Genomic DNA, 123,483 nt, shown 5'->3' on the forward strand with positions numbered 1-123,483 from the left:
TATGTATAATAACAAATTATTATTTATATACAGTAATAACAAGGACTGCTGTTAAGGGGCGCTTGCTCTGTGAGCGCACATACAGGTTATTTTCATGGATGTATAATAAGAACTGGTTAGCGTTTGTTGAGATCTTCATATGAAGTGAATACTTAAAACGAAAGTTAATTGAGATCATGGTATGAAGTGAATACTTAAAAACGAAAGTTAATTATAAATCATACATGATCAATTATATTCTTGTATAAACCCATAATGAGAATGCTTCTTGATGGTTTTTGAATATGTATCTATGCTTGCAATTTTTTCTGTTGCTATTTGAGAACTTTGCGTTTTGAAAAGAGGGTGTTGTGAGTTTTCATAGTATGTTTAATACTTAAAAACGAAAGTTAGTTATAATCAAATATAATCAATTATATTCTTGTAAACAAAACAAAGTGTTTTGTTTAGGTTGAGTTTTCTTCCTCTCCTCTGGCAGCAGTCCACAGGGAGGGGGGGCTTCACACTAGAGAAACACATTAGAGGCCAAAGAGAGTTCATGTCCTTTTCACACTAACATGAGGAGGTGTGTCTCATGTCATAAAACTATGGAACATGTTGAGACATGTTTAGCCCTGTACATTACAGGGCATGCGCAGTTCTTCACAAATTGGGTGAAGAGGAGGAGTTTGTTTTTTGGGTTTTCGATCCAGTTTGTTTAGCATAAAGAGACTTGTTTTTTGAGAGAGCGCGGAAGAGAGGGGGGGTAACCCCTGGTAGACTCTCTCCCGGTAGGCTGTGTGCTTCAGAGCTGGGTAACTAGCTCTCGGTATTGGTTCTGTCAGACGGGGTAAATATCTCTCGATTTTCTTGGTTGTTGGCTGAGTGGAATGATTTGATGAGAGATGTGTTTGTGGATATTATAACCCGCGACCTGTGAGGACCTTCCTTCGAACTCTTGGCGGATAGGAATGTGTTTTTTGACAGGTTAATCCGCCGTCTGTGTCGGAAAAAAGTGTTTGAATATTATAACCCGCGACCTGTAAGGACCTTCATTCGAACTCTTGGCGGATAGGAATGTGTTTTTGACAGGTTAATCCGCCGTCTGTGTCGGAAAAAAGGTATGAAACTGATGAGAATTGAGTTGGTAAAATGAAAAAGTTGAATGCGCTTTTTATTGTCACCGGTCGTTTTACGAGGAAATATCTCTAAATTCTATCGGGAGAATTTTAAAAATGTCACAACTGAAATGGGCAGTTGAAATTAAACATTTTGGTAATAAATGTAAGACTGTGAATTAAAGTTTCGTTTGAACATGATCACAGCACGGTTTTTTTTTTAGTATTATTATAATGTTGTAAGAGAGAAGGTAAAAACCCTGTATTAGTTTGGACCTATTTTTCTTCAAATAAACTGATCCCACCTTTTGGACTGGGATAATTTAAAAGACACCTGTGCCAATCCTCTCCTGCTTCAAAGGTAAGATTGCACCCTGCCACACACACTTAGGTAGGAGCACACTCCATTTACTGATATCAAAATCCTTCGGGATCGCTTAAACAGATTAAAAAAGAGTTGTCTGAATTGAAACAGCAGTTAATTGAACCTTGGTTTTTCGGGGGGTTAGGAAGAGGTGAGACCTTGCTGATGTTGGTGGATCTGAGCCAAGCAGCAACCTTACATAGACTCAATAACTTCGGTCAGGTCAATTAGTAGGTCAGAGTAATTTACCGGAATAAATTATCAGGGCCTCTCCGACTCTAAACAGGTTAGCGTGGGAGGCGGAGCCTCGTTCATTCCTATGAGAGTTGCTCATTGGCGCATGAGGACAAAATGGCCCAACTTTTGACAGTGCGAAACGTCACGAAAGTATTCATATAATTTTATAATCCGTTCTTATTGTGCATCCATGGGTAAAGGTAAAAGTCATGTAGTACTGAACACGTCACATGTACGTGCCGGGCGGTGCGGTCCCGTGGGTTAGATGGGCGTTCATAATGCCGAGGAAAATAACTCTCAGAATAACGTTATTAGCACATTTTACAACTTGAGGACCGAATGTTTTTAATAAGGGCTATACAAACGTTCATACTGGGTAGTTTATTTAGTTTTAAAAACATTATCCAATGATTTACAGACGTCTCTTTCCCAATGTTAGTCAATGGGAAAAAGTATTTCCGGGCCCGGCGACTGATACGGAAGTGTAGTACCGCCGTTTGGCCACAACGAATATTTTCCTCAGAGTCCGGCGCACTTCCTGCGGGCTTGGTTATTTTGCTCTGACAGCCAGGCATGACGGGTAATCTGTGACGTTTCGCTCTCTCAAAGGTTCGGCCATTTTGTCCTAAGGCGCCAATGAGCAGCTCTCATAGGAAAGAACGAGACCCCGCCTCCCACGCTGTATCCAGTTCTTATTATACATCCATGCTCCTTATGCGTACTGCAATTTTTGCGGAACCGCGTTCCGGCACGTTAGGCTCGTGTTGTGTTCAAGGAACCTGTGCTCGGCCAGGAAAGATAGGTACTCGCTTGTTTAATTATTTTGCGGTCTAGATTTCTTACTTTTTTTTTTTGACGTGTGTTTATAACCTTTTACCTCGAGGGCCGTATGAAATGGTCTCGCGGACCGTATACGGCCCGGGGGCCGGAGGTTCCCCACCCCTGCTTTAGACAAACAATTCAGTTAAGTTTATATTTTGTATTGTCTAAAGCATTTATTATTTTCATTTTCCCCCTCTCATATTCAGTGTGGACGGATTGAGACAGCGTGGTGTCCAGAGAGCTGCAGAGACTTCAGGGAGAAACCTCCGTGTGATGGACGTCCTGTCTGTTGGTTTGGAGAGGACTGAGGGTCTTTCCTCTGCGAGGAGGACTGAGGGTCTTTCCTCAGCGAGGAGGACCAGGGCTGATGAAGGAGCCCATGCTGGGCAAAGCTGATACCAACTGCACAGGCCTAGTCTGTCACTTTATTTGACTAAATGTGTTTACTTATACATTTAATAGGTTTACACCTTCTGTCCATATGTGCTTTTTATTTACAACATTTTGATGAAGTTTTGGTTCACATTTCAATAAATTGTATTTGTATTTGCACTCCTTTCGTCCATTATTCTTACTGAAAATGTTAGATTACACATTCACATCTGAGTGAAGATTGGCCCCATTTATTTGTGACGTTGCAAACTATGCGGTACAAGGCACAAGCGATGTGAAGCTCATAAAGTGAGGCAAATAGAAATAATCAGCTGATGGAGTGTAGATGTGGAAATAGGTGCATTTGATCAGCTGACTGTGTTTTTCGCCTATAACCAGACCTTCTCTGAGGTGCAGCGTCACAAACAAATGATGGTCCTGATAGATTACAAAAATATTTTGGTGTGCAGATCTTTGTTTTCACAATAAAAGTGTAGTTTGTCCTGTACTGGTCTTAAAATCTCATAACATCAGCTTTTAATTTTCCCAGTTTTTCAGTTATTCTGTCAAACTCCCCTCCTGAGAACAAATTCAAGCCACTTCTGCTATATTTGATGATGAGGGATAAAATGATTTTTGGCCATAAGTTCTTATTACAATTGGTAATGTTGGACTCAGTACTTGTTAGACTACTACCACAAACACAATGAAATACTTTTACTCCGTACTTTTTGAGTAATACGCAGTGAAACTCCTGTCCTGAGTACAATAATGCAGAGTACATGTTGATTTCTGCAGTAAAGTTGGTCATTTTAACATGAGGGTCTATAGAAATTGCTCCCTTCTGCAGACTGCTCCTACTGGCCACTAGATGAACTGCAGCTTGAGGCACTTCCTTATTGGCCTCCTGGCTCTGCCCCAGAGTTTGCCGCTTGGGTTCTAACATAAGCAATATATGAAATATTATAATGTTGAGTTCAGGGAAGAAATGTATAGGAAGTTTAACAATGTATAAAACAATTTGAAATTAGCTGGGATTCAAAATATATGAAAGCTTATATAGATACATAATGACTGTTGGGGAAATATTTTCCTGGGCCCATAATTGTTTATCAGTTTGAACTGCCCTCAATGAGCACCTGCGACCTTGGGCAGCTGTGCTCTCAGTGTTTTGTCTCCCTATTCCTGCCTGTCGGTTTCAGCTGATAGAGGTTATACTGTAGTGCTTTATCTCGTTATGCACAACGTTGATTATTCTCTCAGAACCAGCTAAATACATGGGTCTGGGGTAGAGATCTTCCGAATTGGTTTGGCAACCGCTGCGTCAACTCGTGGCCCAGCACATGTCTTGTGAATTCTCCGGCCGAAGCTCAAAATAAACCATCAGTGTTTGCCATCAAAGTTCATGCTCTCTCCGTGTCTCTCTGAGTCCTCTCCATTGCTTCAGAAGTTTTGATCACAGTATGGGGCTTATCAAGAATGAATGGAAGCACGAAGACTTAATGTCAAATTGTAGAGAGATAAGCTATAGCAGTTGTAGACAGAGTCATTTACTTTTCTTACTTTGCTGTTAGGTGTAAGCTCATAAGAGATGTGAGACCAAACAATGGTGTCTAACCTTTAAAAGTGCAAAAACAATTTAAACCAACTTTGAACTGTTGATAGGCTGTAAATCTGGCCAACTGATGAATGTCAAATGAAAAAATGTGCCCTTTTAATTGATGTGATTTAAAATGTGTATAAGTCATTTTGGAATGAATCCAATAAGCTAACATCAACATGTGCACAAACCCTGTCCCTCCAACATGATGGACAAGCCCTCTGGCAGCTTTCTTGCTTTTTCATCTAATATTGACTGTTGGCAGACTGAATGCTAGTGACTCGTCTGCCTGTTCTTATTTACCCCTAGATTCTCAGTTCCTTTTGATCAGACTTGCTAATGCCAGTAAACTTTTTATTATGTCAATAAATCCTTGAACTATTCCTGCTTACTCCTCCTCCCACTACTGCCAAAGTTCAGACTGTGACAGTACAATCTGGCCTCAAAATGGACTCACAGACAGTCACCAGCCCTGCCTTGCATTTCCTTACATTAGAGCAGAACTTCCTGGAGTCCTTGCAGTCTGCTAAAAGCATCGTGTATTTGCCTATGAGTTGGCATTCTTAAGATTTTGATGGAAGTAGGCTCCAAATCTTCTGTCTCCTGAGCCTGTCACTCCAGCATCCTCTGCATCAAAATCACATAGCTTGCACACGAGCATGCTCACAGGTCTACTGTATGAAAAGGGGATGGCCCCTTTGCCATCCAAAACACAGTCTTGTTTAATTATCAGTACGTAACCGGACGATTTCTTCTCACTACCAGCTAGAATGTTCCTTATGCCCATACCCTACATCTTAACCTGTATGTGAAAAGTATATTTATCAAACAATGGCATCCTTCTTTTAGGATATAACTCGTTCTTGAATTGTTATTTATTTCAATATAGTCGCAAAATCCATTCAAATCACAAATAAACTGAGCCATAAAATGATTTGAATATCAGAAAAAAATGGTGTTGGAACTCCAAAAATCCCTGCCAAGTATTACTCAACAGTTTTTACCTTAGGACTTAGTGTGCATGTTCAATATGATTGACTATGTGTGCAGATCCAGCAGGTTCAGAATAAGAATTAAACATTAGTAACATTTCCCAAACAAGAAAAGAAGAACAAGTTGTCACATTTAAAAACAACATAAATGCAGAATAGTTATTTGGCAGTCATTTTGAACTGGTCATTCAACTTTATGCTCCAAAGTTAGTCAAACATGTTATCGTTACCCCTTATTGATTTTCTACTGTTTATCTTTTTCCTCAAATTGGACCTTGTGTTTATCAGTTTCTCAACTGCTGCTGGGAAATGGTGTGTATGTGGTTGTGTTCATACAGGTGGACAGAAAGACTAGGTGAGGTGAGGTGGTGGTGGGGCAGTGAGAGGATAAAAGGAGAGTGCTGCATAGCGACACTTCACTGACAGCGGACCAGGATCAGGTAGGAGGATGAGGAAGACTCTGCTGTGGCTGCTGGCCTCTCTGGCCTTCGTCTCCCTGACTTCTCTTGCTGATGGAGCTCCAATGTAAGTAGACATGTCGTACCTTTACCCACTCCAGCTCTGCTTGAATCATTTCTCAGAAAACAAAGATATATCTTTTTTAGTTTTTGGTGATCTTCCTGGTATCAGGGGTGCACATAACTGGTACGCAGGTACGGCACGGCAAACATCTGAAATGCGTATAACGTCACTTGTGTCACTATGCGCCTTTGCGTACCTGATAGGTCATCAAAACAAAACACTTATTTAGTCTACACGTGTTTCTTGTCTACACTCAATGGAGTAAACTATAAGACATCATGTCCAAAAAAACAAAAGACATTAAGCAGCCACTTCGGCTTTTTGCTCCCTGCAAAAAACGCCAGACATTCTTGGACTGATTGAACTGGGTGCCGGCCGAGCCGTGCATCCGCAGGCCATAACCGACGGACCTGTGACGCTTTTACAGGAGGCAGAGGCTTAGAACACTGGACGACTAGGTTGGTTGCCGTGTGCACAGACAGGGTTGTTGTTAACGTCGGTACAGAATTGTACCAAAACTACACCAACTGGCTGCGGAGGGAGACACCCCTGTGCACATTCTGTGCCCCGCACACACTGGAGAACTGCGCAAAATCAGCTGATCACAACGTTCACGTTCTGTGAGACTTCTAATCGTTCTGTGGTCAAGCTGCTGCAATTGTATTTACAACAAGGTGGAGCAAAACACACAGCTGCAAACTTGTGTTAATGGAAGAGTTTGAAATCAGACAGAGGTGGAAGAAGTACTCAAATATCTGTTACAAGTAAAGTCCAGCATTCAAAATGTTACTCAAGTAAAAGTAGAAAAGTATTATCATCACAATATAGTTAAAGCACTGATTTAAGAGTTGATTATATTTCAACTCATTCATCCAAAATCTGGAAAGTAACTAAATGTATTAAATACATGTAGTGGAGTAAAAGTACACCATGTACCTCTGAACTGTTGAGGAGTAGAAGTACACAGTAGCATAACATGGAAATACTCAAGTAAAGAAGTATACATGTACTGTCTTAGTTACTTCCCACCTCTGAAATCAGATATGAGATCAGAATCAGATCAGATACGTCTGCATTCATATATTACCTTAACTCGTGTCTTTCATAATGAGGAGCTACAGTCCACTCTGTGTTACACAATTCAAGGTCATGTGGTGTTTCAAATGATGCCAATAAGTTGGCATAATTTTTTGTTTAGAGTTTGCACAACGACGCAAAATGCCAGACAGAGCAAGGGTCTAGAGATATGATGAAATGTTGTGTTGATCCAGTGCTGGACCTTTGTAATCAATAGATTACTCATTGTGTGTAATCCATGCTGGAGCTCATGATCCTTTGAAAAATAGATTTAGTTTGTTTCTGCAGTTTGGGGGAATTGAAACCTAAAGTTAAATGTTCTGCTCCGCCTCACTGTTCCCTTTAATTATGTTCTTACCAATTGGGTTCGGTTTATTTATTTGACCACTTTAAGCACAACTCATGCAGTATCCCATATATTTATTTGTATGCTCACAATTCCCAAAACACATGAATATTCTTTGAACTTTACTATTTGAAACACTTCAAACTCGTCCTGCGAATGGAAATAAACCATGGAGGCATCATTAATTCAAGATGAGTAGTTAATTTAAAAAAGGTTTTTGTGTGAATTCATATTTTGAACTCTTTTTTTTCAGTACATCCAAAACAGCATGTGGTTCTTTCTGCTCGGTGACATCACATTCACATTAATATACATCTTCTTTTCCGCCCCCGCTTTGCAGCGAGGTGATGTCTGCCCCCAACTTGTTGAGGGTAGGAACAGCAGAAAACGTTTTTGTGGAGTGTCAAGACTGCACAGGTGCAGACAAAAGTGTGATAATCAGTGTGTGGAACCATCCAACCAAAACCAAAAGGCTGGCAACTGCATCTGTGACACTTACCAGTACAGATGACTTCCAGGCGCTGGTACAGATAATGGTAAATGATGCGCTATAACTCGGCTACATTTTCTAAGATGATCTATGAATTAAAAAATGCACATACTATACACACCCTGCTCCTAATGAACTGTTTGTGTCTCTTCATAATGATTTCAGATCCCTGCTGGAGACTTCAGTAAGGATCCCAGCATCAAGCAGTATGTGTATCTGCAAGCTCAGTTCCCTGACCGACTGCTTGAGAAGGTTGTCATGGTCTCCTTTCAGTCTGGGTATATCTTCATCCAAACTGACAAGACCCTCTACACCCCCAACAGCAGAGGTGAATTTATTCAATATCATTAAATCAAGCAATATTTGTTCATAAAGCCCCATATTACAAATGTGAAATGTGCCCAAAGGGGCTGATTAGGAAAATCAGTCCCAATTAATCAGTGAACAAATTACTACTATAAAGATGTGACTTAAAGGTCACCTATAAGGCAACATCCACAATGTCATGTAATATATACATTAATCTGTGTTAAGAGTTTCAGGAAAAAATAATCTCTCTTTTTGTCCTGATCCAAAAACCGGTCTGAAAATGAGCTGATCAGATTTAGGCCACTTTGTGATGTCACAATGTTTGTTTTGGGTTGTGTAACCATTAGCCAATAACCAACCAAGGTGACACCCGCTCACCTGAATCTCATCCTAGAAGGTTTCCCATTCCTCAAATTTCCCTCCTCGACTCCTATCCTCGACTCATATATTTACTTTTAATTCATTGACTGTATTACATTACATTGCATTTAGCTGATGCTTTTATCCAAAGCGACTTACAATAAGTACATTCGACCAGGAAGACACGACCTTGAAGAAAACAGAATCATATAAGTACATCAGGTTTCATAGAGCTAAACATCTCAAGTGCTACTCAACTGGCTTTAGGTAAGCCAGCCCTTTATTAGTATATAAGTGCTTTGTTAGTAATTCTATCGCTCGAAGTGGAGTCGAAAGAGATGAGTTTTCAGTCTGCGCCGGAAGGTGTGTAAGCTTTCTGCTGTCCTGATGTCAATGGGGAGCTCATTCCACCATCTTGGAGCCAGGATAGCAAACCCACGTGTTTCTGCTGATGGGAACTTGGGTCCCCTTTCGCAGCGAGTCGTTTGGCTGATGCAGAGCGTAGTGCACGCGCTGGGGTGTACGGTTTAACCATGTCCTGGATGTAGGAAGGGCCAGATCCATTCTCAGCATGGTAAGCAAGTACCAGTGTCTTGAAGTGGATTCTAGCAGTTACCGGAAGCCAGTGAAGGCAGCGGAGGAGCGGAGTGGTGTGGGAGAATTTAGGAAGGTTGAAGACCAGACGAGCCGTATAGTATAGTATAATGGGGCAAAAGCAGGCTACAGCTGCGGGGGCACACACACACACACACACACACACACACACACACACACACACACACACACACACACACACACACACGTATTTATATATATACAATTTCAGAATCAAACAAGTATGAGAGCACTCTCATAATAACGTAACTCTATCAGAGACTGGATATATCTCTCCCCCCCTCCTCTCTCGCTACAATGAGGAATTTAAATTACGGGCCAAAAGTTTTATTTACAAGTATTAAAATTAAGCAGAGGAAACCAGACCAACTGAGACCTGTTTCTCCGCCGGATCTACGCACACACACACACACACACACACACACACACACACACACACACACACACACACACACACACACACACACACACACACACACACACACACACACACACACACACACACACACACACACACACACACACACACACACACACACACACACACACACACACACACACACACACACACACACACACACACACACACCTACACACACACACACCTACACACACACACCTACACACACACACACACACACACAAACACACACACCTACAGCTGTTCTCACTCTAAACATTGCGCGATGAAAGCAGTTAATAAAATAATATCCAGGGGATGCATGCAGAGCTGTCATTGGCTGAGATAAGTCCGGCCGTGCGTCACGACTCTTTGAAACATCTCTGTTACCGGAAATGCATCCATGGAGCCGTGGAGGACCCATCAGTGTATCCTCGGTTAGAGCTCCTCCAGAGAGCCTCCTCGACGCTCGATCCTTGGTCCTCAATGTGCATTTAGAGAAATTAGATGTCCTTCAACATGACGCGCTGAAATTCATTTCCGGGTCACTACCGGAGGACCGAGTAGTCGAGGAGTGGAGGAGTGGAGGAGGTGGAGGAGTGGAGATGAGAGAAATGGGAAACCTTCCGAGAGCACCATTGTGTTTTTTTGACCAAATATCCTGCAGAGGGGCGTGGCCAGCAGCAGCTCATTAGCATTTAAAGCCACAGTCACAGCATCATCACTTTGGGAACAGGGCTGAAACAGAGGGGTTTAAGGCATGCTACAATGCACGATCTGTTTAGTATTTCGAGCCAAACACTTCAGAGACATGTTTTATATATATCTGAGACCTATGATATATTGTTGAAAAAGAGTATAATAGGGGACCTTTAAAACATAGTAGTGGCAGCGGACCTAAATCAGGAGAACTGCAACAGGTTCATCCACAATCCAAAATGTGCAACGATTGAGTGCTTTCTGCAAGAGGAACTGTTGCCAAGTTGTTACCATGCATTTATCGGACATTAGTGCATAAAGATAGAGGCAGGGGAAAAGAGAGGCAGTCTAAGCCTATAGCAGCATGACATGGGGCTGGTCCAAAGTAAGGCTGAGCAAGCCCCAACTATAAGCTTTATCAAAAAGTAAAGTCTTAAGTCCACTCTTTTTCTGTCAGTTCATTACAGGATGTTTGCTGTGACACCCCGTATGGAGCCTGTGGAGAGGGATGATGCCAACCAAATGGATGTGTCTATTGCCATTGAGTTTGTGGTATTGTTTTCCGATCTTTGATAAGCACATATACCAAGCCTCTTTGCATTACAAATTCTTAACAGCAGATACTTTTCCCGGAATAACCTAAATAAAAGTAAAAACACAGCCAACCTGAGTTGTTGGGTTGTGTTACTTTAGGAACACCTGTCCTGTCACTTGCTACCCTCTAGTGGTTGATTTGCATAAACATAGCCACTTCTTTTAGTGGTAGATAAATACATTTTAGGAGTAGCTGGAAATTAAAAAAGTCTCAATGGAGACAATGACCAAGCTCATGGAGACATGCATAAAATAGTCTATAGCATGGATTTACAACATTAACTTGTTTCTGTTAATGTTTTACTTTTGTATTGTTCTTTTTTAGACCCCTGAAGGCATCATCTTAGCACTTGATCTAGTCTCTTTGAAATCAGGGATCCACTCTGGAAATTACCAACTCGCTGAAATCGTCAGGTTAGTAGTTCATCTTGTTTATGTTGTGTTCTCTACAATGAATTTCCATGTTGCGAATGTAGTGTTTGGAAAAGAGCTAAACAAAAAGTAATATCTTGTATGAAATGTGGAGACACAAAGAATTCTCAGTTCACACATCACCCCATACTTCCAAGATGATGAATGTAAGTGAAAAACACTGGATCAGAACAGGCGGGGGCGCGGGCGTGCGCGGGCTCGTGAACTGGCGCGCACAGCGTAAAGCAAAAACTCACAGACACTTCAATGATTTGTACGGCAGTACGGTTTGGAAACGATATCATTTCCTTTTTGGCGGGCATGAATAACACGGCAAAACACCGGAGCCTCGCTGCGGGGAAGCTTTGGCGCTGTTCTGGTTTGTTCTAATCCGTCAAAATGACAGTAGTTCCTGGGCTCTATAACACCTTACTGCACTTCATCTGGAAATTCATTTGTAAATTCATTCAGCGAATATGCTACTTTATTACATTCAGAGTCACATCTGAATGTAATAAAGTAGCATATTGGCTTTCTGGCCGAAATGATTAAGGATTAAAATAACTGTCTTCTTGTGGTCATTATATTTTCTCACTCTCAAATAAATAGTTTATTTATTAATTTCTTTATCTATAACAATGCAGCATTTTAATTGTAAATGCACAGATTCAATAGAAATAGGCCAACAGTTAATGCCTATGAATTGTACAGTAAACCTCTCTAAATTAGTGTTTAAATGTTGTGTTTTTGTGTGTTTCTATGTTTAGTATCGGACAGTGGAAGATCCGCGCAAAGTTCCACAGCAACCCACAGCAGAGCTTTAGTGCAGAGTTTGAGGTCAAAGAATATGGTGAGTCTCCCATTACCTGCACTTTCATTTAAAACCAATATCAACGTTTTTTAACTGGATTGGTTAAACCATAAATATCTTTTTTCAGTGCTTCCCAGTTTTGAGGTTAAACTGAATCCTACGAGCTCTTTCTTCTACGTGAACGACCAGGAGCTCACAGTCCACATTAAAGCCACGTGAGAGAAAGTTCTTGTTCCGTGGCTTTAGAGGCTGTTTGATTGGTGGATTGATTGTAGCAATGAATACAGGTTGCTGTTTAGAGGTTGGGTTGACGCTCTTGCTCTTTTAATTTCTTAATCATTTATTTTTACTTTGTTTAAAATGAACCTGTTTTGATTCATACATGTCCGTCTCTTCTGGATTTAGGTATTTGTTTGGTCAAGAGGTGAATGGGGTGGCCTACGTTGTGTTTGGGGTCATAAATGATGGTCACAAGAAGAGCTTTCCAAGTTCTCTTCAGAGAGTGCAGGTGAGCACATTCTACACTAACTATATTTTACATGTGTTTTGGAAGAGTCTCATACTCACAACATGCCTAGTATTTCTCCTCTAACTCCAAGATCTGCAGTTATTTCAGTTTCATTTCTATTCACAGATATTATGTATTTAGTGTGTTGAAAATGATGGTGGTGACAAAACACAGTCTTTTCATATTGTTTTAATTGAGAGACCCTTAGCAGCAGGAAATACAATGTTGTATTAGCAACTGTTCACTGTAACACTAAACTACATTTTAAGACACATTTTTGAACTATGTTACATTAGATTGAAGAAGGTGTTGGAGCTGTCACGCTGAAGAGAGAGCACATCACAACGACCTTCCCAAACATTGAAGACCTGGTGACGAAATCCATATATGTAGCTGTCAGTGTGCTAACGGAGAACGGTAAGAAAGAGACTAAGACTTTTCCCAAACGACAGGGGGGAAACATAAATATATTGTATAAAGATAGGATAAGTGTTTTTGTATCAACTACAAAGTGACTGCATTTAAATAATATAATTACATTATAAACAAAAACATCTTTAATCTGTTTTGATTTGATTTGTTTCTGCATCTATTAACAGGTGGTGAAATGGTGGAGTCAGAGTTGAGAAATATTCAGATTGTTAAATCTCCTTACACCATCCACTTCAAGAAAACTCCAAAATATTTCAAACCAGGAATGACCTTCGATGTTGTGGTAAAGTAATTTACATTAACTTTAAAAAAGTACTGTGAAAAAAGCACTTTATAATAACATTAGCAAAAGTATGGCTATATTTTTGATGTTTTAAAGTTCCCATGTCGTGCTTTTCCGGTTAGTACCCGTCCCCTTGTGTGTTATGTAGCTGTTTCTGCATGTAAAGGTCTGCAGAGTCACAAACCCTCAAAGTACACCCTGTAGCGAGTAAAACTCTTACATAGAAAATACCTATCTACGATGTCTCGCAGCAAGCAGGAAATGACACCAGTTACCCAGCTCCCACGCAGCATTCTCATCTGTTTGTCATTACTGGTGTCTTTTTCTGGTTGCAAACGCCATTGTAACACATAATCACTGATGTTCCGCTGCAACGGTGGAGGACTCATCAGAACAGAGTGGGCGAGCTGGCCAATCAGAGCACAGTGGGCTCAGAGGGGAAGGCAGGAGCTCCAACAAGCCGTTTCGGACAGAGAGTAAATACACATAGGTAGGCTACTATACAGCGAACAATATCAATCTAATCTAGTAGACCTCAACAATGGAATTATGATCAGTAGAAATGGCCATGACATGGGACCTTTAAATGATTTGCTGAAAAACAGTTACTCTTTTTTAAATTATGAAACCTACATAGAGTTTACTTCTCTCTTATTATATTATTAACAATAACAGATCACATAATTTTTCTTTGTCGTGGATTTTAATTATGATGTTAAGGCAGATTTTTCCGATTTAGGGAAATATTCCAGAGAAATTAAGAAATGTACCCGTTAAGTTTTGTGTCACCATAAAGTCATAATACTTAGTGAATATATTGGCAATAAATCTACAAGAGATTGTACAGGGCCATCAGAGAGATACAGTACGTCCATGTTTTTGAGCAGGTCCACGAATCCAGTCTTTGTCAAGTCTGTCACCACCTTCGTGCAGCTGCTGGCGCCACTTCGCCTGGTCCTCTGCCAGCCGTCCGTCGCGATGTCCAGGGCCTTCATGTCACGCTTTACGACATCACATCAGGAGGATGAGTCCCCAGCTGACCCAGAAAGCGACGCAGGTTCTGGTCCAGACTCTCGTCATCTCACGCCTAGACTACTGCAACTCCCTCCTGGCTGGTCTACCTGCATGTGCCATCCGACTTCTGCAGCTCATCCAGAATGCAGCGGCTCGTCTGGTCTTCAACCTTCCTAAATTCTCCCACACCACTCCGCTCCTCCGCTCCCTTCACTGGCTTCCGGTAACTGCTAGAATCCACTTCAAGACAATGGTACTTGCTTACCATGCTGCGAATGGATCTGGCCCTTCCTACATCCAGGACATGGTTAAACCGTACACCCCAGCACGTGCACTCCGCTCTGCATCAGCCAAACAGCTCGCTGCACCCGCACTGCAAGGGGGACCCAAGTTCCCATCAGCAAAAACACGTGGGTTTGCTGTCCTGGCTCCAAAATGGTGGAATGAGCTCCCCATTGACATCAGGACAGCAGATAGCTTACACACCTTCCGGCGCAGACTGAAAACTCATCTCTTTCGACTCCACTTCGAGCGATAGAACTATTAACAAAGCACTTATATACTAATAAAGGACTGGCTTATCTAAAGCCAGTTGAGTAGCACTTGAAATGTTTTTGCTCTATGAAACCTGATGTACTTATATGATTCTGTTTTCTTCAAGTTTGTATTTTGTTGGTCGAACGCACTTATTGTAAGTCGCTTTGGATAAAAGCGTCAGCTAAATGCAATGTAATGTAATATTTGAAGCACAGCAGTGGTCGTCCTCTGCCTCTGGAACCAGAGCTCAGCTCGCTGTATTAGATTTCCTTTGGCAGGCGGCCGTCTGGCATTCTGAGAAGGCAGTAAAACAGTAAAACATCTTTCTGATTGTTGAACTGTTTGTGTCGGTGTTGGCAGGTCGAAGTTGTGAATCCTGACAACACTCCGGCACCAGGTGTTGCTGTTGTGGTTAAACCAGGCAGTATGAATGGCATCACCGCAGAAAATGGCATGGCAAGGCTAACCATCAATACAGGAGGGAACCCACAACTACTGACGATCACTGTAAGTCTCTTAAAAATGCATACAGGCACCACAGGCCGCTTTTCAAATGTAAGCTTTGACCTGCAATCAATGAATAATCATTATAAACATTTTTGATATTCATTTTTTAAGGTGAATTCAAGCAGAGCTATCAGCAGATGTTTTTGCTTCTTTATAGCTCATTGCTTTACTTCCGATTGTTTGCACATTTAATTTACAGTATGTGAAAGGTGAAGCTTATCTTAATCGTAGCCAGGATAAAGATGGAATAGGAAAGACTCAATATTTATTCAACCATATGTATGCTTATGTGTTTCTTTCATTTCAGGCAAAGACGAATGATCCTCGTATTTCATCGACAAGACAAGCATCAGCCACCATGACAGCTCTCCCATATATTACCCAAAGCAACAACTATATCCACATAAGTAAGAGACCAGGGGTGGGAATCGTTTTGTATACCACTATTTCATTTTGTATCTTTTGAATAACGGTTTTATTCTAAATTGATCCTCAATTCACTGCATAGAGGTGCTAATTTAGGAATAGACTCCAATCCGCCTTGCGCTTATTATGGCTGTTTGGCAAATTACGGAGTGAACGTAGAGTGAAGCGTGTATGAAATTGTGGATTTTTATATTTGAGGAAGTTATTCAAAGTTAAGATTTGCAAGACTTTGGACGGTATTGAGCCAAATACCTTTACAATAATATGCCTGGAAAACATGCTCCTTTTATTATATTTTTCACTTTATGCAACAAGTTAATCTAGAACTCTCTTGCTCTAGAATTACTGTCCATCAGAAGCAATGTAAAATATCATTGTTGTATGGGGAGAAAATGTGCTACAATGCTCTACTTTAGAAATACTTGAGATACTGCAATCACAACATGTCATGTTTGCAGGTGTGGATTCAGCTGATGTACGATTAGGAAATAACCTGAAAATCAGCCTCAACCTCGAAAGGCAGGAAAGTCATAACACTGACATCACATACCTGGTGAGAGATGTTTTAAATCTGTGCATGTGTGCTTATACTACCCTTTTTGTTGCATCCATCAAGTTGTGTAGTGCAGTATACACGCTCATTAGTGCAATAAGTGCTGATATGTAAGTCTGTGTTCCTATAGATCATGAGCAGAGGTCAGCTGGTGCAAAAAGGCAGATATAACACAAAAGTTGAACGACTGATTTCCCTGATGGTTCTCATTACCAAAGACATGCTGCCATCATTCCGCATCATAGCCTATTACCACACAAATGGGAATGAAGTGGTATCAGACTCTGTTTGGGTGGATGTAAAAGACTCCTGCATGGGCTCGGTGAGACACGCAATACAAAACACACACCAACTGATTTATTTATTACTGTATTCATCTGACATTTTTTAATGTAAGCAACTGGTGCAACAAATCCAAACTGTATGTGTAATTAATTGACCTCACCTTCACATTTAGCTGAAGCTAGAACCATTGAGATCCGCTCCATCCTATGAGCCTGGCAAGATGTTTGGTCTGAAGGTTACAGGAGACCCAGGGGCCATGGTGGGACTGGTGGCAGTGGACAAAGGCGTCTATGTCCTTAACAACAAGCACCGCCTCACACAGAAAAAGGCAATTTATTTATATCATATTTTTCTTGCATTCATTGCATGAATACATTTCTAATGACATATCAGAACTTTAATGTGAGTTTCCAGATCATTCAACCTCTTGCCTTTAAGTGTAAGTCTATTTATTTGTGTGTGAATGACTTTCACTATGCTCAGGTGTGGGACATTGTAGAGAAGTACGACACAGGTTGCACACCAGGTGGAGGGAAGAACGGTATGAGTGTGTTCTTCGACGCTGGGCTGCTGTTTGAGTCCAACACGGCTTCTGGGACTGCCTACAGACAAGGTGACACTACTTTACTCTCACCTTCTGTGACTAAGGTAACTTCGTCACTGTGGACTGACGGCTTTGGGCTTTGTATATTGCACATGTGTTTTATTTTGAAAAGTGTTCCCCCTCCCGTTTTGTCTGTTGCTCCTGATTGTGTTCACCTGGTGCCCTGTGTTGTCTCCTCCCCCCTCACCTGTGTCTTGTTGGGTTAATTAGTGTGGTTATTTAGGCTCTGTGTTTCCTGCTTTGTTGGGTGTGTGAGATCCTTGTGGCTGGTGACTGTGCTCACGTGAACAGCGAGATTGAGGCTATGTCATGTGCCCGTGAGTAATACATGCCCACACCGGCTTGTATTTTGGACGTTCTGCCTCTGCCTCCTTGCTTGGTCGGGCCGCTCAACGGTCAGCTTCACACCTTCCCTGAACATAGTTTTAAAAAGTGAGCACATACACCTTTATTCATCACCATCAGTCAAGTGCTTCTTTAGAAGTGAGCATATTGTGTTCAGTAGAAGAACTGCATCCTAAAGGGTATTTTTATGGCTTTTTATGGCTCCCATATCTGGGTATTTGTTTGTAGGAAATGTGTCTTTGGTTGAATTTGCCCTTTGAGGTATTTCCAAGTTTGCATGGACCATGGTGACTGGCCAATGAGCTGAATTGTCCTTATTATGAGGTGGTTTTAAAAACCACCTTTAGCACGTATTCTAAAAAAGTTGATAATTTACATAAATCAGACGTTCAATATCAAAGATTCTCACCCCCACACCCTGTTCACGTGTCCTACCAGAGAAATCACCTCACTCTGATTTTAAAAGTTCCACATCAATTATACAATGCTAAAGGTAAGTTGAATATTGTTGAGTTCTGTAAAAGATTTTGTCTCTGTTGCTTTTTTTCCAGAATTGAAATGTCCGGCACCGAGCAGGAGGAAACGAGCCACCACATTCATGGATGTCAGAACCAGCTTACGTAAGAATCATAACTCTATACAAAGCAATAACCTAATTTCCTGTTATGTTAACCATTTACCCTTCCTGCACAAATCTTTATCTCTCTGTCTCTTCTTCAAAACCCTTTTCTTTATAGTGAGTAACTATAAAGAAAAACTGCAACGGGACTGTTGTTTGGATGGCATGAGGGACACCCTCCTCTCTTACACCTGTGAAAGGCGTGTAGAGTACATTGTTGATGGTGAAGCCTGTGCAGCAGCCTTCCTGCACTGCTGCAAGGACATGGAAAACCAGCGAGCTGACAGCAAGGTGGAGAGCCTTCAACTGGCTCGCAGTAAGAGACCGGGATAAGGGATGGGCTGAAGCCCTGGGTGATCATTTGTTGCCATAGTAGTAGTAACAAACCATTCTGAATGAAAATATGTTTGACACTCTAGGTGAGGAGGATGACAGTTACATTGACAGCAATGAAATTACTTCTCGCACCAAGTTCCCTGAAAGTTGGCTGTGGTCAGATATCACACTTCCTAATTGCACTGGACGAGACGAATGGTAAGTCAACCGACATACACACATAAAAAACACTAACTTCAATAGTGACGCCTACATTTACCTCCCAAAGATGTAACACTGTTCTTTGTTTTCAGTGAAACCACATCAATGACTAAAAATGTTCCACTGCAAGACTCAATCACCACCTGGCAGTTCACTGGCATTAGTCTGTCAACTACTCACGGTGAGGATTCAGTGACTGAAAGCTGTTTCGTTTAGGAATCTAAACTTGAACTTTTGTTATCCCTTAAATCTTCTCTCTCTCTTTCTCTTTGTAATCCCTTTGTATTGTCCCTCTCATCTTAAAGGAATCTGTGTTGGTGATTCGTTAGAGGTGATTGTCCAGAAGAAATTCTTCATTGATCTCAGGCTGCCATACTCTGCTGTCCGGGGAGAGCAGCTGGAAGTTAAGGCAATCCTGCACAACTACAGCGACGATCCTGCAACTGTAAGTCTGTGTTAAATACAGTATAAGAGGCAAGAGAACATTTTAGACTAAAGGGCAAAATCAACAGCAAATATTCAACTGACATACTGTATCAAAAAAGAGAGTGAATAACCTTCCTACTCTAGACTTTTCATTCCTGCTCACATAGTGGTTGGCCTGCGACTATCGTTTTTCCATCCCAGTTTAGATTTAATTTATAGGCCTACCTGCGTGATAAAAAGCATGACGTAGCTCTGAACAAATGCGTGAATGTAAAAATAGAATGTCGCGGCCAAACAACGCTCTAGTAATACAATGTCTACTCTGGCTTGGGGAAAAAACTATAGGGCTGCTTAATCTGATCAATTCAGTGTTAATTAGAACACCAAGAAGTATTCAAAAATAACTATTTTCATCAATCTACTTTGAAAAGGACGCTCTATGTAGCGACTGTAGCTATCAATTCCATATTTTGTGGGATGAAAATGCCACAGGTGACGCTCTGATGCTACATTAATGCTAGTGGGCACCATGTCTGAACTGGGATGGAAAAACGATAGATGCCTCAGCAGCGGGAAACCTTACTGCATTATTAACAGTGTGCCTTTTATTATTAAGATCAGATTGATCCTGTAAAAAACACTGGATATCATCAAATGTGAATTAAAATCAGGAAAGCATTATCGATGGATGAGCTAAAATAAAACTGATGTAATCCTATTGTGTCCTCAATAATAGTCTTTATCTTTGAGCAACTTCACGATCTCCAGTCCATCTTTGTCCTGTTCTCAAGGTGCGGGTTGATCTGATTGAGGAGGATAATGTGTGCAGTTCGGCTTCAAAGCGTGGAAAGTATCGCCAGGAGGTCCGAATTGGGGCTCAAACTACCCGATCTGTGCCCTTCATCATCATTCCCATGAAAGAAGGAGAATTCCGCATTGAGGTCAAAGCTGCTGTTAAAGATTCATGGCTTAATGATGGAATTATGAAGATGCTGCGGGTGGTGGTAAGAAAAAGACTCCATGTCGTGTTTTTTCTTACACCATGTGGAATTGTTCTCTTATTGCAGTAAAATGTTCAAGCTGCCATAAAAAAGTACTCATCCGAGGTCTGTAGCATTATGGATGTAATATTCTTGTTACTACTTTTAGTTTCAAGCAACAAGCCGTCTAGAAATCCTTTGAAAACCTCAGTTTGAATAAAATCGATTTAATAATGTGACAAAGCTTGGAGTGACCTTCAATAGCGCCTTGACATGTGATAAGCAGGTCAGCACCATAGCCAAACCTGCTTTTTTAAAATACGACTATTGGCTAAGACCAAGTCGTTTTTATCTTTTAAAGACCTAGAAAGGGTTATTAACGCCTTTGTTACCTCGAGACTGGATCACTGCAATGCTCTGTATGTGGGTATGGACCAGGCGTCAATCAGACGCCTGCAGCTAGTTCAGAACGCAGCTGCACGTCTTCTCACTGGCCAAAAAAGCGTGGCCACATCACCCCAATTCTGGCCTCACTGCACTGGCTTCGAGTTCGGTTCAGAATTGATTTTAAACGTATTTTATTTGTTTTCAAAGCCCTAAATGGGCTGGCTCCGGCCTATATAGCCGAACTCCTCCATCGCCACACCCCAGGCAGAGCCTTAAGGTCGGCTGACCAGCTGCTGCTGATAGTGCCCAAGACCAGGCTCAAAACCCGAGGGCACCGAGCCTTCGCAGCAGCTGGCACCAGGCTCTGGAACACTCTGCCCCTCCATGTGAGGTCGGCCCAGACCCTGGGGGTTTTTAAATCCACACTTAAAACACACTTCTTCTCCCTGGCCTTCTAGTCAGAGCGGAGCACGACTCCTGACTTTTCCCTGTGTGTCATTTTTTATTTTTGCTGTTGTATTTATTGCAAAGTGTTTTTATTGTAAAGTGTATTTATTGTATGTACAGCACTTTGGCTCGACCACATTTAAAAAAAAAAATGTGTTATATAAATAAAACTTGATTTGATTTGAAAGCTACAGTTACAGGTATGAGAGATATAGTCTGGTAAAGTCAGTTTCGTAAACTGTCATGTTTATGAAATGCATCTTATTGATATATAAAAAGCTTATTTAAATTTGGACCATACTTCACTTTGATAAACAACAGCAAACAAAGATTACTCAAAAAGTTATGCCAATAATTGTAATTTCTAATGTTTGTCCTAACTGTTGTTTTTCCAGCCTCAAGGTGTACTAGTAAAAGATCCTAAGATTGTAATTCTAGACCCCTCTAATAAAGGTGTAGGTGAGTTGCCTTGATGAATGACATAGCTGCATTTTACAGTATAGTGGTTTATCAACGTTATGTTTGTATCTGTTGCTAATTGATGCTGCAACTTGCTGCTGTTTCTCCCTTTAGATGGTGAACAAGTAGTAATTATCAACAGTGGAATTGCCAAAAAAGATTTGGTTCCAAACGCACCAACAAGCACACAGATCTCTGTGACAGGTGGGACATGATGCCATGTCAGTGCATGTACAATGGAAACTATTCATACAATTGGTATAAATTGTTATTGTTCTTATTGGAAATATCTACCTCACTGGTCGTTGGGGAACTTTGTTGTTTGCTTAGAGGTTTCTTCTTGTTGATTCATAACGTGTTGTGTTTATTTTCTGTCTGTCTGTGTTCATTCAGGGAGAGAACAAGTGTCTGCCCTCGTGGAGAACGCTGTTAGCGGGAACTCTATGGGTACTCTAATCAAACAGCCCGGTGGCTGTGGAGAGCAGAACATGATCAGCATGACCCTACCTCTCATTGCAGCCACATATTTGGACAAAACCAACCAGTGGGAAGCTGTGGGCTTTCATAAACGTAATGAAGCCCTCCAACACATCAAGACTGGTAGGCTCACTGAGGTTTGAAAAAGAACATCAATCCACACCACCCCTGTCCAGCCCTCATTTGGGTTTCCCTTTTAAAACAAAAGCCTATGCCAGCAGAATCATTTGAAAGAAGCTCTAAGGACTGAAAAATATTCAGGACTCCTTAAACTGGCTTCTAATCAATAAGATTAAGTAGAGCAATGATATTCACTTTTTAAAACGGTTGTATGTATATGTTTGTGTACAGGCTACAACACAGAGCTTACCTACCGGAAAACAGATGGGTCTTTTGCTGTGTTTCCATATCACCCAAGTAGCTCCTGGTGAGGCATTCAAACATCCTTGAACTCACACAATGATGTATGTCACGTATGAAACTATTACACCTTCTTCTCTCCTCTAAGGTTGACAGCCTATGTTGCCAAGGTGTTTGCCATGGCACACAATCTGGTGGCAGTGCAAAGACCACACATCTGTGAGGCCATCAAGTTTCTGATTCTCAACGCACAGCAACCTGATGGCTTATTTAGAGAAGTTGGAAAGGTGATCCATGGAGAGATGATGGTGCGTTCACTGGTTTCATAGAAATCTGTTTTTCATCTATGTGCTACAAAAATAGCTAATCTGTTTGAAAACAATAACATGTGTGTGTGTGTGTGTGTGTGTGTGTGTGTGTGTGTGTGTGTGTGTGTGTGTGTGTGTGTGTGTGTGTGTGTGTGTGTGTGTGTGTGTGTGTGTGTGTGTGTGTGTGTGTGTGTGTGTGTGTGTGTGTGTGTGTGTGTGTGTGTGTGTGTGTGTGTGTGTGTGTGTGTGTGTGTGTGTGTGTGTGTGTGTGTGTGTGTGTGTGTGTGTGTGTGTGTGTGTGTGTGTGTGTGTGTGTGTGTGTGTGTGTGTGTGTGTGTGTGTGTGTGTGTGTGTGTGTGTGTGTGTGTGTGTGTGTGTGTGTGTGTGTGTGTGTGTGTGTGTGTGTGTGTGTGTGTGTGTGTGTGTGTGTGTGTGTGTGTGTGTGTGTGTGTGTGTGTGTGTGTGTGTGTGTGTGTGTGTGTGTGTGTGTGTGTGTGTGTGTGTGTGTGTGTGTGTGTGTGTAGGGTGATGTGCGTGGCTCAGATTCAGAGGCCTCCATGACGGCCTTCTGCCTCATTGCTATGCAGGAGTCACGAACGCTATGTGCTGCCAGTATTAGTGTGAGTACTTTACCTCCATACAATGTTTTCTATTTTTCTCTCATCTGTTTCATTTATTTATTTACCGTCTATCCAACATGCTCCGGGTCTAAAAAGTGAAGCCAATCCGGATGTGCCTTTAAGCTGCATCTAACATCCAGCAGGGGGCGACTCCACTGGTGGCAGAATCAAGTCAGATTGTATAGAAGTCTAAGAGAAAATAAACCAACTAATTTTCAAAATTAGTTTATGGTCACAATCGCTAGATTTGAGTCTTCTTTATTGAAGCATGATGTTCATTTGATAAATGATGGTCCTATTTAGAGTAAATAGACTATTAATCAGCGTATATGCTTTATGGCGTGGCCACCATGAGATTGAATAGTAGCTAAAATAGTTTTATCCGGTTGGGATGTTGTCCATGTTTTAGTTTTAGACTCTCTAATAGTCTGTTTTTAGTTCAAGAAAGACATTTTTTCTTTACGTTGCCTAAACATGTCTATCTGACTGTTCTCGACTTATTCTCTTTCCTCCCTTACTTTTTGTACAGAGTCTACCCCGCAGTATAGTCAAAGCGGTGGCCTATCTGGAAAGGCGTCTGCCCAGACTCACCAACCCATATGCTGTTGCCATGACATCATATGCCATGGCCAATGAAAACAAAATGAACCGCGAGATCCTCTACAAGTTTGCTTCCCCAGGTGCTGTTACTATTCTTAAACTATTATTTGGAAACATAGTCTATGTTTTGGTGATTAGATTCAAAACGATTTCTCATCCACAACTACTAAGAGCCGGACCAACACATTGGTATTATGGGATGATGTTTGCTCAGTACAGAAATGTCAAATGTTTAACTAATTTAGAAACAGTCTCTAATGGACATTATTACATGTTACTTGTTAGACGCTTTTATCCAAAGCGACTTACATACCCACATGAGCAATTTGGGGTGAAGTGTCTTGCCCAGGGACACAACGACATGCTGACTGCAGTGGGATTTGAACCTGTGACCCCCTGATCCGAAAATCAAAGCACTATCTACTGTGCCACAGCCGCCCTTGGACATAAATAGTCTTCCAGCCATACGATGTCCTGTAACAAATACTGTTAACACTTTTTGAATAACAGATATATGGGGATTTGTTAAAATTCTTAAGAGCGAGCACATTTTAATATTTCCTAATGTATATTATTCATACATTATTTTCTCAGATGAAATATCCTGGATTTATAAGTAAATAGATTGATGTATAGAAAAGTAATGGGAAGATATTTATTTGTCGTCATTAGAGTTGAACCACTGGCCGACTCAGGGAGGTATCTACACACTGGAGGCTACGGCGTACGCTCTTCTCGCTCTGGTCAAGGCCGAGGTGAGCATGTCGCATGTATGTGTGTTGCTTTCATGCTACAGACAACATACAATTTAGTCCTTATCCATGCCACCTTAATATAAAGGTTTGTATTCAATTGTCAATGAAATGTGTCAGTCAGTAATGTCACAGCCTTAAAATATAAGTGAAATGTTACCCTTTTAAGTATCCAATATTTTAAGTATTACAATTATTAAGTAACCAATTTGATTGTCTTTTTTTATATTTGTATGTTTTTTTTATAATTCTAATGTGCAGTGAATGACAGAAAAGTTCAACCATGTACCTTCCTTCTGTGAATAAAGGCTTTTGAAGATGCCAGACCTGTTGTGAGATGGTTCAACGAACAGCAGAAAGTTGGCGGAGGCTATGGATCGACTCAGGTAAGAAGAGACTCCTCTCTCCATCTTGATCCCTCCATCCTGTTTTAGATTATCATTTATTTTGTTCTGATTCATTTCCCCCCACCTCCCTCTCTTAAGGCCACCATTATGGTGTACCAGGCTATATCAGAGTACTGGTCCAGTGCTAAAGAACCAGAGTACGATCTGAACGTGGATATTTTGTTGCCGGGCAGGGCAAAGCCTGATAAGTACAACTTCAACAGGGATAACCACTATGCCACAAGGACATCTAAAGTAAGCACAGACACACACTCACAAACAGTGGCTCATTAAGGTGGCATATGTTTGTCTCAACACAGTTTGTGTGAACAGATTGAAATCATGCATGTGTATAGTGTGGGTAGTCTCCTGGACTACAAACACATCTGTAAACTCTCAAAAAATAAATTGAACTATAGAAGTGATTTGAAAATAGAGAAAACAACAATTTCAGTTTTACTAAAAATACTAAAGAAGCACATTTGAAAACCTATATTCTTAACATATTTAAAGTTCACCTATGATGCTATCTGTAGGCAATAGCATAGGTCTCAGATATATACAAATAAATGAAAAACATGTCTATGAAGTGTTTTACTCAGAATACCAAACAGATCATTCTAGCCACGCCTCATATCCCTCTATTTCACTTCCTGTCTCTAAAGTGCTGATTCGGGTATAAAGCTTTAAAGAGGAGGGGTCTGAGCTCATGCGGGACCCGGCAGCTACTGTCTAAACTAAATGCTGCCGTGATGAAACGCCATATCATGGATTATCAAGGATTATTTCTGAAACAGTATGGAGCTCAAAGGCTTTCTCTCTTGCTGGTTATACCACAAGGGGAGTTCCTTTTTACTTCCTGCTTATTCACACACATGCTCTCCAGTACAGGTTAGCTCTGAGTGTTAGCGATGCTAATGTAAACATGCACCGACCATAGGGCTGGTTGATTATGGCAAAAATCATAATCTTGATTACTTGGGTCAATAATTGATATCACGATTATTAAAAACGATTATTAAAAACTTTGAAAACATTTATTTGAGAATTTTTCGGGCATTGTTTCTGATAGCAACGTCTACGCCTACATTTCCGATATTACGTCATATCGGACGCAAATCTGGATCAGCTCCGTTGTTCCCCCGTTTTTAGAGATTTGGGTACGGAGGAAAAGAGAGAGGGTTTTATTTTCTGACGCTGCGTGAGTTCCCTGACACACCGGGGACACATGTTGATGTATCAAATACATCAAAAAGCGCATTTTGCGTAATAGGTCCCCTTTAACTTTTGAACTGAATTTAGTTTTATTTATGAATTCTAGAGTCCCTTGAGGATCTCAATTATTCCATGGAGATTTGCCAGATTAATCAGATTATTTTGAAAAAGTTTTAAATGTACAGCTTGCATATTTACACACTGGTTGTTGATTTCGTCACACAAATAATAAATACTTTAATATCTAATAGCTTATCCCTGACTGCTTGTGTTTGTGTTCATATTTAAACTCTGACAGATCAAAGCTATAAACCAGAATGTGACAGTGACTACCAGGGGTTCAGGAGAAGCAACAGTGACAGTGAGTACAATATATTTGTATATGTTATACTCTGAGTTTAAATAACAGTTAATAACTGATCCGTCCTTTTTTTATTAAAATTTTACCTAATACCCTTTTAACCTTGTGAGGACTCATATCAAATATTACACCTTCTCTGTGACAGATGGTGTCGCTGTACTACGCTCTGCCTAAACAAAAGGAAAGTGATTGTCAGAAGTTTAACCTGTCAGTGCAGCTCATCCCAGGTGATTTAGTGCCTTCTGTCTCTTCTTCGGTTGTTGTACCTTACTCTTGAGAAACAAATTAACTAAATATGAATATAATATTTCACTCCTGCAGAAAAAATTGATGAGGACGAGAAGATCTACAAGCTGAGGATAGAAGTGTTGTAAGTACAACCAAGGCAACACACTGCCACATGGCTTTATTCATAACATTTTCTAACCAGCTATTTACAATATTATTATATTTCACAATCTGTATTAAATATTCTGCTTCTGTTCATTACCCTTTTCACTATGTTCTTAACACTTTCATTTCCTTCAATCTATTCTGTGTACAGGTATAAGGACAAGGAAAGAGATGCAGCAATGTCAATTTTGGATATTGGCTTGCTAACCGGCTTCACCGCTAACACAAAGGACTTGGACTCAGTAAGAACTCATACACAGTAACCCACAACAAATGCACTGTCACGGTTCCTGTTAAGAGAGAAAAATGTGTGTGTGTGTGTGTGTGTGTGTGTGTGTGTGTGTGTGTGTGTGTGTGTGTGTGTGTGTGTGTGTGTGTGTGTGTGTGTGTGTGTGTGTGTGTGTGTGTGTGTGTGTGTGTGTGTGTGTGTGTGTGTGTGTGTGTGTGTGTGTGTGTGTGTGTGTGTGTGTGTGTGTGTGTGTGTGTGTGTGTGTGTGTGTGTGTGTGTGTGTGTGTGTGTGTGTGTGTGTGTGTGTGTGTGTGTGTGTGTGTGTGTGTGTGTGTGTGTGTGTGTGTGTGTGTGTGTGTGTGTGTGTGTGTGTGTGTGTGTGTGTGTGTGTGTGTGTGTGTGTGTGTGTGTGTGTGTGTGTGTGTGTGTGTGTGTGTGTGTGTGTGTGTGTGTGTGTGTGTGTGTGTGTGTAGTTGTCCACAGGACATGGGCGCACCATTGCAAAATATGAGATGAACAAAGTCCTGTCAGAAAGAGGCTCACTCATCCTCTACCTGGAAAAGGTAAGATGTCGCTGTTTCCTTCCTCCATACTTTTCCTCTCTGCCTTGCTCTTTGTGTTTGTATCTCTATCTCACCTTTATCTACAGGTTTCTCACACACGACCAGAAGAAATCATTTTTAGGGTTCATCAGACAATGAAAGTGGGCGTCTTACAACCAGCGGCTGTATCTGTCTATGAATACTATGAGCGTGAGTCTTAGAGAAACCTCCATGTGTTTAGTTCCCAATAGATGTCAGAGAATATAACACTGTCTATAAGCAGGCATTATTATTTGTTCAAGTATTTAATATATCTTTTATAAAGTACTGTAAGAACCTGTTTCAATATCTTTCTCTTCTATTGCAGAAACACATTGTGTGCAGTTCTACCATCCAGAGAGGAAAGGTGGACAGCTACTGCGGCTCTGCAGAGGTGATGAGTGCACATGTGCTGAAGGTAAACGGGTCAAAGCAACCTTATCCATCAACTGTAAACTTTTATTTGTTCCATTTTAAATTCTAAATATCACAACACTTAAATTGTGCTTTGTAGAGGTAGACTGCAGGTCTGAGGTCTGTAAACTGCAGCAGTGTATCACCATACTTCGAAAACAAAGACTCAGAGGCTATACAGCAATGCTAGTAGCTGAGAGTCGTACCTATGGACAGCAGCACTAAATGCTATTCCCCAATCATAGTTGTTGAGATATTTCAGTGTTGACCCAAGTGTTGGAGCCACTAAACGACAGACAGACATTGTCCCCATGAAAGCCACACTGCAAGCATCGAATCATAATGATATCACCAGGAATTGTCTCTCAGATTTACAACATAAATCATGGAGTTGTACTCCTTATGAGGAAAGCACTTAGTTTCACATCTGGTAAAGGAGAATGCTGTAGAATTGAGTTTGCAGTAAATCACCAGATTGAAACATAAGCACCTGAAGTCTAAAAGAAACCTCACTAATAATCTAAATGGTGACGTAAATACAGCTGCCATCATCCATGCTCATGTACTACTATAAACATTTGATCGGATGTGTTATAACTTTATGCTAATTGTGTATTTCCAGAGAACTGCAGTATGCAGAACAAGGAGAAAATCAGCAATGAGCAGCGCACAGATAAGGCTTGTGAGAGTACACCAACCAGCAAAATAGATTTTGGTAAGAGAGCATAAATGGATTGAATTTACTCAATATAGTACTTTTATACACCAAACATGCATTTGTTTGATTGTGTGTGTCTAAGAGGTTGGGAGAAGAAGTGAGCAATGAAACAGATGAGCTAACAATCTACAATGTGTCTGTCCTCAGTGTACAAAATGAAACTGGAAGTGTTTGAAGATGATTTGTCCACAGACATTTACACAATGCGTGTTCTGGCTGTCATCAAAGAAGGTGGGTATCTATTAACTGCCTAAAATGGAGTAGCCCCTGATGTTTCTAGGGTGCCGTAAAGGGTTAGGTGACTTAGCAGTTGGTTTACCTCCTTTTACATTTTGTGTGCACATTTAAACTCAGTCAGACAATAACATACAACTTTTAAAATGTTGGTGAATGCATTTATGTCAGGCAGTTAGACGTCAACACCGGTCATTTTCATGTTTCTAGGCAAAATAAGATGTTCGACTTGTTTCATGTATTAGTGCAGTCAGCAGCTTGTTGACTGGATAATTATTATACAGTCGTGAGTGGGATACATTGAAAGGGGCCCTATTATGCTCACTTTTATGATTCATATTTATATTTTGGGGCTCTACTGCGACATGTTTACATGCTTTAATGTAAAAAAAGTGCTTTTTTAATATTCTCACTGCCTGAGCTGCTGCACCTCTTTTCACCCTCTGTCTGAAACCAGAGCCCAGTCTGCTCTGATTAGTTAGCTGGCCGGCTCTGTTGTGATTGGTAAACCACTTGGAGTTGTCCCGCCCCTTAGCCTCTCATGTAAGATGTGTTGGGGGCTAGACAATAGAAGCGCAAGTGTTATGTAGTGATGTCACTATGTCGCAAAACAAGCCGTCCAATGGAAGAGTTTCGAGCAGGGGGTGGGAGTGTGTGTCTGAAACTCCCTCTGGAGGGAACACAGGGATTTCAGCCTTTGCAGACCATTTACATGCACAACAACCCATACAACTGCAGGAGAGGGAAACCCCAAAAAGCAGAATACAGCCCCTTTCACTTTTGGACAGAAGGCAAATAAGTGCGTTTCCAGAAACGTGTGTTCCTTTCAGAATGATTCCACTGGAAATATGTAATAATAAAGTGCTTTTGTTTTGTGATGAATGATTAGCTATTGTTACGTTCCCTTCTAAATCTAGGGGGGTACAAAGGGAAGTAACCACACACAAGGATGACCAAGCACGACAAAAAAAGGAGAGAAAACCGATCTCTTAGTAACGCACCAGTCGTTTAATGACCAAAAAAGAAACACGGGCTCACCAGCCAATTTGCACAGAATTATACAGCATCGATTATAGCACGGAGCTCCCCTCCTATCAAATGGCAACACACAGGTCTGCACACATGCAGCCAGAGGAGGAAAAACGGAGAGCCCACTGCAGTCTTCCTCCAGGCCTATATGGAGGCCCTGATTAGGAATTCGGAGCACCTGGGGAGAGGCTGCACCTGGGGACAATCAGGCTGCACCTGGGGAATCAGAGGGAGAGAGAGAAACACACATACACGACCACACAAACACTACGGCACGTAACACTTCCCCCCATAAAACCAAACCAGTGTTTGGTCACAGTTACCAACAACACTCATTACATATTTCACAAGCATGCTTGGAAGCTGCCACCTGCTGCTTCCAAGCCACACACTCCGCCACTAAATGACCAGGGTCAAGACAATAAAAACACAATCGCTTAGTGTCGGGACCTGGGAGAGAAACAGAATGAGCACGTGTGACACGTCTGTTACGAGCCCTACAGTGAGGATATTTGCCCTGAGGATACACCTTACCCCCGGCTATATCATTACCCATTATGACATCCACGCCGTCGACAGGAAATTTGGGGAGCACAGCAACTGGAAAGTAACCAGTAGCCAGTTCAGACTGGACATGGACATTGTGAAGAGGTGCAGGCACAAAATCCATTTCAATACCTCTTACCACCATATTCGCATCACAGGCAGACTCATTACTCAAGGGCAGAGCACTCGCAAGAATGAACGACTGTGAGCCACCACTGTCTCGTAACACAGTAACCTGCCGCTGATCCTCCACCTTCCCTGATAGAGAGACAAAAGCAGTGGAGATGAATGGCTTAAAACACTCATCAGGGCCATTTTTAACAGTGGCCTGCCTACTAGGACACACTGTTTTAATCAGGCCCACCCCTTTTGGGTGCTTGCCACCTGCTGCCCGCTCTCGCTTCCAAGCTGCACAGTCTGCTATCATATGACCTGGGTCAAGACAAAAATAACAAGCCCTGTTTATCCTGGGACTTAACACTGGAACACTGGCACAGGGAACGTAATGGTCAGGAGCTCTCCGATAAGTGTCCCGCTGAGGAGGATCACGCTGAAAAAAAACGCTCTTGTGTATCAGCGCAAACTCGTCTGCCAGAGTGGCAGCCTGCTGAAGGGTAGTCACTTTCTGCTCATTCAGATAGACTACCGTACGCTCCGGTACACAGTTTTTAAACTCCTCCAACATCATCAGCTCACACACTAAAGCAATGTCATCCGCTTTACACGCTCTACACCACCTGTCAAAGAGGACTTTCTTCTCCCTCGCGAAGTCCACGTACGTTTGGCCCGAAGTTTTCTTCAGGCCGCGAAAACGCTGCCTGTAGGCCTCAGGCACAAGCTCATATGCCCTGAGAATAGCACCTTTCACATTGTCATACACCAAACTATCCTCGACAGAAAGAGAAGAGCAAGCCTCTTGAGCCTTGCCGACTAGCTTGCACTGTAAAATAATGGCCCACACATTTTCTGGCCAGTGCAGAGCAGCAGCAATGCGCTCAAATGCACCGAAATAGACTTCCACCTCTGATTCACGAAACACAGGGACCAAAGAAATATGCCTGCTCACGTCAAAGGAAGCAGCAGGACCAGAAGGTGTAACTGCGGGATCACCCACCACAGCTGCTTGGAGCTCTAGCTGACGCATCCGGACAGCAGTGTCTGCCTCCAGCTGCTGCTTCCTGATCTCCAGCTCCAGCTCCTGCTTCCTGATCTCCAGCTCCTGCTCCTGCTTCCTGATCTCCAGCTCCTGCTTCCTGATCTCCAGCTCCTGCTTCCTGATCTCCAGCTCCTGCTTCCTGATCTCCAGCTCCTGCTCCTGCTTCCTGATCTCCAGCTCCCTCCTGAGCTGAAAATCCCTATCTCGCTCCTCCCTCTCACACTGGAGACGAGCCATACGGACTTTTACCCTAGCATCTACTTTAGACCCCGTAGGTGAGGATCCTGCCGAGAACGAGCCAAATTGAGGTGTGGTGAAAAGTTTTGCCTGTTTCGTATCACTCTGAACACCAGGAGTAACACCAATGCGGCCTCCACCCTGAGATACTGCTGTTACAGCCCCGGCCACCGCGACAGGAGATTCCACTGAAGTAGGCCGACTCAAAACCCCCTGTTCCACTAGTCCAGTTATCAAAGTAGCCTTTAGTTCACTTTTAACAAGAGCAGAGGAGACAGAAACGTGATAATGTTCAGCAACTAACCGCAAATCAACCTTCCTACAGCAGTCTAGCTGACCCACAGTAGGACTGGCCACAAACTGCTCCAAAACAAAAACCATCCTTAGCAACGGCTACTTATAAATATATTTATTATTACAAATGTTTTATTTTTATTTTATTTTTTTTCAAACTTCCCCAGATCCTGCCTACCAAACTTACCTAACTATCTTCTGGGGCGTGCCGGGCTCGAGGCGACTTTAAAGGCAAACATCAGCGGCCGAAACCCTGAATCGCCTGCCCCCAACAGGGAATAAATCCCCACCCAGGATAACCCCGAAAATAAAAAAGGCAAAATAAAAAATGAGTGCCTGAAGGAAGGACTGATTCAGCCCAGCTAGACACTCCCCTGTCTAAACTGAGGAAGTCAATGCTACCAAACACAATATCAACACTAAACCACAAACAACTACTCACTATTTTTCTGAAAGATTGGACGAGCCCCCATATTACGTTCCCTTCTAAATCTAGGGGGGTACAAAGGGAAGTAACCACACACAAGGATGACCAAGCACGACAAAAAAAGGAGAGAAAACCGATCTCTTAGTAACGCACCAGTCGTTTAATGACCAAAAAAGAAACACGGGCTCACCAGCCAATTTGCACAGAATTATACAGCATCGATTATAGCACGGAGCTCCCCTCCTATCAAATGGCAACACACAGGTCTGCACACATGCAGCCAGAGGAGGAAAAACGGAGAGCCCACTGCAGTCTTCCTCCAGGCCTATATGGAGGCCCTGATTAGGAATTCGGAGCACCTGGGGAGAGGCTGCACCTGGGGACAATCAGGCTGCACCTGGGGAATCAGAGGGAGAGAGAGAAAAACACACATACACGACCACACAAACACTACGGCACGTAACAGCTATCCATTTGATCCTCACCTTTTCTTTCTTCTCCTCATTTTAAATAACAGGAACGTTTGATGTGGGTTCCCTGAATAACCTTCGCACATTCCTCAGTAATCCGCACTGCAGGGAGTCTTTAGATTTGGTTGTTGGCAAAACGTACCTTATCATGGGAACATCAGATGATATTCACAGAGATGAGGCACATCAAACGTAAGTTAGATCTTTCTGTTTCACCGCTTTTTATACTAAATCAAGTCAATATTTGTTGTACTCATTTACTGTTGCCATTGATCAAGTAATAAAGTATCCAGAAGGAGGAAGGAGGCTTTCTTATGTTATGTTTGAATGTTACAGATAGGTCTTCATCATGTGAACAGCTAACGTGTTTTTCACTCTACTCTCCTTAGGTATCAGTATGTACTTGGAGAAAGAACCTGGATCGAGTACTGGCCCACAGAAGCTGAGTGTCAAGCTGATGAACACAGACCTACCTGTTTGGGCATGGAGGAGATGGTCCAGACGTACCAACTCTTTGGATGTCAGCAGTAGTGAAACTCAAGAAAATTATTGTTTTTGTAATTGTTTATATTTGGACATTATTCCCATCTTGTACGACTTTCACTGCTATAAGATTTATGGGCTTACAATGTTGCAGTGTATTGATTACAATTAAATGATCTCAATCTCATTTTCTGTGTCTTATATTCATATTCACTTTTAGTTAATGTAGAAAATTAGACAAATATTTAACTTTTATGTTGGTTATAGTAAACTTTGATGAGTTGTAACCATTTAAACTGATAATTGATGTATTTGTTTTAAGTGTTTAAGTCGTCTTCTTCTGCAAAATACAAAATATAATGTGTATTTTTGCAGGCTGAGGTCCCTAAAGAGCCAGGTGTGGTGATGTTGGGTCCCCATGCCATTTATCAATCAATCAATGTTTATTTATATAGCCCAATATCACAAATGTTACATTTGTCTCAGTGGACTTCACAGTTTGTACAGAATATCAGTATGACGATACGACACCCTCTGTCCTTAGACCCTCACATCGTACAAGGAAAAACTTCCCGAGAAAACCCACAGTTTAAAGGGAAAAATGGGAGAAACCTCAGGGAGAACAACAGAGGAGGGATCCCTCTCCCAGGACGGACAGACGTGCAATAGATGCCGTGTGTAAATTGAAAAGATAATACATTTGCAACATAGGTAGTCCAAATGTTTGGAAATGCATGTGTGTATAATAGGAAGATGAATCCATGAGGATATCCATCCAGGACCTATGATCCAGGACCACAGCCACGACTCAAGATCCAGGGCTCGCGATCCAGGACACAGGACCACAGGATCATCCATGACTCCGGATCCCGGCGTATATAGACACCAAAAAGAAAGAAATGTGGGGAAGCTGGGTTAATCGGAACATGAGAGTACACAGGTATAGACAGAGAGAAGGAAGAAGTAAGATGTCCCCTGACAAACTAAGCCTATATCAGCAAAACTAGGGGCTGAATCTAATCAGCCCTAACTATAAGCTTTATCAAAAAGGAAGGTCTTAAGCGCACTCTTAAAAACGGATAGGGTGTCTGCCGCCCGAACACAAACTGGAAGCTGATTCCACAAAAGTGGAGCTTGATAAGAAAAGGCTCTGGCTCCCATTGTACTTTTAGAGACTCTAGGAACAACCAACAACCCTGCATTCTTGGAACGCAATGCCCTAGTAGGACAGTAGGGTATAATGAGTTCTTTAAGGTAAGATGGCGACTGCCCATTAAGGGCTTTGTAGGCGAGAAGAAGAATTTTAAATTCTATCCTGTGTTCTATAGGGAGCCAGTGAAAGGCAGCCAGAACAGGAGTAATGTGGTCCCTTTTCCTAACTGGTTAGTACACGAGCTGCAGAATTTTGAATCAGCTGAAGCGACTTGACTGACTTCTTGGTACACCCTGATAATAAGGAGTTACAATAATCCAGCCTTGAAGTAACAAATGCATGGACTAGTTTCTCTGCATCGTTTTGAGGCAAGATATGCCTGATTTTTGCAATGTTACGTAGATGGAAGTAGGCGGTCCTTGAAATTGATTTTATGTGGGCGTTAAAGGATAAATCCTGATCAAATATAACACCAAGATTCCTTACAGTCTCACTGGAGGCCAAATTATTGCCATCCATAGTTAGTATATCCTTAGATAATTTGTTTCGTAGATTCTTCGGGCCAAGTACAATAACTTCAGATTTGGTCGTGTTTAACATCAAAAAGTTTAAGGTCATCCACATTTTTAAGTCCTTGAGGCAGTCTTGAATTTTATTTAGATGATTAATTTCATCAGGCTTGATTGATAAATATAGTTGAGTATCATCCGCATAACAATGAACATTTACAGAATGATTCCTTATAATATTGCCTAACGGAAGCATATATAATGTGAACAAAATAGGTCCGAGCACTGAGCCCTGTGGCACTCCATGGCTAACTTTGGTTTGCGTGGAAGATTCATCATTGACACGTACAAACTGAGAGCGTTCAGATAGATAGGACCTAAACCAGTCTAAAGCAGTTCCCTGTATGCCAACTAAGTGCTCTAGTCTTTGCAATAAGATATCATGGTCGATAGTATCAAATGCAGCACTGAGATCGAGCAAAACAAGAATAGAGACACGTCCCTTGTCAGAGGCTATTAGAATGTCATTTGTGACTTTAACCAGAGCTGTCTCTGTGCTATGATGTGTTCTAAAGCCAGACTGAAAATCTTCAAATAAATCATTGTTTTTTAAGTAATCACACAACTGTTTTGCGACCGCTTTCTCAAGAATTTTTGAGAGGAACGGAAGATTGGAAATAAGTCTATAATTGGCTAAAACCTCTGGATCGAGGTTGTGCTTTTTAAGAAGCGGTTTTATCACTGCTACTTTGAATGATTGTGGAACATAGCCTGATAATAAAGACATATTCATAATATTTAATAAATAAGTGCTAATTAATGGAAAAACTTCCTTCAACAGCTTAGTTGGAATTGGGTCTAACATACACGTTGATGGTTTAGAAGAGAGAATCATTGAATTTAATTGTTCAAGGTTTATGGCTGAAAAGCATTCTAGTTTACTATCTAGTGTAATATTAGAACGTACGTTTCCGGGAGCTGTTGATAACACTATACTGGTCAAAGGCAAGAGGTCATTAATTTTGTTTCTAAGAGTAACAATTTTATCGTTAAAAAAGCACATAAAATCATTACTACTGAGTGCTATGGGAATAGAAGGCTCAATCGAGCTGTGGCTTTCTGTCAGCCTGGCTACAGTGCTGAAAAGAAATCTTGCATTATTCTTATTCTCATCTATTAATGAAGAGTAGTAGGCTGCTCTCACTTTACGCAGTGCTTTCTTATATTCATTGAGAGTAATATGCCAAATTAAACGAGATTCTTCAAATTTAGTGGAACGCCATATCCTTTCAAGTTGTCTCGACTTTTGCTTTATTTTGCGGGTTTCGGCATTATGCCATGGAGCTAATCTATGTTGTTTTATTTTCTTCTTTTTCAAAGGAGCAACAGAGTCTAATTTTATTTGCAGCGCATCTGTAGCACTATCAACAACATGATCAATTTGGGGTGGTGTACATTTTGTATAAGTTTCCTCCCTTACATGCAGACATGCTATCGAGTTAAGTATTGGTGGAATCTCTTCCTTAAATTTGGCTATAGCACTAACAGATAGGTTTCTGCTGCAGGAGCTTTTGACTAATGCTTTGTAGTCTCGTAACAGTACTTCAAAAGTTACTAAGAAATGGTCGGATAAAGCAGGATTATGCGGTTCGACTAATAGTTGCTCAATTTCAATACCATAAGTCAGAACAAGGTCGAGAGTGTGATTATAGCAGTGGGTTGGTTTATTTACACTCTGACAAAAACCAACAGAATCTAATATAGAGTTAAATGCAACAGTAAGGCTATTTTTATCATCGTCAACATGAATATTAAAGTCACCTACGATAATTACTTTATCTGTTTTAAGAACCAAAGTTGATAAAAACTCAGAGAATTCAGATAAGAATTCTGAATAAGGACCTGGTGCACGGTACACTGTAACAAATAAGATTGGCTTCAAAGTTTTCCAGGTCGGATGCGTAAGACTAAAAACGAGACTTTCAAAGGAGGTATAATTTAATTTTGGTTTAGTATTGATAAGTAAACTTGAGTCAAAGATTGCTGCAACTCCACCTCCTCGGCCCGTGCCTCGGGCAATATGAGTATTGATATGGCTGGGTGGAGTGGCCTCATTTATGCTGACATATTCTTCATGTCTCAACCAAGTTTCAGTGAGACAGCATATATCAATATTATAATCTGATATTAAATCATTTACCAATATTGCTTTAGATGCTAGAGATCTTATGTTTAAGAGACCACATTTAATATTCCTGTTTTGTTGCACTGTAGTAGTTGTTACATTTACTTTTATTAGGTTATTATGTATGACACCTCTATTAGGTTTTACCTTAACTTGTCCTTGGGCAGACACACACACCGCTAATATTGGGTATTTTATTGGGTTCGGGATTCCTATGGATGACTGCCTAGGAGAGAGCGCAGAGAAGCGTGTAAGACTGCGACTCCGCCTCCTGGTCTCAACTCCAGTTTGTCATGGATTAAGTCCACAAAGCCCTGAAATGTTTGCCGAAATGAGATTTGCACCTTCCAAAGTAGGATGAATGCCGTCTCTCTTAATCAGACCAGGTTTTCCCCAGAAGGCTGTCCAAATATTTACGAAGCCCACATTGTTTGCTGGGCACCACCAAGACAACCAGCGCTGAAATGATGACATGCGGCTATACATGTCATCATTGATCAGATTGGGGAGGGGACCAGAGAAGATTACGGTGTCCGACATTGTTTTAGCATAACTACACACCGACTCCACATTAAGTTTGGTGCATTCTGATCGGCGTATACGAACATCATTACCACCGACGTGAATAACAATCCTACTGTATTTACGTTTATTTTTAGCCAGCAGTTTAAGATGCGCCTCAACGTCGCCCGCTCTGGCCCCCGGAATGCATGTGACTGTGGAGGCTTCGGTCTCTAATTTCACGTGTCTCATGATAAAGCTACCAATAACCAGAGTTGGCTTCTCAGCGGGTGTCTCGCTGAGTGGGGAATATCTGTTAGATACGTGAACGGGTTGGTGGGGATCTGCGGGTTTCGCGTTATGCCCCTTCTGAACAGTCACCCAGTCTCCCTGCTGCTCGGGAGTTGCCGGGGGACGGCTAATAGGAGCTACCTTTTGCCGGTCCGCACCGGCTAACATGGGCTTTATTATGAAAACTTCGAGACCGGAAACACTGTTTTCACCCACGCTAACTTTACATGGAAGCTGCACACGTTATCCTGGCGAGACCTCAGATCATCTTCGTAAATATCTATCAAACTATAGATCCTACACATCCACTGGACGTGGATTCTAAAACTACAATATACACTTCTCGCCAGAAATCGAATCAAAAACTGGTGGCAGAATCAAGTCAGATTGTATAGAAGTCTAAGAGAAAATAAACCAACACATTTTCCAAATTAGTTTATGGTCACAATCGCTAGATTTTAGTCTTCTTTATTGAAGCATGATGTTCATTTGATAAATGATGGTCCTTTTTAGAGTAAATAGACTATTAATCAGCGTATGCTTTATGGCGTGGCCACCATGAGATTGAATAGTAGCTAAAATAGTGTTATCCGGTTGGGATGTTGTCCATGTTTTAGTTTTAGACTCTCTAATAGTGTGTTTTCAGTTCATGAAAGGTCATTTTTTCCTTTAGGTTGCCTAAAAATGTGTGAATTCCGGCTCTTCTTGGTGGGCCGGATCATTTGGCTCAGCTCACCAAGAAGAGCCGGCGCTTTCGTCTCCCAAACGGCTCTTCAGTTTACAACATATTATACCTTTTATAATTCAATCAAATGTAGCCCTGTTTTGACTAATGATTTATATGTGTACACATATATCACTTAAATTATTCAATACATCCTTACTACTGAAGTATTCAAAAGTAAAAATTACATGTTTAATATAAATGATTTGCTGTGGCCAATTGTTTTCATTGCATTTTGTTGGAACACCACCCAATGGCGGTGATGGAAGGTTCACCTCTGCTCCGTGCGTCCCTTGATGACTGATGAGCTGGTCAAATTTATAAAAGAAGGAACTCAAAGCACCAGAATAAAGGTTAAACAATAATCTGTTTTAATGGTAAAAGCAACAATACACAATGCAGAGCACTCTGCAATAGTACAAAATACAGAGTACTCCAGGCTCAATTCCTACCACCGTGTGATATACGTACCACGACAGCCAGTCAGAAAAAGAGCGCAGAGCATGAGAATATCATAATATTTATACACACAAGTGGGGAGGAGTTGTGTCGGTTGCTCCTCCCTAGCTATTTGTTATTGGCGATTTCACTTCTGGGCGAGCCCTAGACCGTGAGCTGGTAGGTCTCCATTGGCCAGTTTCACTTCTGGGCGGGTCCAATACAGTGAATCAGAGTTCTGGGAAAAAGTATTTTACTTCTGAACAGAGCGTGAGAGCTTCAGAAGTAAACAAGGACAGAGTCAATCTTTATCTTGCACCTGAATTCACTCCTTTACTTTCCCAAGGAATATTTCACACAAACTATTATTTCCCAGACAATCAAACATTGTACACAGATATATTGGTGCCTGAGATTATATTGGCCCCAGAAAGAACCTTGAAAATAATATGTGTGTGTGCTGGTATCTGGGTCAGTGAGTGTAAGTGAGAAGGTTATATATATAGGATTACAGTAAAACAGTCCCAAATAATACATGTTCACTTCAATACAGTTTAAAATAATACATGTTTACTTTAATACAGTTTAGAACAATATCTGTTTACTTTAATTTACAGACCCTTGTAACTCTCTGATACCACCCAATGAATGCACTGACTTGCTTGTCGAACCACGCTACACAAAGCAGATAGCAACACCTATAAAAACGTAAGCATAGACATTTAAAAAAAGGGGCTACTGTATCGACATTTTAAAATTATATTTAAAGAAAAGGCCCGGACAAAACAGTAGGGCTCTATTTCAGTATTAACTATAGAAAAAAAGACAGCAACAGCTGACATCAAATCGTTGCTGAGCCCAAGGATAATCATAAATAAATAATATAGTGAAAATAAATGTATTGCAATGCTCAAAACAGCAGCATCCAACAGTCTCTAATCCTTGGATATTACATGTCACTGCATGCAGGCACGGAGGGTTACTGCATGGTCAATGCATGCAGGCATGGAGCACCTGCATGCGGAGATCATCATATCATTCTGTCTTGTATTACTTAAAAAAATTGTTGCCGGCTCCCGTCGTTCACTTAAAAGAGCTCTTTGAGCCGGCGCGTTCGGAACCGAAACATCACTACTAAAAATGTCTATCTGTCTGTTCTCGCCTTATTCTCTTTCCTCCCTTACTTTTTGTACAGAGTCTACCCCGCAGTATAGACAAAGCGGTGGCCTATCTGGAAAGGCGTCTGCCCAGCCTCACCAACCCATATGCTGTTGCCATGACATCATATGCCATGGCCAATGAAAACAAAATGAACCGCGAGATCCTCTACAAGTTTGCTTCCCCAGGTGCTGTTACTATTCTTAAACTATTATTTGGAAACATAGTCTATGTTTTGGTGATTAGATTCAAAACGATTTCTCATCCACAACTACTAAGAGCCGGACCAACACATTGGTATTATGGGATGATTTTTGCTCAGTACAGAAATGTCAAATGTTTGAACTAATTTAGAAACAGTCTCTAATGGACATAAATAGTCTTCCAGCCATACGATGTCCTGTAACAAATACTGTTAACACTTTTTGAATAACAGATATATGGGGATTTGTTAAAATTCTTAAGAGCGAGCACATTTTGATATTTTCTAATGTATTTTATTTATACATTATTTTCTAAGATGAAATATCCTGGATTATAAGTAAATAGATTGATGTATAGAAAAGTAATGGGAAGATATTTATTTGTCGTCATTAGAGTTGAACCACTGGCCCACACCTAAGGGAGGTATCTACACACTGGAGGCTACGGCGTACGCTCTTCTCGCTCTGGTCAAGGCTGAGGTGAGCATGTCACATTTATGTGTGTTCCTTTCATGCTACAGACAACATACAATTTAGTCCTTATCCATGCTACTTTAATATAAAGGTTTGTATTCAATTTTCAATGAAATGTGTCAATCAGTAATGTCACAGCCTTAAAATATAAGTGAAATTTTACCCTTTTAAGTATCCAATATTTTAAAGGTGGGGTAGGTAATGTTGGAGAAACCAGCTCGAGTGCGCTAGAATTTGAAAATACACAGCCGGAACAAATCTGCCACTTCCTTACAGAGCCCCTCCTCCAACACACACGAACGTGCACATGACCAATGAGAGCACGAGATAAGTTTGTGCACAGATGGAAGGCTGACAGGCAGGTAGGCCATCCAGTTACTTTAGCCGGGCCGGCTCAGATGATTGGTCGTGCTTTTTACAGTACCACGGCTTCCACAGATGACTTTTTTTAATGGATTTTTTGTCAAAGCACTTGAGATATTCATTGCTATCCGGATTTTAAGAGTATTCCATGGAATATAACAAGTGTATATCGAGCCGGTTTCTCAAACTTACCTACCCCACCTTTAGGTATTACAATTATTAAGTAACCGATTTCATTTTTTCAATATTTTTAATTTTTGTATCATTCCAATGTGCAGTGAATGACAGAAAAGTTCAACCATGTACCTTCCTTCTGTGAATAAAGGCTTTTGAAGATGCCAAACCTGTTGTGAGATGGTTCAACGAACAGCAGAAAGTTGGCGGAGGCTATGGATCGACTCAGGTAAGAAGAGACTCCTTTCTCCATCTTGATCCCTCCATCCTGTTTTAGATTATCATTTATTTTGTTCTGATTAATTTCCCCCCACCTCCCTCTCTTAAGGCCACCATTATGGTGTACCAGGCAATATCAGAGTACTGGTCCAGTGCTAAAGAACCAGAGTACGATCTGAACGTGGACATTTTGGTGCCGAGCAGGACATTGTTTGAGATGTACAACTTCAACAGGGATAACCACTATGCCACAAGGACATCTAAAGTAAGCACAGACACAAACTCACAATCAGTGGCTCATTAAGGTGGCATATGTTTGTCTCAACACTAGGGGTGTAACGGTTCACAGAAGTCACGGTTCGGTTTGTACCTCGGTTTGGGGGTTATGGTTCGGTATGGGTTCGGTACAACAAGAAAAACCAAAAAAAAGTCCCAAATGCATAATTCCAGGTTTGTTGTTATTTATTTTTTAACAGTAGTGCAAGTTGCAGTTTAAAAATAAGGAACTGACATTTTGAATAATTAACTGTATTAAACAGTTAAAAACAAACCACAAACACTCAGATGGCCATATTATCTATAATGGCTGATGTCAAACAAAAAGGTTTCATCAAGCTGAAAAACTAAAAAGAATGTTGTTAGGTTCCCAATTGGCTAGGGGGACAAAAGGGAAACGACACGACCAGAGTAGAATTGGTATTAATTATAGGTGATTTATTTTAAATAGCAGCGGTAAACAAAATGGAAGGTGTGCAGCCTGAAACAAACAAAAGGGCCAAAAAGGGCACAGGTTGACAGATAACCAAACTAAGGGAGGACTCAAAAGGAGTCTAAAGGCATACAGGGAAAATAAATACTAATATACTAAATAAAGAACGAAACAAAACCTCACTTCAAGAGTGGTACAATTAACAAAGGGAGTCTAAACAAAACACACAGCTAAACTAAAGGCAACAGTCACAAATCCTAACGATACTCTAAACACTAACTAACCTACTCTATACTCTACTAACACACAATATCACACGGAGATAAACACACAAGATTAGCCACAGAATGAAGAGCAAAATGCGAGAGGCGTCTGTTCGCTCAACAGAGCCTCCAGAGTGATGATTGTCCCCAGCTTTGTAGTCCTCTCCAGCAGGTGTGCGCTGGGCTTGCACAAGGATTGGAGAACGTCGGCCCGACGTGCTCCAATCAGTGTCCTCGGAAATGGACCAGGAGATGACAGCCAATGATGTTGGGGCAACCACACAGCTCATTTGCATAATCACACACACAGCTGAAAACACTCAGGCAGATTAATGAGCAGACAAACAGCAACTGTAACAAATGTCTTGAAAATATTACATCATAAATAAATAATAAGAAAGTGTTTCAAGAGCGCAAAGTCGTTGAAAATATGCCAAAAGCTCCCATTATTTATTTTGGTCTCACGGCTTTCATGTCTCTTGGCTTCTTAAAAACAGCGGGGATCAGCTGTTGAACTGCTGCTGTCTTTTGCCGGGCTCCGGTGATTGGCAAATTTGGGTGATGCCTTCTGATATGATTTAGCATGTTTGGCGTGTGTTACCATTAGCATACCGCACCGCTATCGAACAACGGCGACACACCGTCCTCGTCCGATCCACCACTCGCACACTTCATCGTTGTAGTCCACAGGGAACCCGGAATGTTCCCACACAGCTGATTTAAAAGAAGCAGGTGGGTTCTAGCTCCTGTGTGTTATCTGAAATCGCCATATTAGTTTTTCTTCTTCTTGTATTTGGTTCGTTTTGTTGTTGTGTTTCTTCTTGTTCTTCATGTGTTGTTTAAGGGCGGCTGGCAAACAGCTTTTAGGCGCAATACCGCCCCCTGGATTATAAATAGTGTAGTGGATACTGCCCTGAATGACAGACTTTTTTCCCACTCGTCGTGTGACTGCATGTGCCGAACCGTGACGTCCGAACCGTGACGTCCGAACCGTGACGGTACGGGATGAATATTGATACCGTTACACCCCTACTCAACACAGTTTGTGTGAACAGATTGAAATCATGCATGTGTATATTGTGGGTAGTCTCCTAGAATACAAACACATCTGTAAACTCTCAACAAATAAATTGAACTATAAAAGGAGGGGTCTGAGCTCATGCGGGACCCGGCAGTTACTGTCTAAACTAAATACTGCCGTGATGAAACGTTGGGTTACGTATTGTAACCCTTGTTATATTAGCACAGGCGGAGCCCTCTACTGGACTCTACTGGACTCTATGGGTACTATCTTACCCCGCGAGCATTCTCCCACTGAGACTTCTATAGACGTAACCGGCCTTGGGCGGGCCTACCTGAATGCGCGCGCATCACACCGTATAAAAGGAGGCCTCGCCTCCTGACTATCATCCTACACCTCTCTTCAGCGAGCGGAATAGGACAGACACTACCCTGAGTAGAGGGCTCCGCCTGTGCTAATTTAACAAGGGTTACAATACGTAACCCAACGTTATATCTCTCACAGGCTCCGCCCTCTACTGGACTCTATGCGTACAGTGGGTGGAGCCGCGATGTATACGCGCACTGTCGTCCAACAACAATATTCCACCCTACTGCCCCTGACTGGCTTTTATGGTCAGCAGCTGCTGCCCCACATTCTCCCTTAACCCGGTTATAACCGAGGAGAAAACTGGGCTGTGGCTGACAGAGCACACCCTGCTGCACTTACCTCGCAGAAAGTGTGCTCAAAAAACAGTGCCGGGGGACCCCCCCCCCCGCCCATAGATGGATGGGGAGAGCCCTCTCGGCCCCGAATTGGCTTACTACACGCCTGCCTCCCTGAATCCCTAAGGATAACAGGGAGAGCGCCAGAGCCCACGTCCCACACTCAAACACTGACCCTGTGCAGAGTGTGTGGACTAAAGTGTGGAGGGCTACCCCCCTCCTGCCGAGAGGCCCAACGCGCCCCTCGCCCATCCCGGGACCCTCAGAGGGCCCGAGAACAGCGAAGGCGCATTACGTCCGGGGAGGGGGTCAGATGCCAACTGACCCACAACCCCCCCCCCCCCCCATACCAGTCCTGTGTTGCCCCCGTAAGCACGGACGAGGAGAACGAGCCAGACATGTCCAAGAGATAAAACCTTATGAAGGGGCCTGGCGTCGACCAAGACACCGCTGTGAATATATCCTCCACACTCTCACCGTTGAATAAAGCTGTTGACACAGCTACAGCCCGTGTGGAGTGCGCACGAGCCCCAGTGGGGCAGGCTCTCCCTGCCTGTCCGTAGGCATGTGCAATGCACTCGCAGAGCCAGCCTGCCAGGCGTTTCTTGGACAGAGCTTTCTCGATCACCCCGCCCCAGAAGCACACGAACAGCTGTTCGGTGCGTCTAAGGGCAGCCGTGCGATCCACATAACATGCTAGCGCACGCACCGGGCAGAGGAGGTGCAGTTTAGCTTCCCTGTCCCCACCATGGGGGGGAAGACTAAAACCCCCTAACTGAATAGCCCTTGACCTGAACGCACTCCTTAGGCTCTTGGGCACAAAGGAGGGGTTCGGTCTGAGTGTCGTGCCGCTCCGGTCACCCCGAATCTGTAAACAGCTCGGGTGCACTGACAGAGCGGTTAACTCGGACACTCTTTTGGCTGACGTTAAGGCAAGAAGCAAAGCTGTCTTCCACAACAGTGCCTTTAGGGCGGAGAGCTCCAGAGGCTCAAATTGTTCTAAGACCAGAGCTCCGAGCACTAGGGGCAGGTCCCACTGCGGGGTGGAGGCGTGCACTACTGGGCGCAGCCACCTGACCCCCTGTAAAAACCGCAACATCAGTGGTTGACTAAAGGTTGACCTGCCGCCAAATCCCTCATGGCAGGACGAGATGGCTGCTGCATACACTTTCACTGTTAAATGTGCAAGCCCTCTGTCCACCAGTAACTGTAAGAAGGAAAAAATAGAGCCTAACTCACAAGATAGGGGCTCTATTCTCCTCTCCTCACACCCTCGCTGGAATCCTAGCCACCTTGGCCTGTAACCGGCTGTGGTGGATCCAGCTCTAGCTGCCTGGATAGACTGAATAACACTGTCAGACATTCCACCCTGTCTCAGCCTGTCCCTCTCAGGAGCCACTGGAGAGGTTGGCCGAGAGTGGGTAACGCCTAGGGATGGGTATCGTTTGAAATTTATCGATTCCGATTCCGATTCCGGTTCTGCTTATCAATTCCGGTTCTTATCGATTCCCCGTTTCGATTCCAAAATTGTAAAAGAAAGAGGTCAAACGTTTAGATAACAAAAATATCTTTATTCTTTTCAGCTTTAACTGAAATTGTTACAAATAAAAAATATACATGCAATACAAATTTATTGCACAATAGCTGTGCTTTATTTTAACTGAGCTATGCCTGTGGTAAGCTATTAACACTGTGCCCAATTGTCTTTTTATTTTTTAGTGTAGTGGAGCCTCACTTCAGAGCGTTTACCGCGACCCATCTTTGGTGTTATGAAGTGACTGAGCTCGTGAACTGTCTACGGGAGGGCGGGGGGAGCCTCGCTGCGGGGCAACTGTGGACCTCTGTCGCCTGTCAGCGCAACTTACATGATGCCGTTTAAAAAAATGAAGGGCGGTGCCGGCCATCAGTGTACCGAGCCGGCCGTCAACGGCCCGCTGACGACCGGCCGTTCTGTGATTCTCCAGGTCCGCCCTGTATTCCACCGGGTCGCCGCGGTACAGACGGACCCGCTGGAATACAGGGTCTACCGCGTTTAGGAACCGTTAAGCAGAACCGAAAAGGTGTATTTTGTACGGGTACCCGGTACCCGGCATTTTCTTATCGGTTCTCATCTGGAACCGAGTTTCGGTTCCCAACCCTAGTAACGCCCCGATTGCACCTGCCTCTTGAGACATCGCCCCCCATTCTTCTTTAACTGGGGAACCGCCCAGGGCTGGCCCACCTTCATCTGTGTCATCTCTGAGTACCACGGCACCCCGACGCGGTCCGGAGCCACTAGGATGACTGACAGACGTTCTCGCCTCACTCTCCCCAGGAGAGGGAGAATGAGACGCAGCGGTGGAAAGGCGTATAGCAGCTTCCTTGGCCATGGCTCATGTGCAAACGCGTTCACCCCCAAGGACGGGTCGTCGCCCAGGGCCATGGAGAACCACAGGGCACAGTGGTTGTTGCACCGGCTGGCGAACAGATCCACTTCTGCTCTCCCGAACTGGGCCCAGATCTGCTTCACCACCTCTGGGTGAAGCGTCCATTCGCCTGGCAGGGGGCCGCCCCTCGACCTGAGGTCGGCCCCCCTGTTCTCCAGTCCCGGGATATGGAGGGCTCTCAGAGATAAAACCACCTATGATGCCCATAACCACAGCCTCTCCGCTGTGGTCAACAAGGCGGCGGAGCGGACTCCGCCCTGCCTGTTGATATAAGCCACTGTGGTGCTGTTGTCGCTCCTGACCATTACATGTCTCCCTTGAATTAGGGGTATGAAATGCTGGAGGACTAACACTACCGCCCATAGCTCTAGGAGGTTGCTGTGTCGAAACTCTGTTAGAGCCCAGCGCCCACCTATAGCCCTCTTCAGGCAGGTCCCTCCCCATCCTGTTCTGGATGCATCCGTGAACACTGTGATGTAGGAGGTCATCCGTCCCAGTGGAGAACCCCTCCGGAGGTGATCCGGGGACCCCCAAAACCGGAGGTTGCACTCCACTGAGGGGGGGATGGTCACCAGCCGCCGTTTGTGCCTCTTGGGATCCAAACGCAGGCTGGAGAACCACCTCTGCAGGCGGCGCATATGCAGTAACCCCAGCGGGACCACAATGTGAGCAGCCGCCATGAGACTCAAAGTCTGCATGACAGTTAAAGCTGTCACTGTCGCCCCCTGTCGCAGCCTGTGAACCGCCCGGAGAAGGGACGCACTTCTGCTCTCTGACAGGGTGGCGTGTAGTGCGCCTGCATCGAGCACCACTCCCAACTACAACGCCTGTTGGTGAGGTATGGGGGTGCTCTTTTTTCAATTGATCGCAAAGCCTAATCTGATTAGGTGTGTGATCAATTGTGCTGTGCAAAACATTGCCTGTTCCCGGGACCCAGCCATGACTATGAGGTCGTCCAGTAAAAGAAAACTCTCATGCCGTGGGCGCGCAGCGGTTGAAGCGCAGTGGCCTCACATTTACTGAACGTGCGTGGGGATAGGGAATAGCCCAACGGTAGTCTGTTGTACTCGTAGGCTATCCCCTGGAAGGCAAAACGCAGACACTTTCTGTGCCCTGGAGCAATTTCTACATGAAAGTACGCGTCTTTCAGGTCGATGGTGGTGAACCAATCGCCTGGCTGCACAAGCCCCAGTAACTGTTTCATAGTTAACAAGCGGAATTTCCTGCAGGAAATGTGGCGATTCAGGCCGCGGAGATCTAGAATAGGTCTGAATTCCCCTGTCTTCCTGAGAACCAGGAAGTACATGGAATAAAGATCATTTTCTCTGTGCTGAGGGTGCACAACAGACACAGCCCGTTTCTGCACCAGAGCCTGAATCTCTGCTGAGAGGAAACACATCTCCTCCTGGGAGGACAGATTTACCTCTTGCATGCCCATAAAAGAGGTGGGTGTGGGACACCCACAAGACAGTGGTCCATGTGATACAGTGGTACAGTGTATAGACATGTGGTACAGTGGGACGCTGCAAAACTGCAGTGAATGGCCCCGTTTCAGCGTCCTGTCCCTCCACCTTGTAAGCACACAGCTGAGTTTCCATTCCCCAGAACATTGTGTTAATGGACAAGCCCTCAGCTGTGGGGCCGCAGCTATAAAGCTGTGATACTCTCTGGTGACCCGTTCCGCCGCAAAACTCCCCGCGAAGGGAAGATTTGGAGGGTTGACACAGAAAGGGCCGATTATTTACTGAGGACCCTGAACGCACCGCCGCGCGCTCACACAAGCTCCACCCTAATGATGTTCTCACCACTACAGTAAACAGCATTAATCGGAGTCTTTATAGGCGTAGTGTGTTTCACTGAGGTCCCTGAACGCACCGCCACGCGCTCTTGTGTGAGTGCGGGCTTCGCCATAATGCAGCCTTTACCACTACGGTAAACTGCATTGGAGTCTTTGCTCTAGGCGTAGTGTGTTCTCTGACAGTAATGCGCCGGCCATAATGTCCCTGTACCCGCATAGTGCTCTCCCTTAGATAGCACTCCCTGCGGTTCATCCCTCTCATCTGTGCATGCCCACTAGCCACCTCCTTTACAGGAGCTACAGCTGGGGCAGCGAATGGGGAATTTGTACGGTTAACATTGTGTGTAAGTGTAGCCCTTGTGGAAACAAAAGACACTTATATTTGGATACAGATCAACCTCATTCTTATTAGAAAACGTAGTGATCTGTGCATTATACAGGGAGGAGGCGGGATTCGCCCGCTCTTCCCGGGCGGGTAAATACGGAAAGCCCGTCCCCGTGAGTGCCGGCACGCCGGTCCCACGGGGTGGGCCGAAGAGGTGGAGGGCGCCGCGGGCACGGGATCTCCGTGCCGGCACCTCTCCCTTCGTCTCACCTCTCTACTGAGGTCTGTGAACGCACCGTGGCCCGCCCTCGGGGGAGGGGGGCCGCGCGCGCCGTCACAATGCCGTCTCTTTGAAACGGACATTATGGGGAAAAGTGGAATTGTGGAGAGAAATTACTCTTACTCTGGGATAAATGCAATAGTCTTACTGAATGAATTTTTCCCACACACACATCTCACTCCAGAACTAGAGTTTACAAACGTAAACCACCGTTCTCTTGCGGGGGTCCCTGAACGCACCGCGGCCACTCTCACCAGGGCCGCGCGTCCACGTATTAACGCTGTATTTCCCATTGCAACAGTGAAATGCATTAATCGGAGCTATTATACCAGGCACCTGTGTGTTTTCTGACAACAGCAAGCCGGCAATAGCGTCTCTTGAACCCGCACAGTGCCTTGACAGCACTTGGTTTATTCCACTCACGTGCACACGCCCACCTGCTGGCTCCCTATACTGGGGTTTACAGCAGGGGCGGGGAGTGTAGGACAGTGTTTCTTCCTCTGGGAATGGGCAAGAAGCAGCCACGCTGTGACTACTCCTCATCCCGTGAGCAAGGAGATCGATCCAAAGAGCCCTTCCGTAAACACGGAGGCTCCCAGGAGATCAACACGATCCTCTTTGGAAAGTGCCACGCGGCGTGATATCCCAGGGACATCACACGGCGGGCAGCGGCGGCGGCCTGTGATGAAGTAGGGTCGACCCTATATCATGTGAAGCCACCGAGCACCGGTCCCCGGGGGAACCGGGCCTGGGGCAAGGCCCGTGGACCAAGCTACTTATTCGGCCTTGCGGCATCTCTAGCAATGAGTGAGTAGCCCACACACCCGCCGCCATGATCATCATCCAGGTAGAGTACAGCCCTGGGCGGTGGACTTACATGGACGCCAGACCCGGAAGGAATGGCGAACGTGAATGGCACCGCCTCGGCCATATCCTGGTCCCACAACCACTCGAAGCAAAGGTGGTGGGGATCGGCGCCCGTTATTTCAGCCAGGGCACCAAGGACAGGCCCGGGTCTCTAGCAGTGGCGACTCCCTGGAGGTATGATAACTCTTTCTTCTTCTTTCAAACGTCTCTCAGTCTCTCGTGGAATCACTTCCGCTTCCGCTGCTGAAGAGAAAAGGATGATAGTCAGGAGGCGAGGCCTCCTTTTATACGGTGTGATGCGCGCGCATTCAGGTAGGCCCGCCCAAGGCAGGCTACGTCTATAGAAGTCTCAGTGGGAGAATGCTTGCGGGGTAAGATAGTACCCATAGAGTCCAGTAGAGTCCAGTAGAGGGCGGAGCCTGTGAGAAATATAACGTCATATCATGGATTATCAAGGATTCTCTCTGAAACAGTCTGGAGCTCAAAGGCTTTCTCTCTTGCCGGTTATACCACAAGGTGAGTTCCTTTTTACTTCCTGCTTCTTCACACACATGCTCTCCAGTACAGGTTAGCTCTGAGTGTTAGCGATGCTAATGTAAACATTATGGCAAAAATCATAATCTCGATTATTTGGGTCAATAATTGATATCACGATTATTAAAAATGATTATCCATTCACTTTGTAAACATCCATTTATTGGAGAGAAAAAAATGTGAATAGTATGTTTTTAACAGTTGATTACCCGGAACTTTAAGTATAATTGAACTGAAAAACCAATAAAGAAAAAAAATATAAAAAATAATAATAATAATCGTTTTATTTAGATTATGTTGTTTTCATAATCGTTGCAAGCCAAAATCGTAATTGCTATAAAAATACGATTAATTGAGCATCTCTAACCGACCATATTACGTCCAAAACAGTCGGGCATTGGTTCTGCAACGTTTACGCAGGCGCCTACATTTCCGATATTACGTCATATCGGACGCAAATCTGGATCAGCTCCATTGTACCCCCGTTTTTAGAGATTTGGGTACGGAGGAAAAGAGAGAGGGTTTTATTTTCTGACGCTGCGTGAGTTCCCTGACACATATTTATGTATAAAAGACATACAAAAGTGCATTTTGCATGATAGGTCCCCTTTAACTTTTGAACTTTATCTAGTTTTATTTATGAATTCTAGAGTCCCTTGAGGATCTCAATTCTTCCATGTAGATTTGCCAGATTAATCAGATTTTTTTTGAAAAAGTTTTAAATGTACAGCTTGCATATTTACACACTGATTGTTGATTTCGTCACACAAATAATAAATACTTTAATATCTGCTTATCCTTGACTGCTTGTGTTTGTGTTCATATTTAAACTCTGACAGATCAAAGCTATAAACCAGAATGTGACAGTGACTGCCAGGGGTTCAGGAGAAGCAACAGTGACAGTGAGTACAATATATTTGTATATGTTCAAAAGACCTCATGTAAGACGACACAGGAAGTGAGGATACCCGGCCCGGAGGAAGCCCGGGGTCCCCTTCTGGAGCCAGGCCCAGAAGGAGGACTCGTCGGCGAGCGTCTGGTGGCCGGGCTTGCCACGGAGCCCGGCCGGGCCCTACCCGAAAAGGCAACGTGGGCAACACCTCCGTTTTTCCATCCCGCGGGCCCACCACCTACGGGAAACAGCGATGGGGTCGGGTGCGCTGCCAGAAGGGTGGCAGTGAAAGCGGAGGGTCTCGACGGACCAGACCCGGGAGACAGAAGCTAGCTTTGAGGATGTGGAACGTCACCTCTCTGGGGGGGAAGGAGCCGGAGCTTGTGCGGGAGGTGGAGCATTACCAATTGGATCTGGTTGGGCTCACCTCTGGAACCTTACTTCTGGATAGGGGTTGGACTCTATTCTTCTCCAGAGTTGCTCAAGGTGTGAGGCGCCGGGCAGGTGTGGGGATACTCACAAGTCCCCGGTTGGGTGCTTCGTTGTTGGAGTTTACCCCAGTGGACGAGAGGGTCGCCTCCCTAAGCCTGCGGGTTATGAGTATACGGCCTTCTTGGAGACCCTGGAAAGAGTCCTGTATGGGGCTCCTGAAGGGGACTCTTTAATCTTGCTGGGAGACTTCAACGCACATGTGGGCAATGATGGAGACACTTGGAGGGGCGTGATTGGGAGGAAGGCCCCCCTGATCTGAACCGGAGTGGTGGTTTGTTACTGGACTTCTGTGCTAGTCATGGATTGGCCATAACAAACACCATGTTCGAACATAAGGATGCTCATAAGTGTACGTGGTACCAGAGCACCCTAGACAGAAGGTCCATGATCGATTTCGTTATCGTATCATCGGACCTGAGGCCGTATGTTTTGGACACTCGGGTAAAGAGAGGGGCGGAGTTGTCAACTGATCACCATATGGTGGTGAGTTGGGTCGAGTGGCGGGGGAAGCTGCTGGATAGACCTGGTAAGCCCAAACGTGTAGTTCGGGTGAACTGGGAACGTCTGGAGGAGGCCCAAGTTCAGGAGGCCTTCAACTCACACCTCCGGCGGAGCTTTTCGGGCATTCCTGTGGAGGTTGGGGACATTGAACCAGAGTGGTCGGTGTTCAAAGCCTCTATTGCCGAAGCAGCGGCGGGGAGCTGTGGTCTCAAGGTCCTAGGTGCCTCAAGGGGCGGTAACCCTCGAACCTCCTGGTGGACACCGGTGGTCAGGGAAGCCGTCCGACTGAAGAAGGAGGCTTTCAGGGATTTGTTATCCCGGGGGACTCCCGAGGCAGTTGCAAGGTACCGACAGGTCCGAAGGGCAGCAGCCTCATCCGTGGCCGAGGCAAAGCAGCGGGTGTGGGAGAAGTTTGGAGAAGACATGGAAAAGGACTTTCGGGCGGCACCAAAGTTGTTTTGGAAAACTGTCCGACACCTCAGGAGGGGGACGCAGGGAACTATCCAAGCTGTGTACAGTGTTAGGGCGTTGGAAGGAACACTTTGAGGAACTCCTGAACCCGACAACTCCGCCCTCTATGTTAGACGCAGAGCTGGAGTATGACGGGGGATCAACACCAATCTCCCGGGGGGAGGTCACTGAGGTAGTCAAACAACTCCACAGTGGCAAAGCCCCGGGGGTGGATGAGATCCGCCCAGAAATGCTGAAGGCTCTGGGTGTTGAGGGACTGTCATGGTTGACATGTCTCATCAACATTGCGTGGAAGTCGGAAAAAGTACCGAAGGAGTGGCAGACCGGGGTGGTGGTTCCCCTTTTTAAAAAGGGGGATCTGAGGGTGTGTGCCAATTACAGAGGCATCACACTACTCGGCTTCCCCGGGAAAGTTTACTCTAAGGTACTCGAAAGGAGGGTCAGGCCGATTGTCGAACCTCAGATTGAGGAGGAACAATGCGGATTCCCTCCTGGTCGTGAAACGACGGATCAGCTTTTTACTCTCGCAAGGATCCTGGAGGGGGCCTGGGAGTACGCTTATCCGGTCTACATGTGTTTTGTAGACTTGGAGAAGGCGTATGACAGTAAGTCGGACCAATTTCCGGTGAGGGTTGGCTTCCGCCAGGGCTGCGCTTTGTCACCAATCCTGTTTGTAATATACATGGATCGGATTTCGAGGTGTAGTCATGGGGGAGGGGGTCTGCAGTTCGGTGGACTAAGGATTGCACCACTGCTTTTTGCAGATGATGTGGTTCTAATGGCTTCATCGGTCTGCGACCTTCAGCACTCACTGGATCAGTTCGCAACTGAGTGTGAAGCGGCTGGGATGAGGATCAGCACCTACAAATCTGAGGCCATGGTTCTCAGCAGGAAACCGATGGACTGTCCACTCCAAGTAGGGAATGAGTCCTTACCCCAAGTGAAGGAGTTCAAGTATCTCGGGGGTCTTGTTCTCGAGTGAGGGAACAATGGAGTGTGAGATGGGCCGGAGAATCGGAGCAGCGGGAGCGGTACTGCAGTCGCTTTACCGCACCGTTGTGACAAAAAGGGAGCTGAGCCAGAAGGCAAAGCTCTCTGTCTACCGGGCAATTTTCGTTCCTATCCTCACCTATTGTCATGAAGGATGGGTCATAATAATAATAATAATAGATTTAATTTGTTAGCGCTTTTACAGGTGCTCAAAGACGCTTTACAGATATAGTGAAGGGAAAAGAAAAGGAAGGAACAACAAATACATATATAGTTAAAGTTAAAGTCAAATAATACAAAAACAATCACACATTAAAAGTCAGATTGAAGAGGTGAGTTTTTGTGAGTTTTTTAAAGGTGGTGAGGTCAGTGCAGTCTCTGATGGGTTGGGGGAGTGAGTTCCAGAGGGAGGGGGCAGCGACGGAGAAGGCTTTGTCCCCCCAGGTCCGGTGATTGGTGCGGGTGGGGATGGATAGGAGGTTGGCTTCTGATGAGCGGAGGCAGCGGGAAGGGGCGTGGTGGTGCAGCAGGTCTGTGAGGTAGGGGGGGGCCTGATTGTTGAGGGCTTTGTGAGTAATGAGGAGGACTTTGAAGTTGATTATTTGACGGACAGGGAGCCAGTGGAGGTTCTGGAGGATGGGAGTGATGTGGTCTCGGGAGCGGGTGTGGGCGAGGAGGCGGGCAGCAGAGTTCTGGATATGTTGGAGTTTATTGATTAGGTTGGATTGTATGCCGTAGAGGATGCTATTGCAGTAGTCGAGTCGTGAAGTGATGAATGCATGAATCAGGGTCTCAGCAGCAGAGGAGGAGAGTGATGGGCGGAGACGGGCAATATTTTTGAGGTGGAAAAAGGCGGTCCTGGTGATGTGATTTATGTGGTGGTTGAATTTGAGCTGACTGTCGAAGATGACTCCGAGGTTGCGGATGTGAGGGGGGGAGATAGAGTGTGGCTGTCAATGGTGAAGTTGAAATTCTGGATGTCTTTGATACGGGATGGGGGGCCGATGATGATGATGTCTGATTTGGCACTGTTCAGTTGGAGATAGTTTGTTTGCATCCATGCTTTTATTTCTGAGAGACAGTTGGTGAGAGTGGAGTCTGTTGTGGGGGTGATGGTTTTTGTTGAGATATAAAGTTGGATGTCATCGGCGTAGCAGTGAAATTGAAGGTTGTGGCGACAAGTTATTTTGCCAAGGGGGAGCATGTAGAGGATGAAGAGGAGGGGGCCAAGCACCGAACCCTGGGGGACACCTTGGGACAGAGGAGCAGTGGAGGAGGTGCAGTTGTTGATGTTGATAAACTGATGTCTGTCGGTGATGTAGGATTTCAGCCAGGAGAGTGCAGTGTCGGTAATGTTGAGCGATGATTCGAGGAGGGACAGCAGGATGGCGTGGTTGATGGTGTTGAATGCTGCGGTGAGGTCGAGCAGGATGAGGATGTTCAGGTTGCCGGAGTCAGAGGAGAGGAGGAGGTCGTTTGTGATTTTGAGAAGAGCTGTTTCGGTGCTGTGTTTTGATCGGAAACCGGATTGAAATGGCTCAAAGAGATCATTGGAGCTGAGGTGGGCTTTAAGTTGTGAGGCAACGACACGTTCAAGTATTTTTGACAGAAAGGGGAGATTTGAGATGGGCCGGAAGTTGGACATGATGTCAGGTGTGAGTCCAGGTCTTTTGAGAATGGGTGTGACAGCAGCCAGTTTGAGAGAGGGGGGAACTGATCCAGATCTGAGGGAGGAGTTAATGATGGTGGCGATGAGTTGGGAGATGGCAGGGAGGCTCTCTTTAACAAATTTGGAGGGCATTGGGTCAAGTGTGCAGGTGGAGTTAATTCCAGTCATGAAGTCGGACAGTTGCATGGGGGTCACAGGGGAGAAGTGGGACAGGGGCTGTGAGGTGAAGGGGGGGAGCCAGGAGGGGAGGTGGGGGGTGCTGATGAGGGTGTCAGATTGCTGTAAATGTGGCTGATTTTGGTTTGGAAAAACGAGAGGAAGGAGTTGCACTGTTCGGTGGTGAAGGATGAGGTGGCGTTGTCACAGGGTTTGAGAAGTTGGCTGATGGTGGAGAACAGACGCTTGGGGTTGCTGGAGCCAGACTGAATGAGTTGTGAGTAGTAATTAGTCCGGGCTGCTTTGAGTGCGTTACTGTACTGCTGGAGATAGTCTTTGTAGATTTGAAGATGGACTGTTAGTGTGGTTTTCTTGTGTTGGCGTTCAAGTTGACGTTTCCTTGATTTCATTTGGCGGAGTTCGGGGTATACCAGGGGGCGGAGTGTATGAAAGAGACATTTTTTGTTTTTGTGGGGGCCAGTTCATTGAGACAGAAGGAGAGGGTGCTGTTATAATAGTCCACAAGTTCAGATGGGTTCTCAGAAAGTGGGGGGGGGGGGGGGAGACAGACATATTGCAGGTAATGGAGGCAGTGATTGCTGAAGGTGAGATGGATTTGAGATTTCTGTAGGTTATTGTGCGTTTTTGCTTTTGGGCGGGGATGGGGATGTCCATGATGATGGCCAGGTGATCAGAGATGTGGAGATTGAGGCTGGACAGATGATGGATGGTGAGACCAGTGGAGCAGACCAAGTCCAGGATGTGACCACGGCTGTGTGTTGGGAAGTTGATGTGTTGAGAGAAGTTGCAGCAGTGAAGGGTTTCCTTAAATTCAGAGGCATATTTGTAGGTCGGGTCGTCAACATGAATGTTAAAATCACCTAAGAGGAGAACAGATGGGGATATGGCAGAAAGCTGAGTAAGAATGTCAGAGAGGTCGGAGAGAAAGGAGTGGTTTGGCTTCGGGGGACGGTAGATGATGGCTGTGACCAGGGGAGTGGGACCAGAGAGTTTAAAGATCAGGTGTTCAAATGAAGAAACATCAGGGATGGGGATTAAGGTAGCTTTTATTTCCTTTCTGATAATAGCAGCTATACCACCACTCCGCCCTTGTGGGCGAGGTTTGTCAATGTATGTGAATCCTGCTGGGGTGATTTGATTTAAAGAAAAATAGTCCAGGGGTTTTTGCCATGTTTCGGTCAGATACAGAAAGTCCAGGTTATTGTCTTTAATGAATTCATTTAGAATGTGGCTTTTATTGTGGATGGAGCGTGTGTTGAGCAGGGCTGCTCTGAGGTGACGTTGCATGGGGGGGGGTTGTGTGGACCGGGGGAGTGGAAGGAGATTGGTCAGATTCACGTGTTGTTTGTTGTGATGGCGTAGTGTGGGCGTGTGACAGGACCGAATGGACGGGATGGAGTGTGGAGACGTGGAATGAAATAAAAACGTACGGCCAGAGCCTCTGTGTGAAGGACGGCGTTTGCGGAGTATTTCATTATCTGCGAGGATGTCCATGCAGTCCGGACGCAGGCGGTTATTAAAGGAGTGGAGATCTGACAGGGAGTAAAGCGGCGGCATGATCCGGTGAAGTGGCGCTAGCATGGAGCTAGCTAATGCTGGGGACCCGGGCAGCAGAGACCAGGAGCCGGATGACCGTGGAAGAAGGAGCGGTGTGAGTCCAGATAAAATGAGAATTATAATCCACAGCATATCAGGAGAATAATTCCAGTGGTTTCCAGAGGAGAATCGTAGGAGGGGCTGACAGCCTGGTGCAGAGTGGGAGCCGGGTGACCAGCCTACTAGCTGGTTAGCTAGCTTGATAGCCACCGGCTGTAGGCGGCAGAGAGAGACGATGTCAGCGGGGAAGCCGGCTGATCGCAGCGGGATGGGAAGACCCACACGAGCCGCGGAGTTAGGGTGGAGTTGGGGTGGAGACAGAAATGTTAGCTCAGCAGACTTCATGGAGCCGAGGAGCATCTAGGTAGCAGCCTGCTAGGTCCGATAATGCTAGCTAGCTAGCGGGCTAGGGACCGGTGAGCAGGAAAGAGCCAGCAGGTAGGAGATGGCAACACAAATATCTGTGTCGATTCGATATATAGATGCTGCTATTTTTGCTGATGACTGATGTCATGACCGAAAGAACGAGATCGCGGATACAAGCGGCCGAGATGGGTTTTCTCCGCGGGGTGGCTGGTGTCTCCCTTAGGGATAAGGTGAGAAGTTCGGTCATCCGGGAGGGACTCGGAGTTGAGCCGCTCCTCCTTCGCGTCGAAAGAAGCCAGTTGAGGTGGTTCAGGCACCTAGTTAGGATGCCACCTGGGCGCCTCCCTAGGGAGGTGTTCCAGGCACGTCCAGCTGGGAAGAGACCAAGGGGTAGACCTAGGACCAGGTGGAGGGATTATATCTCTTCGCTGGCCTGGGAGCACCTTGGGATCCCCCAGTCAGAGCTGGTTGATGTCGCCAGGGAAAATAAAGTTTGGGGCTCTCTGCTGGAACTGCTACCCCCGCGACCCGACCACGGATAAACGGGAGAAGATGGATGGATGGATGTTATACTCTGAGTTTAAATAACAGTTAATAACTGATCCGTCCTTTTTTTTAATTTTACCAAATACCCTTTTAACCTTGTGAGGACTCATATCAGATATTGCACCTTCTCTGTGACAGATGGTGTCGCTGTACTACGCTCTGCCTAAACAAAAGGAAAGTGATTGTCAGAAGTATTACCTGTCAGTGCAGCTCATCCCAGGTGATGTAGTGCCTTCTGTCTCTTCTTCGTTTGTTGTACCTTACTCTTGAGAAACAAACTAAATATGAATATAATATTTTACTCCTTGTTTAGAGTCGGCGAGGTCCTGATAATTTATTCCGGTAAATTACTCTGACCTACTAATTGACCTGACCGAAGTTATTGAGTCTATGTAAGTTTACTGCTTGGCTCAGATCCACCAACGTCAGCAAGATCTCACCTCTTCCTAACCCCCGAAGAACCAGGTTCAATTAACTGCTGTTTCAATTCAGACAACTCTTTTTTAATCTGTTTAAGGGATCCCGAAGGATTTTGATATCAGTAAATGGAGTGTGCTCCTACCTAAGTGTGTGTGGCAGGGTGCAATCTTACCTTTGAAGCAGGAGAGGGGAGCACAGATGTCTTTTAAGTTGTCCCAGTCCAAAAGGTAGGATCAGTTTATTTGAAGAAAAATAGGTCCAAACTAATACAGGGTTTTTACCTTCTCTCTTTACAACATTATAATCATACTAAAAAAAACCGTGCTGTGATCATGTTCAAATATGAAACTTTAATTCACAGTCTTACATTTATTACCAAAATGTTTAATTTCAACTGCCCAATTCAGTTGTGACATTTTAAAATTCCCCCGATAGAATTTAGAGGTATTTCCTCATAAAAAGACCGGTGACAATAAAAAGCGCATTCAACTTTTCATTCACCAAATCAATTCACATCAGTTTCATACCTTTTTTTCCGACGCAGACGGCGGGTATAACATTCAAAAATCTGTTCCTATCCGCATTAATTCGGAGGAAGATTCCTCACAGGTGATGGGTCTAATATTCATAATTTTTTTCCGACACAGACGGCGGATAAACATTCAAAAACCCATTCCTGTCCGCAGTAATTCAGAGGAAGATTCCTCACAGGTGGCGGTTATAATATTCAAAAACACATCTCTCATCAAATCATTCCACTCAGCCAACAACCAAGAAATTTGAGAGATATTTACCAAGTGTGAGAGGACATTACCGAGAGCTATTATCCCAGCTCTGAAGGACAAAGCCTACCGGGAGAGAGTCTACCAGGGGAAACCCCCCTCTCTCTCGCGCTCTCTCAAAAAACCAGTCTCTTTATGTTCAAAAAACCGGATCGAAACCCCAAAAAACAAACACCTCCTCCACACCCAATTTGTGGAAAACTGGGCATGTCCTCTAATGTACAGGGCTGGACATGACCCGACATGTTTTTCTCCTTCAGTAAGGAGCCCCCCTCCCTGTGAACTGCTGTCAGAGGAGAGGGAAAAAACAGCCTACTCTCTTATCAGAGAGACCCATAATTCTTATAGGCCTTACACTCAACTTAACAAACCACTTGGTTTTGTTTATACTGTAACTATAGAAAAACCTAAAATATGAAGCATTTTCATTGTGGGTTATACAAGAATATAATTGATTATATTTGATTATAACTAACTTTCGTTTTAAGTATTAAACATACTATGAAAACTCTCAACATCCTGCAGAAAAAATGGATGAGGACGAGAATATCTACAAGCTGAGGATAGAAGTGTTGTAAGTACAACCAAGGCAACACACTGCCACATGGCTTTATTCATACCATTTTCTAACCAGCTATTTACAATATTATTATATATCACAATCTGTATTAAATATTCTGCTTCTGTTCATTACCCTTTTCACTATGTTCTTAACACTTTCATTTCCTTCAATCTATTCTGTGTAATAAGGACAAGGAAAGAGATGCAGCAATGTCAATTTTGGATATTGGCTTGCTAACCGGCTTCACCGCTAACCAGTGGCGTCTAGAACATTTGACATGGGGGGGCAAAGGGGAGGCAAGAGGTCATGCCAGGGTGGCATAGGAGGGCGGACAGTACGTGGTATGTTATACTGTATATAACCTATTTATTGTTAATTCATGCCCTAACACAAGTGTTCTTAATGCACAAGAGAAACAAGGTGTTCAGCCAAACAATCGGGTGCCCTTTGAGTCCCCCAAGCTTACCTCAACCATTTTAAATGAAAGGAAACTACAAAATGTATTTTAAAGCAATACAAAATTAAATATATATTTTGTTTTAAAAACAATTGGTTGTCTTAGAGTAGACAGACATATTTGCATGTCCTCACTAAGCATTATTACTAGGGCCGGGACTTTAACGCGTTAATTAAGATTAATTAATTACACAAAAATTAACGCGTTAAAAAAATTAACGCATTTTAATCGCACTTATTTTTGCACCGCGTAACGTTTCTCACTGGATGAGTTTCAGGCGTACCGATTATACTGGAGCACTAACTAACGTTCATGACTTCAGACAACAACAAACCACAGTGAACAACAGTGGGAAATGTTGTTTTAAAAAACGGACGGATGGAAGCGTCGATAAGAGCACGGTTGTGTGCAAATTATGCAAAAAGGAATTCGCATATCACCGCAGCACATCAAGCCTCAAGTATCACCTCAATGCAAAACATATAGCAGCTAGCGTGGACGTTAGCCTCTTTTATCGCGTTCACACCAAACGAGCTGGTACTAAAATTAGTTCATGAGAACCTTTTTACCCCCACGAAAGTCCCTGCTAGAGAGCAGAGAGCTGCTAGAGAGCAGGGACTTTCGTACGGCTCTCTTGTGAGAAAAGAGCTATATGTCTGATTGGCTGGGCGGATTGCAAACCACGCCCCGTAAAACTCCCAAAAAGTTTTGTGAAGCCGCCATTTTATTATCCTCGAATTAGCATTATTAGCATTAGCCCAGTGCAGAAACGCAGAGAGACTAATTTATGGCAACACAAAATAAAACATGGGAGCGGTGGAGATGAGGAGGTGTCGGCGTTCTGGCGATTTACTCGGAAGGCTTCAGTAGAAGCTGCTGGGACTCCCAGCAGCTTCTACTGAAGCCAGTCCCCAACTCCGGGGACTTCCGGCCGGGGACTTTGGGCGGCAGTATACGTCGTGAAGTGGTTTGCGGCCTGCCAGTAAACCCAAAGCAGAAGAAGAAGAAGTGACGTCAGCGGCTTCATTTGCCTAATCCCCAGGTTCAAAGAGTTCTCATGAACTAAATTCTCATGAACCTTTGTGGGAAAAGTACTGCGGTGTGAATGCGCCTAATGGTATACTAAAATCCATGTGAAAAAAATTGCTTCTCACTGTTCTCAGGTCAAATATTTATATGTGATTAAAAATGCGATTAATTTCGATTAATTAATTACAAAGCCTCTAATTAATTAGATTCATTTTTTTAATCGAGTCCCGGCCCTAATTATTACATATTAATTTAATATTAAACAAATCAAAATGGCCAATTATCCCAAAATGTTGCTGCTAATATAATCATATGCTTGTCAACTTTAACTGATCAAAAATCTATTCTGAAAAAATACTTGAATTATCTATGAAATTGCAATATTGTCCCTCAGTTTGTTTCAACCCCGTCACGCCATACCATTTACCCTCCTATTAAAATAATGGATCAGTCCATGTGTGATCTGCATTGAGGGAATTACATCACAAAAGTGTCAGTTTCTTCTCTTACCCTATATTTCAGTTTTTGTATTTTCAGATTAAGATTGACAAGCTCAACATTTCAACTCTGTTATATGAATTAATAATAGTAAATAATTGTTTATTACAAAAATAAACAATAGTTTTGCAAAATATTACAATGTTGTAATGTCCTTGATTTCCATGTGGTGCCATATCTTAGCTAAACAAGGTCTCATGCCTACTTTTTGTCAAAAACGTCAAGCCTGTTACATTTTTTCAAGGAAATTCCTAGTAATTATTTATATTTTGTGCCTGAGGTGGGAAAATGTAAGTAGTCCACTACCAGATGTTATGACCAAACATTTTGGTTTCATTTTTCAAAGATATAAAGACCCAAAAGGCACCCGATTCAGAGAATACTCTAATTCTGCATACTGTAAGTACTTAATTATATTTAAGTACACAAATGACATCACCCATCTCTTCAGAGAGCTAAAGGTGACCTGTGCAGCAACACATTTCAATCAATATTTGTCAATACTAAGAGCTGCTAGATTGAGCTGCTGTGATGGAATATGTAAGGAGAATAAGAACATACCATGTGGTCCAGCTGGAGTTTCATCTGCCTCTTGATCCCTGCCTCTGGCCCTCTCTCTGACACTTCATCTTTATTCCTCACATACATTTCTTCTTCTTCACTAATGTCTTCATCTCCTCCTCTTCCTCCTGCTCTGACCCTCCTGGTCTCTTCAGCTCTCTTTTCCTTTTCCTCTTTCTGTTCGTCCTGATCACTTCTCATATGTCTTTTTGTTGTTGTTGAATCACTCCTATACTCTGGCCTGCAAGAGTCTACTTGTGAAAAGCACTGGTACAAATGCTTGTATAACTTTACACGTTAGGGCCATGTAGCCTAGCTAATAAGTAGCATATCATCAGAAAGTATTTATCAAACGCACACAGGCAGCTGTGTTTAGATCCAGTTTTAACTTATTCTTAACATAAATGGCAACGCCACCACCTTTATTAGGCCGGTCGGTACGATACACATTATAACGATTTAAGGCAATGTCAGAGGCCAAAATAGATTTGTTTAGCCATGTTTCTGATAAAACAATGACGTCAGCGTCAGTCGAGCTCGCCCAAATATGGACAAAATCTAGTTTACCTAACAGACTGCGCACATTCAAGTGGATGAAACCCAACCCAGATCTAGCTTTAAAATCAGCAGGAGTAGCGATCTGACTACTACTACTGGGCGGACCAGGGTTAGGTTGTACATTTCCTGACAGTAATAACAACAACAAAAAACAGGCATATTTTCCTCTTAAGCGACACACATACATTGTCATCTACTTTAGAATCACCGGAAAAGTCTGCGAGAGTGTGATTTGAGCTTAATAAGCAGTCCTGAAGAACCATCATCGCAGGAAAACAAAAAAGACAAAGATATTTTGTCGAGCAGATTGACTGTGACAAGGCAACCGGTAATTGTTTGTGTAACACATCCGAACCTTTGCAGGGGATGCCCACTGCGGGTGGGCAGAACAGACCTGAATCCAGAAGACTCCTCAGAATGATTAGAGATCTTCTCATAGTCCAAAATAGTTAACAGGCACAGCAGAATCCCGATATGGGCCATTTTCCCAGACCAGCACACAGAATCCGCGATGTTCCTGGAGCAAAATCAGCACAGCAGCAAAGGACAGACGAAAGCAGCAGCGTGGTATCCCCGGGGTGAAAGCAGGCCTCTGCAACAGCAGAACCAGGACAGGTGGAAAGCAGGCCCCAGCCGTGGTAAAATCCTCCTCCGCACAGCAGCACACGCCCGGTGGAAGCAGGCCAAGCGCGAAGCGTGGATCCACTCCGTCTCTCCGCGACGACTCCGGTGCAGCCGTACTCTACAGGTGGGAGCAGGCCTCCGTAGATCGCAGATCACAGGCAGCAAACAGGTGGAGCCGCTCCGTCTCTTCACGACGAGCAGGCCTCCGTAGATCGCAGATCGCAGGCAGCAACAGGTAGAGCCGCTCCGTCTCTCCGTGACGACTCCGGGGTAAAAACCTCTCCAGTGCAGCCGTACTCTACAGGTTGGAGCAGGCCTCCGTAGATCGCATATCGCAGGCAGCAAACAGGTGGAGCCGCTCCGTCTCTTCGCGACGAGCAGGCCTCCGTAGATCGCAGATCGCAGGCAGCAACAGGTGGAGCCGCTCCGTCTCTTTGCGACGTCTCCGGAGGAAAAACACCTCAGTACAGCCGTACTCGACAGGTGGGAGTTGGCCTCTGCAGACAACTAAAACGACTACTTGTATAAGCAGGGATGGCTAAATGTTTGTGTGTGTACTTTTATGTAGTTTACCGTTACTGTGACATATCAGTATAGCCACGGAAGATAGTTTGTGTGATTCATTCCCATGCATCAAGGTTATTTTCATGTAGCCTATGTAATTGTTTTTCCTGCACAGTGTAGAGTCTTGTTGTGATGAGAGGGATACAGGTATTTCATTAAAAAAACGTGCTCCCTGGAGAATAGGTACAGAATTGATATCACAATTTAATCGAAGCTGATCACAACTTGTCATGAGTGATCCAGTCATGTCGATGAGCATTCGGGCTGTGAATAAACAACTTGTGTTTTACTTTTAGGCTGTCTGAAGGTATGGACAGCTATCAAAGCTACTATACATCACATTAAGAACGATGTACAGATGAAAGTCGGACACAAATATATAATTTAAATGATTTATTCAAGTTTGCAATATTTTGAACAGGCATCCACACAGTCACCTACTTTGTAATGTTCGATACCTCTCTGTAAGCGTCACGATATCCACCTCTCACCCACAACCTCACATACGAGTACTGAATGTGCATCAAAGTGATCTTTGGAAGGCAGATATAGCAAAAGATGAACGTAAACGAAAAACGAGGCGATCGACATGGTAAGTCAACAATGGGTCCTCAATGTACACGCCCCGGATTCCTATGACGAAAATAATAGAATGTCGCCAGTTGTCATGACTCAAGTTATACTGCAACACCGGCCCGGCTAAAGTAACTGGATGGCCTACCTGCCTGTCAGCCTTCCATCTGTGCACAAACTTATCTCGTGCCCTCATTGGTCATGTGTGCGTTCCTGTGTGTTGGAGGAGGGGCTCTTTGAGGAAGTCTGAAGGAAGAGGCATATTTTTTCCGGTTGTGTACTTTCAAATTCTAGCGCACTTGGGCTGGTTTCTCCATTCTTACCTACCTTTAACTCTTTGTAGGGTGCAGCTATATGTTTTATTTATTAAAAAGTGGGCCCATTTTAATAATAGGACTCCCCAAGTGCTGTGTTTAATTTATTTTAAAGTAGGCCTGTGTATTATTTTTAATTCTCCTTATAAGAGTTCTTTGTTTCTTATTAGAGGTTAACAGTTTTATATCATGTAATAAATAGCCTAAACGTCTCAACTCGGGGCGGAGTGAATGAACAATGTTTGAACTAAAATGGCCACTCGGCACTACCGGGTCAGAGCACGGCATATCCGGTCAGCGACAGCAGTGACTCTGCCCTCTAGTGGCCGGCGATAAACTCTTCATCCCCCCCAGACCGGAAAGCTATGGGCCGGAATAGATTAACGGTCTAAATCCCGTATCCAGCTGCCGGACTCGGGCTCGTAACGTGCAGGCGGCCTCCTCACTGGGAGCGGTGCGCCCAGGAAGGCACCCATAGGAACGGTGAGGTCAGAAGACGCCTCATCAGCAGGCGCCGGTGGGGAAGCGCCCATAGCCGAGTCGCGGGGGTCCAACAGCCGGCCGCTGAGCAATCCCCTGGGGCGTGTTGAGATCTTCATATGAAGTGAATACTTAAAACGAAAGTTAATTGAGATCATGGTATGAAGTGAATACTTAAAAACGAAAGTTAATTAATAAATCATACATGATCAATCATATTCTTGTATAAACCCATAATGACAATGCTTCTTGACGGTTTTTGAATATGTATGTGCTTACAATTTTTTCTGTTGCTATTTTGATAACTTTGCGTTTTGAAAAGAGGGTGTTGTGAGTTTTCATAGTATGTTTAATACTTAAAAACGAAAGTTAGTTATAATCAAATATAATCAATTATATTCTTGTATAACCCACAATGAAAATGCTTCATATTTTAGGTTTTTCTATAGTTACAGTATAAACAAAACAAAGTGGTTTGTTTAGGTTGAGTTTTCTTCCTCTCCTGTTACAGCAGTACACAGGGAGGGGGGGCTTCACACTAAGGAGAAACACATTAAAGGCCAAAGAGAGTTCATGTCCTTTTCACACTAACATGAGGAGGTGTATCTCATGTCATAAAACTATGGAACATGTTGAGACATGTTTAGCCTTGTACATTAGTGGGCATGCGCAGTTTTCCACAAATTGGGTGTAGAGGAGGAGTTTATTTTTGGGTTTTCGATCCAGTTTTTTTAGCATAAAGAGACTGGTTTTTTGAGAGAGCGCGAGAGAGGAGGGGGGGGGGGACCCCTAGTAGACTCTCTCCCGGTAGGCTGTGTGCTTCAGAGCTGGGTAACTAGCTCTCGGTAAGGTTCTGCCAGACGGGGTAACTATCTCTCGAATTTCTTGGTTGTTGGCTGAGTGGAATGATTTGATGAGAGATGTGTTTGTGAATATTATAAATACCGCCACCTGTGGGGAAAATCTCGCCCCCGAATTTTTGCGGACAGGTATGGGTTTTTGAGTGTTAATCCGCCGTCTGTGTCGGAAAAAGTGTATGAATATTATAAATACCGCCACCTGTGGGGAAAATCTTGCCCCCCGAATTTTGCGGACAGGTATGGGTTTTTGAGTGTTAATCCGCCGTCTGTGTCGGAAAAAACGGTATGAAACTGATGTGAATTGAGTTGGTGAAATGAAAAAGTTGAATGCGCTTTTTATTGTCACCGGTCTTTTTACGAGGAAATACCTCTAAATTCTATTGGGAGAATTTTAAAATGTCACAACTGAAATGGGCAGTTGGAATTAAAACATTTTGGTAATAAATGTAAGACTGTGAATTAAAGTTTCATTTGAACATGATCACAGCACGTTTTTTTTTTAGTATGATTATAATGTTGTAAAGAGAGAAGGTAAAAACCCTGTATTAGTTGGACCTATTTCTTCTTCAAATAAACTGAATCCCACCAGTTGGATTGGGATACTTTAAAAGACACCTGTGCTCTCCTCTCCTGCTTAAAAGGTAAGACTGCACCCTGCCACACACACTTATGTAGGAGCACACTCCATTTACTGATATCAAAATCCTTCGGGATCGCTTAAACAGATTAAAAAAGAGTTGTCTGAATTGAAACAGCAGTTAATTGAACCTGGTTCTTCGGGGGGTTATAGAGGTGAGATCTTGCTGACGTTGGTGGATCTGAGCCAAGCAGCAAACTTACATAGACTCAATAACTTCGGAAAGGTCAATTAGTAGGTCAGAGTAATTTACCGGAATAAATTATCAGGACCTCTCCGACTCTAAACAGGCGAGTCGCCCAGCCTGGGTGGATAGGTAGGGGCTGATGTCCCAGGGCGGCGGCGACGCCGACTGCTCACGGGCGCAGGGTGTGGCCGGCGTGTAGGCACGGAGGAACCGCCGGTTGCGCAGTGTCAGACGTCCCGAACCGTCAACCCTGACCCTATTTAGAGAGAATGGACGTCCATTCTCAGGAGACGTCTGACAGTTGTGCGGTTACCCAAAGTGACACGTCCATTCTCAGGAGACGTCTGACAGTGGTGCGGTTACCCAAAGTGACACATCCATTCTCAGGAGACGTCTGACAGTGGTGCGGTTACCCAAAGTGACACGTCCATTCTCAGGAGACGTCTGACAGTGGTGCGGTTACCCAAAGTGACACGTCCATTCTCAGGAGACGTCTGACAGTGGTGCGGTTACCCAAAGTGACACATCCATTCTCAGGAGACGTCTGACAGTGGTGCGGTTACCCAAAGTGACAGAGCCCCAACGACTGTAAGCAGGGTCCCTCAGGCACACAGGCAGAGATCCAGGGTGATGCACATGGCTTTCTTACCCAGGAATGAGTGTGTGAAAGCTGGGTAAAGGTGATGTGAACAGAGGGAGAGAGCAGCATTTCACAGGCATTTCACAGGCACATAGGCAGAGATCCAGGGTGATGCACATGGTTCAGAAAAAGTCTAAGTTAACTTTTGGAAGAACCAGAGAAAAGGGTGAAAATGGATAAAAATGTATCCCAAAATAGTGTCTCTTAAGGCGGATATAGTCCCCTGACAACTCCCGTTACATTCCTCCAGAGTCAGAAAAAGTCTAAGTTAACTTTTGGAAGAACCAGAAAAAAGGGGTGAAAATGGATAAATTGTACCCCAAAATAGTGTCTCTTAAGGCGAGTAAAAGTTATATGAATATGGGGTGACGTATATGGACACTTGAGCACCAGCAAGACCCCCACCTCAATAACCTTTTGCAGCAGGCGAACCTGTGTACCCACACTTAAGCACTCCCCCACAGACTAAACCAAGAGGGAACACCGGTCAGAAGTGCGTGCCCCTGGTAACATTGAATAACAAAAATGCCATTAAAACTGCTATGCATTGAGGATTTTAGTCCGAGATGAGTTCTTATCTGTGGGTATCTTGTGTCAGCTTCGTGGACCCCAATTTAAAAGGAAATGTCCATGATATTGACAAACATATTTATATAAAGAATGATGATTATTTTACCCTCAGACACATGCATAGAGCACCCCCAAGTGTTGGTTTACAGTTGGTAAAATGTGTCATGCCGATGGCAGGGACTTTGCATTGGAAGTTGACATCACATTTCCATTGTGCGGATATGTGTACATTTGAAGGACAAGTCTCATGTTAACTCTGTCCATAAGGCACACCTTTTCCTTACATGAGCAAACAGGCTATGTCAGACTTCCATGAAATACACCGGGAAAAGCACCTCTCTGTGGCCGCTCCAAGACCCCCAAATCACGGACTAAGCAGCTCCAGCATCTGTCCCTGACATGCGTACTTCCATAACATCGCGCACCTTGGATCCCTGGGCCCCCAAACTTAAACACTCCCCCACGGACTAAACCCAGATGATCACACCCTCAAAAACCTTGTGCCCCTGGGAACCTTAAAGGGGGGGTGGAGTTTGTGATGCTTTATCGTCCGCCCATCGGCATCCATATTCGTCCTTATTCACAGCAGCACCACCCACCCTCCTGTGGAGGATGTTCTCATGGCCCTGGTAACCCTTTAAATAGTCTGATACTACCACTGCACTTTACAAGCCAGAAATAGTGTTTAAATTGTCGGGGAAAGTGTTTTTAAACGTTTGGAAGAGATGTTTAGCCTGTCATTTTGCAAGATATCATTTAACATTGAAGCTCTCCTGGAGATGGACAGAATATGTCAATTTCCAGGAGAGCTTCAATGTTAAATGATATCTTGCAAAATGACATGCTAAAACCCAGGAATAAGTGTTTCAAAGGCGGGGAAAAGTTGTTTAAAATAGTATGATACCTCCAGGGTGCATCACCGCATTTTACAAGCCAGGGAAGGTGTCTGAATCATGGGTAAACTTAGTTTAAATAGTCTGATACCTGGCAATGTATCAACCCCTGGGAACCTTAAACGTTATTAAAATGTTTTTTTATTTATTTAATTATCACATTATTTTTACAAAAACAGTATACACAATATGCATAATAAACATAATAATAACATGATACAAACATGATTAGCGGGGGCCCGGGGGCCATATTAGCCGTCTAACTTGTACGGTGCACCGAGGGAAACAGGCTGAGTCCACGGCCTCTACCCCCACCTCAGGAGTATCAACCGGCCCTGAAGAAGAGGTATCGCTGCTCTCCGCCCCTGAGTCCTCTTCGGAGGTATCTGACGGCGGTAGAACTCCTTCCGATGATGCTGCTGCAGCTGCTGCCGCACTGAACATGGAGCGGATCTTCAATCCCTCCTTTATTCCAGGCGTATTCGCTTAGAACCGGTCTGCAGTGCTTACGTCGTGACACATAAACCTGGCGAGAATCGACCTGCTTTCTGGATCTTGGTGATGCTTGATATTGTCAGCCAGGGCAGTGTGCAGGATTGTGAAGGTGACGGCTGTTTCTAGCCCAGCATCAGCCCAAGCCCACTTCAAGTGAGCGTTCAGGTTCCTGGAGGCATGGTTCCCCGTTGTGAAAAGGAGGAATTCATTCTGAGGACCCGACAAGCCCTCTTTTATCCCCATCCACCGCATGACCCAGCTAAACTCCTTCACTGTAAGCACCAGCTGTGCTTCGCCAAATGTCTTGGCAGTCTTGTGATCCTGCACATGGATGATGTAGCCCTCAGCAGTGCCCCTTAAGTCCGCCTCCAAGACCTCAGTGTTGGTCATGTTTGCGTACACACCCGGACGGTGGCCATACAGGAGGCTCCAATGGAGGGTTAGATAGCCATATAGCAGGTACTGGGTAATTGAGGTTGGGTTGCAAGCCATCAGGTCAAGTAAATCAGGGATGCGCCTCTCAGCGGCCGCCATGGCGGCGAGAAGCTCCGCCTGGCTCGGCAGACGATCCAGCTTGTTCCTCTTCACCTTAAACTGGTGGACAGTGACAGACTTTTTCAAGTCTTTCATGTTGGCTTTCACCTCTCTGATGATGTGGGTCATATCAGACTGGGTGAGCCTGCACCCCCGGAGCTTTGACTCAGACAAGTACCTCAGGAAATGGTTCACATTCTTCAGGAACAACAGCGATGTTGTGACTGCCCGGCCCAACTTTACAATATACTCGCTCCAGCCAATCTGACAGCCAAAGATGGAGTAAAGGGGGTGTGTGTGTGTGTGTGTGTGTGTGTGTGTGTGTGTGTGTGTGTGTGTGTGTGTGTGTGTGTCTTTGTTTTTACCTGTGGTTATTTGTTAATACAGAAATCCTATTTTGAAAGAAAACTGTAAAACTCAAGTTTGAGTTCCTTTTTGATCTTTTTTTTTAAGTGAGATATGAACTTTATTTTCTCTGACTAAGTGCAACTGAATTGCAGCTGAAGTTATGTTGAACTGTTACAGGATGTTTATTTTTAAGTATGTGTTATCTTTAATACTGTTGTATGCTTCTTAGTTAACATTAAGCTGTCTTTGGCTCTTTTCCACTGGAGCAATGTGAATGTCCCCTCTGTGGGACGTTAAAGGTTTTCTGATTCTGATTCAGATTATGATGTAAAATATGTTAATGTCGGATGAAGTGCATCGTCAAATAACTTTACTTTGTATTTCTTTCCGTTTTCCAAAATGTGGTTTGTAAAGACTCTCTCTATAGTGCAGAGCACTCAAGAGATATGTTTTGTATTTTCTTTTGTGCAGTAGCAGCGATGATTAAGCCTGAATTTCATGAGTGAATTTGATTGTTTAAAAAAAATAAAAACTAAGCGCTTGTTGATTTAATGTAGGCCTTGCATCTGATTCACCAGCACTAACTATGGTCTGTGCTTGAAGTGAATATATCTGCACTTTCCTTGTTGTTCGGAGTTTGATTCTTTATTGTTTTTGCACTTATTGTAAGTTGCTTTGGACAAAAGCGTCAGCTATATGATATGTAATGTATGTAATATTCATTTTGAGTTAGATACTAATGTTACTTTGCTATTTTTGTTGGACGATGTATGCATACGGGTTTCTAAAGGATGCATTACTGTGTGTGTGTGTGTGTGTGTGTATTTCAGCCCCACTGTTTTTAATCTGTTACAACCCGTTCTGTAATAAATAAAAATCAGTTTGTGTTTCCATTATCGTGAGGTTTTTTTTTCTTTCTGTGGTGGTACTAAACCACATCCCACAATATATGAAGCTTTTCTATTCATTAATCCTGTTATAGACTTTTAGTTTTCAATGTAAGACTTCATTCAAACATCTAAACATTCACTACTTTTCAAATTCAAACCTTCCATAAAATTCTGAAATATTCAATATTTTCTCAGAACATTTTCCATTGAAATGAATGGACGGAATGTTTGAATTTGACTCGATTTCACCGTTTTTGATCCATCTTCAGCTGTTCTTCACTCATTCATACATTCAAGTAGAAACTCCATTCAGGCTTCAAAACATTCCACATCTTTCATACCTTCTGACTTTTAATCATCATTGAAATCCCATTAAATCTTCTCAAAATATTCAGCCTTGTTTGAAGCTCAGTAAAGGTGCCCTTTTTCAGATGTTAACATTGGTGTGTATTGCGCTGAATGTTCAGAGTGGAGCGGTTGGAAAATAGCCTTACAAATGTATTTTTAATTTGCTCTAACTTCCACAATTGTTACTCTTTGTACTTCTTTTTACTGAACGTATAAAAGTGTCCTCTTTCCAACAAAGTCTGTGGAATCAAAGGGACGTACACATGCAGAGCTGTGAGCCTCGCAGTAACAGGAGCACCAACCAACGGCCCCATTGACTCCTATATTCATTAATAGCAGAGATTTCAGAAGTGAGTTCAACTTTGATCGACTGATTAATACTCCACTCAAACCTTTACATGTTTCACTTCTTTCTTACATCAGGAGTTTCAGCTCTAAGTGAGATATGAACAGACAGAGACTAAGGTTCAGATTGAACTGGAAACACGTGTTTGTTGAGGCAGTGAGAGTTTCACAGTAGAGACAGGTGTTATTACAAAGTGTTCAATCACTGTCTCCACTGCAGGATGTGAAATGAGGACACCTGGTGGACAGGTGCAGAACGACAGCAGAGAAGCATCAGCAGAAACATCTATCTGAAATACATACATCCTTCATACATGTCACGTGATGCTTCTGCTCTGAAACAAACTCACACTCCTCTGCTCACTGTCAGTGTGCAGCGGTGTGTATATTTCATATTTAAAACTCTGATTAAACTCCTCACTGAATCTCTAAGGCTTGGTGGAAACATCATAAACTGAAGGCTCTCAAGAGAGCAGTGTATGATGGGAACTTGTTTTAAAGTTCAATACACAGTTTAATTAAACTGTAAATATGATTGAATTAGACGTATATCTACACTGGTGTTTCTCATATTTAATATTTACAGTGTTGTTCTTGATGAATGCAGCAGGGGGCGCTCTTTACTGACCCCCATTTTGAGGAATCCTCTCATGTTTTTTCCTGAATAAATAAAATAAATGTCCATATTTTATAGCTGCTGCTCTCATTGATTCACCTGCTTCAGCATGGTCTGCTGGATTACTAAAAAACAAACCATCACAGCACTACAGGTAGACTTTGTAAACAACCACAACCACCAAAGTAAGCAAGTGTATTTATTCCCATTTAAAGAGAAAATATGATTAAACCTTTAGTGAGAGGAAGGAAGGGACAAAGGAGATTGAGACAAATAAATGAATATAACAAAAACAAGGCCTGGCTAATCTATCCTTTAAAACAAAAGACAAACAGCTCTCACTAACTCATCTATGCAATGCCATAACAAACACATAACATATGCATACATACAAACATAACACTCAGATTGTGCTCAGAGTTACAGGACATCCACCTCAGGAGGTTTCTTTTACATTAATAACTTACAAATCAGACCCAAGACATTAAAGTGAGGTTTCCAGATTGTATAGAACTGTTGAGATTTGGCCTGTTAAGATAGTCTAAGGGGAACCAACCCACATCTAACGGTGTAGTTCTGCAATTAATGAAAAACTTGGGTCGCAGGTTCCTCAACAGTGCATTACAAGACATCTATCAATATGTGTGTATACCTCTAGCAATGTTAACTATGTTGAAGCACTTATTTTAACTGATATTATATGTATTATACTCTTATAAGATGTATGTAGATAGTATAAGAAATGTGCAGAATATGACAGTTTAATGGTGGAGGTATACAAATATTGATAGATGTCTTGTAATGCACTGTTGAGGAACCTGCGACCCAAGTTTTTCATTCATTGCATAACTACACCGTAGTTGTTTATAATATGATATGTCAATAAACCTTAGAAAATCTTGCAATCTTGAAAGGGATGAGCAAAATAGTCATTATATACAGTCTTTAATGAACTATTAGTAGAGAATAACTGCTGTAATCACATTACATTCTGTGAGCACTACACAAACGTGAATGACAATTTAAAAGATCACTGGAAATTATTCAAATGTATCCACCATGTTTGAACTAATTGATCCTTGATTGGATTTATCCGTGCTGATATTTTTGTACAGTAGCAGCGATGATGAAAACTGAGCTAATTTGATTGTTCATGTTAAAAGACTTGAAACACTTGTTACTTGGCTATTTTTGTTGTATGTGTGTATGCATAAGTGATCCACCTTCAGTCAAGTCCCGGATCCAGTACCACTCCTCCTCACTTACAAGTCTCTCCATGCCTCCCAGTACTTATCGGACCTCCTCCATGAACAGCTACAAGTTCCTGGGAGTGCACTTGAACAATAAACTGGACTGGACAGACAACACTGATGCTCTCTTCAGGAAGGGACAGAGCAAGCTGTTCTTCCTGAGGAGGTTCAGGTCATTCAACGTGTGCACGAGGCTGCTGCAGATGTTCTACCAGTCTGTGGTGGCCAGTGTGCTCTTCTTTGCCGTGGTGTGCTGGGCAGGCTTGGAATTTCATCATTTTAGGGGCAAGGCCATTTGGCCTTCCCATTCACATTTTTTTTAAGGGCACAAAGGCCACATGACAGGGCACAAAGGCCACATGACAGGGCACAAAGGCCGTTTGGTTAAATTACGCTGGTCAATCAACATGACTGAAAAGTGTAGCACTAACGTCAACACCAGTCGTTTTACAAATGGCTGAATAGCAATAGTGTTTCTTAAAGGTATACGTTAAGTTCAGCCATAAACCACATAAGTCAGTCATGTATTATATCAAAACCGCTTAGCAAGAAAAATACTAGATTCAAAGGTGACAGCTATCTGCTAGCTTGTAGAAGCAACACTAGATTTAGACCCCTTGAAGGGAAGACGTTAGCGCTATCCAAACTAGCTAGCTATCGCTAGTTTTCATGACAAAATGTAACGAGTCGACTTTAAATAGGCTAATACAATGGTAATTACCTATCAATAGTACTTTCTATAAACACGTAAATGTTAAGTCCTTTCAAATACTACCACATACTTCAGTTAAATCATATCAAAACCGCTTGGTCCGCTTGCTTACCTGTGCTTGTCTTGCTCCCGCGGCTGAGGAGGAGGCTGTCGGGCCCCTACAGTAGAGATGTTAAGATTCACCGATTCGCATCGGTGCACCGGCATAAACGTTCAAGATGCGAGTGCACCGGTTGAAAGAGTGCACATCGGCTACAGTTTGGGTTGAACCGGGTTGAACTCGCGATGCATCGATTGCGTAACGTCTTTGCATCGGTAAAAAACCGATTCATTCATATAAAATCCCCTAATCTTGTCAACGCTCAGCAGAGACGATCTTTGATATTTGCTTCGCCACTACGGAGGCCGAGAGTCTCAGTTATCAACACACACGGGAGTCGAGGAGAAAGAGAAACAGCGCACCGAAAAATACCTACAAATCAAACGTTTGGCAACACTTCGGATTGTTCAAGAAAGACGGTGTAATAGTCCTTTATGCTATGCTATATAGTTGACCGCAGGTCATGGAGAGTAATAAGGTATCCGTAGACCTTTGTATGAGGTATCTTTATGGAGAGGCGAAGTCACGCCCATCTACTTCCGGACCATGGGACCCCGGAAGCGAAACATTTACATTGAATTAAATGGAGAGAGAACACGTATCTTTTGATCCCGTTTGAATTGTGCCAAGAACTACACATATGATGTTTATCAATCTTAAACAATCATTTCCATGTCAAAAAAGTCACATTTTGTCATAAAACTGCTGAAATATAAGACTATGAAAAATACGCTACTACAAAGACTACAAATCCCAAATCCCATTCTGGGTCGCGTAAGTGATGTCACAGGCATGCTCGGTGATTTATAATAAGACTCGTAATTAAAGCGAAGAAGAAGAAGATCTCATAACTGATTTATTCCCTCCAATAAATTATAGATCGCTAAAAATAAATTCACTTTTACAAGATGCCTGTGTGTTTTGTACCAGGTTGTAGTCATAAAAGTGATCATACCACTTGCTCCTTCTATCGATTCCCGTCTGATGAAAGGACCAGGAGTCGCTGGATCAGACATATCAGGTAATATCATAGGTAATATACATGTTGTGCATGGAACATAGTCAAGTTAGCTACCTAGCTAGTAGCGACGAGTAGCGAGCACGTTAGTTAGCATTACATTACTTAGCCTTGTCATTTTTAGTAGCCTTACCATGAAGTTATTATTTTATTACATGAAGTAAACCAAAATGTTAAACAGTAACCAAACATGATGGTAAGTATTTGTGAAACTTTTGAAGAGGAGCCTACTGCGCCCTCCACCGGGTGCTAAGGAAGCAGTTCAGGGAGAGTCGAAGGCAGGCAGGGAGCTTTGCATGTCATTCTTCTGGACGTGTTTCATTGTGATGACAATCTGTTTGTTGGAAAGACAGTCGTTGTGTGCTTATTGAGAGAAAATTGTTAGAAGAGATAATTATTCAAAGTGTTGTTACTGACCTTTTTCTCTTTTATTTTCTTTACCTCACCTGTAACTGCTGAGACGTTGAGGAACATGCACACTGGACTGACCTGCTCTGGCAACCTGATTTCCACTATACGTAATAGTATTTGGTTATGGTATATTATTTATATACATCAAAAGCACAATGCACCCCCAGAGACACACATGTATTGAGTGTGATATTTTGCATAGGTCATGTGAAATCATCTTTACATACTAGAAAACTGTAGGAGCGGCAACTTGTTTTGAAATTGAATTTTTAATATCCGATAATAAAGTTGATCTGTTTTCTTTATTCTTCTCTCTTCCCAGCTCCATCCATCACCATTCTCTGTTCCTGCAGGTCCTGCTTGCTAATCAATGCTCATATTTTTTTACACAATTACAAATAAAGTCATTGTATTGTATGACATGAAGTTGTGCTTCATTCGGAGTCAATAATAAATTAATTCTGCCTTCAACTGCGCAATGATTGTGGACTGCACCAACATCCATGTAGCTGCCCCCCAGTAAGATGAACCAAGCAAAGAGAGTCCCCGTCATGCCCAAGGACATCCAGCTGGCCCCTCCGCATCTGCGGAGAGAGGGCTTAGACTGACCTGAGACCAGCACACCCAAACACAACAGCTCTTTTAAGAGCCACCTACATTTTCAAAGAGTTGCCATCCTACGTTATTATAATGATTAAACTGGTTCATGTATCACTTAGTTTACTGAACCGTGATGAATGAAAGTGAAATGAGTGAGGTAGTGGTTTACTGAAGTTACAAAGACATTAATATATGAGTAACAGGTCAGTGTAAACACAAGCTTCTGTTAATTATGGATCATTCAAACTATTTATATAAAAACATGTAATAAAGTTCTAAAACAAGTATTCGGTATATTCCTTGATAGCTTTTGGAGAAGGTTGTTTTTAAGTTTACTAAAATCTATCGTTTCAACTGTTTCACTTTATAAAAAGGGAACAGGTGAGTAGAGCATCATTGAGTTTCTTATTCTGTCAGTAAATTATCCAAATGATTGTTTTTCATTATTTTAGTCAACCCTAAACAAATTGATTGTACCTTTTAATGATGACCTTACATGGTCGGCAAAGTTAAATTAACTTCAGAAAATCAAATCTGTTCTGAGAAAAAACTAATAAATGTTTAAAGATAGGAACTTCCCATTCCACTGAAAAACAGTCCGTAGAGATTTAAAGGCGTAGTTGTAGTTCAGTCCAACGTTTCATTTGGATTCATTTGACAACAGTCAACTATTTTCATAAAGAATATATATATTTTTCAAAGTCAACTTTATTGTCAATCTTACTCAGTTTGAGAGATCAAAAAGACGTTTAAATAAAATTATACAATTTACAGATATGTATACAAATATATATATCCTATATACACCATCATGTATAATGATGGTGTATGATGTAGAAGGAAGTGTGGTAGATAACAAGTAAATATAGAGTTACATACAGATCCATGTTGCAGCAAAAGATGGAATAACTAAGAAGCACGCAGTATAATAATAATTACATGCAACAATTAAATAACTGCTCAGCATCTCCACCACAATCCCAATCTGCTGTGTCCTGTTTTCCTCCCCTCTGCATAACACCCCATCACACATACGAAACACAACGCAGAGTCCGAGGGTGTTAAGAGTATGTTTATTGAAATGTCCTCCTCTCTACTGGCCAACACAGGGAGCATATGCTGGGTGTAGAATTGTTCCAGGAGGAGGAGATTTCCATGCCATGCAGGGTCTTTGGGGATGGGGATGATGATCGCCTCCTTCGTGGTCCACACAACAAAGTAGCAGAGACTCCGGTCTGTGATATGCAGCTGCCCTTGGACCTGGTGCCAGTATGGGTGATTCTCCTTGAGAATATATGACCCACCCTCCTCACGGAGACAGAAGGATGGTAACTGGACTGCCTCCGTGATGGTCATGTTCCTCTGGCTGTGTGGACACTTCACCTCCAGCAGGGCAGATGGCTGCACAAGTCCATCGGGTGATGCTCCCAAAACACCCGACTCACTCACAAAGAGACCAGACTCGATTCGAACACTGTCACTTGATAGGCCTCCACAAAAGCCTTCGGCCTCGTTTACAACCCCCCAGTTGACAGTTGGCGATGTCTCTGGCCAGTGGGTTGTATGTCTCCTCTCGCTGTTGGTAAAGTTGAGACACTGGCTGGACTACTTTGGAAGTGCCAGGCTTCCTCCACTGGCACTCAACATCTGTAGAGCTGATCTGCCACATGGCAAATATTGCCAATGCTGCAGCGTGGCTGCATTTGTACATCTCCTGTGCACAATCACAGACAGCGCTCTGCATCGCGCCATCGTCTCCCATGCAGATCTGTAAAAATAAAGTAAGTACCATTTGTTAGCATGCTATAATAGATTGAATGAGCAATAATGCAAGGATGGTCCGGATCTGGGGGTGGGAGGGTTTATTTTTCCATAGTTTTGTCCTCTTGTCTGTTATTATTGTTTGTTTTTTCTGTATTTTTTGTAATTTGTGTTGTATTGGTTGTGATTGTACATTGTATTTTTCTAAATGTGTATGAATACATTTTTGAAAAACATTTGATCAACAATAAAAAAGGATTTGGTCAGGATCTAGACTCAGTGTGTAGTTTATTAATTAATCAATGCTCTCTACATTAGGAAAACACATACCGGTGTACCAGAGGGAGTCACACACAGCTGTGCCTAGATAACCAAAATCCTTGAATCGACACACAGCAAATAAACTCAAATGACACAACGAGAAAAAGGAGATAACACATACAGTATAGTCGATATAAAACGAAGTTAGATAAAACGAAGTTCTTAAGGAGAAAACTAGTTGCTAAAATAAAACACGTTAGTGTACCTTGTTAGCTAATGTTAGCTAGCTGACATTAACGTTACACATTGCACTCATATTACTCACCGAAACCTTGTAAAGCCGGTCCCGCATGCTGGCTCTTACAGAACCGACTAACTCCCCTTTCATATAGGTACAGCTCTCAACGTGCCCAGACTTGTAGTGATTTTCACCTCGTAAAATACTTTTATTCTCATTCTGAAAGAATGTGGTGAAATGTGCTAACGTGACGGCCATCTTTATGTTGGTGACGCGTATTGTGCGAGACGAGAGACCTGTAGTTCACTGAGCGGTTTCACACGAAAAAATGTGTAACTTCACAGTTTTACGACACATTTTTATTTTTTTGACTTGCAAAATGTTCTTTTAAATTGACAAACATCATATGTGTCATTCGTGGCACAATTCAAACGGGATCAAAAGATAACCTTTCTCTCTCCATTGACTTCAATGTATAATTTTCCGCTTCCGGGGTCCCATGGAGGCTTTCGGAAGGGGAGGGACTTCGCCTCTCTATTACTTAACAGGTCTACAGCCATGATACATAGATCCGTCCTAGATGCGGGCTTGCATACACACAGTATCACTCCGCAGCCGCACCCCATCAGTAACGTCCTGATGGTATATGTGCGCGGCACAGACGGTCAACTTGAAAAATCGCTCGCAAATTGTTAACGATGCCGAGCCGATTTAAAGTACACAAGTAGTACGAGGAACTTAGCGACGCACATAAAGAGTCGACATGGGGTCTGCGGCTGAAAAGAGAAACCTGAAAGTTAGACATATGAGTTAAATCACTCAGTGAGGTGTTCTGTCAGAGAGAGTGGTGTTTAGTTTACAGCAGCCTGTGACGGCCAATAATAGTTTAAATGTAAGCAGTTATGAAATACCTGTTTGTGAAAGGTTATTTGTATTATTTATTGTTCATATAGAACCCACCGCTTTCTGCTCACTGGTGAGTTAGCCTATGAATGAGTGTTAAGCACATCAGGCTGGCAGCTGTATGGGCATTGCTCTATGGTAGCTGTTATTTGCACATTGTTAATCATGAGCAATGCATCCTTACATTGTTTAACTGTGAGGTGTTATACAATTGTACTTCGGAGAGCTTTTAAAGGTAAAAAAATAAAAGGCATGATGGGATGTGCAGTACCAAATATGTAAAGCACTTTTTTGTTAATGTATGATTTGCTGCATATAAGGAATAAAACAAAAATCCTCTGTCGTGCCAAATTGAAGTATCATTATTTTTGCATCGTGTTGAATCGCATCGTATCGCACCAAATCGCATAATGTTGAATCAAATCGTATCGAACTGTATCGCAACAGGGGTGAATCGTATCGTATTGCATCGCCTGGTGTTTCAAATGTATCGTTAATGTATCGTATCGTGGCAACGTATCGAGATGCGCATCGCATCGGCCTCAGTGATGGAGATGCACATCCCTACCCTACAGGCATTTCTGACGGAACAATCACAGCAGAGCAATCGCTCTGATCCACAGGCACGGGACTATCCTACTGCGTGCACTAGTATGACTTCACTAGCGTTGTTTACACTGGAACTTTTGACAGGGGCACAAAGGCCACTTTGGCCGTGAATTGCATTTTTTTTTCACAGGGCATCACGGCCAAAGTGCGGGGCAATGACGGCCATGGCCGTCGTGGCCGTCGTGAAATTCCCACCCTGGTGCTGGGGTGGAAACACAAACACAAGGGACACTGGCAGGCTGAACAAGCTTGTGAGGAAGGCTAGCTCTGTAGTTGGACAACTGGACAATCTGGAGGAGGTGGCAGAGGGGAGGACGAGGAGGAAGCGCGACAGCATCCTAGAGAACCCCTCCCACCCACTCCACGCAGAGCTAGTGAAGATGAGGACACTAACAATCATAAAGTGGTGTAAATATGTGGAGATTATCCTGCTGAACAAAACCGGTAAGTATCATAAAACTGAATCAGGAGATACTTACACTTTTACAGTCAGCCAAGAGAGAGCGGCCGGTTTAAAATCACCTAACATTCATTAGTGCGTACCATCGGTCAATTCTAGGTTTAACTGTCAAACAACATAATATATTAGATTCAACTATTAGTATTGCTTTCAACCAACCTAATACAGTTATGTGAAACTTGTTGACACATTTCAGTTATTTCAGTGTAAATCAAAACCTACATATGTAGAAGGGCTGGTTTATCAGAGGTGGCCAGACTGCAGGATGTTACACCCAAACTCAGGATCACTTATTTTCAAACTGAGGCATCAATACAAACTTCAGCTTTCACAATCTATATCAGAAAGTTGATAAATGCTTTCATTTTTAAACAAGAATTGTATTAAAAAGCATGGAGACATCTTTGTTGTTATACAAACATCACAGCATGTCCTTTATGCTACATTCACCGTAGATAGGCTAGCTGTGGGTTTACATATATAGTATACAGCAATAATATTCTGTATATCTTTCCCCTTCAGTGCAATGCTACTAACAAAAAATAATATCTATTTTTTTTTTTTATTGTATTAATTAAGTTTTAGAATATATTGGCTTCTATTTTGAGTATATTTAGTGAATGAAAAAGCACATTATATTGGCACACATCAATAGACACTACTATTTTAAATTATAATTAATTATGAGATTAGGAGCCAGAAATCCTGTCTCTCTTTGTGACAATTTCAGGAGATCTCGGGTCCCTCCGTTAGCCTATAGACTAGAGACTTAAAATATTAGGCCACCTTTGTCTGTATTAACACTAGAACCGCCAGAGATTTTTTTATACCTAAAACCGCCACCGGGGTCAAATTGACCCGGTATTAGAATGCATTGATTTTCAAGGTAAAAGTATTGCTTTAAAAAGAAAAATGGTCCTGTGGTATTGGTATTCTTGCAATTTTGTTGAATTGTTTCGTTTATGAACGCTACAACATAGCGTTTCGTGAGGCGGTTGTCGTTGTTGGGTGAAAAGCAAACAGCTGTTTGCTAATCTATAAGGAACCGCAGTAGACAAAAGGCATTGCCATAGCAACACGTCATGTTTGTTTACACGCAAAATCAATAGCGCGAAAAGGGGTGGGGTCAAAATGACCCGCTGGGCGGAAATAGGTATAAATGGCAATTTCTTTGGCGATTTCTTCAATCTGACTTCATATTGACAATTTTTAACAACATAGGGTGCTACATAACATACTTTCAGGAAAAGTCACGGACTGGGAGACTTTAATATTTTATTGAAAAAAAGTTACATACAATAAAAAACAGCTGCGGGTCAAATTGACCCGATTGGCGGTTCTAGTGTTAAGGCAGTGTCTGACCAAGGGGATAATATGTATTTAATATTCCATATCCGTGGCTCAATGTAAATTTAAATATCTTAAATATCATCTGGACTTTTGATATGATAAGCGTAAATATGTCTTGTGTCTTTATAGTGTCAAAGCTCAAAAATCTGTTATTTTGTTCAAGATACATCTTAAGTCTATATTATAGAAACTTTAAGCAGATCAAGTTCATTTCCTTAAGGCTAGTATAAGCTGACTGCATGTGGATATAATAGGAGAATGAAGGTTTGTGTAAGGAGGGAAGGAGGAAGCAGTGAAGATGAAGCGCTGTTTATTTGAAGGAGGCGCGGACCTGACGGCCCTTCAGAGGCTGGGGGGGGGCGGTAGTTGTCCACCATGCAGCATGGAGCCTCTCCTTCTCCGGTGAAGAGGAGGCCGCGGAACCTGGCCATCTGATGAAGAAGGAGAGACACAGTGTTTAAATCAATGAACCTGTGTCCTGGACACGTACCCACCACACTATGTTGGTGTAATATAGATTGTACACTGTTTACTATTTTCAATGTTTCTTTGAGACATAAAAAAAGAAACGCCTAACACTTGAAAAAAAATCAACAATATGAAAATGTCATCCGATCTGGGACAGCGGAAATAGAAAATCTGAGATCTTTACTACTCCACTACAATGAAGTGGTGAGGTACAGTGGAAAATAGGCTTTATGGCAGACACATGTCCATGAAACATAAATACTCTGTTCAGCAGGATAATCTCCACACACACATCCACACTAGTTTATGATTTTTGAAGCATAACTGCAGTCGGCTGAGGTAAACATCTGGCTGTAAACCAACTACCTCATGGTCACATGTCTGCGATCACCACCACCAAGCTGAAGACCGACTCGTGATGACGTTTCGTCTCATTTAGTCACTTTGTTAGCTACAGCCGCATTAATGACAGTTTCAGACATTCACCAGTGGGGTATTTACTGACGTATTTCATGTAGTAGAACCAAACGTAAAAGTCTTGTACGATTTTCCAGACGTCTCATTCCAGGCTTCTAACCACAAACACGTTAAAAAAAACCTTGACTTGGACGAAGGAAACGGAAGTGGTCAAATGTTGTGTTTTTAGGGGTTTTATGACTCAATACTACACAACTATATAGGTCAGGATTGGGGTTCACTCCAAGTGCAGATATAGGAGTGCACTGCTAATCTTTCTTGCCAGCTCAAGCACCATTGTTGTATTCAAACAAATCTACTCCAAGCAATTCCGAACTAGGTTGTGCATGGTGGCGACAACATCAGAAATGAACTGTCTGTCAGTGCGGACTGTATGTTACAAACTCAATTCATCATACCCAAAGAGAAAACTCGCTGCTAGTGTCTCTTTATTCTAACTGAAACATGTATTTTTTAGAGAGTTGCTTATTGATATATTATACTTGACTAATTAAAGAGAGTCACTATATGCCACCCACCTCAACATGTGATCCATTTACCACCTGGTGGAAAACAGCTGAAAGCTTTGCTCCTGTCTTTAACAAAGTGACCACACCAATGATCACATGACTCCATAAGGTTTTCTAATACTGGATCACTGATAAGTACCCAATGCTTGAAATGGTGTTTGTTATGAAGAATCTATGACTTGCACAGATTCAAAAAAACTCTTGGTTTCAGACAGGCCAACACCTCCAGGCAGAGCCAGAAAAAACAGGTCAATATCCACGTCACCTGTCACCTGCAGTAACAGGTCCAGGAGAGGGCTTCTACTGGGGTTTGAATCTCTGTCTTCACCAACTAAGCCTTTGGAACCTCTGTTTTGGTTCATTGGAAGATTAACATATTTAAGGTTGTTTAGGGGGAGAGCCATAAGAAAATGTCCACACGATTAGTTAGCCAAGAGAGTCACGACAGAAAGCATTCCTTCTAATTCAACAATTTCTGACTAGGTGGGCATTACAAAACGTCCCCGCACATACTGTATGCATGCGTTATGGTACGCCCTATGACCTTCCTAGCTATATTTAAATGATATTTAGTCTGCAATCCAGATGTGGCTTCACTTCAGTTGTTTGGCTCTCAAACTTCAAGTTCAATATTACATGTATTTGAATACTAAAACAACAAGCTATAATTATTCCGTAATTCAAGAACAGAGATTGTACAGCAGCAGTTGTGTAACCCCAACAACTTTAAAAACAGCACTGTGCATGTCCAAATATCTGGATGTTATATTCACAGTTTTTTGTATACATTTGTTATATCAAGGTATATAGGGTACAAGTATATATCTACTTCAGATCAGATCAAAGCAGAATCATTGTGTTTCACTGTCTATGTGGCTTTTACACAGGACACACGGGACATTCACAATAAGTCATAATCAAGGTTATCAACTCTAAAATGTATATTAAACAGGAAGTACTCATTTGAAATCTAATGTAAGTAGAGAGTAAGTAGAGAGTGAGTACGCACCTGAGTACGGCTGACACTGATTGGCTCCTTGAGGACGATCCAGCTGACGCTCTCCAACAGAGGGGGCGTGGTCAGAGAGCCGGCATAGGTCCAGAAGTCCAGAGAATCAGGCAGGAGGGTCTTTGGGTCGAAGTTAGCAAAGACGGTCTGCTTCCCCTGCAGGTGTGAGGGCGGAGGAACAGGGAAGAGGGAGTTAGGAAAGGAAGGGAAGCAGTTGTCACTCATTGTTAACCATTACAAGTGTAGGTCTTCCAAGAATTTAAAATGTGCTTCATTGACAGAATAAGCTCATTTGTCTTCAGAAAATATGTTTTGGGATTTGCATGGATGTGAGGCTCAGGATACGGAAAGCTAATATTTGACCAACTTTCATAGATGAACACCACAGAAGACAATATTATGTTTAGCATATTATCAACCTACTGAAAAACAATATCTAGCTAGAGGGGGGTGAATGTTTATACCAGTTGTACAATCACTTTGATGCTAATAATAATAATATGGTAGATTACAAGGCTACATAAAAACGAGACTCAACGATGCCGGGCTAGTGTGCTACCAAAAGATTTAGCGCTTCACAAAAACAATGCAAATACATTGAAATTGAAACATGACATTACAAATGAAAATGAAAAATGAAATTCATACAATATGTTTATTAGAAAAAGAAGATTTATTCAATACTATTGCTGTGAGCTAAAACAATGCTAATGCAGAGACAGCATCCGTTACTGTGCAAAAAGACATGTATACAATGTGTGATATACATCATGTAATACATCTTCTTGCTGGAAGTGTACGTTGAGTTTGTAGCAGTTTGTACGTTCCTCACTCTGCTTGTTCTGACAGTCAATCATAGTCAGTGCTCTGAGAGTGAAGTTCTTAATAGTTATCGGATTATTAACGGATTATTAACGTGTTTTCGCCGATGGGAACTTGGGTCCCCCTCGCTGCGAGGGGGACCCAAGTTCCCATCGGCGAAAACACGTGGGTTTGCTATCCTGGCTCCAAGATGGTGGAATGAGCTCCCCAGTGACATCAGGACAGCAGATAGCTTGCACATCTTCCGGCGCAAACTGAAAACTCATCTCTTTCGACTCCACTTCGAGCGATAGAACTATTAACAAAGCACTTATATACTAATAAAGGACTGGCTTACCTAAAGCCAGTTGAGTAGCACTTGAAATGTTTGGCTCTATGAAACCTGATGTACTTATATGATTCTGTTTTCTTCAAGGTTATGTCTTCCTGGTCGAATGTACTTATTGTAAGTCGCTTTGGATAAAAGCGTCAGCTAAATGTAATGTAATGTAATGTAATTAATCAGAATCAGAATACCATTATTCGTCCAACAGAGGGGAAATGTACGTTGTTACAGAGAAAGTAAAGAGCCAGAAAGAGTAAAATATTGACATGCATACAATATTAAAGATCAAAATAGAAATTACACAAATAACAACTTCCAAAAATACACATCCAGTATTAACAACCAATAGCAGTATCTTTTTAAATATGTGTATTAAGTAATGTGCTAGCAGCCAGGTAACCGTAGTGAAAGTAGAAGTATGTATTGCACAGTTCAATGTATTTGTAGACGATAAAAACCTTATATAACCTGATATTTCCAGTGGCTTATCAGAATGTATCGTAGCAGTAGCATGTATGACTTTTAGGAAACATTGGTAAGCACAGTAGTAAATCGACCAATAATTTATGGAAGGCTAAGCTTCTCTAGCGTTTTTACCCCCCACCACTGATTTTTACCTTGGTCTTAATGCTGTCAAAGGCATCCAGAACCTTCTGAAGCCGGGGGTTGGCGACACTGATCTGAAGGACAGAGACTAACAGTTACATGTACACTAAACCCAGCTTTATTTATTTAGATTGTCTCTTAACCTTACACCGTCCTGTGAACGGCATGCATACTTAAAGCTACCCCCCACTCCCTGCCTCCAGTGCAGTCAGACTGAGACTCACCTTGAGGAAGACCCCCACCACTGCAAGGCCATCAGGCTGGCTGGCTGCCTCTCCAAAGCTGGGGTACTGAGTGTTCCAGTGCACCAGGTGAAGCTAACAGGGAAAGAGGCACATTTTAAGACCCAGTCTACAGAAAGTGTGTCATGTTGTCCAAAATATACTGTAACATGTGCAATAACGTGGATATTTTACAAATAATAAGACAGATCTCTAAAAGACGACCAATGCAAAATGTTTCAGCCAGAGTTTGAAGCACATCTGTGATAATGTCAGATGTATCTGACAAATATAAATATACCCTTTTCTTTATTATTAGAGATAAACCACCAGTCTGATTGTTATGACACTTGGTGGAATAGTATGACATGGGCCAAGAAAGAACCCGTTACGTCTTGAAGCAGACGGAGTCTACAGGTCAGATATGTGAATCACTGTTCACTTATGGAAACGATCCATCTAGTTAATTTATTTCTTAATAGCTTCTAAAAATAACCTAATTTGAATATATTGGAACTAAAGACACTGGAATCTATCAATGTAATACCCAATGTGTTTTTGTATTGAGTAATGTAAACTCCAGTCACCCCCAGTTATTTCTTAAACAATTACAGAATGCCCCTTGTGTGTTTTCATACAGAACCATTAAGAACAGTATTACTCTTAAATGTGTACTGAATCCTCTTGCCAAAGACAGGGCAGCTCCACCATCACAGACCACAGGCTGTCCAGGCCCTGTTCCTGCAGGGTTAGTGAAGCAGCAGCTCCTTCAGTACCTCACAGGGGGACTTGATGCCGTTGACGGTGTGTTCGGAGCCTCTGTCATTACTCGCTCCCCAGTGGAAATGAAACTGCTTCAAACGGTACGTTCCAGAAATAGGACCTCCAGTCAGGACTGGTGAGCACAAAAGTCATTACAGATGCAAAATGTCAATCTGAATTAAATACTGTAGTTCTGCACATTCTACAGACCTTTGATGGAAACAATTATGGAGAAATCATCATCTGATTTTTATTATTTAGTGGTGTTAATACGCAGGTGGCGGCCGGACCATAGGGGTGCCGCCCCCCCTCTTCCCACATGTTTGATTGTCATTAAAAAGAAACAAAATTAAAATATATATATTTAAAAAGAAAAAAAAACATTTATTTTTATTTTTAATGAACAAGGTAAATATTATTGGTATCAGTAAAATGTATAATCTACAATAAAATCTCGTTTAAAATTGTGTTACGATGTCTAAAGTTACTGATAAGTCACATGTTTCCTGCCTGGCCGCAGCGTGTATCATTACCCTCTCTCGTCTGGGCGCTAAGAAAGGAGCCCTCAGCCAGATCAGCAGCAGCCAACACATTGCTGACTGTTGCTATCTGTAAACTATGCCGCCGAAACATAATTTCAGCCAATCAGCATCGTCAGATCTGATGGTCATAGGGCGGCAATTTCAGCGCCCAATGCAGTCTGTGAGTTGTTTGGACCCATATCCAAGGTGACGCTACAGTAGTTGTCGAGGATGGCTGCGTCTGCAGGTGGAGACTCCGGTGCTAGTGGATCGCTGGAGCTATAGATTAACATTTACATGCTTATTGTAGTTGTAAGGGCAATGCCTGTATCACCATGGAGCTATGTGTGGGCTGGACCTGTATTTTACAGGAAAGGAGTGAGCAGAGGGGCGAGTTGTCGATTCTTGTTCAGTTTTCTGTGACTCCTCACCCTCTCAGACTTTGAGTTGCGCGCGCTACTAAAGTGACGCGCTACCATGGAAACCAAACAATGGTGTAGCTGTATTAAAGTCAGAGTGGAAACAGTCGTGAGTAAATCTGATTTTGTCAGAAATCAGGAGAAATGCGGGAGAAATATGACCCCGGGAGGAAACCGGGAGAGGGCAATGAAATCGGGAGTTTCCCGCGAAAATCGGGAGGGTTGGCAAGTATGACACACACCAGGGACGTGCACAGACATTTGAAGGGGCTATTGCTCTAAACTGGAAAAAGGCCCCCCCCCCGAAAAAAAACACAAGACCTTTTGAAAATTGTAACTTGTTTTTAATGTAAAAGAAACCAAACGATTATTATATCAACTAAATTGAACAGTAAATCACATCTCATAACAAAATAAGCTAAGGCGACTACTTGCATTCGGTGACTTGATTTTAAAAATGAAAAACAGGGACATTTTTTATTTTGCTGTCCATATCTCATTAACATATCTAATGTTAGTAACTATTAAAGATAAAATGGGTACAATTCTGTTCTAATGTAGTTTGACCATTGTAACTGCTGTGTAGACATACTGAAAAAATAGGGCCTCTAACTAATTACCCTAAATAAACTCACTAATTAATTAAACCAGTTCAATACACATTATTCTTATCATTCTTTATGAGCGCAGTAACGGTAAGGTATCTAATAACTTATTTATTTAGTATTCCATAACTTATACTGAACAAAAATATAAACGCAACACTTTTGTTTTTGCTCCCATTTTTCATGAGATGAACTCAAAGATCTGAAACATTTTCTATATACATAAAAATAAACATTTCTCTCAAATATTGTTCAAAAATCTGCAAAAATCTGTGATAGTGAGCACTTCTCCTTTGCCGAGATAATCCATCCCACCTCACAGGATTAGACAGCATGATTATTGCACAGGTGTGCCTTAGGCTGGCCACAATAAAAGGCCACTCTGAAACGTGCAGTTTTGCATTATTGGGGGGGTCTGGGGGGGTCCGAAATCCAGTCAGTATCTGGTGTGAGGGGTAGGATTAGGGTTAGGGTTAGGGTTAGGGTTAGGGTAATGTTGTGAATTGAGTGGCCCATGGTGGTGGTGGGGTTATGGTATGGGCAGGCGTATGTTATGGATGACGAACACAGATCACTCAATTCACAACATTACCCTAACCCTAACCCTAACCCTACCCCTAACCCTAATCCTACCCCTCACACCAGATACTGACTGGTTTTCGGACCCCTCCAGACCCCCCAAATAAAGGAAAACTGCACGTTTCAGAGTGGCCTTTTATTTTATTTAAAGGCACACCTGTGCAATAATCATGCTGTCTAATCAGCATCTTGATATGCCACACCTGTGAGGTGGGATGGATTATCTCGGCAAAGGAGAAGTGCTCACTATCACAGATTTTTTCAGATTTTTGAACAATATTTGAGAGAAATGGTTATTTTGTGTATATGGAAAATGTTTTAGATCTTTGAGTTCATCTCATGAAAAATGGGAGCAAAAACAAAAGTGTTGCGTTTATATTTTTGTTCAGTGTAATAACAGAGATGGTCAAACTAAAGTAGTAGAGACATGGCAGAAATCCTACAATGAAGCGGGACAGTGAACTGTTCACCCGTGAGAGGGCGATCAACAAAAGAGAGCGAGCGGCGCGTTGAGGGAGTTTACAGATGAGAAGACACAGAAAGACAGAAGCTCAAAAACAACAAGTAGGCTATATTTAGGTGTTTTTTGTAAATAACCGAAGGTATCAAGAGGAAGTAAAGTCCCCTGGTTTGTCCCTTATACCCTAACTGCCATGAGAGAACTCAAAATCAAGTTTCCAAAATCCGACACTGAGGTGGTCTTAACGCAGCGGCAGATGACAGCGCTGACAAAGTGTGTTTCCCGCAGCGAGACGCTACAATACTGATTGTGGGCTCATCATGTTGATTCGGCCACAACAGACAAAATAAAAACAAACTCTCGCTCTCTCCAGAGGGGCAGGTCAGCCAAAAATGCCAAACGGACCTGTGCACGTCCCTGACACACACACACACACACACACACACACACACACACACACACACACACACACACACACACACACACACACACACACACACACACACACACACACACACACACACACACACATACCATGTATACATCGCTTCAGGGGACATTACATTGACTTACATGCATTTCCTGGAGACTTATCCTAACCTTAACCATAACCAACACATGCCTAACCCTTACTCTTAACCTTAACCTAACCCTAACCCTAACCCTAACCATAACCAACACATGGTTATGGTTATACCCTTTACCCCTTACCCTAATCCTAAACAAGTCTTCACCCTAAAATGAATGATTCCCCTCATGGGGACCTCCATTTTGTCCCCATAAGGGCGGCGAGTCCCCACACGTGACTGTGTAAACAGATTTAGGTCCCCACAAGTATAGTAATGCTAGGCCAGACATACACATACACACACACACACACACACACACACACACACACACACACACACTTTGTTCCCAAAGCACCAGTGTTCTGCAGTTTGTGTGGACCTACTGTACTGTTGCACAGTTTATACTGTAGAAACTATGTCCAGGACAAGGTATTTGGAAGTTTTGGAAGATTCATAGCTTTTTAAGCCCCGCCCCCCCTCTCACATCAACAGAAGTCATAATTTAAGGGGTCATTTCTCAACATTTTCTTCCCCCCGAACCCCCCTAGTATGGTTTGGTCACCATCTCCATAGCCCCACCTAAAATATTTTCCACCAGCCGCCACTGCTGCTGAACAAATGTTCTGCAATATTACAAAGTATTTGGAAAAATCTCATTGCTTTTTGTTGAGGGAGTCTTTGTGATGCTAACTTCTGGGTCGGCCAAAAAGAAAAATCTATTACCACTGCAGCAGTCTATACTATATAATACTATATAATAACAATACTATACAATACAATACATTATTACATGGCTTAGTTGAATACTCGATTCTGATCCTTGACCGCTGTCAAGGATTTATTGACCGTTGTTAAGGACGTCTGCAGAAAGAAGTCCAGTCGATTGAACTGCATGCATTTTTCTTTTCAAACTGGGACAAGAAAAACTGCGGAGAAGTAACGGGCAGAAACCCTCCTTTTTACGCAACGGTCCAGACATAGACATCAAACGGCGACACATATTCAGTGTGCAGTTACTTTGGCATTAGGGCAGGGATATCTAGATACTTTCCAAGGTTTGACATCATGAATTGTGCTACTTTTAAAGCAAGCAACAATGTTTTCAAATCTGTAATCAAAAAGGTCTGCAAAAACACTATAGAAGCTCTTCCTGCCGTTGCTACGTAGTTCAAACGGTAACAACGGACTATTTTTCTTAGCGGATGCATGTCATTTAAAATAAATAATAGCCTACTATTTTTTAAATCAATAAAAACATTTTCTAAATCTATAAAAGCATTTCAATTAATATTGGAGCCATATCGTTACTTTGTTGAGAATGTGGCCGTGTGATAAGCGGGATAATGTGCAGCGACTTGGTCATTATGGGGAAAAGAACACCCGACAGGCTGATCAAGATCCCTCCGCTGTCGGGTGTTCTTTTACCCAGAATGCCTCGCTGCACATTATCCCTTACATCATATTATAATATATGATTTATTTTGCAGCAGAAATCTAGTTTTGCCAACAGCTTTACAACAAACGAAACAAGGACAATTAAGATTATAGATGTTGTACATTTAAAACATATACCTAACTATATTTCTGTGGCTTAGTGTCCTAACACTGGAAGCTGAGCGGTTGAACTTACTGGAACTGTTGGCGTCGTCCTCGTAGTCCACCTGGAAGGAGTGTCCGTTGTTGAGAATGCCCTTAGCGTTGGAGGGGTCGTACTTGAGTTTCAGAGACTTCAGAGTGGAATCGTACTGGGCCTCCTTAGGGACGATGTTGATGGGAGACTGTCTTCGCCCGTTAGCCACGGGGAAATCTTTGCCCCATTTTTCAGGCCCTACAAATACATAATACATTTAATACCTCATGTTAATGTGTTATGTGTGGAGCACTTTAGCTCCAGCTTCTTTAAAGTGAGTACATACGTGGCAAAGAACATACTTCTTCTGTTGGCGTCTTGTCTTTGTTTTTTAGTGCGGAAATACATATTCAGATATGAATTATAAATAATAAAAGTTTCATATTCAATATTATTTTCAAGTGAACGCAGCTGCTGTGTGATATTAGGAACATTTCAATACAATGACAGCAGTGCAAAATTACTCATAACATAACAAATATTTACTTACAGAAGGCTAATTACTAACTGTTTATTAGTACTAAATTGCAATTTGAGCAGCATTTAAACACTGCTGTGTCACTAAGTTATACAATAAATGCACCTTATTTTTATCATTGTATAGTAGTATTGTCTATCATCTGATGCCTACAAGGTGAATCAAACGATACCTGAATACAACATTTAATAATATCATAAAAGTAAAAGTTCCCCATTTAAATATGTTTTGTTATCATTCAAATAAACAAACAATTAAGTTAATGTTATAGAATGTGCAGGTAATTCTGTGAGGTGGAAAGTCCACTTTTTAAAAGTTTTGAAAAAGTTTGTTTTGCAAAACCTACTTTCATAACATGCCCAGCAGATTCTGAAAAGTTATGAATATATAATCAAACTAGGGCTGTCAAACGATTACAATTTTTTATCAGATTAATCACAGCTTAAACATTAATTAATCATGATTAATCACCATTTGAACTATGTCCAAAATATGCCATTTCTTTATGTATATTGTTGTGGGAATGGAAATATAAATGAAAGAAGGCAGATATATCCATTTAACATACAGTAGCCTACAGGGGCGGACTGGCCATCGGGACGTTCGGGACGAATCCCGATGGGCCGGTACTGAAGTGGGCCGGTCGGACGATGTGGGCCGGCCGGTAACCGGCAGGGCTCGACATTAAATGGCCCGCTGGCCCGGAAGCACTATTTAGACACCCCGGGCCAGCATAACGTACTTTCCACTTGCCCGCTCGGGCCACTAAAAATATTGCTTTAAAAAAAATGGTCCTGTGGTATTGGTATTTTGACTAGCAATTCAGTTAAATTGTTTCGTTTATCAACACTACAACATAGCGTTCCGTGAGTCGGTTGTCGTTATTAGGTGAAAAGCAAACAGCTGTTTGCTGCGGAGCGCAGCGGGAGAAGGCTTTCGTGAGTGGGATTCACCAAATATTTGTAATACCAGCCGGCCAAAAAACAATCTTCAAATAAAAGAAAGTCACCGGAGGAGTTAAATGAGAGTGACAGGGAGCAGGAGAAGAAGAGGGAGAGAAAGTTTCAGCCAGCTTGATCGATGGAGTTGGCTGCAGTGACACATCCTAAAACCCTGTTATAATCTATCGATTAGATTTATGATTCGAAAATTATAAAAGTAGGGTAGACATGTGGATATTATCCGGCTGAACAAAACGTGCATTTATCAAACAGGTTTGTTTTCCACAGACCTTATTTCCAGCTATTTTCCAAAACCCTTGTCGAGGGAACCAGCAGCTTACTTCCTGGTTTTAGGACGCGTCACTGGCTGCACCTCTCAATATGATGCCAATATAAACAAGGCCTTCTGTAGGCTCTGTACATCAATGCCGACCTATGCTGACAAGTAAGTGAAGAGTAGACCATATAAAGGTATTGGCGAAATGTCCCAGCAGTTTAGGATAATAAGGTTCTAATCAAATCAATTACATAGCCATTACATGTCTAACTCCTAATGAGAGGAAGGCAGAAAGTGCATTATACAAATAATAATAGGCTACTCATAATAATAGCAGACATTTTTTAACAATGACCACAATATCATTATTTTAATAAACCAAATATGAACAATTGAGGAAAATGAGGAAGAACTGATCATTAAAATGTTGTAGTACAAGTAGTGATGTAGTTAGTGCATAAATTACTATTGCAACAAATGTGTTAATTTTCTTCATTATTAGTCGATTTTTTTTTGGACGAATGCTCCGGGCCAGTGGTTACAATGGTGGGGCCAGTGATAATACAAGTCCACCGGCCCGGAGGTAGACATTATTTACCCTTAATGTCTACTGCTAGTAAATTGTCTACCCCCCCCCCGTCGACAATTTACTAGCGGTATTTACTTGCGGTACCGCGGTGGGCCGGCGGTACCGAAGTGGGCCGGTCGAGAGTCCCGGGCTGATTTGTAGTCCCAGTCCGCCCCTGGTAGCCTATGTATGTATGTTTATTATAACATTGTTCTGTGTGTCAAAATGAAAATCGGCCCACACACCTATCAATCATCAAACCGTGGGGTCTTCTTTCATTACGCGTTGATTTCTATCAACACAGGGGGGGGGGTGATCTGGAAAAGCTTCACATGTACGTCGGTACGCAAATGCGCTTTGTGACACAAGTGACGGTACGCATTTCAGATTACGCACATAACCTGCGTACCAGTTATGTGCACCTACTACAGCAAAAATATTCTCCATCGGGACTTCCTGCAACAACACCACGCCGTTATCTTGATTCTGATTGGCCAGAAGACATTATCAAAGATGTTCTATTGAGAAGACGATCACTACGTGACAAAAGTTTTCAAAACCGTTTCTGGTCTTCGGTATTTCCAGACAAGTGGCTACTGAAATCAATCTGACTGTTACGGCCCGTGTACACTACAGGCGTCAACAAATGCTTTCAACGCTTCGCCCATTCATTTGAATGGGGTGACGCAGGATATTTTCAAACTTCGCCGAACTGCATTGTGGGTAGCATGGCAAGGCGTTGCAAGCATCGCGAGCGTCTATCGGCGTCAAAAGTTGAACAATGTTCAACTTTTGAGGCTCGATGCTTGCTCGAAGCTGGCGTCAGCCAATGAAATCCCATTTATGCAAATCTGCCAGTACAAGCTAGCCAATCAAACCGCGTGTATGCTGGGAGAGACTACGCAGGTCATTTCCTCATATTCAAAAAAATGGAGGGAAAATTCATTATAGCGGTAGTGAATCACCCGGTGCTGTATGATCAGTCTCTGTTCATCTACCGGGATACAAACCGGAGGAGCGAGGCATGGAGGGAGGTGGCAGAGACAGTGGGTGAATCTGGTAGGTTTTCGCCTGTTTCGGGATTTTATATCCAGTTTACTTCGTTTTAACTTTGCTATTGCTTTGTATGTCGGGGGCGGGCGATTCATGTGATTGGTTGTTGGTCGCGTTGCTCGCAAAAAATCGCCAAGCCTCAGACACGCCCAACTTCAAGCTTTTTCGACGCCTGTAGTGTAGACGGACCGTAACTGCTGTCTGTGCAATTTACTCCGCGCGAGTTGGCGGACTTTATTTTGCTTCCTTTAACATCATTTTTCATGGTGGGGCTAAGCCATTTCTTGGTATGGGTGTAGCCTACCCCAGCCATACCCTGGCGCTGCCACTGGTGGGATGTATGGGGCGGGCCATTCGGCACATGCGTTAAATGCGTTGAATATTTTTAACGCAATTAATTCAAAAAATGAATTACCGCCGTTAACGCGATAATTTTGACAGCATTAAATCAAATAAAAAAAATCATAAGATATGAAATATTTTCATTTTTTTCCAGTAAGTACATTACATATTACATTACATATACGTCAGAACGTTGTGTCCTTGGGCAAGACACTTTACCCGCATTTGCTCCTGTGGGTAATGTCCGCAGTAATGACTCTTACATGTCTAATATGTGTAATGTGTAAAGCGCTTTGAGCACCTGTAAAAGCGCTCTAATAAAAAATGTAATGCATTATTATTATTATTATTATTATATTAAAGTTAACTATCAACCCTGCCTGATTACTGAAGTAGGCTTATGTAATAAAAGTGGTGGAGAGTAAATAAGTATATTTACTCAAGTAAAGTACACATTTGAGGTAGAACTACTTGTACTTGAGTATTTTGTTTTTGTGCAACTTCATGTTACTTCACTACACTTCAAAGGGAAACACTTAACTTTTTACTTAGTTAGTTTATTTTTCTTACGTTTTTAGTTACTACGTACTTTATAAGTTCAGAGTTTTACACAACACTTAAGATCTAGGAAATTATGCTTCAATATTGACTCAAAACATTACCAATGAGTGGGTTGAGGGAAAATGTATTAGCAGTCATATTGCAAATAGTTTTTAGTTAAGAAACATTTCACAACGTTTCAGTTTCTCAAAAGTGAAGATTTGCTGCTTTTATTTTGGAAATATTTTAATAGTTGAGATCTGAATACATTTGAGTTTTTATGCATTAAGCACTTTTCATCCTAAAACGTTAATTACATTTCCCTATTCATACCTTAATACCTTCACTTAAGTAGTATTCTCAGTACTTTTACTTGTCTTTTTTCCATTATAGTATTTACTTTTACCTAAATGATCTGAACACTTTGTACACCACTTTGTAATAATTTAAGTAATGTAATTGTTAATGAGGAGTGGTCTGCACTGACTGCACACAGAGTGTAGGGCAGCACGTGTCCACCTGTTACTCCTGAACATCCCATCATACTGAGCTCACCGTTATTCGCTCCGTATCCCCATCCGTGAGACATGGCTGCTGCTCCTGATCACACACACACACACACACACACACACACACACACACACACACACACACACACACACACACACACACACACACACACACACACACACACACACACACACACACACACACACACACACACACACACACACACACACACACACACACACACACAGATTAATCCGCGCCAACCTGCGGGTCACAGATAGTGATAAGGCTGCTGACACACGGGGCTTTATGGCTATCCCTCAGCCTCACACCGGGGGGGGGGCTGTTGGTCCCCAGTAGGCCGGACTATCGGGAGGACGGAGCCTCCACCCAGATATGCGATGATGGTGCCTGGAGCTCTCCACCTCCCCTCTCTCCTCTGCCTCCCTGATCCTTTCTTGGGGAATTCATTCAGTGGAGAGGCGGTGTGATGTCTGTCCTCTGCGCTCCCTGTGGATGAATCCATGTTGCGCGCACCTCATCCACATGATATCCATCAGCTGTTCCAGGGTCAGTGAGGGTGAGGATGGTACGGTCCAGCGGATTTTGTTGCAATATCCTGAAGTGTGCAGGCTTCTTTCACCTGCTGCCAGCCTCCGTTCATCCCGGTTATCCGGTACCTGCTTTAGGTAGGCTTCCAGCGGCATGGGACGCAGCTGTCTGCAGGGCCGGACAGAGACATGCTGGCGCCGGATGCGGACCCCTACAGACACGCATGTCTTAGGACAGAGGGGTGTACTATGCCCCCTGAAATTGTGAATTTATGATATTTGGCGACATAAATAGACATTTCATTGAGATTGACTCCCTTACCTGCACAAGTAAAACACAACTTAAAAGTACACACACAGAGACACACACACATTTGCCTTAATTAATGGTTAGCTTAAAAAGGCCCCTTCTTTTCTGCATCTGAAAAAGGTATTATTTTAAACAAACTGCTTGGGGAATTAGTACTCACCTGTTCCAGTGATACAGTATGTTCCTCTGATGTAGGCTGTGGGTAATACAAAACGCAACTAACCTAGAAATATATAAATATCTAACACCAAAATATTGTTTTTCTTCAGTGCTTTGTTTCCAGGTGACTGTATCCATGGTAACAGAACAGGACCCCAGAGCAGATCGTCAACATGTAACAGCTTCAGGAAATAAAAGTAGGCCTATATATTTATTTGTACTGTAATGCTTACACTTTTTGTCAAGTATTTGACATCACCAATACAAAGAATGCCAAATCAACATGGAAACCAATGTATTACAATTTATTATAATAACAAACAAATATTTGTATATTGTTTAAAACTTTTTTTTTCTTAAAAAAACGGTTCGATAATACTTATGGTGCCACCATATACAAATTAAATGAAGGCCTTTCTGAGTAATATATCTGTACTATTGGATGCTGTTTCTCCTTGTGTTGAGATAAATGTGCATTATGACTTTTTATAATATGAAGGGACAAATGAGCTGCCAATCAGCTATTTTGAAGACGAGGATCCATCAGCTCCATGTTCTCTATAAACCTCCAGCTTCTATCAAAGCCCCATTGAGTTGTTTGTGAATTTCACTTCTTTGATGACATCTGGTGGAAGCATCAGAATCAGAATCAGAATCCTGGCCGAGGGCAACGCACAAGAATAAAACCAACATTTACATCCCCAGCTTTCACAGACCCTGGAAACACAGTTTACTACAAACATGAATATATACTAAGAATACTGGCAAGGATGTGATAATCACATACAATTCTAAATGTTGTAACATGTTGTGCGCTCAGGAAGTGTAGCTGTTATTTACTTTTTCTGTCTGGTCATAGATTTTTGGATCTTCTTTCTTGAAATCATGTAGACAGCTGATGCGCAAGTACCACTCTGTGAATAGCATCTTAGATGAATGAGGCCTACTCAATTTGTAAAAGCAGCTTACATTTTATTTGTATTGTTGTATTGTAAAACTGTAACAAACTCTCAAAACAAAAAAGTCTGCCCCAACACTGATTAGCCTCTAATAAAGCCACTTTGTTGCCACTACTTTTTATATTTTGTTCATTTTTAATCAAATTAATTGATTGATTAGTTTTTTTATGAGATTCTATTCATCGAATTACATTTTTACTTAAAATACATTATTGCCTTGTTTTTATCTCGTATTTTGTCCTGATGTCTATTCATATCTAAAATGTATGTCAAGTTATCTTATTGAGGCCATTCTAATAAATGTGAATCTAAATCGTAAAGCATCAGCATCCAATATTGACATGCATGATATGCATTCGTACCAACAATAATAACATATTCTGGGTAAACGGCTAGTGTTCATCTTAATCTTTCTACTAAATGTATTGAATATCACAGAGTCAATATATTTAATGCCATCTAGTGGTTGGAAAAAAGACAGCTTTGATACCAACACTTTTGGTAATAGTTATCCCTCGCACGGCAGGGAAGCCCGTGGAGGAGCGCGCTGCGGCGCCTGAGGAAGAGCCAGTGGTAGCATGCGACTAAACTGCACCCTCTCCTCCTCTATGCGGCTGAAGCGCTGGGTGACCGAGGATATCGCTCCGAAGAGCCCCTCCGTGGACACGGGGGCTCCAAGGAGATCCTCTCGGTCCTTCTTGGATAGGGCGGTGAGTCCTAGCCACACGTGACGCGACGCCACTGTGACCAAGGACATCCTCCACCCTGCTGCTGCGGCCACTCCATGGATCAGCTTATTCATCTGACCAATGCAGCGGTCCGGATAATCGCTCCCGTCCTGAGGCGGGAGGGCGGGGGTGTCCGTCTGAGGGGTAAACAGGGAGACACCCAACATGCCAAGGTTATTCGCCGCAGCCGCCATCTGTGCCACGAGCCTGAATATTCTATCCAAATATTCTAAGGTGTCTCGGTCCCGCGGCAGGGGGACCAGAGGTTTCTTTCCCTCCGCTCAACCAGCTGCCTGCGGAAGCAGATGGGCTGCCAGACTCTCGTCGAGGGGGGGCACACCAGGACACGCCGTGTCCGAGCGGCCCTGCACCCTGATGATACCTGCCATGGCTGTTATCGGGGCCTTCGTCCTCAATGGTTGCCGCCACGTCGCCTCCACATACTGCCAGTCATCTGGCACCGGGGGTGAGACGAAGGCCGGATGCACGGGCCGTAAAACCCCTGTCGAAGGCGGCTTACTGGCCTCGGTGGCAGCGGTGGAGGGGGGGGGGAGCGGTAGACCCACACGCTCCGCTGCCAGGGTCATCACCGCCGGGAAGTCTAGACGCGCAGACCTGCACTGGACCCTCCTGGCTGGACCCGAAAGTACCAGACAACGAGGCGTCCTCGTCGTCCTGTTCACCCATCTCCACCACCTTGAGGTCCTGATCCTCCGCCTCCTCCGGCGGGCCGAACTTCACCCGGAAAAGATCCCCACGATGTTGGCGGTTTAGCCGAGGGATCATTCGGCAGGCATTGCAGGCCGGTGACTGGCTTAGGCCGTCTTCGCCGTGGTCCGGCCCCAGGCACTGGAAGCACAGGCGGTGCGGATCAGCCCCCACAATCAGGCCAGGGCATGTCGGGCAGGTCCGGTGCTCAAGGAGTGGTGAGTCCACTTTCTTCTCTTTCTCTATTCATGTCTTAGCTCAGTGTTCACTTCCGCTCGCTGAAGAGAAAAGGATGACGGTCAGGAGGCGAGGCATCCTTTTATACGGTGAGATGCGCGCGCATTCAGGTAGGCCTGCCCCGAGGCCGGCTACGTCTATAGAAGTCTCAGTAGGTGAATGCTTGCATGATAAGGTAGTACCCATAGATTCCAGTAGAGGGCGGAGCCTGTGAGAGATATAACGTTTTGAGTTGCTGTCGACTAAAACTAGACTAAAACTATGAAGGATAAAAAGGACTAAAATGTAACTAAAACTAATAACCATTTTCGTATAAAGACTAAGACTAAACAAAGAAGGACGAACTTCATGTTTCCAAACTCATGACCAGTGACTGGGTTTTATGTGTGTGACATACTCGTCACACCTGATGGGAGTAACTCTAGGAGATGCTGGCTCAACGTCACTGGTGAGTAAACTCAGATTTTATCTCTGGTGCAATGGTAGATAAAGATGCAAAGTCGTTGCAGCTTCTGAAGCAGATAATGATTATATAAACTCTTTATTTTCACTAAAAAGAGGTTTTCTCCCTGTCAACATGATGTTACTAACGGTGTATTTTCTACAGCTGCTGCTGAGCTCCAAACTCAGAGACCAACAACCAGAGAGTGAGAGAAACATCTGGATCTACTTTGGAGTGGCATTTACAGCAAGTCTACTGAATGTCTGTGCCGCTGTCTGTGTCTTCAAAGTGTGTCGTACTAAATCTCCTTTTAATCAAAGATACATCAATGAGGATGTACAGGTGATGAGTTCCTCAGAGAAACAAAGAGTTTGAAACCCTCTTAAAATGAATCGTTAAAACATAATGTTATAAAACAAGAAAAGTCCAAGGTTCTCTTCATCTTCTGATTCAACTGTCAGACACGACTTTTGAGGAAGAATGTATATTTTTATGCAGCTATTATGAAGAGAAACCCAAAACATGATACGTAGTGTTTATTGATGTATTCACAGTTTGCTGTAATCACATTACATTCTGTGAGCACTACACAAAAGTGAAAGACACTTTAAAAGATTACTGGAAATGATTCAGATGTATCCACCATGTTTTAACTAATTGATCCTTGATTGGATTTATCCGTGCTGATCGTACATATGACATTTTATTTCTTTATTTTAGAAGAAAATATGCTTTGTAGGAAGACATGAATGTAGTTGCATTAAATATAGTTAGGTGGAGTCGATGAAATTCAAGTGTTGCTGAATTGCAGCTGAAGTTATGTAAATATTAGGGCTGTCAGTCGATTAAAATAGTTAATCGCGATTAATCGCAAATTAATCGCACATTTTTTATCTGTTTTAAATGTACCTTAGAGGAATATTTTTTAATACTCTTATCAACATATGAGTGGACAAATATGCTTTATGCTAATGTTTATTATCATTTGAACAATGGCAAATATTCTCATGAATATTAAACACAACAACCTCTGAACATTACAAATATTCGCCTCAATTCAACCTGGAACCTCTCATACAATACAGTGTGTGTGTGTGTGTGTGTGTGTGTGTGTGTGTGTGTGTGTGTGTGTGTGTGTGTGTGTGTGTGTGTGTGTGTGTGTGTGTGTGTGTGTGTGTGTGTGTGTGTGTGTGTGTGTGTGTGTGTGTGTGTGATCATTGGAGCTATGTGCAACTCAAGGCATATGCTCGAACGGGAGCTGCCTGGACGCTGCAATCATGTTGCGCACTATCCGTGCTGAGTGTGCTGTTATTAACGCGTTAACTTGACAGCCCTAGTAAATATATATTAATGTAGGAACATGTATAGAAAAACGTTATTTGACCTCCATTATCCAAAATGTAGAGTCTCTCTATAGCGCAGAGCAGAACAGGATTTTTGTATTTGGTGCATTTCCCCTCTCTGGGACTAATAAAGGTATTCTGATTCTGATTATATTAATTTTGAGTTAAAATACTAGTGTGTGTGTGTGTGTGTGTATGTGTATGTGTATGTGTATGTGTATGTGTATGTATGTGTGTGTGTGTGTGTGTGTGTGTGTGTGTGTGTGTGTGTGTGTGTGTGTGTGTGCCTCTCTAACATTTCTCCTTCTCCGTGGACATCCTCCCATCATGCCATGCTTCTCTGGTGCTCCTCAGGGCCTTCGTCCTTTTGGGGTCCACTACCACGTAGTCCACACGTGCACGCCCGCCTCGTGCACGCTCCTCACCGGATACAGACTCATCGCTTCCTCCTTCAGCCGTGCAGCGTTTCTGGTTATAATAATACAATAAATTGTGTTGATGCAAACTATTAAAACATGGTAGGATATTTGCAGGGATTTTAGAAAAAAAAGCCTATTAGATAACCTGACGAATAAACTAATAATAAATAATTAATACAAATTAAATACATTTTAAATAATATTATTTGATTTAATATTAATTAGGAAATAAACTATTAATACAAAATAAATATTAAAAGTAAATCAATCAAATAAATACTAGAAAAAGTAAATTAATCAAATAATATAAAAAGTTAATAAATAACATAGATATTACAAAAAATAAATAATATAAAAGTAATACAATTAAATTGTAATTTAATTGAATAAATAATATTTTATTTATTATTGATATTTATAAAAAATAAAATAAACAATGAATACAAACATTTAAAATGAATAAATATAATTATTTATTTTTTTAATATATTTTAATTAATATAAATGTTGGTCCCACAGCAGGGATTTTCAGTGTTGCTGCAGAAATTAAAAAGTGTCATAGCAGACACACTTAATGGTTAAATACACCAATAAAAACAATTATAGAGTAAATAACATAAAGAAAGTGTTTTGTTTTTAAGAGCGTATTGACATGGCGCCCCCTTGTGGTTACACTCCACTACACCAGATGATAATAATTTACTTTATTCACTGATAACTGGAAAATAAAATAAAACAAAGCATTAAATATGATATTGCTGCTCAGTATAATAACAGATTATAATTTAAACATTATTCAGGTGTTTATTTCCCACCTGCCGGGCTGCGCAGGCTCTGCCGGTGTTCAGGTCCAGGTCGAGATATTCCACCTGTTTGTCTCCTCCGGCTCTCCGTAGAACCGAACTGCTGCTCACCCCCACCTCAGAGGAGCGGTGCAGCATCAGCCTCAGAGTCTACACACACACACACACACACACACACACACACACACACACACACACACACACACACACACACACACACACACACACACACACACACACACACACACACACACACACACACACACACACACACACACACACACACACACACACACACAGGAAGTAAGGTTAGATAAAAGGAGATAAAACACATAGGAAGAATTAAGGAAGGAAGGAAAGAGGGAAAGTAACATATGAAAGGAAAAGGTGAAAAGGAAGAAGAGGGAAGGAAATGAGGAGGGTTTAATAGATAGCAAGAAGGAAGGAAGGACTGAAGGAAATAAAGGAGGAAAAAAAGTAAATATGGCGGAAAGGAAAGATGATGGATAGGAATAAGGATGAAGGAAGGAAGGAAAGGAAATAAGGAAAGGAAGGAAGGAGAGGAAGTGTGTGTTTTTGTTACCGTCTCTCCGGTGCTGGAGCTGAGGCTGGAGGTCGTCGACATGGCGACGTAGTTTTCGTCGGGCTCGTCAGAGTCGGAGGAGGGGGGGGGGAGGAGCTGTGAGCCGAGGGGGGTCTGAGTGGAGGGAGAGTGGAGGGACTACACACACACACACATATTATTAAATATTATTGTTTTACAAATATTTAAAACAATAATAAGAAAAATACTATTGCAATAATTTTGGAAATATAATTATTATTGTTGTTATTTATTTATTTGTGTTATTATAATTTTGTACTATTAACTAGTATTTATAAACTGAAATGTTTACTGTTTCTATTTTTATTTGTACAACTTCTAATACTTCTTAAACTTAGTTGTTCTACTTTAATCCCTAATAAATCCACATGTATTCATAACAGTGTAGTACCAATCAGCTCCAGAGCGGGGCAGCAGAGAGCAGCTCTCACACACACACACACCATGTTTACATCACTTCAGGGGACATTACATTGACTTACATGCATTTCCTGGAGACTTATCCTAACATTAACTATAACCAACACATGCCTAACCCTTAACCTAACCAAGGCTAAGCTTAAAATAATGATGTCCCCATAAGGGAGGCCAGTCCCCACACGTGACTGTGTGAACAGATGTAGGTCCCCGCAAGGATAGTAATGATAGATCACACACACACACACACACACACTATTATTTTTTATATCATTATAATTATTAATGATTTATTTATTTGTATTATTACAATGTTTTATTATTATATTAACTAGTGGTATTTAAATGAACATTTTGCAAGTTCCAAGTCTAAAACCTTGACTAGATTTTTTAATATGTATAACTTATTTTTGCAACTCCTAACGAGACTTTTACTCTGTAGTTGTTCTACTTTAATCCCTAACAAATTCACATGTATTATTAACCCCCTGTAGTACCAGTCATCTCCACAGGGGGCATCAGAGAGCAGCTCAGATATTCACTGCCTCTGTGGTACACACTAAATATTGCAGTACTTTGTATTTATTGTTGATGCTGCAATAAAACACACACACACACACACAAACAGACACACACACTTACTCTCGTGTGAAGGTTCGAGTGACAGGTGAGCGGACGGGGGGCGGGACTTCCTGCCAGTCCTGCTGCAGAGGGAGGTCCAGAGGAGCCGGCTTCACTGGAAATTACAGGTGTAAACGGGTCAAAGAGTTCTCAAAATAAGACATGAATCTTTATAATAAGTCATTTGCTCCTGCTTTGTATGACTGTTCTGAAAAGTTATTTCTTAAAAAAAGCATAGAAGACATGAACTAATTAAATACTAATGAGGCTTTTTAAAAAGTAAAACCTCTTTAAACAATTTGCAATCTGCAGTGAAGCTGTTCCTAATATGTAATGCACATTTAATAAGCTACAGCACTGTGTGTGTGTGTGTGTGTGTGTGTGTGTGTGTGTGTGTGTGTGGTGTGTGTGTGTGTGTGTGTGTGTGTGTGTGTGTGTGTGTGTGTGTGTGTGTGTGTGTGTGTGTGTGTGTGTGTGTGTGAGAGTTTGTGAGAGTGTGTGAGAGTGTGACAGTCCGTGAGTGAGAGCGTGTGGGAGTGTTTGCCTGTCCATGAGCAGTGTTGGGCAAGTTATTTCCAAAATGTAATATATTACATATTACATATTACTGTCTTTTGAACGTAATAAGTTACATTACAATATTACTGTCTCTGAAATGTAATGAGTTAGACTTTAGTTTTTTTAGTTAGTTACTTTCACCAAAATAACCGCAAAAGAATGGCTAGGTATTTGAAATGCTAAAATGTAGTTCAGTGCAGCTCATTATGCATCCAGTGAAGGGCATTGTGGTATAGCATAACAACTGTGTAGGCCCTTAAGGCTACTGACAACTTGTATTACACGGCTTAGTTGAATACTGGATTCTGATTGTAACTTCTTAACATGTGACACGTTGTTAATCCAGCAGTACAGACCGCTGTCAAGGACTATGATGAAGGTTGCTAAGGAGGATCCAGAAAGAGAAAGGAAAAGAGGTTAAAAGACGGAGCGCTGGACGTCAGATAAATCACCAGAAGAAGGCAGACAGGATGTAAACAATAACAGGACAGGGAATGGGCTCTGTAGTGTGTTTAGTATATGGCCGTGGACAGGCCCGGCTCCAGAACCAAATGACTCAGGGTGCCTCTGAGGTTACAGGGGGCGCAGCAGTAGCAGGTTTACATGAGCAATAGTGGCAACAGCAATGACAAATAGCATTGATGGTCCCAATGAACAGATTATGGCCTTTGTTATGTTTTGAAACCAAGCAAGTGAGAACATTTCAAGTTAAAAGTGCAATCCTGAAATATTTCATATAGTCCAAAGTGGACTGTGGCAAAGAAAAGCACAACAGCTTCAAAGCTGTACTGATAAAATAAATGAGAACATATTGTAAATCAAGGCAACTATGATTTGAACCAGCTCATGGTTTGAAATGGCAATCATTGAAAAGCAAAAGTATTATTAAAACCATGTACTAAATCATCACCTTGGTCGCATCATATACTCTGGGAAGAGAATATTTACTGTGCTTGAAAACTGGTTCACATCATCATGTGAGGTTGACTTTGTGACCTGGAGAACATTTCAGCTGCAACATTAGCTTGTTGATAAGCTTGGGATATGAGATCTTTGTGTAGCCATTCGTGGTGAAGGCATCTGTGCTATTGTCTGCATTATGTTTGACCCAACATTTCTACAGGCATGGCAGAATATGAATCTATTTTCACATGAATATTCTCGCCCTTGTCTATTTGTATACCACGAGCTGCAAAATGGCCGCCTAACCCCACTGTACAGGCGGGTACTTGTTTAGATATACCTGGGCAGGCTCTGTTTTGCCGTGGTATCCTCTGCGGGCCGCAGACGGGCGGCGTAGTTTCGGGCGACAAAGACTGCTGCTCCAGGGGCGAGGGCGGCGAGTCAGGCGGGAGTAAGCTAGTGTCCACAACGGAGGGTAACGTGATGTCCCCATCTGACCTGTTGCTACTGTCTGCAGTAGATGCAGTGTTGCTGGCGTTTAGTGATGGTTGCTTTAACCATTTTCGTATAAATGATTCTCCACAGATTTTTCGCTCCGTTCTCTTTTTTTAATAGAGGGTGCATAACATTCAACTGGGGGTGCAATGCATGCCTATGCACCCCCGAAGATCCCGACGCGCAGGGTGCGAACTAGAGGGGAGCAGGGGGAGCTATAGCTCCCCTAGTGGTGACATGAGCTCCCCTGGGAACATGGTTTGTGACATTTGGGGGGAGCTCTCTAAAATACTGATATGATGACTACATAAATTCCATTTTGGGCATGTTTTTTTTTTCAAAGGTGTAAAATAAGTGAAATAAAATTATATTTAGAGTTTATGATTCATGAAAAAAGTGTCGCCTGCTTGCACGCTGCCCGCAGCTCCACCCACTCAATCACAAGCTCGTTTAGTTAGCACTGCATGTTTACCAGGCATTGTTGCTGCTGCTGACATGTCGAAAAGAAAAAAACAACTTACCTTGGGCAATTTCTTTAAAAAGACGGCCAAACAACCTGATCAAGAAGACCAACCGAATGTAGCTGGTGGTAGCACATCGTACGTTGTGACTGCTGCTATAACAGAACCGAGAGAGGAGGGAGCTAACGTCAGTGCTAGTGCTAACTTGACAGCTAACGTTAACTTGGGGGCTGAAGAGACACAAGAAGACGAGCCAAGAGAAGCTAACTTGATGACTATAACTACCATAGTAGAGGTCGAAAGAGATGTGGAAGAAGATGATGCTGCCGATGATGACCACCCCACCTGTTCTTCCTCTTCCTCCCTGCCTGCTGCTCGAGATGGGGGGGCGAAGTTGCTGCGGTGGTCCCGCGGCCGCCGGCTGGCTGGACCAGTTATCAAGTTGATTGAAGTTTGCGTAGCCCATACATGCTCGGGAAATCTGTTGACATGAACATGATCCATCGGGACGTTTCATGTAATGTAGACCTGTGGCACCACCCCGTGTGCAACAGATGTTCTCTTTATAATAGGCCTATGTCTGTGCTGTTGCTATTAATGCACGGATCAGCATTTACCCCCCCCCCCCCACCCCGCAAAAAAAAAAAAAAATCCCGGCTCCCCCGGAGACCGTGGTATAGTTCGCACACTGCCGACGCGAAGCCTGAAGGGTAAACACCAGGTTTACTAATCTACCCGCACAATTTGTCTGGTGTCGGAATATCTCTCTGTTAGTACATTCTTAAAAAACAAAACACCATTTCATTTCGGGTTGAAATGTGTTGTAACTGCGTTACTGAGCATTGTAACGGGTAATATATTACCCACATTTCATTAGTAATGTGTTACATTACTTCGTTACAGCAAAAAGTAATACATTACTGTAACTCCATTACTTTTGTAACGCGTTACACCCAACACTGTCCATGAGTGAGAGTGTGTGAGAGTCACTGAGAGTGTGTGCGAGTGTGTGTGAGTGTGTCTGAGTGTGTGACAGTGTGTGTGAGTGTGTGTGCGTGTGACTGTGTGAGAGTGTGACAGTCCGTGAGTGAGAGCGTGTGGGAGTGTGTGTGAGAGTCTCTGAGAGTGTGACGGTGTGTGTGAGTGTGACAGTGTGTGTGAGAGTGTGACGGTGTGTGTAAGAGTCTCTGAGAGTGTGAGAGTGTGTCTAAGTGTGTGAGATTGTGACAGTGTGTGTGAGAGTGTGTGTGCGTGTGAAAGTGTGTATGAGAGTGTGACAATCCGTGAGTGAGAGCGTCTGGGAGTGTGTGAGTGTGTGTGAGAGTCTGCGAGAGTGTGTGTGAGTCTCTGAGAGTGTGACAGTGTGTGTGAGTGTGTGTGAGAGTGTGACAGAGTGTGTGTGTGTGTGTGTGTGTGTGTGTGTGTGTGTGTGTGTGTGTGTGTGTGTGTGTGTGTGTGTGTGTGTGTGTGTGTGTGTGTGTGTGTGTGTGAGAGAGTGTGCTGCAGCCGTGTTGAGCAAAGTGGAAGCAGGTAAATAATTGAAATTAAAAGAGGCCGGAGAGAGGTGTTGTTTGATTCTTCTAGAATAACGATGTTTCTGTACCTCTGGTTCTGTGTCGGGGCTCTGCAGCACACTGGCTGTCCGTCCTCTCTGCAGACTGACTCACTCCTGCAGGGGTTCACAGAATAAAGAAGCAGAACAACATCAAACAGGATTCACTAGCATTACATTACATTGCATTTAGCTGACGCTTTTATCCAAAGCGACTTACAATAAGTACATTCGACCAGGAAGACACAACCTTGAAGAAAACAGAATCATATAAGTATATCAGGTTTCATAGAGCCAAACATTTCAAGTGCTACTCAACTGGCTTTAGATAAGCCAGTCCTTTATTAGTATATAAGTGCTTTGTTAGTAATTCTATCGCTCGAAGTGGAGTCAAAAGAGATGAGTTTTCAGTTTGCGCCGGAAGATGTGCAAGCTATCTGCCGTCCTGATGTCAATGGGGAGCTCATTCCACCATCTTGGAGCCAGGACAGCAAACCCACGTGTTTTCGCCGATGGGAACTTGGGTCCCCCTCGCAGCGAGGGCGCAACGAGTCGTTTGGCTGATGCAGAGCGTAGTGCACGCGCTGGGGTGTACGGTTTAACCATGTCCTGGATGTAGTAAGGGCCAGATCCATTCGCAGCATGGTAAGCAAGTACCAGTGTCTTGAAGTGGATTCTAGCAGTTACCGGAAGCCAGTGAAGGGAGCGGAGGAGCGGAGTGGTGTGGGAACATTTAGGAAGGTTGAAGACCAGACGAGCCGCTGCATTCTGGGTGAGCTGCAGAGGTCGGATGGCACATGCAGGTAGACCAGCCAGGAGGGAGTTGCAGTAGTCTAGGCGTGAGGTGACAAGAGCCTGGACCAGAACCTGAGTCGCTTTCTGTGTCAGCTGGGGACGTATCTTCCTGATGTTGTAAAGCGTGTATCTGCAGCAACGGGTTGTAGCAGCGATGTTTGCAGTGAAGGACAGGTTGTTATCTAGGGTCACACCCAGATTCCTTGCAGTCTGAGTCGGGGAAACAACTGAGGTGCCGATGTTGATTGTTAGGTCAAGAGTGGGACAATCTTTTCCCGGGAGGAAGAGCAGCTCAGTCTTGTCAAGGTTGAGCTTGAGGTGATGAGCAGACATCCACTGAGAGATGTCAGCTAGACAAGCAGAGATGCGTGCGACGACCTGGGTCTCTGAGCGGGGAAAGGACAGAATTAATTGGGTGTCATCAGCGTAGCAGTGGTATGAAAAACCATGCGGGCTAATGACTGATCCGAGCGAGTTTGTGTACAGGGTAGGGATGTGCATCTCCATCACTGAGGCCGATGCGATGCGCATCTCGATACGTTGCCACGATACGATACATTAACGATACATTTGAAATACTAGGCGATGCGATACGATACGATTCACCCCTGTTGTGATACAGTTCGATACGATTTGATTCAACATTATGCGATTTGGTGCGATACGATGCGATTCAACACGATGCAAAAATAATGATACTTCAATATGGTACGAGAGGATTTTTGTTTTATTCCTTATAAGCAGCAAATCATACATTAACAAAAAAGTGCTTTACATATTTGGTACTGCACATCCCATCATGCCGTTTAGTTTGTTGCCTTTAAAAGCTCTCCAGAGTATAGTACAATTCTATAACACCTCACAGTTAAACAATGTAAGGATGCATTGCTCATGATTAACAATGTGAAAATAACAGCTACTATAGTGCAACGCCCATACAGCTGCCAGCCTGATGTGCTTAACACTCATTCATAGGCTAACTCACCAGTGAGCAGAAAGCGGTGGGTTCTATATGAACAATAAAGAAAATAACCTTTCACAAACAGGTATTTCATAACTGCTTACAGTGAGGAATACATTTAAATTATTATTGGCCGTCACAGGCTGCTGTAAACTAAACACCACTCTCTCTGACAGAACACCTCACTGAGTGATTTAACTCATATGTCTAACTTTCAGGTTTCTCTTTTCAGCCGCAGACCCCATGTCGACTCTTTATGTGCGTCGCTAAGTTCCTCGTACTACTTGTGTACTTTAAATCGGCTCGGCATCGTTAACAATTTGCGAGCGATTTTTCAAGTTGACCGTCTGTGCCGCGCACATATACCATCAGGACGTTACTGATGGGGTGCGGCTGCGGAGTGATACTGTGTGTATGCAAGCCCGCATCTAGGACGGATCTATGTATCATGGCTGTAGAGTAGACCTGTTAAGTAATAAAGATACCTCATACAAAGGTCTACGGATACCTTATTACTCTCCATGACCTAAGGTCAACTATATAGCCTAGCATAAAGGACTATTACACCGTCTTTCTTGAACAATCCGAAGTGTTGCCAAACGTTTGATTTGTAGGTATTTTTTGGTGCGCTGTGTTTCTCTTTCCCCTCAACTTCCGTGTGTGTTGATAACTGAGACTCTCGGCCTCCGTAGTGGCGAAGCAAATATCAAAGATCGTCTCTGCTGAGCGTTGACAAGATGAGGGGATTTTATATGATGAATCGGTTTTTTACCGATGCAAAGACGCTACGCAATCGATGCATCGCGAGTTCAACCCGGTTCAACCCAAACTGTAGCCGATGTGCACTCTTTCAACCGGTGCACTCGCATCTTCAGCGTTTATGCCGGTGCACCGATGCGAATCGGTGAATCTTAACATCTCTAGTACAGGGAGAAGAGGAGGGGACCAAGAACAGAGCCCTGAGGGACCCCTGTAGTTAATTGACAAGGGTCGGACTCAGACCCTCTCCAAGTCACCCTGTAGGTACAGGAATGGGAAGGCTGCTGGTTACGTGCCTTTGTATGCAGCAACAGTCTCTCTGTAAAGTGGTGATTCCTTTTATTCCATTTCTTTCAAATAAAACCATAATAAAATTCACCTCTGCGCTGTGGTTTCAGGTTGCGGTGGATTGGGGGGGGCGCGGCCTCTCCTCCCGCTGTGGTGTTCCTCCGGAGGGGGGGAATGAGGGGGGAGAGGGGGGAGTTTCTGAAGCCCAGGTGAGCCGGGGGGGGGCACCTGTCGGCCCAGAGACGCCAGCTCACCTGAGGCTGGAGGGGGAGAAAGAGGGAGGGACGGGGGGAGGGGGGTCATCGGGACGTAGTTAGTGTCCTGGAGGGGGGGGGGAGTCGGAGCAAGGAGGGGGAGGCGCCCTGCAACAGGAGGAGAGGAGGTGAGACATCAGAGGGACTTTTTATAATTTATTATGAGATTTCTTTGCATTTTTGGGACTTTTTCCATAATTTTGGGGGATTTTTCAGATTTTTACAAATATTATAGAATGTTATTTATTTATTTTTTTTATTTTTTATGATTTTCTTCCACACATTTTCCACATACTTTCGAAGATTATTGACATAGTTTTGGGTTATTTTTCTGAATTATTCAAATATTTAGGGATTCTTTTAATGGAACATTCTTCACATGTTATTAGAAATTAATCTAATATTTTGGGAAATATTTTTAACACATTTTTTGGGTAATTCTTCTTCTTTATTCAAACATTTTAAGGATATTTTTAATGGACTTTTTACATTTATTTTTATGATTTATTTTCCAGACATGGTCCACATCTTTTTTCAAATTATTCACCTTTTCTTAGGACATTTTTTTATCTTTTGGGGTATTTTTTGAATTTATATTTTATGGACTTTTTACATTTATTTTTAAGATTTCTTTTCCAGATATCTTCCGATTGTATTTAAAAATGAGCCACATCATTTTGGGACTTTTTTAATACAATTTATCGGGTATCTTTCTGAATGTATTCACATATTTTAGAATACCCGTTACACAGGATTTTACTGCACACATACACACATTTTGAAGAGCCTTATCCTTTTCTAATATGTTTTTCAGTCTTTTTCCACATATTTTCTGAATTATTTTTACACATTTTTGGGGTATTTCTTTATACTTTTTTGACTTTTTATGATCATATTTGTCCCTCATATTTTTCTACTTATTTTACCAATATGTTTCGAATATTTTTCTAACATTTTTAGACGTATTCCTGCCTCACCTCGGTGCTACAGGAGGCTCAGTGGGGGCGGCGCTCATAGGAACATAATTCTCATCCACATCCTCGTCTTCAGAGCCCAGAGGCACCAGGCCTTTATTCATCTGAGGGATAAATAACATGATTACATATCAAATAATGACAACAGAACTCATATTTCATTTTGTTCTGGAGGTTTCCACTCACGAAGTAGCTGTTGAAGCTCTCGCTGAACTCGAACATGCTCGCTCTGTCCGACAGAGACCCAGAGATCAGGTCTGAATCACAGAAAACAGGTCAATATTTAGGGGAAAACACCTTTATTTATTTACCAAAATACCAAATAGTTCCTCTAAATGTTGCATGATTAAAAATCCAAAATGATTTCTATATACAAGAACCATTCCTGCATTTAAAATATCATTATCAGCTGAATTTGTCAAACTTTAAGACAAGAGGAAGGTCAGGAAACTGAGGAAAGGTGTGTTTTTAAGGCTGGACAAAACAATCCTGCTGATAGAAACTGTAGGGGGTTAAAGGTCTGGTTTTATTAAATTAATTAATTCAGATTATTTAATTATGCAAACAGGAACAGAGGGTTTATTGGAACAAACTCGGCCAGTTCTGCACAATAAGACTCTTGTTTGGTGGCAGGTTTAAACTCTGCAGGGTCAGAGGGACACAGATTATGATTCACATTGATCATTAATCATTTAATACAACGCTCTGAAACAAGTGTGATATTTGAGCTAAACACAACATATAAGGTATGTTTTAATGTTTTTAAAGGTCACCTATCATGCTATTTTTTGGCAACAGCATAGGTCTCAGATATATACAAATATATAAACAATATGTCTATGAAGTGTTTTGCTCAAAATACCAAACAGATCACCCATTCTAGCCATGCCTCATATCCCTCTATTTCACTTCCTGTTTCAAAAGTGATGATTTGGCGTATAAAGCTTTAAAAAAAAAAATTGATAAAAAAGAGGGGCGGAGCTTATGCGGGAGATTCTACCAGCAGAAACTACCGTGATGAAACGCCATATCATGGATTATCAAGGATCTGAAACAATTTGGAGCTCGAAGGCTTTCTCTCTTGCCGGTTATACCACAAGGTGAGTTCCTTTTTACTTCCTGCTTCTTCACACACATGCTCTCCAGTACAGGTTAGCTCTGAGTGTTAGCGATGCTAATGTGAACACCGACCATATTACGTCCAAAACCGTCGGGCATTGTTTCTGATAGCAACGTTTCTGATTGGGCCGTGGGTCCACATTTCAGATATTACGTCATATCGGACGCAAATCTGGATCAGCTCCGTTGTTCCCCCGTTTTTAGAGATTTGGGTACGGAGGAAAAGAGAGGGTTTTATTTTCTGACGCTGCGTGAGTTCCCCGACACACCGGGGACACAGTTATGTATAAAAGACATCACAAAGTGCATTTTGCATGATAGGTCTCCTTTAAGACTTTTTAATGCACACAAAATGCATCCTACACCTTCCAGTATTCATGCCAATGCTTGAAAACCCCCGAAATATATAAAATGAAATAAACTTTATTAATATATTTTCAAAGACAGGAAGTTTAATTTGTGTTTTTTTTTTATTTGAATTTGTTACCTTGACTAAAACATATCTGGGATCATGTTCCGACTCAACTCAATATATAACGTAGGTTAAGTGTTTCTAGACTTTTCAATTCGTAAATAATGTATATTATTCTATTAAATATTCATGCTGATGCTTGTGTTTTTTATGTAACTGTTTTAGAGCGTACATTTGACAAATATTACCTTTAAGTATTTATGAGGAAACTGCAGAAAACTGCAAACAAACATTTTCTATAATTGTGGGTTTGGGCAAAGGGGAACGTAAGAGGTTTGGATCCTTCCGCCTTAACCTTTTGTTTGTAAAGATGTGTATTTTAATGTTTGTCTCGTCATTTTTATGATTATTTTTCTGAATTAATCAACTTTTTTATTTTGGGATTATTTTTTTTATAAATCTTTTGCGATATTTTTCTGAATGTATTAAAATATTCTATGACATTTTTTGCGTTATTGAATCACTCAGACCTTTTTCACATTTGAGCAGAAATAGATTTCATATTTTTGGGAAATACATTTTTGTATGTTTTTCAGATTTTTCCAAATACATTTATTTTTTATTATTTTCCAGAAATTATCAACATATTTTTGGGACATTTTTGATGTGGTATTTTTCAGAATTTATTCAAATATGACATTTATTTACATTAATTACATATGACTCCTCTCACCTGTGTGATCAGTGATGGTGTTGCTCCTCGTCTCCTCTCCTCCTCCCTCCCTCCCTTCCTCCTCTCCTCCTTCCTCCCTCCTCTCCCTCTCTCGGGGTAGTGTTGCTCTCCCTCTCCCCCAAGATGAGCTCTCTTCCTGGGCCGCGGCGCTCTGAGGTTTTGGGGGTCGTGGAGGGGGAGTCGGGGTCAAAGAGTCAACGTTAGGGGAGGAAAAAGAGGGGAGACGAGGGATCTGATACCCACTATAGGAGAGAGTTTGGGGGAGAAAGAGGGAGTCACAGAGGGGGAGAATATCCACGGGTCGCAGGAGGAGATCCAGAGAGTGTTTCCGCGGGTGAGGAGACGGGTGACAGCGAAGCTTTCGTCTCTGGAGCTCAGAGGTCACGAAGGGGGAGGAAGAGGAAGAGGGAGAGGGAGAGGAGGAGGAAGGGGGGAGGCCGTTAGCAAGCAGGGAGGGAGAGGAGGAAGAGGATGAGGAGGAGGAAGGGGGAGGGAAGTCGTCGGGTTCGAGAGACGTGGAGGAACCCAGAGGAGGCCTGAAGACAAAGAGAGGGAATATGTGTTATTATCGTCTTCCAAAACATCCCAAATATCTCGATTCCTTTCCTTCATCTTGTCTTTGATCCTCCTTTCTTTCCTTACTTCTTAACTTATTTCTACAGACCATCTTTCCCTTTGTCGATTCTCACTTTCCTTCCTTCCGTCCTTCATCTTTCCTTTCATTTCTCCTTTCTCTCCTTCCTTCTTCCTACGGACCTCCTGTATCTTGTCTCCTTTCTTTCCTTACTTATTTCTACAGATCATCTTTCATTTTATCAATCCTCACTTTCCTCCCTTCATCTTTCCTTTCTCTTTCCTACGGACCAGCTTTCCTTGTATGCATCCTTGCTTTCCTACCTTGCTTCCTTCCTTCTTCCTATCCATCGTCTTTCTTTTTATCCATCCTCCCTTTCCTTCCTTCATCTTAAATCTTTCCTTCCATTCCTTCTTCTTTCCTTGTTCTTATCCATTACTGTGTGTGTGTGTGTGTGTGTGTGTGTGTGTGTGTGTGTGTGTGTGTGTGGTGTGTGTGTGTGTGTGTGTGTGTGTGTGTGTGTGTGTGTGTGTGTGTGTGTACCTGGCACTGTGTGTGTGTGCGTGTTTGTGTGTACCTGGTGTGCCTGGCACTGTGTGTGTGTGTGTGTGTGTGGTGTGTGTGTGTGTGTGTGTGTGTGTGTGTGTGTGTGTGTGTGTGTGTGTGTGTGTACCTGGTGTGACACTGTGATAACCACTGATATTCTTCTTCTTTGTTTCCGTCGTGCTGCAGGTTCCTCACACTCACCGGGTCGTAGGGGGGCGGGACTAAACGCGTTACCGAGGTTACACCGGTGACGTTGCGGAGGGGCGGAGTCATGGCAGCGATGGAGGCGGAGCCAGAGGCGGAGGGTCTTTCTGGGACTGCGGGGAGGAAAAGTTATATGCAGTACACATTATCCCGCTTATTACACGGCCAGATACCAAACAGACTAACGACTCGACTCCCAACTTGAAATTAAAAATTATCTTATTTATTCCGCAAAGAAAACACACTCAGTTCCACGGCGCACCAACGGCTGGAACCGAGACAACAACTTCACGGCAGCACTGATCGAGGTTCAAGTCTGTTTACAGTTTCTGATCCACGAACAAGTCCTTAAACACTACACAGCCCACATGTTCCGAATTAACCAATCAGAATCGAGTATTCAACTAAGCCGTGTAATAATGATGTTTAAATGTGTCTGTGTACCGTCTTCGGTGGACCAGCTTTCCTTTGATGCATCCTTGCTTTCCTACCTTGCTTCCTTCCTTCTTCCTACAGACCACATTTCCTACCTTGCTTCCTTCCTTCTTCCTACAGATCACATTTCCTACCTTGCTTCCTTCCTTCTTCCTACAGATCACATTTCCTACCTTGCTTCCTTCCTTCTTCCTACAGATCACATTTCCTACATTGCTTCCTTCCTTCTTTCTACTGACCACATTTCCTACCTTGCTTCCTTCCTTCTTCCTACAGACCACATTTCCTACCTTGCTTCCTTCCTTCTTTCTATTGACCACATTTCCTACCTTGCTTCCTTCCTTCTTCCTACAGATCACATTTCCTACCTTGCTTCCTTCCTTCTTCCTACGGATCACATTTCCTACCTTGCTTCCTTCCTTCTTCCTACAGATCACATGTCCTACCTTGCTTCCTTGCTTCCTTCTTTCTTCCTACAGACCACATTTCCTACCTTGCTTCCTTCCTTCTTCCTACGGATCACATTTCCTACCTTGCTTCCTTCCTTCTTCCTACGGATCACATTTCCTACCTTGCTTCCTTCCTTCTTCCTACAGATCACATGTCCTACCTTGCTTCCTTGCTTCCTTCCTTCTTCCTACAGACCACATTTCCTACATTGCTTCCTTCCTTCTTCCTACGGATCACATTTCCTACCTTGTTTCCTTCCTTCTTCCTACAGATCACATGTCCTACCTTGCTTCCTTCCTTCTTCCTACAGACCACATTTCCTACCTTGCTTCCTTCCTTCTTCCTACAGACCACATTTCCTACCTTGCTTCCTTCCTTCTTCCTACGGATCACATTTCCTACCTTGCTTCCTTCTTTCTTCCTACAGACCACATTTCCTACCTTGCTTCCTTCCTTCTTCCTACGGATCACATTTCCTACCTTGCTTCCTTCCTTCTTCCTACGGATCACATGTCCTACCTTGCTTCCTTCCTTCTTCCTACAAACCACATTTCCTACCTTGCTTCCTTCCTTCTTCCTACAGACCACATTTCCTACCTTGCTTCCTTCCTTCTTCCTACGGATCACATTTCCTACCTTGCTTCCTTCCTTCTTCCTACAGATCACATGTCCTACCTTGCTTCCTTGCTTCCTTCCTTCTTCCTACAGACCACATTTCCTACCTTGCTTCCTTCCTTTTTTCTACGAACCAGCTTTCCTTTGACGCATCCTTGCTTTCCTACCTTGCTTCCTTCTTTCTTCCTATAGGAACCACTTCAAAAAGGTATTTTTCCAAAAATGTGTCTTGAGAAAGAGGGGTCGTCTTATAATAATAATAATAATAAAATAACACACAACACTTATATAGCGCTTTTCTAAAAACTCAGAGACGTTGTGACAGAGAATAACACAACAACGAAGAAAATGCGTAAAGAGACAAACAAAAGCAGAACAAGAGGGGTCGTGTTATATTGGGGTCAATACGGGGTTTAAATGTGTGTGTACCCTCTTCAGTGGGGTTGAACCCACACAGCAGGCAGATGCAGGACACCCAGCGGTTCATGTCCTCCTCGGACTCGGACACCAGGTACCAGACCCTCTCCTCCGTCCGCAGGTCGAACACGAAGCTGCTCTGCAGCTCCTTCTTGGTGAACGTCAGCCCGGCGTCTACCTGCAGGAACGCTCAGCTGTTCATGTCATACATACTTCTTTGTGCTCCAGTCAGTCCTCTTAGTAAACACAGAGCTACAGATCAAATGCACGCTGAAGGCTCTTTGAGCAGCTTTATGTTAAATGTTTGTTGTGTGTTTGTCATGTATTGTGTCTTGATGTTTGTCTGTTACACATGGAGCTGCTGTGATGCAAGGAGCATTTCAGACTTGATCTGACCATTAAAGTGTCATCGGATTCTCCCTCCATTAATCACCTGTGCCTCGTTAGCACAAAACAAACATCGTGTTGGATGTTACAAGAATACAATAAATGCTAATAAAAGAAAATGGTGTTTGTTCTTGTTGGATTATAAAGACGTCATTTTGAAACATTTAAGATAAAAATTATGATTTGTAAAAAAAAAACAAATATACTCCAGTTTCCCCCATAATGCCACATAGCGGGTTCTCCACTGGTTTCCAACTGTGTGTGTGTGTGTGTGTGTGTGTGTGTGTGTGTGTGTGTGTGTGTGTGTGTGTGTGTGTGTGTGTGTGTGTGTGTGTGTGTGTGTGTGTGTGTGTGTGTGTGCGTACCTGTTCACACAGGTGCAGGTTGATGGTTCTGATTGGCCGGCGGCTCTGCTGGTTCTTGTAGTACTGCAGGACATCTGGTTCTCCACTCAGCCTGCCGCTGCGCAGCACGAACCAACGCCGCTTCCACGCCTACACACACACACACACACACACACACACACACACACACACACACAGTTATTCAAGTTCACATGAATGTTAAAAAACACACACACACCAATCCCTACTTTCAGGCTGTTCCCATCATGCACTAAGCATTGTGGGTAGGGTCCATCTCCCATGGGCTATCCACAGGATGACACCTCATATTTCACACATGACTCACTGTTCGTGTCGTGTGTGTGTGTGTGTGTGTGTGTGTGTGTGTGTGTGTGTGTGTGTGTGTGTGTGTGTGTGTGTGTGTGTGTGTGTGTGTGTGTGTGTGTGTGTGTGTGTGTGTGTGTGTAATAAAGTGAATTTCCATCACTCCAACAAACCAAATCCATCTCTTCCGATCTGTGTTGAACAATGTTTTCAACAAATCCAACGTGACCTCAAAAGCATGTGTCTCTCTCTGTGGATGTGTGTGTGTGTGTGTGTGTGTGTGTGTGTGTGTGTGTGTGTGTGTGTGTGTGTGTGTGTGTGTGTGTGTGTGTGTGTGTGTGTGTGTGTCTACAATCTTGCTCTCCAAACACAGACAGGAAGAGGAAATATCTGAACAGGAAATGCCGCAGCGGGATGGCAGTAGATGTGTGATTGTAGCTCTGTTTGAAGGTGCACAGAAAAAAAATCAGCATCAGGCAAAATAAATAAATATATATGAATATTTTTCTACGTCTTATTTTGAAAGGAACAGGCGTGATTACTGCACAGGAGCAAATTTGTTATTTTGATCGACAAAGTACCTTTTCCAAGCGTATTTGGCTAGCTAGTGCTAATGCTAACACATCTTCAGAACCTGTGTTGGTATTTCTTCTTCTCTCCTTTCATTTGTTTCCTCCTCTGACCTCCGACCCTGACAGGAAGTGGGCACAATGGATCTAAAATAACACTTCCTCCATCCTGCCTCAAAGCTAAATTAACACCAGACCTGGGCTGCATCTCAGGTCGGTTAAATGGATTCCTTGCGTCCTTCACTTGCGTCGTTTCCCTGCGTCTAGTCCCTCCTTCCAGGGAAGCAAGGAGAGACGCAAGGAAAACCACGAGAAGCAGGGAAATGAGTTTTAAGAGCAATGGGACGTCCTTTCCTCCGGAGCGCCACGTGAAGCGACGTCCGTTTGTGATGACGCCGCACAGCTGATCGTCTGACAGCAGCCAGCTCTGTCCCCGTTATTTCCACACACACCCCCGCCTCTGTTAGCACACATTTACTGACACAAACATGTGTATCATCTGTTGTAGACCCAAATAAATAAAATAAAATAAGAACTCATTCTCAAAAAAGATTTCTTAAAATGTAAAACGAAAAAAGCGATCATGAAAATGTTTCCAACAAATTAATAAAATGATTTGTGACCACTTTGTTGTTCAGATATATCACATATTTGTAACTAAATGAAACAGGAATTGAAACAAAACACAGTATAGACTGAGGAGTGAGTCTCGTGAGGTTCATATGTTTTCTTCACTCCGCTGGGAAATTGCTCTCATGTCAAGAAGCATCAGATCAGTGCATGCACTGCCTCGTCCAATCAGTGAGCGATACACAGTAAGGGGGCGGGGTGAGTGTCTGAGGATTTCATCGGAGGATGGTCTGGTGGGTCCTCGATTATCGCTCCTCCATTATCGCTCCTCGGTCCTCCGGCAGAAATAAGAGCCATGGGACGGTAAGATGACGCAGACAAATCAACTTCCGGTGAGACCGAGACCGAGGAGCGAGGAAATGAAAATAACCGACCTGAGACGCAGCCCTGAAAACAAGTGCTCTCTTCCTCATTCACTGATCTATTCCTCCTTTTCCTCCGACGACATATGACTCCACTGGAAACTGAAATTAAAAGTCTCTAAATTGAATTAAATGCTCAGCCTGTACGTGTTTGAAACTCACAAATGTGGAACTTAAAGACCTCAAGATGATTATAAATTGAAAATAAAACTATAGACTTTTATTAAAGGATCATGTTTTATTATTACTTCCTAGTTTTGGTCTTCATTTCTGTTATGATGGTGTGCAATCACCAGCTTCTATGAAATCTGCAAAATGTATGTTTTTTTTCTTAATAATGTGTAATTTAATAAACTTCAAGGGGCTTTCTGATGCAATATTTATCCCAAAAATAAAAAACCAGAGGAAAATAATCACAGTTTTGCAAAGCAGAAATAGCAGAATAGGGCCCCTTTAAACGTTGCTCCGATTATTTCACAATAAAAGCACAAAATCACCAAAATCTATTCCTATTTAAAACAGATTATATCCAAATAATATATATATAGAGATTACAGATATTTAAACTGATAGTTTGTGTGTGTGTGTGTGTGTGTGTGTGTGTGTGTGTGTGTGTGTGTGTGTGTGTGTGTGTGTGTGTGTGTGTGTGTGTGTGTGTGTGTGTGTGTGTGTGTTATTACACTGAATGTTGCAGAATATATAATTCTCCTTGGTTTTGTTCCAGTCTCTCTCTCTGTGGTGTGTGTGTGTGTGTGTGTGTGTGTGTGTGTGTGTGTGTGTGTGTGTGTGTGTGTGTGTGTGTGTGTTTCCAAATCTCCTAAATCTTCATGGAGGCCCCGCTCCCAACCAGGCCCAGCTGAGAGTGATTAGCTTATTACACACACACACACACACACACACACACACACACACAAACACACACACACACACACACACACTTTTAGAACAGGGAGTGTATGTATGATGACAAACACTCCACAAACTCTTGGCTCAACATGAGTGTGTGTGTTGACACACAGCTGCTCTGACAGTGTGTGTGTGTGTGTGTGTGTGTGTGTGTGTGTGTGTGTGTGTGTGTGTGTGTGTGTGTGTGTGTGTGTGTGTGTGTGTGTGTGTGTGTGTGTGTGTGTGTGTGT

At 42.9% G+C, this 123,483-nt stretch overlaps 4 protein-coding genes across 4 annotated transcripts; 2 read left to right on the plus strand and 2 right to left on the minus strand.

Annotated features, from left to right (window-relative positions):
- The first annotated feature begins 5,782 nt into the window (after positions 1 to 5,782).
- On the plus strand, positions 5,783 to 33,944 carry LOC117536248 (complement C3-like). The gene is made up of 43 exons (XM_034201042.1): positions 5,783 to 6,009; positions 7,770 to 7,965; positions 8,085 to 8,247; positions 10,760 to 10,854; positions 11,222 to 11,310; positions 12,075 to 12,157; positions 12,246 to 12,333; positions 12,524 to 12,626; positions 12,923 to 13,043; positions 13,226 to 13,341; positions 15,253 to 15,399; positions 15,707 to 15,806; positions 16,284 to 16,378; positions 16,509 to 16,700; positions 16,836 to 16,991; positions 17,147 to 17,276; positions 18,164 to 18,232; positions 18,350 to 18,547; positions 18,651 to 18,765; positions 18,861 to 18,949; positions 19,074 to 19,213; positions 19,986 to 20,198; positions 21,404 to 21,467; positions 21,582 to 21,671; positions 21,861 to 22,067; positions 22,296 to 22,371; positions 22,453 to 22,612; positions 23,137 to 23,232; positions 23,762 to 23,912; positions 24,505 to 24,587; positions 24,893 to 24,970; positions 25,070 to 25,225; positions 26,484 to 26,546; positions 26,692 to 26,773; positions 26,868 to 26,916; positions 27,091 to 27,181; positions 27,642 to 27,731; positions 27,818 to 27,920; positions 28,078 to 28,167; positions 28,786 to 28,878; positions 29,029 to 29,112; positions 33,322 to 33,466; positions 33,664 to 33,944. Exons 1-43 carry the CDS (start codon positions 5,933 to 5,935, stop codon positions 33,803 to 33,805), a joined length of 4,968 nt encoding a protein of 1,655 aa, XP_034056933.1. The 5' UTR covers positions 5,783 to 5,932; the 3' UTR covers positions 33,806 to 33,944.
- A 6,790-nt stretch (positions 33,945 to 40,734) lies between these two features.
- On the plus strand, positions 40,735 to 68,430 carry LOC117536247 (complement C3-like). Its single transcript, XM_034201041.1, has 9 exons — positions 40,735 to 40,904; positions 41,314 to 41,399; positions 42,082 to 42,159; positions 42,259 to 42,414; positions 51,916 to 51,978; positions 58,915 to 58,996; positions 60,504 to 60,554; positions 60,724 to 60,836; positions 68,320 to 68,430. Exons 1-9 carry the CDS (start codon positions 40,835 to 40,837, stop codon positions 68,428 to 68,430), a joined length of 810 nt encoding a protein of 269 aa, XP_034056932.1. The 5' UTR covers positions 40,735 to 40,834.
- Positions 68,431 to 83,435: 15,005 nt separating this feature from the next.
- Positions 83,436 to 98,015, minus strand: LOC117536249 (carbonic anhydrase-like). The gene is given in 8 exon segments (XM_034201043.1): positions 83,436 to 83,592; positions 83,594 to 83,665; positions 85,698 to 85,853; positions 87,462 to 87,524; positions 87,675 to 87,767; positions 88,448 to 88,566; positions 93,217 to 93,414; positions 97,971 to 98,015. Coding segments are annotated over 8 exon segments (783 nt in total). The 5' UTR covers positions 98,005 to 98,015; the 3' UTR covers positions 83,436 to 83,544.
- A 5,216-nt stretch (positions 98,016 to 103,231) lies between these two features.
- On the minus strand, positions 103,232 to 120,612 carry LOC117536242 (GRB2-associated-binding protein 1-like; the record flags this gene model as incomplete). The annotated part of the gene is given in 15 exon segments (XM_034201038.1): positions 103,232 to 103,830; positions 104,597 to 104,734; positions 105,168 to 105,251; positions 105,254 to 105,305; positions 106,248 to 106,341; positions 110,247 to 110,312; positions 113,090 to 113,222; positions 113,224 to 113,329; positions 113,331 to 113,360; positions 114,230 to 114,330; positions 114,413 to 114,483; positions 116,491 to 117,026; positions 117,738 to 117,927; positions 119,744 to 119,909; positions 120,484 to 120,612. Coding segments are annotated over 15 exon segments (2,073 nt in total), but the record flags the coding sequence as incomplete, so codon positions are not given.
- Between the last annotated feature and the right edge of the window lie 2,871 nt (positions 120,613 to 123,483).

The sequence above is a fragment of the Gymnodraco acuticeps genome, unplaced genomic scaffold, assembly GCF_902827175.1.
Source record: "Gymnodraco acuticeps unplaced genomic scaffold, fGymAcu1.1, whole genome shotgun sequence".
NCBI lineage: Eukaryota > Metazoa > Chordata > Actinopteri > Perciformes > Bathydraconidae > Gymnodraco > Gymnodraco acuticeps.

Coding starts and splice junctions, on each gene's coding strand:
- LOC117536248 (XM_034201042.1), top strand. CDS start 5,933: ATGAGGAAGACTCTGCTGTGGCTGCTGGCCTCTCTGGCCTTCGTCTCC. Junction 12,334..12,523: donor ACAGTCCACATTAAAGCCAC/GTGAGAGAAAGT, acceptor TTCTGGATTTAG/GTATTTGTTTGGTCAAGAGG. Junction 22,068..22,295: donor CCTCCAACACATCAAGACTG/GTAGGCTCACTG, acceptor GTTTGTGTACAG/GCTACAACACAGAGCTTACC.
- LOC117536247 (XM_034201041.1), top strand. CDS start 40,835: ATGACATCATATGCCATGGCCAATGAAAACAAAATGAACCGCGAGATC. Junction 40,905..41,313: donor CTACAAGTTTGCTTCCCCAG/GTGCTGTTACTA, acceptor TGTCGTCATTAG/AGTTGAACCACTGGCCCACA. Junction 42,160..42,258: donor GAGGCTATGGATCGACTCAG/GTAAGAAGAGAC, acceptor CCCTCTCTTAAG/GCCACCATTATGGTGTACCA.